Below are 132,977 nucleotides of genomic sequence, written 5' to 3' on the forward strand. Positions count from 1 at the left end.
TACCCCAGCAAATCCTGTTAGCCATCTCAAAATTTTTCCCCTCCCCAGCGATGCAGCTACAATAAATGCTACTCTGGGTCTATGATTCCTGTGCTCTTACATGGTGCTTTGCCTGGGATGAAATTGAAATATTTCTTACTCAGGAAGTCCTTTTCCATAGCCATTTGACCTAATTGTGACCTAATTGTGGCCTTCCAGTATCTGAAGGGGGCCTACAGGAAGGCTGGGGAAGGACTTCTCGGGATCTCAGGTAGTGATAGGACTAGGGGGAATGGAATGAAGCTGGAGGTGGGGAGATTCAGGCTAGATGTGAGGAGGAGGTTCTTCACCATGAGAGTGGTGAGACCCTGGAATGGGTTGTCCAGGGAGGTGGTCGAGGCCCTGTCCCTGGAGGTGTTTAAGCCCAGGCTGGATGAGGCTCTGGGCAGCCTGATCTAGTGTGGGGGGTCCCTGCCCATGGCAGGGGGGTTGGAACTAGCTGATCCTTGTGGTCCCTTCTAACCTTGAATGATACTATGATACTATGATTTCACTCCATTCTTGGAGCAGGGGGAAAAAGAATCCAAGGAAAAAAAAAAAGATAAGTCAAACCGTTCAAAAATTAACCCTTCAGAAGGGGAGGCTGAAAAGCAAACATTGAATGTTACCATTTTGACTGCAGAGATAGCAAGGCTAAAATTAAATAGTGGAGTAGTCTTGCTTGACCTTAGAAGAGAAAGATCATGCATTTCAAGACTTCCAGATATTAGTAAGATTTATGCAATGCTGCACCAGTGACACTCGCAGAATGTGCATTACAATTGGCAATGGGCCTGCAATGCAGCCACTTACTTCCATCATGTATTATAATGTAGAAAGAGTCACACACCTGCAAAGCTTGTGACAAATGACATTTCATTAACTTTGAAGACTGCTGGATCATTTTCCCAGGCTACAAGGGAGCTGGGCCATAATGGCCCTTTCAACAGCCTATCGTGAAAAGAAAGTCACTATAATGTCCCAAATATTTCAGGGAGTAAATACTTCTCAATTTGTTGATGATAAAGTTCTATGTCAATTAGATGTAATGGGATAAAAGCTTATCATTAGAAATCCTAGGCCACACAAATTTAGACTGGTATTTCCTATTGCTTGCTGTGTCACTTCCTCACCACCCTTTCTCTCTTATTTCTTTATTTAATTTTTTTACTGTGACTAGCAGAGTGGTCCAGTACATTTCACACAATCTGTTTTCATGTCAAGCAACTCTTCCAGGTATTTAATTCCATTCCCTTGATGACTTCACAGGATCAACAAATCAAGCCGTGAGGTTTTACAAACAGGAAAATGTCAACAAAAGGACATGGGATGCAACACCTTGGTTGCTTTCTTTCCAAACAGAAGGATTCTTTGCTCCCCAGTCTGCCTTAGCTTAGTTACAACAGCCAAACTCTGTTTAAATCATACATACTACAGATGCATTAGGACATTAGTCTGTGCTGTTGAAAAGGAAGGGCTTACAAAACAGCTCTTTGTACAGCACATGTCAGTGTTTTGCTCACTGTGACTCCTGTTGCCCTGAGTAACAGCACTCCTCATTGCTCTGGTGGAAGGAGAGGTGGGGATCACTCACATGTGTAAAGACAAGCACATTTCTAGCAGCTTTGCTACACCAGGACTCAGATCTTTGACCAACAAGGTTCACTTGTGAAACTTAACACAGCTTAGACTGAGGCTTGCAATTGGATCCTGTGAGCATACAACGGTTCTGTAGGCAACAGATCCATGGTGGGATTCAGTTCCTGAGGGCATTGATTGCACCCCAGTGGCCTCACAAAAAAAAGTCTAGGGAACAAGACAGCATTCAATCCAGCTATATGGTTACTACTCCAAGGCGAGGTTTCCCTGGTGTGAGGAAAGAAACACCTGTAGTAAGCAAACAGAACGGCCTTTTGCCCAGCCAGAGGCAGAGCCTGCCTAGAGCAAGAGCCAAAAGTCTAGCTCTTAATGTGCACACTGAGTGTCTTCATACAAGCTTATCCCAGAGAAGTTACCAGGATCATCACAAGCCTTCATAATTAAACTGTCCCCTCTGAGCATTATTGAGGTGCGCACAAGCTCACAGCTCGCACAGATCGCTGTTAGACAACACTTGCAAATCCTCCCTCAGAATGAGAGCTGGCCTTCTATGCCATCTCTTACACATTCAGATATTAGATCTTTCCTCTTGCTCAGATTCTTGTTCAGCCACAGAGGAATTCAGCTGGGATTAATTCACATGAACTGCAGTCCTGGAGCTGCCGATCTCTGTTGGTGTTTGTTGGTTTCTCAAGAAATCATGCTGGTAATATTTATAAGTGTACTGAAAAAATATCTGCAGCTTGAAAGTAAGCAGCACATACACAGAAAAAAATGAATATACCCTAACCACAACCTCTGGAGATAACTGGGGATGCATCTTTGTTAGGAGCACTTTAATTGTGAAGATGCAAATGAGCTCAACAAAAATGTAAAGCGCATGAAGTGCTCTTCTTTCCCGAAGAAAAAAACTCAAGTGATAATGTGAGATCATGCTGCTGTTCCCCAAGGAAAGCAAGCTCCGTGGGTAAAAACACAGTTTTGCTATTGTAAATGCACCCACACTGGAGGCCCACACAGCCTACTCTGCTCTGTGACCTGCTGGTTACATCTCATAACATTCAGCATAGGAAGAAATACCTGAAAGAAGCCTGTCATGTACAGATGGCCCACAATAATTAGCCTTATCTATTGTGTTGATCTACTTTAAACATGCTATGCTATACTGGATTGACTCAGAAGGTTCTGAATCAAATACCACCACAATGATCCAAACTAGGTATTGATTCATTTATGTCAACATCTTGTTACTTTAAAGCATACTATGGCAGGCTTCATCCATTAATTTTGTCTGTTTAGGAGTTTAAGTTAGTGTGTGTCTGTATTACTATTGTATTTCAACTACATACCCTATAGTAAATAATCTTAATGATCAAATGACAGCCTTCATATCTCTCTGAGCAGAGTTCATCTGATTTATTAAAGTGACACCAGACATTTACTCAAGGAGTAAACAGAGCTGACATTATAGGATGATCTCTGAGGGGAATGCTCCAGGGTAAATACTGAGGAAAAGGAGTGGTTATGCATTCCATTCCTTTGTATTTCTTGCTTAATTCTTTACTTTCTTCTTTTAAACCTTCTTATTAGGATTACAGCATCTTTTGTAATCCTTAAGCAGTACCTTCTGAAAGAGACCCTTGTAATGTAGTGAAGCAAAGCAATTGGTTGCATCTGGAGAAGCCAGACACAGTCTCAACAAAATTGCTCAGCAATGGAGTCCCACCTTGACAGGGGATAAACTTCTTCACCTCATTGCTAGTGACAACTTAACAATAGGATTGTTGCTCTTCATCCCTATCCCCAGAAGACATCAACTTGATTTACCTTTCCTTGTTAGGATCATGGGTTTGTGTTTATAAGAACAAAGGGAAACAAAAGGGGAAAGAGGAACATGATGTTTAAAAAAAAGACCCAGACAAACAAAAAAAACCCCTTCCAGTTTAACCACAAGTGCAGAGTTTTCTCTTGTAGCACACAGACAAAATTACTTGACCCAGCAAACCTATCCACTCTGTGAATGACAGTAAGAAGCTGTGTGGCTCACTTTTGGTAGCAAATTAAAGTAAAACTTAAGACAGCTATTCTGTTACTTGCATAGAACATAACCTTTACCCTCCTCAATATTAGGGCAACACAATATCCTGTTCCAAGATACTGCTGTAGTGAGCAGCTATTCCCACCTGCACCAGTGGAGAAAGCCAACTTCCTCAAAGTAAAAGGAGGAGCTATTCAGATGATCATTTATTCATAAATAGGATGCAAGGCTTCACACTCAAAAATGAACAGAAAAACCCCTCAAGAGTACTAAAGTGACACTCATGGCAGCAAAATGTTTTCCATGCTGACACTTAGGCCAGCTACAGAAAACAACGGAAGAAATTAGTCCCTGGTTGTTTTTACATCACAACCAAGAGACGAAGACAGGAAGACACACCTGAAGAGTGAAAACAAGATGTCAGAGCCAGGAGGGTCACAAAGGACTTTTTCATAGATTTCAGTTTTTCAGAGAAGTATGCTGATGGTCTAGTGACTGCTGCTGAGAGGATGTACCCTCAGATAATGAAACAATATCCAAGTTCTCCTTGGTTATCTTCTCCTCCAGCTATAGTACCTAGAATTCCTGGTATAGCAGGATCTAAACATTACCTTCTTTCCCCATTTTTTGGTAGATATTTTGACAGTTCTTGAACAAAGCTGAAGCAAGGCCAAACAGCTCTCACTCCCTCAAAAAGACAGCCCTTCAAACTTGTATACAACGAAGGGGAGAAGCCAGTAATAGATGCTGACTATACAGACATTAAGAAGCACAGCACGAACGAAAGCTATCATTCATCATAATGGATTGAAGGCAGTAACAAGGACAATGCTAAAGTCTGTTGAAATCTATCACAAATATCAAAGTTTAAAAGATCTCCCCTAAAATCCTAGTGTCAGAAAGTCTGCCACAGCAAAAGGACCACCCTAGTATAAGGGTGACAGAGCACTGGAGCAGGCTGCCCAGAGAGGTTGTGTGATCTGAGGGAGCTGGGATTGTTTAGCCTGGAGAAGAGGAGGCTCAGGGGTGACCTCATTGCCCTCTACAACTACCTGCAGGTTGGTTGTAGCCAGGAAGGGGTTGGTCTCTTCTCCCAGGCAACCAGCACCAGAACAAGAGGACACAGTCTCAGGCTGCGCCAGTGGAGGTTTAGACTCGAGGTGAGGAGGAAGTTCTTCACCGAGCGAGTCATTCGGCATTGGAACGGGTTGCCCAGGGAGGTGGTGGAGTCATCGACCCTGGAGGCGTTCAAGGGGAGATTGGACATGGCACTTGGTGCCATGGTCTAGGCATGGGGTCTGTGTTGATAGGTTGGACTCGATGATCCTCGAGGTCCTTTCCAACCTAAGTGATACTGTGATACTGTCTCCCTCTCTAGAGATTTTCAAGACCTGCCTGGATGCGTTCCTATGTGACCTGCCCGAGGTGATACTGCTTTGGCAGGGGTGTTGGACTCAATCCCTGGAGGCCACTTCCAACTCCTACCTACTCCTCCTCTGATTCTATGACATGAGCCATCCTTTCCCCTCCTCTCAAATGGGGATCATCTAAACACACTTCCTCTCATCCTCCTATCAGACAACCATGTCAGTCCCCTTACACATCTAGGGAGATGTCCTACACTCTAGGCCAGAAGCCTCATGATTCTGGAGGCACTGTTTTTATATGAGAAAGTGCTTTAGCTTCTCAGCTAAAACTTTGAACTTAAGGGCCTTACTGCCAGAAACACCAAGGACAGTTGGTGGCATTCAGGCCACAACCAGCAAGTTAACCTCATGCTGTCCTGAAAAACGTCTGCTTCCTTGGCTCATCCATCGTCAAGGCATAATAAATTTATAATCAAAATTACATCACTTCAACTGTTGCTGCCAATCTTTTCTAAATGGATTTCCTTTAATAGTTTTTTGTTTGTTGGGTTTTTTTTTTTAAGTTTCCATGTGTCTGGAGTAGACAACAATATTAACAACAGCCTCATAGGGACTGTGGGAAAAAAACCCAACAAACTAACGTATTCCATAGTGGCAAAGTGCTCTGCCTAATGGGATCCTACAGGGACGCTGGAGGGATGGAGGGACTTACCCTCACAGAGCAGAACTGAGCCTATCTGCTCTTTCAGGGAAATGGAGTGCAAACAGTTAATCTTTTCTTTTCCCCATTCTATCTTCTCTGCCCCTGGCTAGCATCCAAGCCCAGGAGGGTTGTTTGCTGTCATTTCAGGAGGGTTTGGCAGGGTTTAGGAGGGTTAGGTCTCTGCACCTGTAGATAGCATTGCAAAGTCTCACTGTGTAACATTTGTGTGATGCAAACTGCTATTCCCCTTCAGCTATTTGCCTCAAAGTTTTGTTCTTTACTTCCCCATTTCTCCCCATCACTCAAGATGATGGGGCCAGCCCAGTGTTTACTAAAATTTTAGGCCTTTCTGCTTAGCTTGAAAAGTCTGGTAACTTCTTCCACTAGATGAAAATAGCACTTACTACAATGAAGAAAAATAAAGTTCTGTACTCATGGCAAACTCGCCTCCAGATCCAGAAGATTGAGGGATTTTGAACCTTATGATGTCACAACCTAAACCAGTCATTGGGAATTTGCTTGGGTATTGAGATCAAAGGAATGTTAGTATGGTATTTCCAGCACCTACAAACCAGTTTCTACCAGTTTTGAGCCCGAGTCCTTTCATCACAAAACAAACCCAAGATTAATGGAGATTGTAATCAATTAAAATCAGAGAAAAATTCACTTCAGTGGGAGCAAAACTGGGGTTTCTGTTTAAACAAAAGCAGTACTTAGACATACAAACAAATGGCTTTTAAGTGGCTCATGGGCACATTTTGAGTGGAAATAAGAAAGTTACTGAAACAACAGGAACACACTTCTAGAACAATTTTCTTGGGGCCAACAAACTGAACTAGTTAAGGACAATGACAGGCTACATCATTGTCTAGTAGAGGACTTGATGGCCCTGTCCTATTAGTCACTTTTACTGTTAGATTGATGCCCTCCCTCAGGAGTGTTACTCAGGAGTGTTATAAAAGGCAGCACTGGTATAGACACATTGTTTATGAAGAAAAGGGAAGGGGGGAAAGATTAAAAGTCCCTTTTGCTCAATAGATATGCATAATTTGGTTTTCCTCTTTAAAAAATGATAATGATGTAAAGTTTTTGGCAGCTAGTAGTTATATGCTACTGGATTTCTTCTGGCAAGTGAGTATTTTGCACTCACACTCTGAGATACAAGCAGGGAATTCATTTTTGGACACAGCCTGTGAGATGTTTTACCAATGGGTAGATTCAGGAGACAAATCTTCAGAGGTTCATGCTGCTGAAATTCTGGACAGGAAAAAGGAATGACCAACATACAATGAACTAGATGTGTCAGTGGGCTGTGAGCGAAGATAAAGGACTTTGCATTCCTCCTACATTCAGTGGGGAAAGTGGGGCAGGAAGTGTGAATCACCACAAGTTTTGCTCAAGGAATGTAAAACAGAGCACGAGGTCTATTGCCCCCAGCACAATTTCACAACTGCATAATACTAGTGATTTCATTAGAGCCAGCCCTGATCTATTTCAAAGCAGAATCAAACCCCAGGTCTAAGGTAGTCCTTAAAATAAGCCTTCACTAATACCTTATTATTTTAATGGTGTCATTCCACAGCAATCAGTCAGGCTATCCAAGATTTATGGTGGTATAAATGAAAGTAAGATTCAAGAATTAATATACAAGTTTCTTGGACCTGCAATGTGTTCATTTGGTACTTTGAGCTTAGACACAGAAATCATGAGTGACCAGCTGCTAAGCTGAGAACACTATGAAAATTAGACCTTACCTCAAGAAAATTCCCAGAAGAAGTTTTATAAGAAGGAGACAACAATAACAAAACAAACAAACAAACAAAACACACACACAAAAAGCCAACAACAAAAATAACAACAAAAAGGTAGGTTTTGGTGGCTAGCATCCTGTACTGGTACAAACCAGCATCATTCCATTAATAGATGAACATCCATTTCACTGGCCAAGATGGCCTTCACCCATCTTTTACCTCCTATTAGGAAGGATGCATCTCTAACCTGAATGGTGCACTATGCAGGTGCAACACACCTAGCATGACACATCATGCCAGTTAGGACTGATTGGCAGTAAGCAGGGAAGACAAGTCAACACCTGCTTAGCCCTGCTGGTAAATCTGCATCACTTCATTCCCAGAGAAGTGCAAAGCCTTTGGATTCCACGGAGCATGGCTTGTTGCATCAGCTGGGGTCTTGTCCTCCCATCTGCACTTGAGAAACGCTGCCCTTTTCCACTCAGTATTTGCAATCTAACAGGAGCTTGAGCAGAAGAATAAAGGACCTGATCTGTTTCTTGCTTAACACCACTGTAAATTAGGGAAAATAAATAAATAAACCGCATCCGCATTAGCAGCCTTCCATGAGTATAAAACAGGTGCAAGTAGAAACAGGTCTATAGACTCAGCTGAATTTAGACGTCAATGTGTTCCTCTCCAATCGCGCAGGGATTACATTACGTTATGTATACACATTACACACCTACACCCTCTTCAAAAACCTCTCCAAGAAACCAGACAGAAACTAAGCGGAGCACCTGGGAATGTAACCGGTTGCCATTAAAATGCTGCTAAAATGTAACAGAGTCCGAAGCCACAACAGAGCCTACCGCACGGGCAGGCGGGGAGCGGCAGTTCCACGCGTCTGAGAAAGGCGTCACACGGCTTGGCTTTGAAAGATTTTTGAACGCGTGGGCTCCCTTTCTGTTCGTTTTTGGGGGCTTTTTGCCGTTGTGGTGGTGCCTCAACCCCGCACCCCCTCAACCCCGGTGTTTAAGGCTTTAAAAGCGAATAAATAAATAAGCAAAAGCAAGCCCCCGCCTCTCACCGCTGCCGCTGGCCTGTTTGACGCTCCTTTGCTGCCACCAAGTGGAGAAGAAGCCGAAGGGCTGAAACTTGCCGAAAGCGCCCGATCCTCACGCCGTGTGCGAAAGGCCTCGTCTAAATTCGCTTTCTCGCTTTCTCTCTTTACTCTTTCCTGCTGCTACCTTTTTTCCCTCGGCCTCTGCCTCCTCCGGAGCAGCCTGCAGCGAGAGGGAGGTCACGGCAGCGCCATCTTAACTACTTGTGTCTGCCCGGCGAAGGCACCCTCAGCAGCCTGCCCCAGCAGCTGCAGCACGCACGAGGGCAGCTTGGAAAGAGGAGGGGGGAAATAACAATTAGGCAGCACCTCTAACAGGTGTTGTAAGCAAGGGGCTGATCAAGCACTGTTTCCTCTCACTAGCATACGCCCGCTTCGCCTCCTTGCCGAGCTACTGCTTCTTTAATGAAGTGACACAGGTGTGCTTTATGCATACGAGTGTGAGAAAGCCTAAATCCTGCCCTTTTTTTCCTGCAGAAAGGTCATAGACTCATAGAATTGTTTTGGTTGGGAAAGGCCAGATGATCATCGAGTCCAATCTTCAACCTAAGGCCACCAAGGGCTGAAATGCCCTGCCCAAAAGTTTCTTGAAGATCTCCAGGGATGGTGACTCCACCACCATGAGGAGCTTATTACAATGCTTGGCCATTTGTTTGATAAACAAATTTTTTCTAATAGCCAATCTAAACTTCCCCTGGCATACTTTTCCTCTCGTCACATCAAAGTACACTGGCAGGCAAAGCACTTCACAGACCCGCTCAGGTGAGGTGATGAAGCCCACCTGGCACTGCCACCATTTTACTTCTGAGACTCATCAGTGACTGACTACAAAACAGCACGCAGGGTCTACGGGCAGGGACATAGGGTGGGCAAAAAACACAGTTAAACCCCACCGAGGTCAGGATGAGCCTTGCATGTCTTTAGAAATATGCAGGGGATGTGTGTGTGTTCCTCTCTGAAGGGCTTTGCTGGTGAAGGAAGGGGCAGAGGTGAGGTGGTGGCCCAAGCCTCTGGGGGGGGGGGGGGTTGTGAGGTAGAGGAAAATGGCGTCCCTTAAACCCCTGAGCCTGGAGGTGCAGTGTTGATGGAAGCAGGTAACTGGCCCACCAGGGGACAAGTTTTGCCCAAAGAAAAAAACAAAACAGGGCATTGAGGAGGGAGGAAGCAAATAAATCTTTTGATGAACCACTTAACCTGGCTGCTCAGTTTGCTTAAACCATGCATGCTCCACCCATGTATTTAAATGAGGTAACCCGTGCCAAAGCAGATGCCATCAGTGATGCTATTCCATGAGGACTAGTTATAGGATTACAGTTTTGAAGAGTTAACCACTTCTTGCTGAAATGTATCAAGTTATTGTGCTGTGGATGGATGGGTTAGGGGCAGAGTGCTGCCCACCCTGGAGGGGTGCAGGGGACTCTGTGGGGAGTGCTGACACTTGTGTGCCGATGCTACAAAGGAACCCAACAGTGCGTATTGGTTTCAAGGGACGTATATGCTCTTCACCTTCCCTTTTAATTTAACCTAATTTAACCTACTATAAGATGTTCTCCCTGCTTTAATAGAGCTTGTTTTTGTAGCAATTACTGCCATTTAGGTAATATCACACAGATGTGCCCAAAGAGCACAAACTTGTGAGAAGCCCTGAAGAATTTCTGGCAGTATTTCTTTCATTCAGTCTAATTTCAGAGGCAGAAGGAAAGCCACCCAGCTGAATTATGCTGAAGGCAGACATAAGAAAAGCAGCTGAAAGTCTGAAAAAGAGATGAAATGGTCTTTAAACACAGAGGTAATTAAACATGAGAATTCACTTGCCTTCTCTGTTGTGCTGTAATCAAACTGAAAAATGCTTGCCTCTCAAACTTGCCCAAGTAAGCTAACCTACTAAAATAAGGAAGTATCAGAGACACTAAATAGGGGAAAAATGGCAAATTTCTAAGTTCATGGTGGCTAGCTCTTTTTCCAGATGCTTTAAGATGTGTTCTTCAGTTACATCAAAGAAATACTCAGATTATCTTAACAATGGGACCACAGATGTGTTAACGCACACACTGCCAGCGAAGTTTACCTCACTTCACACCAGCTGAGAATCAGCTTTCGGGTTGGTTTGGGGTTTTCCTCTGCTGTTGGTGGGACTTCGGCTCAGATGCCTGAATAAATTGTTACTAATGTTTGCCAGCTGAGGTAATGGCCACTAAGGCCAGCAGGCTACCCAATACAGGCTTTGTCCTAAATGACTTAGAACCTCAAATTCCTTTTTGACACAGATGAGCTTACCACTATGCATTAACTGAAAGCTTGGCTCGATTATATGGTGGCTTTTTACTACGGGAATGAAAGTGCAATGGGGCCAGGAAACTCCCTTGCTAGTCAGAAATCACCGTAGCTAATGTCAGAATCTGGCCTCTTTGCCTTCTGAAAACCCATTCAGGCAAATCCAAGGGCAAAATCTGAGGCTTAATGTTTCTCACCTAGGTGGCAGAAAACAGAAGGGAGAGGGGAGAAAGGAGAGGGGAGAAGGGAGAGGGGAGAGGGGAGAGGGGAGAGGGGAGAGGGGAGAGGGGAGAGGGGAGAGGGGAGAGGGGAGAGGGGAGAGGGGAGAGGGGAGAGGGGAGAGGGGAGAGGGGAGAGGGGAGAGGGGAGAGGGGAGAGGGGAGAGGGGAGAGGGGAGAGGGGAGAGGGGAGAGGGGAGAGGGGAGAGGGGAGAAGGGAGAGGGGAGAAGGGAGAGAATTTTTTGAGCTTATTTTGTATTTGTTAATTTTTTCAAGCAGGCCAAGTCTCACACTGGGTAGTTTGGCCTGGATTGAGGAAAAGTGGGGGGAAAGAGGCAGGGGAAAGGGCACTACAAGGCACAGGTACATCTAGAAACATTAATCAATGCCCAGAAATTACTCATTTATCTACCAAAAAATCTTCTGTGTGATTCCATATCTACAAAGGATGAGGTCAGATTCTTGGTCTTTCCCAGAAAACAGAACACTGAAACATCCCAAGAACACCTATTAAAAAAGACTACATTAAATGGCGCAGACTTTGTTCTGCCACTTCAAACCTGGAGCAGCTCCACAGCTTAAAAAACCAAACATACATCATCCAAAAGCCAAACAAACAAAAAAAACCCCACACCATAACAACCAAATTTGGTGGGGGGAAAAAAAAAGCAAACACAAAAACCCCCACAAACCCACAACAAAACAGTGTAAGAGTTGTAACCCTTCTTTTCATTAGACTCTGAGTTTCAGATCTCTAATATATTCAGCATACAGCAGTGAAAAGAGGTACACTTACACTGGAGTTACTTAGGAAGCTGAATTAATTCCATTTTAGTTCAAGTAGTATGAAGTTGAATTCCTTAATGTAAATCATTCAGAGATGTATGACAGCAACCTTTGTCCACATTAACTTCCTTAAAATTCTGGAATCCATATAAAGCTACATTAGAACAATGCTGTTAGAAGTTGCAAAGTTGTGCTGGAGCTGCAATTCTGCAAATACAGTATGCTAGAGAGCTCTGTCATCACCTGAGATGAACTGGACTTTAATAGCAGAGAACCTATTTGTGGCTTCAAAACTCTGCTGGGAGCTCAGTAATGCTGATGACCATGCATGGGAAAACTGGGATACAAGCAAATTTAGAGCCAGTATCTATTGTGCCGTTGGCTGAGGTTTCTCTGGAGCCCTGATCTGGATAGGTTTTTCACTGGGTAACCTTTCTTTTTTAATCTCCTGTTGATACATTCCAGTTTGTTACCTCAATGACGGAGTTACAACTTAGAGAGAGTCCAACAGAGGGCCACAAGGATGATTAAGGGACTTGAGCATCTCCCTTATGAAAAGGGGCTGAGAAACCTGGGTCTGTTTAGTCTTGAGAAGACTGAGAGGGGATCTGATCAAGGTCTATAAATATCTGAGGGGTGGGTGTCAAGTGGAGGGGGTCACAGTAATAACACACGGAACAATGGATACAAACTTGAACATAGATTTCACCTCAACATGAGCAGAAGCTTCTTTACAGCGAGGGTGATGGAGCACTGAAACAGGCTGCCCAGAGAGGGTGTGGAGTCTCCTTCTCTGGAGACTTTCAAAACCTGCCTGGATGCATTCCTGTGAGGACTACCCTAGGTGATCCTGCTTTTGGCAGGGGGGTTGGATTTGATCTCTGAAGGTCCCTTTCAACCTCTAACATTCTGTGGTTTAGAGACACAAGGTCAGAAGTTGTAGCTAACATTGCTAACATGGCCTATACTTCAGAAACCACGTTCTTTGACAGCTGTAAGAATAACTGCTCAACCTTTCCAGGGAGGAGGGCAGAGTGGGTTAAAAAAATTCAGCCATGTCAGAGACCAAACATGAAAAATTCCAATACAAGTAGTCAAAAGCTGGCAAAATTATAAACATCTGGGAACAGAACATTACCATAAGAAGCTGAGGCATAGTGTGGAAATATCAGTGGTATGCCCTGTATATAATAAAAGGTAAACAAAGCTTAACAAACATTGTCAGAACATGGAGGAAGTGAACTTTGACCAACAGACAAGACAAGATTTCACTGGAAGTCAGTTACTTAAAGCCACCTAGACTGAGTGCTGGTTTTGTTACATGAAGACATTTAAGTTGAAATAAAGATACTCAGTTTGAAACAGAGCTGCCCAATATGCTAATCAGCACTGACAGGAGAAGAATACATTTTGGTGCTCATTTCTGTGGACTTCAAATAGCATAATCCCTCTTGAAGAAGAGAGAGTTGGAATAGATTAGATCTCTCCTGGGGAATCCAGGAGCAGATTAAGGGAAAAGGCAGTATAAATGTTTTTAGTAAGGGAAGAGTCTAGATAAGGATATACATTGGCTTCAAGGAGATGATATTGAGATGTCTGACAGGACTGGATGAATGATCTGCACCAAGCACCTTCTTCAATTAGTTAGATCAGGAGTTCCTTGTCCTAGAAGTTGTAATACCTTTATGTAGTACCTACACAAAAGCCAAATTCTCAGTTCTTTTATGCTGGATTTTTGCTGCTGTGGCCCTAATGAAATCAAGATTTAAACTGACTCACAGCAATAGAGGATTAAGCTTGTGATGCTACACCCAGGCTTCAACAACAGCATGTCACTCATACACACTTTGTATTCTGTTGCACACCAAAAGAAGAACTTGTTGCCATTCAGGAGGTATATATATATATGCAGGTGGATTTGTGATGTGTACATACACAGACAACAGCTCCTAAGATTAGTTGCCTTGAAGAAATGCTCTCTCTGTGTCAACTTTGCAGCAGAAAACATGTTTTGTCTTGCGAGCTGGGGAGTAGGTTTGTATGGGCAGTAAGTTAAAAAGATTGTTTATGCTGTCCAACTTGACAGTGTGTGTTACCAACTATCTCTCCTTCTTACCTTTTAATAAAGAGGACAGCAACTCTGTGCTTTTAAACAGTAACTGATTTGTTCCCTTGAGGCAAAAAAACTCAAGTGACAACAAATAAACATTCTAGGAAAGAAAGGAGTGAAACATACTAATGGAAATGAACATTCATATCAAGTGAGAGAATAGCAAAGACTACTGCATTTTCAGACAATTTTCACTCACATAACTCAGCAGCTGCTCATTTACTTTAAGTGAATCTGCTGGTAAACAGAAGCTTAGGAATTTGCCACCCAGAATTACTACTTCAAGAGAGTTTACTTTCAAGCACAGCTGAGCTTTGTTTCTTTTCTGCTTGTTCTGGATGATTACTATGCAAGACACATGACCATGAATCTGAGGTGATTCTTAGCTTGAAAACTATTTTGTACTCTTTGGAGTACCTTTGCCTTGATGTAAAGCTGCAACACCAGAATGCTGAATTTTTCTATCACTTAACATAGGCTTTAAATTCGTCCACAAAGTGCGTCCACACCAGACGGAGAAGAAGCCTCTTGGCAATACTGAATTATCATACGGAATTGCTTCCATCCATTTGCTGGGGCTGCCAAGTTGAAATGATGCATGTCAAGGCAACCCCACACTGAAAAGTAAAAGATAGCCTCTTAAATGTTCCATTTATAAAGCTTTTTATTCACAGTCAAATTTAGTACCCCCTCTGAAATATATCACTTTACAAAATTGATACCTTGCCATTACAAGATTTCCACACCATATTCACTCAGCTTAGCAGTAAAAACAAGCTTTTGCTCTTTTCCCTTTGGTGCAGCTGATGAAAACTGAGCAGTTCAAGGTCTGCTTCTTAGATCACCAGCACTAAGTATTCCAGAGATCTGTAATCTTCTCCTACGGGGTGGGGGGGTGGTGGGGGGGTGGTGTTAAAAGTCAGCAAAAAGGCCAACTGTTAGTTCTGTCAATAAAATATTTCAAGTGCATCAGACTGGAAGATAGACATTGAGGAAAAGTTAAAAAGGAAAAACAAACAAACAAACACAGAACTATGCTGGGGTGCTACAAGGGATATGCAAAACAAAAGCATTCATGTGGACCTTCTGAAACTCCCCACATGGAATATCACTCAAAGCAAATGAGCAAAAAGAAAAGTTACACTGAAGAATTACACTGAAGAATTACAATGAAAAATTACAATGAAGAACTTTAATGCAATTTTTTTTCCTCACCCCTGTCACAGATGATTCTAAACTGAGAAATTGCATTATTTACTTTCTCTATTATTTCCCTGAATTCCTGCAGCATAGCACGCTTTAAAAATCAATGGCAAATTAACTTCTAAGAGACACAGAGAGTCTTCATAACTAAGGCCCTGGTTTGGCATCTTTAGCTCTCAGTTACTGGGAAAGGTTATTGACCAGTTTCAATCATTTTGGCCCTCTTCAGTTGGAAAGTTTCTTTGGCTGAAAGTCTGTCAAGCTTACATTTTGGAGGAGCAGCACATTTCCACAAAGGCTCACCAGAATTTCTCCAGTTATACTCTGATTTGCAGGTCACTGTTTAGCTAAACTAAGGTTGGGGTTTTTTTCCTCCCCCAACTTCTGATTTGCATCAAAACCAGCTTGCTGTTGTTTCATAGAATCAATAAGGTTGGAAAAGACCTGAGAGATCATCAAGTCCAACCTGTCACCCAACACCTCCTGACTAAGTAAACCATGGCTTCAAGTGCCACGTCCAATCCCCTCTTGAACACCTCCAGGGGCAGTGTCCCAGCAGCAACATCCCTAAGTATCTATTTCTTATTGTCCACTATATGAAACTTGAGGGCTTTGGAAGTAGCAAGCAAAGCAAAGCATCCACCACAGCAAACAACATGGGTGGAGATCTCTTACAGCCATCGGCATCCTCCGAAGGTGTGGAGAGCAGCTTCTCCACCACTCAGTTCTTGGCTTTTGCATCTCACTGCTGATGTGGCAGTGGCTCACATGAGCTCTTACACAGCTCAGCATCAGGACAGTGCTGAGCAAGCAGATCCTGATGCCCCCCCATTTATCACATTACTTGTGCAAGTTAGGCCAGCCTGCAGCCCCTGGCTGCAGCCCCTGAGGACTCACACTTTTCCTTACACTTCAAGTCTCCAAAGCAGCCATACTTTACCAGCCAGTCATGTCTGACAGAAGAAATGAGATTCTGATCGTTTCAATTCTTGTTATGGACAACTTGGCACGTATCCCAGCTTGTAGTGATGTTAAACAGAGGAAAGGGCTTTCCACACACCCCCCCCCAGGTGTAAGGGTTTTTTACAGTTGCTTGCAATAGACAAGAATCTGCATGAATTAAGTCAAAAGTTCATTGGAATCTTGCCAGAAGGAACCATGTGCCACAAAATGCCACTTGGACCAATATACCTCCCCCCCTGTTTCTAATTATGGATTAAGAGTTTGTTGTTCATGATTCTCAAAAGGCTTCCTGTGATCAGCAGCTGACAGAAGCCTTCATCCAGGAAACCAGGTGTCTTGTGGGCCTGCAGAACCAGGTCTTCATCAACCCCTGGGCAAAGCATGGAATTTACTATGAAAAGCAGGATTTCCCATTACATTTCTAATAACCTCAGCTCCACAAGTAAAAAGTGAATTTCTTAAATCCAAGAAATTCTGAGAGCATTAAGTTAGTTTAACTTTGATCATTCCAGGTAACTATGATTTGAGGTGATTTCCAATGAAACTGCAGCACTAATATGATTTGGCATAACTTTCTGACAGGGAAAAAGAAAAAGGAAAGAACAACAAAATCCATTTGTGAGGACACAGTTCTCCAATCATAAAAAAACTGAAGGAGCAGAAATGAGCACCAGGGATGTGTTGCCTGTCCAATTCTTGGCTTGCATTTATAAGGGTGGGGATTAAAGTTCCAGTAAGATCCCTCGTTTGTATGCAGCTAGAATAAACTCGCTGTCAGAGAGAGAGGTTTTCTAAGAGACTTTACACAGCTGGGAGAAGGCAGAGCTTGTAAGGTCAAAGATGCCCATTTTGTTTTAGTAAAACTGTCTTTACACAGCTGGGACAGTTAATGACATGGAGTGTTCTCCCTGCAGTACCTTTTTGAGGAGTTAGGTGCGTAGGGAGGGAATCTTTCACTAGACATTTAAAGATGCATCTAAGAAAAAAGTAATTCACTGACTGGAAAACCCCCACTGCATCGTGGCCAGACATAGACTACAAAGCCCCAAGCCTCTGATTGGATAACTGAGTTAATTTACTTTTCCTGTCCAGCTGCAGCAGTTCAGTGAAGCCAGCTAGCCCAAGAACCAACATCCTTGAGGAGCAGGTAGAATCATAGTATCGTAGTATCAGTCAGGGTTGGAAGGGACCACAAGGATCATCTAGTTCCAAGCCTGCTGCCATGGGCAGGGACACCCCACACTAGATCAGGCTGGACAGAGCCTCATCCAGCCTGGTCTTAAACACCTCCAGGGACGGGGCCTCGACCACCTCCCTGGACAACCCATTCCAGGGCTTCACCACTCTCATGGTGAAGAACCTCCTCCTCACATCCAGCCTGAATCTCCCCACCTCCAGCTTCATTCCATTCCCCCTAGTCCTATCACTTCCTGAAAAGTCCCTCCCCAGCCCTCCTGTAGCCCCCTTCCGATACTGGAAGGCCACAATTAGGTCACCTCAGAGCCTTCTCTTCTCCAGACTGAACAGCCCCAACTCCTTCAGTCTGTCCTCATAGGAGAGGTGCTCCAGCCCTCTGCTCATCCTCATGGCCCTTCTCTGAACACCCTCCAGCACATCCATATCCCTCTTGTAATAGGGGCTGAATGTTTTCTCCTAACTCAGTGAGTCAAGTCCCTACTTGCCAACGTCCTCCAAATTTTGCCAAGCACAGAGCTTCCCAGATGCTCCCAAATCTAGTTGTTAAACACTAGGAGGGCTTAAAACCTTGAGTTTCTTTTTCATTTCTCTTCTGAAGTATATTTTTTTTTGGTGATCTTGGAAAATGCCACATGTAACCTCAGGTCAAATTTTAGCCATAGCTGCTAACTTCACATGCTCTTGCCAACCTTATCTCTTTCTTGGTGCGAAGATTAGAAAGCAAGAAAAGTTCCAAGAGCAGGTAACACATTAAACACATGCATCAAAACACAATCTTTAACAGAATAAGGACTGTTGTTCACTTTTAACTTCAAAGCCTGAACACAAATTCTTCTCATTTTGACATCATTGATTACAGAATCACAGGATCTACCTGCTTGGAAGAGACCTCAAAGATCATCCAATCTAACTCTTGACCCAGCAGCACACCTACCTCTAGTCAGTCCAACTACATCTATATATAAATAAGTTATACTAATATAAATTAGAGTTTTGAATCATTTTCTCATTACATAAGTTAGAACCATTCTCAGAAACAGCAGTTCAGTTTGTGCTTTTCCTAGCTGGTATGCTTAAGTAATATTAATTAACACATATTTATAGCAAAATGAAGACAAACCAGGGAAGTGTTACACACACCTTCATGCTCTCTCCAAATATTTGAAGTTCATCAATACTTTAATTCTGTGGCACTACTAATAGCTTACTGTTGTAACAGCAACTTTCTCCATTGCCATTGACATTAACAAACAGCCATGGGACTGGGAGTCTCCCAGATCCTTCCTTCCCTTTCAGGCCCTGCAGAACCACTGTACAAAAGATAGCTCACCCAGGTTTCTGCACATAGCCACTGTTCTTGCCAGCCTCCTATTTTAAGGCAGGAAAGCTATTTTTTATTCCCATAGTCGTGGAGCTTTTCCAGGGAGGAACATTCACAAACAATGCTCAGTCGTGTCGTTTCACTTTGAGGCCTCAGTGAAGTTAAATATGTAACCTGCAGCCTAGGTGTTCCAGGAACACTTCAGTGATACAAAAACACTTGGCATTCATGACCATGTACTTCAAGCCTCCTTCTAATAGGGCTCTTAGTGAATAACAAGCCCATGATGATGCCCCCTCTGTAGGACATTTGTCTGGGTTGCTTTCTTTGTGTTGGAAAAGTCACAAATTCAGGCTGGGAATGATACAAGCCTTGAAAAAAGAATAATACAAGTTTACAAAGTCACATCTGTAACATCTACTTAAGATGCCCTATCACAAATGTCAAATAACTGGATATAATTAATTACACCAGATGGATTTCAGCCTCAGTCTTAGCTAATAGCCTTGCATTATTCTTGTTTAAGCATTTACCAATGAAACCTGTGTACTTTCCTGGCCACTGAATTATGATCCTTTTCAGAAATTAGCCTTTTAAGACAAAAGCTATACTTGAAGCTTAAGAGGAAAACCATGTAATGGAAATGTCCTACAATCCCCTTTTAATTAACAGCAATGGGCACACATACAAGCTGAGCTACTCATTTCCTCAAGACAACGCCTCTCAAACCATAAGATGTTATCTCAGAAACCCCCTGGATCGAAGTGCTTGTGCCGCTTCAGACCACTTCTATCCTATTGTCTCCCCCATTAGTTCATAGGGCACATGGCCTTTTCCCAGACTGATGGGTTCAGGATTAACATTTTGCACCTCGTGCTCTGGCTTTGCACACACAGACTTCTACATCCACACAAACTCCAAAACTCTGCTTAGAATAATCTGCAACTGTCATCTCCAGTAGCAAGTTGAAAGGGGTAAAGACAGGACACACAGACTGCTGGATGAACTCTGTCCAAACCTCCTGAGCACACCAAGAACTACTTTACATGAGTACTGCTATCTTTGGTTAAGGACACACATTGGGTCTTTGGCATTTTTTAACCTTAATTGCATAAAAAAAGACTCCCAAGTCCAATAGCTCTTTCATTTGGCACAGCCATGCCATCAACCTGTAGAAATAAAACATTCTCAGTTCAGCTTTGCAGCTGGCAAATGTCTGTGGCCCTCTGACATACACACTGACAAGCAGGAGTCCTGTAGATCAGTAGGCAGCAGTTAGGTACCTAAATGAACACACAATCAGATTCTCTTGAAGGAATTGTTGTTTATTCAGAGAGTTCATCATAAACAAAACTGTGTAAATTCATACCAGTCACTTAAAAAGTTTCTAGAGCTATGCAACAATTGGCTGAGTTTAACAAGCTTGTCAGTGCATTGAACTTGTACTTTCAAGTATGTATTTTTAGATAGCCAGTGACAAAAGAACCTTCATTTTAGCACCTAATTCAGTTTAGTCCATATTCAGCATAGGTATCCTGGACCTGTTCCTTCTTTTCATGTAGTTTTTCACACTGATGATCTTTCCCAACCACTTTTGTAGACTGCCACCCAAACTGCATTTGGGTGGAGTAGTTTGGTTACTGCTAGCTGCTTTTGGACAGATAATTGGGATTTGCTTTGCACTGTATTGAACAATAAATTAATGAGGTTCTTCTGAAGGAAGTAACACACCTCCTCTCCTAAACAACTGAGCTTCACCTTTTGAGGAAAACAAGTAGGATATTTCTAGACAGAGCAGCAGGTTTTATTGCACCCAAGAATGCTTTCCCTGATGAATGATTGAGAAACAGCAAGGGATGACCACACTCAGAATCATAGAATGGGCTGGCTGGAAGGGACCTCTAGAGGTCATCTAGTCCAACCCCCGTGCAGGAAATAGGGACATCTCCAACTAGATCAGCTATCTCAGCCCCATCAAGCCTGACCTTGAATGTCTCCAGAGATGGGGCCTCCATCACCTCCCTGGAGAACCTCTTCCAGCATTCTTCCACCCTCACAGTAAAAAGCTGCTTTCTTCCTGACATCCAGTCTAAATCTGCCCTTCTCTAGTTTCAAACCATTGCCCCTTGTCATACTGCCATATGCCCTTGTAAACAGTCCCTGTCCAGCTTTTTGCAGGCTTCCTTCAGATACTGGAAAGTTGCACTAAGGTTTCCCCAGAGCCTTCTCTTCCCCAGGCTGAACAACCCCAACTCTCTCAGCCTGTCTTTGTAAGGTGCTCCAGCCCTCTGATTATTTTTGTGGCCCTGCTCTGGACCCTCTCTATCAGGTCCCTGTCATTCTTGTATTGAGGGGCCCAGAGCTGGACACAGTACTGCAGGTGAGGCCTCATCAGAGCAGAGCTGTTTTTGATGAAGCCTAGGATGCCATTGGCCTTCTGGCTGCAAGTGGACATTGTTGGCTCATATCCAGCTCCTCATCCACCAGTACCCCCAGGTCCTTTTCCACAGGGCTGCTCTCTATCATATCACTCCTACCACTTCTAGGCACATTTCTCTTTCTCACAGTGTCAGCAGGAAAGGATGAGCACTGCAGACAAAATTCCAAGCGAGTTCCTACCTGTGCTGTTTGCTAAGACTGTCCCCAACCTGTTCCATTATTTGGACACTACAAATTGCCCCTTGGAGATATCTGTTTTTTCCATTGACCAGACATGGTGGCTTAGAGGGGAAACCAAACTGCCTCTTTGTGGCCCTTGATGTTCAGTTTTCTCAGAGGCAACAGAAGTAAGGAGATATGGCATATGTTCAAGTTCAGAAGCTGAAAAGGAAGCAGCTTAACACAGTAAATAACCCTCACAAAAATACAAATATAGCATTTCACACAGTGATGTAATGAGAAAGCAAACATGGCTCTTTCACAAACACCACAGACTGGATAGAACTGGTTCAGACTTCTTAATATTTAGGGGATTAAAGGCATTAGAAAGTGTAAATCATTCAGGTGTTAAAAAAAGGGAAGGGGATTCTTCGGCATTATGAGCAAAGTATCACTTGCATCTATTACCAGTAAGTGTATGTCAGGTCACTGAACACTGAAACATGCCTTCTCTCATATCAGATGGCAGACACACACCTCAGCCTTCTGGGCAAACTAAAACCCTGTCAACATTCTTAAATATACCTTCATCAAAGGCTTGTGATACAGCACCTCTACAAGATGGGTTCAGGATATAAAACACGTTTAAAAATCAGTTCTTGGTGTCTCTAACTTTGACATGAGAGGAAACAAAGCTTTAGTCCATCTTCTTCTTTTTCCCTTTAGCAGGGGTTTTGGAGGTATGTTCCTTTTCAGCACTTGGTTCCCAGAGTGCATTTCTCACAAATCTTGAAGCAGCTCCTTTATTGAGTTTGGATGCCTTTTTCTTGTCTGCTATTTCTTTGACCTTGTTCATGTAGGTTCTTATTCTTTCCTGGGGGGAAAGCAGAAAAAAAAAATAATGTATATTTCACACCATTCTCCCAAGACTGCTGTTACAATAAAATCAATGAGTAGAAGCTCTCCACACTATACATTTCTGTAATAGCTAGAAAAACACCATCATTTCAATATACATACCAGGCTCTTTGCTAATTTGAGCCTTCTGCTTTAGCAGATCTTCCACCACAGGTGCCTATCCTACCAATATCTGCACGACATCCACTGTCTTAGGAACATGCAGTCCTACACAGATGCAGACTCTAATCTACAGCAAGGCAAGAATTGTTCTTGCAAGCAAAGTTAGAAAACAAAACCCTCGATTCAGTTTGGAGCTTGGCCTGCATGAAGATGGCAAAGCAATATTTAGCTATTTCCCATATTTATGGGTGAATTAGACTACCTGACTACTGCCTAAAAAAAAAGATAAAATGCAGCATGTACAATCCAAGCCAAAAGCATCTTACACAAAATCAAAGATGTTAAAAGCACTACACCTGCAATCACACAGAAGTTGTGTGGTTAAGATCCTGAAATGGTCAAGGGAGCTTATCAGTGAACCTATTTAAGGCAGCCTGGTGAATTTCCAGCTGTACCACAATTCTTTTTACCATGTAAATCAATAATTAAAAAAGCCTATTTCCACTGCCATTCCATAAAGCAAGGAGATACTGCCTTACCACCTCAGCCTACCATAGTCATTCAGTGCCTAAGGGGTTCTGGAACAAAGCATGGCTTAGATTCAGCCCCACCTAAATACACTCTCCCAGTCTGACAAACTCATTTATGTGCCAACTCATCCTCATCCACTTCTGCAATCAATAAAGAAAATTACTCTGAGAGGGTAACCAAACCCTTCCAAGGTGGGGGAATCACCCTGTGTTAAGTGCCTGCTTCTCTCCCCTGACTAGAGAGGATACTTACAGTAATTCTGTAAAATACATAGAGGTTTGGTTAACAGATTTTATGTCTACACATTTAGTCTAATAAGGCCTCCAACTCCAGGGGCTTTAGGTGTTACTGGAATGCAAACATTAAAACATACACATATATATGGCACATGATTTATAAATGGGGATTAATAGACCATTTATGGATATCCCTAACTCAATAGATTTTATAACACAGCCCACACATTTCTCACAGCTCTTGGAGTCTGGAACGTAAGTTACAAGACCTACATTACAGAACTGATCTTCAGTTCTGCAGGATTCTAAGCAACTGATTTGCCATTGGCCACTCTTTCTGTATCAAAAAGATAGCTTTAAGGAGGAGAGCTTTACAAGGTCTGAAATCATGATAGACTGTCATGTTTCTTTGGTGACTGAGATGGCTAACGAGAACAGATGGCAAACTTACATCTATCAGCTTGGGGAAAAGGAGCTGACAAGTGCCAAGGTGACAAAGGAAATAACTCCAATAGCTTGAATTTTAAGTTTTACTAACACTTATGAATCCCCATGTATTCCCTGTATGTAGACAAGGAGAGCAACTCTAAAAACAAAACAATTGTGGCAGAAGAATCTTTTCTCATTCCCTTTCCACCTGAATAAGAACAAACTTAATGCTCCTGGAAAGAAGGAATGAAGGAATGTGCATTTATTCACCCTGATACTTGTAAAAGGGAAAGAGAACTGTCTAAGAACCTAGGCTGTGATAATTTGATCATTCTTCAGAGTTAAAATGACTGACAACTGTGAAGTAGAATAGTTTCACAGTTTCATAGTTTCATTCAGGGTTGGAAGGGACCACAAGGATCACCTAGTTCCAACCCCCCTGCCATGGGCAGGGACACCCCACACTAGATCAGGCTGGACAGAGCCTCATCCAGCCTGCTCTTAAACACCCCCAGGGACGGGGCCTCGACCACCTCCCTGGACAACACATTCCAGGGTTTCACCACTCTCATGGTAAAGAACCTCCTCCTCACATCCAGCCTGAATCTTCCCACCTCCAGCTTCATTCCATTCCCCCTAGTCCTATCACTCCCTGACATCCTGAGAAGTCCTTCCCCAGCCTTCCTGTAGGCCCCCTTCAGATACTGGAAGGCCACAATTAGGTCACCTTGGAGCCTTCTCTTCTGCAGACTGAACAGCCCCAACTCCTTCAGTCTGCCCTCATAGGAGAGGTGCTCCAGCCCTCTGATCATCCTTGTGGCCCTTCTCTAGACACATTCCAGCACCTCCACATCTCTCTTGTAATAGGGGCTCCAGAACTGGACACAGTACTCCAGGTGGGGTCTCACCAGGGCTGAGTAGAGGGGGAGAATCACCTCCCTCGACCTGCTAGCCCCACTTCTCCTGATGCAGCCCAGGATCTGATTGGCTTTGCGGGCTGCAAGAGCACATTGAGAGCTCATGTTGAGCTTTTTGTCCACCAGCACCCCCAAGTCTCTCTCCTCAGGGCTACTTTCCAGCATAAAATATCCACAGCGGAAGAAAAACAATTTACTTCTTTTTAGTGTCACTAAATTAACACAATATTCAGACACTACATAACATAGAAGGAACAAGAAACTGACTGAAAGCTCATGAAATATTAACTGATCCATCTTTTAGATATGATGCAGCCTAGACCACTGAAATTAAAAATAGAAGCATTCTTATTATTCAGGCTAGCTTTGCCACATTTTTTCAGTCCTACCTTCTGCTGGTTATGTAAGGATCACATTTAAGCTAAAGTATTTTCCTATTGCCCTGATGTAATATTGTCATGGATACAGGAATTAAAAGGGGTAACTGTAAGTTTGTAAGTTTGGATTTTTCTTTTTAATTTGTTTTTTCTTCTTCAGGCTAAATGATTTGATTTTTTCTTCAGTCAGCTGAACTTTCAGATAGCTGAGCCTTCTGGGCTGTAGTCATGCATCTAAATGGAATATAAAGGCAAACCCAGAAGATTTATTGTAGGTTGTAAATATGTCACTAATGCAAAATTACTGGACAATACACATACTGCTGGTGCCAAAAAAGCTTTTAGCTTTGTTGCTGAACTGGATTCTTTACTGCTGAGAAAATGAATTAATGGAGGACTTGGAAGGGGGAGGGGAGCTCTTTCCCGTCTTCGCAAGTAAATCAATTGCGTTCTACTTCCAGAGTCATACAAAAGTAAGGAAAAGCAGCCTCGGAGTTTAACAGGATTCCAACTATTTGTAAGAAAAAAAAAAAAGCCATACTGGAAGTTATAAATTATTATCAGACATGTAACATTTTTCCATTTAACAGATAGAAGTGAAAAGCTGCTCTGTTCAGAATCCAGTTCTCCGAGGCGGAGAAAAGAAAAGATGACACTATTCATTTTCTTCTTCTCTTCTAATTTCAGGAGACTACAACTTTGCTTTAAACCGTGCTTTTTGGAAATAAAACTAGAACTATCTTAGTTTTAAGAGCTCAGCAGGGCATATGAACAGTTATTTAACACCAAACACCATAAGCATACTAGTATGACAACATAGCCATTTTAAACACAGACACAAACCTTTTTTTACTTCTATGTGAGTTAACCATTCTGGATAAGTAAATTATCGCACTGCATGCAACATAAGAATCTTACCAGTTCTTGTTTCACTGGATGTTCTTTTGGATTGATTCCCTGAGTAACCAAGTATACTAGAACAAAAGAAAAAAACCCAACATGGGTTATTTTTGAAACTGAAGGCTGTCATGACTGAGGACCCTTCCACATAAACCCATCAACGTGAATTGGAGTTAACTGTGTTAAGCGTCTGACAAACTATTATCATCAAATACTTTGGCTAAAATAAACCCAACCCAATAAACCTCACATGTTTAAACTTTTAGTCCTTAAAAGGACACAAAATGTTGTCATGAAAAAAACCCACCCTCATGCATGTAGAGAGTCAGATTTTGTGAATATCCATTTTTTATTTGGAGTTTCAACATCGTTTACCCTACGGAGGGGCAGTAATTTGGGTCCTCAGGGTAATTCCAAGTTTCTAATTATTTAGCATGAAATCTGATTATCTGATCTTTGCACCTGTCTAGAAGGTGCTCAAAAGCAATCTTAAATGCTACTACTTGTTTCCCCAATCACAGACTTACCCCAGAACATGGAATTCAATGTGTACACCGAAACCAAATCCAGCTTTGCTTGCTCAAGAGGGTCTAACTAGAGTGAAAAAAACCACAACACAAACACACATTTGAACATTTGTGCACATATTTTAGTAATATGCACTTTATACAATGGTGAATGCATTCAGAATACACCCTGAACGAGCCCACTTTTGCACCACAAGCTGATTGAGACTACGCCCATTTCTGCGCCATCACAGAACCATTCTCCCCTCTGAAAGTATTAACATCATTTTTCCAGCCTGATGTTAAATGCTGCAGTCACAGATAGCCAAAAGCACAACAATCTCTTGGCCTGTAGTAACTCTTAGACTACCCTTCCCATAGTCAGAAGTAAGTCTCTATTGAATTAAGTTTCTTTGGAAAAAAATAGTTGTTGCTCTCAATGGGTAAAAAAAACTCCAAAGCCAAACTGAAACTCAAATGTAACTGTAGAACACTACAAACAATCAATGAGCATTTACACCACACATAGCAGACTGTGTTCAATGCATGCTGGAATACTTAGGGCTGTAAAGCAAAAGAGGAATAAAGGTAATGAGGTTTTTTTTCCTTGGCTGTCAAAGTCAATTTATTATTTCAGTCCTATAGCATTTCCAGAAAGACTGATAACATCATTGTACAGCTCACTAGTTCTAACATGGATACTGTCAAAAGATCAGTGTTGTCAAGACTGTTTTCTTTGTAATTTATTTGTGTTTGAATCCTCAGAGGATAAAGAAGTTCCCTCAAGCGCTGGATTTTTCTTGCCCTACAGAAAGAAATTATGTGTTAGGCTTTCAGTGTTCCAAGACAGAGAGGCTTGTATGAAGTCTTAGGGCAGTACCCTGCTTTGCCTTTATGTCCTGAAAAAAAAACCAAACACGTTTTACAGACTTATGCTTTATAACATTGCTAGAGGACACAAGTGCCAGGTTCTGCAAGCCTAGACTTCTAGAATCAGATCATTTCTCTCTGCTTCCTTCTGGGTATACCCAGCTGCATTTAGTCTGTCATGAAAAGGTCTCAAAAATGTGAACGACCTCCCTGTGAAGAAAGAGCACCCAGCATACACTTCAAGAAAGGTCAGGAATAAGCTAGAAAGTCCTCTACCTAAATGACTCACTGGTAAGCTTGAAAGAACATGTCTTTAGTTGTTTCATCTGTAAGACCATCTGGATACTGTGGAAATGTAACAGCTTAAAATATTTCAGGTATCAAAGGTAGGAAGTGTCAGATTTGTTACTTCTCTATGCAGTGGCTAGTCTAACCTGCCCTTTTATTTCTGTCTGGGCTCCCAAGGATTCTTGTGTTAATAACAAAAGGGCTGTCAAAAGCCAGATTATTTACCTTCTGGAGCAGCTCACTCCTGGGAACTGACATCATTGTCTTCAGCATCTCATCTACAGAACCAAGAGATTTTTCAAAGGCTGCGAGATAATCATGAATCTCAGTGGGGTATTCTTCCGTGTTAGTGTCATCTTCTGACATTTCCATCTGGAAAAAGGAAACAAAACTAATCATCCTTCTTCATTAAGGCCCTACAGAGTCAAAAGACTGAATTTTATGACACCAACCATTAGTATTCATTCATCAAAAATAGGCAATGCCTACTTCTGAAGAGCTCTAGCAGCTAATGTCAACAGTGACACAGCTAAAGGTCCTGTAGTTTCAGAGGTGTCTCCTAACTGCTGTGCAAAATAGCACAAAGGAGTGTTACAAATGACACAGCTGTAAGTACCTACCTTCCTAACAGTCCCAAACCAGCATTTAGCTTTTATGGTCTGTGATAGAAAGAAATTATTTGCTTGTTTAAAAGAAGTGGTCCATAAATCACAGCATATAAAGAGCTACACCAACAGGCAGCACACAACAAAAAAAAACCCCAACCAACAGTCCAGACATTACTTCAGCTTTAGAGCAATCACACAGCACCATGTAAGTCAAGCTCAGTTACATCTTCCAGTGCTAAATTTAAGAGTGGGTCCAAGAAATCCTTTGTGTGAGCCCTGTATCCAGTTTTTCTGAATTCTCTAGGGGATATTATAGTCTGTGGTATAAGTCTACTAGCAACAAAGCTGACCTGGTTTGGGGATTTCAGACTACCCTGGAAATCCTGTAGACACATCTATGCACAGCAACTCTGAGATAAGCAAAGATGCAAAAAATCCCAAAGCACTCCTTTTTTGATCCAGCATTCATGGCAACATGGCATGGCTACTGCCAAACCATCTGGCTGCTCCTTTACAATCAATATCTTTAATTCCTCTCAAATCATATATCACCATCAATCCTGGGGACTTATTGGTACTTAAAGCTGGGTTATTTTCCACAACCTTCTACTGACTGAACAACAACATTTGGAATGTTACAAGGAAAGAAGAGGAAAAAATAAATCATTTTGTGGCCAAGAAGGCAAATGGCATCCTGGGGTGCATGAGGAAGAGTGTGGCCAGCAAGCCAAGCGAGGTTCTCCTCTCACTCTGCTCTGCACTGGTGAGACCACCTGTGAAATACTATGTCTACTTCTGGGTTCCCCAGATCAAGGACAGGGACTTGCTGGAGAAGGTAGAGAAAAGGGCTACAAAGATAATTAGAACAACTCTCTGTCTCCTCAGAAGGGAGATAAGTCTTCTTAGTCTGGAAAAGAGAGGACCGAGGGATTTTATAAATGCTTATAAATACTTCAAGGGTTGGTGTCAGGAAGATAGGGCCAGGCTTTTTTCAGTGGCACTCAGTAACAGGGCAAGGGATAAGGAGCACCAACTGAACACATAAGAAGTAAGTTCCATCTAAACATGGGGAGAAACTTTTAGTTTAAGGGTGGTGGAGCACTGAACAGGCTGCCCAGAGAGGTGGTGGAGTCTCTATCTCCAGAGACATTCAAAGCCAGCCTGGACGAGTTCCTGTGCAACCTTCTTTAGGTGAATCTCACTTGGCAGGGGGGTTGGACTCAATGATCTCTAAAGGTCCCTTCCCTCCCACTCCCTATCATTCTGTGACTTTCCTGCTCATTTGGTGAGCTGCACCCAGAATAGTGGGAGCATATGGATCACTGCAGTCCTTCCTACTTAGGATCTGATAATCCCACTACCCAGCTGCTGCATACAGAGGGGGGGCACATAAGTTGTAGAAACTGCACTTTATCTACAAACACCAAGTGCAAACAGCAAGGAAACAGCAAACAGCTGTCACTGGAGTTTGTTTTAGATAATGATTTGATCTTTCCCTTTTCCTGGCAAGAATAAGGTATGTGTGAGAGAGGTTTCTTTGTATTTATATTGTCTCCTGGAGGTCAAACAGGAGGAAGATCAGGAGGTGTGGTGGGTTGAAAACAGTCTGGAGCTACTCAAGCTTGTCTGCAACTCCAGTTTTAACTGCACCAGTGTGATTTCAAAGCTATCAGACAATTAACAGACCCAGTTTCACCACTGCTATTTGCACAGCTCAGTATTATAATCCTACTCAGCTTTATGACTTCTCATCCTGAGCTGGTTTTCAGATTGAGTACAGAACCACAACGCTAATGATGACACACTGAAGGTCCCCTCCCCAGCTCAGCATGTAACTCACATGTAAATACTATTCAAGTCAGCTGCAGCACATCTAAGCAGAAGAGCATAGCTGAACCTACATGATATTGCCCCCAGAAGAAAGCTGATCTGGACCTACAATATTGCCCCCATAAAGGCAATTATTTTTGCCATTTAAGACAGCATTGTTTGTGTTTGGTTCTGTCCTGGCCACTTGCATTATAATCACCCTTCTTAGGCTGATTAAAAGAATTCAGAAACAATGTTTGTTGTTAATTTTTATCCATATAATACATCACAGGAAACACTCAAAGCTACAGAAGAAAGTACATTTTCCCAGCTGTTACCAGAGTTAAGCTTGGTTAGAAGGTGTCTGTCCACACATATTTACTATCCTTACACATGCAGGGAGAGAGGAGTAACCCTATCCAACTATCACCTATAGAGCCTACCACCACTGCAACACTTAATGTACTATGGTCTTATTTTGATGGACAGGCATGAACATAGGGATAAATTCCAACTTTTCTCTCTCCTTTTATCAGAGCATCCAGCAATAACAACTGCAGGAACTGAAAAAATACAACATATTAAAAACCAACCCCACCACCAAAACCCCACAGCAGGAATATGTTATCAGCCAAAACTAATTTCATCTATTTTATGGCAAGGACAAGCAGTCACTAGAGTATATGTGATATTCTTTCTACTAGCTCAAGCTAGACCACAAGAATGAGACAGAGAAAGAACAGTGAGATGGAAAGATAACAGAAACAGTCCACAACACGTTTTTCTATGATTGCTCTCTCATGAACCAGGGAAAAAAACCCCAAAGTTCCCCTTGTGTGACTAAGTATTTACTTGACACTGTCAATTAGCCAGGAAAAGGGGGTGGGGAAATGCATCAGCCTTCAATGGATGGAGACTGCCTATGAGCCAATGTACAGTACTCTTCATTGGTAAGTCTGCTCCTTCTGCCCCAGGAGGAAGAATTTGTTGAACTTGGGTTTTCTGTTCATTTCAACAGGAACTAGCAAGTTCCTACTCCTGCTGTGGAGGGGCCTCTCTTTCCATTAGGCTGTTGTTTCAGCATTACTAATCTCTGAGCAGGATATGTTACAGTGTTGGCATATGCCAGCAATGAGGTGGCAGTCAACAGCCTAAAATAGCTTTGATAACATTAAATCAACAAGAGCAAACTCACACGACATTACAAAACGTGTTCACCAGAAACTCCCCAACATGGTTTCTGCCAAGATCAACACACAGACTGCAAAGTCACACCTGCAGAATGACAAGGCCAAGGACAGGAGGAACCAAGACCACATCAGTGATTCTCTAAACACACCCAAGGGCTATACTGCACTCAACAGTTACTAAGCCACAGACAAAATTTACCTCACAGGTTTACAAGTGGTTCTCTATATATTCTGAGTAGTTACAAACTGAATTCAGTTCCTGAAGTCAACATTCACCACACAGGGTTTCAGTGCTGAATTTGCTGACCTTCAACCAAATTTTATTTGACACAGGAAACAAAAAAAAAAAAAAGGACAGTACAAATATTCAGAGGAGAGAGGTTACAAAAATACTTGCTGAGTGAACATGTGAAAAATAGGGAAGCCTAAGAGAAGCAAGGATGGCAGCATTTTGATGATGAAATAGTAACACTAGTCATAGATTCACAGAATGCTTTGGGTTGGAAGGGACCTTAAAGATCATGTAGTTCCAAACCCCCTGCCATGGGCAGGGATACCTTCCACCAGACCAGGTTGCTAAAGGCCTCATCCAACCTGGCCTTAACACCTCCAGGGAGGGTCCAGTGTCTCACCACCTTCACTGTAAAGAATTTCTTTCTAATATCCACTCTAAATCTATACTTTTCCAGCTTAAATCCATCCCCCACTCATCCTATCACTACAAGCCCTTGCAAAAAGTCACTTCCTGGCTTTCTTACAGGCTACTTCAAATATATAGGCTACTTCAAGTACTGGAATGCTGCTCTAAGGTCTCCCCAGAACCTTCTCTTCTCCAGGCTGTACAGAGCCAATTCCCAAAGCCTGTCCCCACAGGGAAAGTGCTACAGCCCTTTGATCATCTTCGTAGCCCTCCTCTGGACCTGCTCCAGCAATTCCATGTCCCTCTTATGCTGGGGCCCCAGAACTGAAAACATTACTCCATGTAGGGTCTCAGAAGAGCAGAGGGGCAGACACACCTCCCACATCCTGCTGGTCACACTTCTTTTGATGCAGCCCAGAACATGGTTGGCTTCTGGTCTGCCAGAGCACATTGCCAGCTCATAGAGATGCAGAACACCATCTGTGGTTGTGTGCATGATAGTAATACTTTATAAGAGTTTTAATTTGGAGAATGCAAACCAAATTTTACAACCCATAAGCATAAAAAAGAAGAGACAAGGCCTGCTCTGATTAAGGGCCCTGAGGTAAACAAACAGTGATGAAAAATGTGGTATGGCTTCATAACACCAAGCTATCAGAAACAACTTTCTCTTCTTAACCCTAAGCCTGGAGGAATAGGGAAAACTTACTTCAGTTGAGGACGTGGAGTTTTCACAGGGATTGGAACAGATGAAATAAAACCTTGTAGGATGGAGAACAGAGATGCACTCTAGCCTAGCACAGGAAGATAAGGCATGGCAGTAACTACAGCCTGACACAAAAGGGACAACAAAAAAATAGAGAACAGAGGAAGCCAACACAAAGAAAATCAAGTTACTTCCTAGCGCAGCAAAATGGAGTTTGTACAGAACAGCATGCATGGGGAACATGGTCACACAAAGAGGCAACTAAATGTGGTGTTACACCATGAGCAAGCCTGCATGAAGAATGGAGACCAGCCAGAGTTATATGGAACAAAGAGAGCTCAGAGAAAGCTAATAAAGTCTGCAACCTCAAACCTTTCATAGTCTGTTATCACATCCCCTTGGCATCACTTCTACAGTTAACAATATCAAGCTTCACACTCATTGTTACTCCTCAGCCAATCACCTATCTCTCTTCTTTCTGTGCCTGCTTCTGCAAGCAGGAGCTGTGGTGACCAGCACCATTCCAGTGCACTCCTTATGTGTTTAAAGAAATGGATTGTTTCTCAGTTAACCATTCTCTTACATAGACACCCTACAATTTCCTACTGCTGCCATTAAAAGCAAACAAACAACTTCACTAAAGGCAGGCAGTCCATCTGAAAAGCAGACCAACTGTGCACAGATGAAGAATTGATTCAAAAAAACCAATCTCAAGCCACTTCAAAGAGAAATGCATGTCAGAAAGGTCTGTGTCAGGTCTGTGTGACTGCTGCACCACATGTCTGAAAGGAAGCCTAAGAATTCCAGCAAGCACTTCCAAGCTTCTCCTGTTCTAAGCTATAGCTTTAGGTTAAGTGCTTTCTGAATCCTTTAGCAAGAGTCATCCTGCCACTCAATTAGCAACATCCATGTAGTCCTCTTTGATAGTGTTCTTCTGTGTTTTTAACCACCAAATGAGCCAGACACCTGCCAATTTTGATTTATTTTACAATCATGTGTTGCCATTTTTGTCTCAGAAATGAGGCCTTTTAATTAGCATAACCTGAAGAGTAATTTGCAAGGCAAAGCCCCTTCTAAGTTGCTAGCAGCAACTAAGCTTGCAGAAAAACTGTGACAAAGCATAAGGAAGGGGACATGTTCACCCTTGCAGCACCATAAGAGAAAGGTAACAAGATTTACTTCATTACAAGCACTTGAGCTTAGTAATTTGAAGCATCACCTGCCTTTCTGTCAGGGGAAAAGAGTGGTGAACTCTAGCTATGACCTGGATGTGCAGGCTGTATCTTCTCATTGGAATGCATGTTCTGCTTGCAACAACTACCAAGTTCTCACAGTTGCAATGCTATTTTCCTGACTTTTAATAGGAATGTACAGTGTTTACTGCCCAAATATAGCCTTCTGGAGTACAGCCCTTCTCAAGGCATGACTCCAGCTGAAAACCCTCTCTTTCATGGGCAGCTACACAAGTCATGAATTTAACTGTGCTTATGCTTACCAACAAAATCTGCACCACACAGACTCCATCCCCTGTGCTCGATAGTTTCAGAGGAGCAACCACAAACCTGGGACAGGGACTTAGAGCTCTCCTGGAAGCCTAGTTCAGCTCCTAAGCCTCACATGCACACCAGGTGAAGTAGATATGCATGCAAACCATGGCCTTCCCTACGATTTAGAAACAAAATCCCTTGTTCTAGCACTTCTTTGTGTAAAAAGAAACACTGTACTGATTCTTCAGACACAGCAAAATGGGATTTGAAAGAAGGCCTGTAAGAAAAATGGCTCTTTAACAGGACCTCTTACGACAGGCCAAGAGGTAATGTTTTTTAAACTAGTATGTTTTTAAGATAAATGGATTTAGACTGCATGTAAGGATGACATTTTTTAGAGAGAGGGTGGTGAGACACTGCCCCAAGATGTCCAGAGGTGGTAGAAGCTCCATTCCTGGAAACATTCCAGGTGAAGTTGGAAGGGGCTCTCAGCAACGGGCTCTAGTTGCAGATGTCCCTATTGACTGCAGCGGGGCTGAGCTAGACGACCTTTAACGGTCCCCTCCAACCCAGACCGCTGGGTGACCCAGTGATGCTTAGCATCCGAACCGGATGCCAGAATGCTTTCGGTCACAAGACTTTCTCGGGGAGCTGGAGGTACCCTTGAAAGCCCACACAAGACTGCTGCTTACAGTACATTGCCAGGCCCTATCACCTCCACTTCTAAACAGACTGGAACCCCAAGGGGTCCTCACAACCCACTTGGGAGCCGCCACCACAGGCCCTGCCTCTGACAACACAGCTCCCCCTTTTCCAACGCCTCTGAAAAGCCCTAAAAAGCACCCGGAGTGCCTGGACGACAACGCTCACCCCCCCCCCCCCCCGCCAGGTTCTCCTCTCTCTATCCTCCCTGGCCAGCCGGCTCTGCGAACCCCCAGAAGAGGGGGAGGGACAGGCTCTTACCTGGGGGCCAGGGACCCACGGGCCACGCCGCCAGCACAGACACGAGGAGGCGGAAACTCGCCGGCGCGCGGAGGTGACGTCAGTTCCGGGGACATGGGGCGCGCGCGCGCGCGCGACGGCCGCGGGGCGGAGCCCCGAGCGGCGGCTGCGGTGCTGCCGGTAGCTGCCGGCGTGCCAGGTAACGGTATGGCGGCCGCTTCCCTCCTTACGGAAGAGGCATCGGGCCCGCTCTTTTAAGGCAGAAAACCTTGCTGCCCGGCAGTCAGCCCTTGGAGGTAGAGAAGGGATACAGCCGCGTCTCTCCGACTGTTCCCAAACGCTCCAGTTGACGGCTGGAAAAAGGGGAGGCGCAAACTGGTTTTTCGAGGTAGCCCCTTAGCGCCGGAGCTGCCTCGTTTACACGGAGATGTCCCAGGGGAAGGGCTGTTTCTGGCTGAGGTTCACAGCATGGCAGGAGTTGGAAGCTGCCTGTGAAGATCACCTAGTCCAAGCTCCCAGCAAGGCAGGCTCACCCAGAGCAAATCGCACAGGAACGCGCCCAGGCGGCTTTGGAATGTCTCCAGAGACGGAGACTCCACAACCTTCTCTGGGCAGCCTGTCCCAGTGTTTCGGCACCCTCAAAGGGAAGATTTTTTTCCTTACATGAACCTCCTGTGTTCCAGTTTATGTCCATTGTCCTGTCACTGGACCTCACCGGACCCCACTGAGAAGAGTCTGGCTCTATCCTGCTGACACATCACCTATTCCTCCAGTAAGGGTTGGTTTCTTACTGCGTTACAGGTTGTAACTGCCACTGTTTGTCCTCAAGATTTCAGCAAATAAATCTGGGTTCAAAATGCAGTGGATTAGTATTTCCCCACTACAAGAGCTTGCTGAGTGGAAGATTGTACAAACACATCTGTGGCTTCCAAAGATAAGACCTACATTTGACACATTTACCTTCTGACAAGTGCCAAAAGAGAAGTCTCTATCTGCATAAAAAACATTGGCTTTACTAGCCAAAGACCTCTCTCTCCTTGTTTCTGGTCACAATCTTATCTGAAGCTTATTATAACTAAAGTCCGCAGCCCATCCCCTCCAGGGCACATGAAGATAGCATCACTGGAAGCCTTCAGTGTAGTAGAAGAGGGCCTGTTCTCAAATATAGGTTAGCAGGAGTGTATGTGGCTGATTAAGTCACGGCTGGTTGCCTGAAGGGAATGTGCTGAGCTGGCTTACTCATCATCAGGTTTTCTAGAGAAAGAGAAAAACATGTCCAGTCTGAAGAAGGATGAGGTCAAGGCTGGGGAAAGTAGAAGAATGTATTCACAGAGGGAACATGAATAGAAGTTTGGGGGCCTTACCCGGCTTCAGGGCACTGCTCTGCCTTCAGCACAATTTAAAACGCTGCAAAAGTGAGGTTAATAGGTTCCTGTTAATATGTTGATTTACATCCAAGTGTTATACTATGTCTGTTCTAATTAAATCAGCATGAAATGCAAATATGAGTCTTTTTCCCTACTCCCAGCTGGAAGCTTATCTGAAGATCTTAAGATGGAGTAGTTACTTGTTTACATCTTGTCATCTCCTTTTCCCCCAGGAGATTTAGAGGTTTAGGTTTTCAATTTCAACCAAAAATGTCTGCAAAAGCAATACAGTATTTTTTTTTCCTACCAGAGTATTTATAAAAGTGGCAAACACAGGGATTCTTTAAGAGCCCTTCTGCTGTATGTGGGATGTATGTACAGATAGAACATCTGGGGCAGGAAATGGTATCCCTGATGTCTGCTAATAACATCATATTTCACTGCTTTTTTCCTCACCATTTTCTTAAATTCAAAACCCAGTCTATTTTATCTTGGGCACTTTTCCTACTACAGACACAGAATTATGCACTGTTGGTAAAAGGAGTAACACAGTTATTTCACTGTTGGGTTTTTTTCATAACCATTTCTTACTTTCAAAACCCACCACCTAAATTATTTTATCTTAGTCTTTTTGACATGCAAGAATGTAGAATTACACACTGGGGGCAAGGGGGGATTTAGAAGACATTTTAAAATAAAATAAAATCATATTTAAGACTCAGAAATGCAACAGCCTGAGTGGCAGCAGAGGAAACAGCAAGACCTGCGCTCCAAAATGAAATGCTACTTTGCATTGCCAGTCCACAAAGTGTCTACAAGGACCTCAGAGCACTTGACATATGTTCAGCTCATTCTTACCTCAGTACTCACGTGTCACAGGTTGGGAAATACAGATAGGGAAGTTGACTGATAGACTAATTGATTTACCAAATGTTAGGTGGAAGTTTCTGCCAGCATCTTATTTCCTAAACCCAGTATTTTGTTTCAATTACAAGATGAAAGGGAAAGGCAACACACGCTGATCAATGTTCAGATTCAGCCATCTCTGTTTGTAGAAGATTGTAACCACGTCTAGCATTAATGCAACACAGGTTGTACTCACAGCCTTTCCTGATCCTACAGTGTGGCTCTCTGTCTCCTTCCAGTGGTTTGCATTTGTTATAGATTGGCTACTGGCTCCAAACTACTACAAAATGTGTATTTGGCATTTCATTAAGTGGAGTTCCTAAAGTGTGAGTGCCTTAAGCCTTGGAATTTCGTGGGGCTGTTCACTCAGACAATTACTAGGTGTCTAAGCATTTGTTTTCTGCTTAAAATGCCTGTTGGTTGGTTTGCAAAAGCAGCAAGTGAGGAGTTAAGGATTTCCATTTATCCCAGACAAAACCTGACTGAGATACAGCTCATATAATTCAATTGTTTTATGCTGGTGCCACTCTGAAAATATATTATGATTTTATAGATTTGGATATCTATATAGAAATCTATCCAAGAAATGCTGTTCTGCCAGCCAGTACTTAATGGAAGCCATTTCATTTGAGACCCCTATGAATGATTATTGATTTTTCTCCATGTTCCCCGAAACAACAGAAAACAACCCTGAATATTTTCTCTGAAGCAGTTGAAGTGACAGGCCTCTTTAACATAATTACTCCTTTATTATGATGTATCTCACTCATTGTACATACTGTATATTGATTCCTGCCGAGTCAATGCTCTTTGTGGAGCACACATGGAGGTCAAGCCTTGCTGTCTTGACCTCAGTCTGGGTCAGGCAAAGCACCACAGCCTGACCTACAGACCAGCTGTGGCAATTCCATCTCCCAGAAACAATGCCATTTGAAAAGCTCACATAGAAGATATGTTTTAAAATAGCCTAGATGATTCTTCTATTAATCTGGTGTGAGTACAAAGAGGGATGCTAGAAGCTGCTTGTAGCCAAAGGGTTTATAAATTGTCAGCAGGATTAAAACAAAACAAAACAACAAACAAACAACAACCCCCCCCACCCAGATGCTAAAATCAGTCCAAAAGCAAAAAGCAGTTGTAATAAGCATCTATAGTCATCCTAAGGGAGAAAATAAAGCAACAGAATTGCTTTCCTGCACATCCAGCTGCTTCTGACACAAAATTGCTCTTTTTGGCCTTTTAAGGTGCATCCTAATACAGAGATACTTCATTAAATAATTCAACCTTTCTAAGCAGACACTTTTATCATGTGTCCACCAAAAGCCCTTTCTAGCAATTACTGGGAAGCCCATACATCCCAACCTACAGGACATTCTCTTTTATTGAGTTTGTTCCTATCTTAAACCTCTAGAGGTTCAGCAACCATGCTGAAAATGCTAAACCAACACTGACTTACATGAGATTTAGTCTACAAGAGTACAGCCATGCTGGGCTGAAGCTAAGCTGAGACATTCTGTTTGCAGTCTGGAGGTTATATTTAAAACACATTAATCTAAACCTGTGCAACATCACATTTTAAACTGGTTCAAGAGTTTGTTCATACCTGCAGACCACAAGAAGTCCTGACCTACTTTGTTTAAAGTCCAGTTGTGGACAAAGTCATTAAAAAGCAAAGTATGAATTGGTAGCTTTTAAAATCCCAGGTGTGGGCAAGCAGACCATTTTGGGAGACCCCACAGAATGGTAGGGGTTGGAAGGGACCTCTGGAGATCATCGAGTCCAACTCCCCTCCCAAGACAGGTTCACCTAAAGAAGGTCATGCACATCCAGGTGGGCTCTGAATGTCTCCAGAGATGGACACACTAGCACTTCTCTGGGCAGCCTGGTCCAGTGCTCCAGCACTCTTAAAAAAGTTCCTCCTTATGTTTAGATGAAGCTTCTGTCCTTTATCTTTTGTCCTATCACTGGGCAGGACTGAAAAAAGCCTGGTCCCATCCTCCTCATATCCACCATTTAAGTATCCCCTCAGCCTTCTTTCTTCTAGACTAAAAAAGACCAAATTCTCTCACTCTTCCCTCACAAGGGAGATGTTCTTGTTCCCTATCATCTTTGTAGCCCTCTTCTGTACCCACTCCAGCAAGTCCCTGTCCTTCTTGAACTGGAGAGCCCAGAACTGGACGCAGTATTTCAGAGGTGGCCTCACCAGGGCAGACCAGTTTGGCAGATGTTAGGATCTGTAGTAAGCTTGAGTCTGAAGAGCCTCAGCCACTTTAGCTGGGGTAGGCATTTAGTGTTTTTGAGGCCCTGCAATATCATCTAATGAATTCACACTCTGATTTATGGGCAGGCTGGCAAGTTCCCAGCAGAAGGTGCAGCAGGAGCAAACCGAAGCATGAACATCCATCTGCTCCCCAGTCCGTGCACTGGCTGCTCAGTGGGAGACGGGCAAGTACCTGATGCTTCCTCTGCAATATCAGAAGACAAATACTAGCAAAAGGACAGCTACAGGCAGCTGCCTGGCTCAGGGGCATGTTTATGGCAACGTGTCTCTGCCTGTATTCTGCAGAGACCTGATGTATACAGGGAGTGGGGAGGCAAGGCAGCAGTGGAGTTTACAGAGATTTATTGCAAGGCGGATGGCGAGTCCAGGAAGAGAGCTGTCTGCCAACTTTGCTCCCCAGCCACTAGGCAGGGTAAGAAGGGGAACAGAGTCTTGAGGCTAACAGAGATGTCCCACCTCTTCAGGAATTAAAAAACCTGTAGCAGGGACACTTAAAATATTGGAAAAGAAGTGTAACCTCCAACATTTTCTATGTTGTGATACAATTTGCTGGGCTTGAGGACTGAGTATGTGGCAACTTACGCCCAGGTGAACTTAGACTCACCTTTCTGTTAAAATGCTCTGGAAATGTCTTGGTTTCTTTTTTTCCCCTGCACTCAAATTAAATTAGAATGGCTTTAAACTTACTAAACACAGACTCTTTCCCCTTTTGAAAACATAACATTCTTAATCAAAATACAGATGGAAAGGTACGTGGAAAGAAGGAAACTGAGCTTGATGTAGCTTTGTTTGAGGGAGGAAAAGTAATATAATTCAATAAGACTAGCTCAAGCCCTCTGATTAAAGCTTTTTTAACATAACAGATAGGGAGGATGAGATCTACACTGAGATAAAGATAGTTAGTACAGATCAAAAGAGCTTGTGTTCATGCCAACCAGATTAAATGACAGGATGTGGTGAAGTGCTGGGCACCGTATCTGGTTCCTTTCCATACAAAGCTTTATTGGCTGAGTGCAGATATCTCTATTAGGTTACATGCATTTATATGTGGGAACTGGAGAAACAAACTGAACACAATCTATCAGCTGTAGACTGTTCTAACACTCTTCTAAGACTGCATTTCTTCTTTTTGTTTTTTAATAGCTCTCACTAAGATTATGGAAGCAAATAGTGTCCAAAATTGAGGTTTGTTTCTAAGTGCATTAGTAATCCACTGTTCTCACTCATTAGTTTCTGTGCCTAAGTTCAGCAGAACCATGTATTCCATACTCCAGCTTCCTTGTAGCAGGAAGCCTAGGACAACATTAGTAGTAAAATGAACTTAGAATCCCAGTTGCCTCTTTTTAAAAGAGTCTTTTATATTTATTTCTCTGCACATGGCCCCTGAAGAGGCAGGATATGGGACTGGGAAGGCTCTCTAGTCTAACTCAGTGTGGCTGCTCTTATCTTCTCCTACACTTTGCAACATCAGGATGTGGGAGGAAGGGAATGTGAATGTCAGGAAGGGGAAAACTACCGGATATGAAGATGCCACAGGCCCGTGCCACTGCACATTTCAGCGAGGCAGCATGAAGGGTCTCTCCCCATCTGCTGAACAGGCTGCAAAGTCCTGCCTGGTTGAACTATGTCAGAAAGAAACATGAAGGAGAGGTTCTGTCATCTGTGCAGGAAGATTGATGACTCAGAAAATGAAAGGTTTAGCATGGGATGCAACTGAACAGATTTCTTTGGCTGCACCTACATTTTACTGTTATTTTTCATTGTTGCTACAGCACTGCCTAGAAACCTCAGCCTCACAATACTCCATGCTGCAAATAATCAAGAGAAGACATCTTAAACAATCAGCAAAAGACAAAAGAGAAGAGAAGAGCAGGAAAAAGCCTCTAGTGCACAGAGGACATCTATAATGTTTGATTATTTCTGGTGGACAGATGCAAAGCAACATCCCAGCATAAGCAGAGCCAGAAACAGCTACAACTGCAGTAGAAGAGGTGCATGGTTCCATTATGATCTGTGAGATGGGGAAAGGGGGCAAGAGGCTGCAGCTTCCTCAGCCCTCTCAGCAAATCCACAACTAAGAACCATGTGGCTTTGTGCCATGGGTAGTCATTCACATCTGTGCCAAGTGAGAAGGCAACATTTCAGTGCTGATGAAAGTGTTTGCACAGAAAAAAATCAGGTCCTCAATGTTGTCTGAAACTGAAATATTGCCAGTAGTGGGGTCTGATGCAAGCAGGCTTCAACTAGATCAGTTCCTTCTCTTGCAGGTAGAGATGTCCCTGCTCACTGCAGGGCAGCTGGACAAGACAACCTTTCAGGATCCCTTCCAACCTGACACATTCTGTGATTCTGTGAAGTGGAAGCAGCTGGGACCTGGGAGACCTAACCCTTCATTCACTTGAAAGAAATATTAGTTTCAACAGCAAAACTTTACCAGTGAGACAGCTGGCAGCTGATGGATACAATGCAATCTGTTAAGCAGGCCAAGCTGCTATTTCTGAATCATTGCCACAGAAAAAAGGTCCATCAGAGCTTGGCTGCTCTGCAGTCCTGCAGGCCTTACTGCCACTCTGCAACCCACACATCCTCTGGCTTCAGAGGATGTCTTAAACGTTTCATAACCTTAAAATCCCAAGTAACCTAGGAGAGTTTGCCTGTGCTTGTTTTATTTATGTTACTGATAGGTTTTTCATAGTGATGAAAAAACAGCTTCATTGCCATGCTTAAGGAGGTCAGGGTGTAATGTTCTGATCAGGAAATACCCTGAGAGGCTGGAAACTTTAGGTGGCCTCTTGCACATGGACAAGAGGAAGAAGACATTGGTTTGGGAAGGAAATCCCCAGCTGTGCATCTGCACAGGCTGGTTTTACTGGCAGGCTCAACAGAGGAGGGAACTCGAGGGTGCCTCCACACAGTGCTGCAGCTCAGTTCTTTCTGCACATCCTCAGACACAAAGCTGGTGACTGTGATGGCAAGGGAGCACAGGCAGGAAGGAAAGATCTCTTCAAAGTAAACTGGAGCAGACACATCTGTCCCAGAGGCTGTAGCTGCACTACTAAGCTAAACAGCAATGGGCTTGTTCTATGGCTAATAGAAAAACTGGCATAGCTTATGACACTGCTAAATTGATCTGGTCTCCAACTCAGGGCTGCCACACATGCACTGTCTATTAGGAACAGCCCCTGCACATCCCACAGTCCTGAATCACATCTGCAAGTCATTGGGCCAATTGCCAGTTGCCCAGATCAACTACTGAAAAGTAGTACTGAAGAGTATTACAGGGAAGAGATACTCTGTGATTCCCTTTGCTGCAGGGTCCTGCAAAACTCTGCCTCCTCACTGTCAATTGCCTTATTGGTAGCTTAGGAGGGAAAAGGTCAGAGCATAGGGCTGCTACTTACTGCCCTTGATACTCTTGCAGCTATGAAGCAACACTGACTCATTTCAGTGTCCTCTGCAGACAACACTGTGTAAGGGCAGGCTATGTGGCCAGAAGCAGATCCTCTCAAAAACACCAGCAGGGAATGAAAACCTTTTATGGCCAAGGCCAGAGCTGGCCACACCACCAAGTCACCAAAGAGTAGTTTGGTTGCACAGAAACCCATCAAGCCAGTGCTCTGGGTAGAACCTGCCAGCCAGAGATTTATACAGCCATGCTTTCCACAAAAGGATTCTGCTCTCGGCTCCTGCCCAAGTTCACAGCTGCCCTTGCCCAAAGGACTGGGACTTGTGTTTGCTGCTACAAAATACCTTGCATGCACAAAGAATACACTGTAAACATACAGATGGTCATCTGGAGAGCCCTTGAGGAGCATGCAGTTGATCTGTTCAGAGTGCCCACTACTGAAAGCACAGCAGGAACAGCATCAGCAGAAAGAAGCTGCAGGCTTAATAATGGAGAACATAAAAAAGTAGTAAATCAGTAGCTTTTCAGGCAGGTTGTCAATACAAAATTTAAAGTTAGACAGCTTTATTACAGTGATGAATATGCAGGCCACAAGTTAGTGGCTTCTTACTTATAAATCAGTCAGTTTAGCCAAACAATCCCTATTTGCTATTGACTGTGTTTGGTGGAAATAATTTAGGGAAGATTTACTGAACTGTATGGCCAAGATGAATCTGCCCTGTCTGAAGCTATCACTGAGGGCAGATCTCTTTTCCCCACCTAATTCTGTCTTCCTTCTGGTCTTCCACCAGTTCCTATGATGGTCCTAAGAGCACCAGTGGCCGTGAAAAGGCCAGGGCATGTGCCTGCCTCACAGGTTTGCCTTTTACTCCCTGCTTCAACTCTGCCCTTCTTTTACAGCTGCTATCTTGGATGGCACAAGCAATTAGAAATTAATAACTAATGCAGTTCACAGACAAGCTGTTCTGACTTCATTGGGTAAATTGTCAAATGGTGGCATACTACTGAATTTCCTCCTCAATCCCTTCTTCTGCCATGGCTCTTTTGTTGCTGATTCTGGTTTCAAATACCTTCTATATCACAGCTCATGTGATCACTGCTGGTGAATGCTCCATGGAGAAAGACCTGGGAGTTCTGGTGGGCAAAAAGTTATCCATGGGACAGTAATGTGCCCTTGGGGACAAGAGGACCTGTGGTATCTTGTGAAGCATTAAGAAGAGTGTGGCCAGCAGGTCAAGGGAAGTTGTCCTCCCCCTCTACTCTGTCCTAGTGAGACCACATCTGGAATATTATGTCCAGTTCTGGGCTCCCCAGTTCAAGAGGGTCAGGGATACATTAGACAGTGTCCAATGGAGGGCCATGAGGATGATTAAGGGACTGGAACATCCGTCTCGTGAGGAAAGGCTGAGACCTGGGTCTGCTTAGTCTGGAAAATAGAAGACTGAGAGAAGATCTTATGAATGTTTACAAATATCTGAAGGGTGGGTGCCAAGAAGGGGCCAGGCTCTTAAGTGGTGTCCTGTGATAGGACAAGTGGTAATAGACAGCCTGGAACACAGGAAGCTACACCTCAACATGAGAAAGTTTCTTTACTGGGAGGGTGACAGAGCACTGGAGCAGGCTGCCCAGAGAGGTTGTGGAGTCTCCTCTGGAGCCTTTCAAAGATCCATCTGGATGCATTCCTGTGTGACCTGCCCTAGCTGGTCCTGCTCTGGCAGGGCAGTTGGATTTGATGATCTCTGGGGGTCCCCTCCACCCCCTATCATTCTATGATTCTAAACTGGCCTAGCTATTAAGAGCTAAGTCTGATGTCCCTAGTCCCTCTCATCTCTTGCGGCACAGCAAGGGATTAATTTCTTACCAAATGTATCCTTCTCTAAGTGCAACAGTAGTAGCTGGAAAAATGGGCAACACCTGTTAAAAGCCAAACCAGCCACCCAAGCTGTGCAAGATGTGCCCATATCCTGGCTGCAGGAATGCCCACAAACAGATTTTTCTCTTCCCTGAGCACAGAGCAATGGTTTGTACAGGAAACCAGCACCAGCTGCCAAGCACACACACTTGTAAAACGTGGTCACTCCTGGTACAGCCATCAAACTCAGCAGCACATTCCATTCCCTGGCCCAGGGGGAGGCAGGGGTTTTCCAGAATGCTCCTCAGTGCTGTGTCAGAGAGGGTTTGGCCCTCTGCACTTCATCTCTGATGCATAACGATTTTATTTAGAACAAGTTTAGCTTGCCAGCCTCCAGGCTTCAGAAGCAAAGTGCCAGTCTTCAGCAAGAAGAGGAAGGGCTATAAATAGGGCAGGCAGGGCTGCCACAGGCAGCTTTTTGTCTGGTTAGGCTTTCTTGTTCAGCCTGGCAGAAGCAGAGATCCTGTCTGCTGAGGAGATACAGCATAGAACATGCACTAGCAACAGCTCCTTGCTCCAGACAGTACCTTTTGTTTTTCAGGTACACAGATTCCACCACTTACCTTTTCTGGACACCAACAGCACAACCCCTCCCATGTGCTTCCCTCCAGCTCTCTGGGCTTTCTGCAAACCATCATGCATTGTCATGAAACCAGCCACTCAGGAGGGAAATGCATTCCTTAGTTTCCAAACAGTAACATCAATCTCCAAAGTAAGTACCTAGGGGTAACACACGTTTTCTCTTCCAGAGACCCCTGGAGCTTTAAGAAGTGTTGTTTATTAGTTCTTGCTCTAATTTGTGTCACCATCATGTGGACTCACAAGGAGCTCTCTCCCTGGACTTGTTCATATAAGGAAAACACACTTTTGCTGCAGACCAAGTACACAAAAACACCACCAAGAGCCCAGTCCTGCACTCAGAGTTCTTTATTCTCCCTCACAGGTACTGAAGCTTTCTCTTCTCTGTGCTTGACTGAGAATTACCCTTGCAAGCAGAAACCACATTTTCACAAGTTTCTGCTGCCTAGCCTCTTTTTTCAGAGAGCATATTTTATTTACAGCACAAAGCTAATGGAGGCCATCTTTCAACAGTGCATTTTGGACTCACAGAATGCACTGGGTTGGAAGTGGCCCTCAAAGGTCATCTTGTCCAAGCCTTCTGCAGTGAGCAGGGACTAGATTGGGTTGCTCTGGACCCTATAAAGTTTGACTTTGAATCTCTCCAGAGATTTGGCTTCAACCACATCTCTGGACAGTCGGTTCTAGTATCTCACCACTCTCACTGTAAAGAACTTCCTCCTTATGTCCAACCTAAATTTGCCCTGCTCCAATGTCAACCCATTGTCCTATTGCTACAACCCCTTCTAAACAGTCCTTTCCCAGCAGTCCTGTAGGTCTCCTTCAGATCTTGAAATGCAGTTGCAACCTTTCCCTGCAGCCTTCTCTTCTCCAGGCTGAACAGCTCCAGCTCTCTTGACTTGTCCTCACAGGACAAGTGACACAGCCCTCTGACCATCTTCTTGGCTCTCTAGACCAAGCACTTGAATCAATTCTTTGACTCCTGCACCCCCAGCTATTCAAAGGCAGCTAGAGCCCATCTGGCAGAGCTGTGGTTCCCCCTATTCCTTCCTGCTGGGATGCACCCAAAGAGGGACAGCATTTAAAATAGTTTCAGAGTATGCTCTCAGCACTTCACTATACACACAAACAGATGGGGTTACTTGTGCCAAAAAGAAATAAATCATGTATTAAATATTACACTTGAAAGCAAACCATCAAGTCTTAAGGAGAGCAGCTGAGTCTCATAAATCATTGCCTTCCACCAAGCATTTAGCCTGCATCACTTGGTAAGGCACTTGCAGACCTACATCTAACACACGGCACAACCTGCCATTTGCTTGCCAAGCCAAAGTAACCTGCATGTACACCAGCAGCAGAGCTTAGCTCAGCACCTTCCTGACAGATGGGACAGACCTTGGTAGCCCTTGCTTGGGGATCTTGATGTTCTGGTCTCAGCTTTAGCAGCTTTGATGCTGGCCCCCACAGCACTGGGAACCCCACCAGGGCACCTCCTTGGTTCTGACCACACTGGGGCACCTTCCCAGTATCAAGCAAGATGCCTCCTTCACAGGGGGATGGATTCCAACTGGTCAAATGTAAGGGCAGCTTTTCTGGAAGACAGCCTGTTCCATTTCCAGATTGTTTTGTTTGTTACTGTTCATTACTGTGCTTTCAGCCCTGCTGCCCTTGCTCAACCTGAGATAAGAGACTAAATGTAAAGGCAGGCCAGAGCCCAGTATCAGTGACCTGCTGGTACTAAGTCCATCCTGCCATGGACTCCCCCAGACAGACTGGGTTTATGGTCTATTGCAGTTTTCCTGCTGGTCCCACTCTGCTACGCAGCCATGAATGATTTCTTCATTCCACAAGGCTTACCAGCCTGTGATCAGCCTTCTGCACTTTTTTTCCTCAGCTGGTGTAATCAGTTAAGATACCCAGAGGTTAGTCAGGACAATTTTATCCCACTTGTGTTTAGCTGGAATATCTCAATAGAAATCTGAAGTCTCTCAGTGCAAACCTTGCCACCTTGTGCTCTCCACAGCTGACTGACAATGCACAGGCAAATCTGCATTCCATTTGCCTTTTAAGCTGTGATTCAGCTATCCCCAAACCATTTTTCAAACACAAGCTGGGGCAACATTTCTAGATTTTGAGAAGCTGGTGAGAATAGAAATATAGCAAGGTCCAGTTTGGATCCATCAGCACATTCAGACCTGCCCTTGCCCATCTACCATGTCACTTGCTGAAGGAGAGAACTCATCAGTCCTGAGCAAACCATACTGACAACTTTGGTAAAGGTTTCAGAGCTGCTCCCCAGCAGGCAGAGGACATGCATAGTGCCAGGTCTGCATGTTTGCCTTCTCTCACTACTTAATCCCAGCCTCAGTGCCTCCCTGCTACTCCAGCCCACCTTCCCCTTCTACTGTCTGTAGTCTCTCGCTTCCATACCACTTCTCCCATCTGCCACTGTCCATACTTTAACTGCCAGAATTTGGCACTTTCCTCTTCCTTCTGCATCTTGCTTGGATGCCAGTTGGTGGCAGGACTGGTATAGACATAAGGCCCTAGCACCACTCTCTCTCTCCATGGAGCAGCTTCTAATTGTCAGGAGCAGTCCCCCAGTTAGGCTTGATGTGACACAGGTGACACCTGAATTAGTCAGATCCCAGTTCCTCATTCCCAAGTCTGAGAAAACAGAGCTGCTCTGCAAATGGCCATACCAGGACTTTTCTGCTGTTACCCTGCACAAAACCAACACTTTCCCATCACAATCCAGCTTCAGATATAGTTAAATACTTTTACTGGAAACCTGTATATGCACACAAGTCAGCTGAAAGCTAATGCCAGCCAAAGAAGCAACCCTGGGGAGATTCAGGCTAGATGTGAGGAGGAGGTTCTTCACCATGAGAGTGGTGAAACCCTGGAATGGGTTGTCCAGGGAGGTGGTCGAGGCCCCGTCCCTGGAGGTGTTTAAAACCAGGCTGGATGAGGCTCTGGCCAGCCTGATGTAGTGTGGGGTGTCCCTGCCCATGGCAGGGGGGTTGGAACTAGATGATCCTTGTGGTCCCTTCCAACCCTGAATGATACTATGATACCATTAAATCACAGACCTTACTGAAATGAAGGAAGCCCCCACCACACATCCACAAAGAGAGGACAGAAGCTGGATGTAGCTGCTGAAAGGAACCGGCAGCGGCACACAGCAGCAAAATGTGCAAAGAAACACACTGGGGGTAAGGGGAATTAAAGAGACATGTTCAGGTGAAACTACAGTAACAAAGCTACTCTCTCACATGGGGCTTTGAAGAAACACTGAAGAAAAAACCCTAATCCAACAAACAACAAAATAAAACAAGTAGTACTTTGGCTGCCTTGTGAAGTTTTTTTCCACGCAGGAGGTAAAATTTAGTGATTTTGGGTTAAAATTTAAGCGCTGCAGGCTGTAAACCTACACAAGAACATTTCTCCTCCACCCCCCTGGATGTCTGAACAGTGGGACTTCGCTCACATTAAGACAACACGCTGTATGATTTTATTTGTAGAATACCAAGTTGCAAACAGATATAAAAACAACAGAACATGAGAACTCGTTATGGAACCAAACTAAGATAATCTACCAGTGCATTTTGCTCTCTAGTTTCAGTATGATCTGCAAGAAAAACCTTAAACCTGAATATTTCAGCATCCACTGGAGTTTGTATGATGTATTAAGGAATTCTAAGTCACTGTAACAAACATTCTCATTAACATAGCCAGTAACACACACAGAGTTTCTGTGAGGGAGTGAGCATAAAGCAGCCCCCATTGCATGAATGTGTATGGACAATACTCCAGGGGGAAAAAACCCAAACTATTTAATGAGGGAGAACAGATTTGCACTGTAATTAAACTGAACACAAATAATTTAAAGTGATTGCTAAAAATCACAGGCTGCTCTAACACAAAGGCACATGGTACTGTAACTCTAAATTCACATTTCTAGAAGGTAAAAGTCTTGTGCCCAGGCAACTCCAAGTCACTGCAGCACAAACAACTCTAACAGCATGTATCTGAACTTTCAATAGAAAGATCTGGTTTCTGTCTCTTTCATCCAGTTTTAATAAGAGGAATTCATTTAGAAAAAGGAGGGCTCTCCCTCCCATATTTACAGCCTGCAGACCATACTGCTCTCTCATCAAACTTTGTTAAGCTTTGTAACTATCAGCACCCTCACAGTTTGGTCAAAGGCACCACAAACACACAGTCCTTTTTTGTCAGGGCTCCAGTCTAGGCTAGAGATGGGCTGCGTTGAGAGAGTCACATTCTGCAGGAGACTGACAGAACCTGCCACCCCCATCTCAGCTCCTTCAGAGTCCTTCCTTGAGCGCTGAGCTGGGTACTCACTGCCAATAAGAAAAGTGGAGGGAAAAAAAAACAAACAACAGAAACACCATGCACTTAGAATTTACCAATACAAACACATCATCATCCTCCCTAAGAGAAGAGTTTCCTCTATTCTATAGGCAAAGCAAATAAAGGTCTGAAAAATAACGACTCACCATACCCAGCTACATCCACACTGCACACTGAGTGGCTATTTCATTAAAGACAGAATGAGGCAGGCACTCTTGAATCCTGACACCCCTCCACTTTCTAACCATTTGGCTTCTGCCATAGGCAAGAAAATTTCACCTAAGCTATCCCTCTGAAACTCAAAGCACCTACCTCACTGCTATTAGGAGGACTGAATTATTTTTACTTGTCATATAAGAAGACATAAACATAAGAATCATTACAAGTCCAGGCTTTCAACAGTCTCCTCAGACACAATTGCTACCATATGAGAATTTTAAGAAGCTTGTTTACTCCCATCTATCACCTTCTTCACCAAGGATATAATTAGGTCTTGATTATGTGAAGAAAAGTGACAAGAGCAAGAGTCACCTGTGCTGTTGTCACATTCTTTCAGGGATTAACTCAAGATTCCAGCTCAAGTACTGACACTGAATTCACTTTCTTCTGCATTTTAACTGAATAGTCTGATGTCAGAAACAGAAGCCCACTCATCATTTGCCAGAAAATTGTTTCTTAAAACATGAAAAGGTTGGTTTCTTACTGCTCTAGTGGTAGGCTGGAGAGTGCTCACTTACTATTTCCAGAGATGAAGGCTCCCAGCTCCTCCACTGGTCATGAAGATGTCCCTGTTCTGCGGCAGGTGCCGAACCTGCCATATGGTGGACTTCTGTGCCTAATAAATAAATAAGCATTAGGTAGAAGTCAGCTATGGATGAGCTTCACAAGAGAATACAGAGAATCTTAAACCAGCCATCACTTTTGTGGCAAGAACCCAGCCTTTGCACAGTGGATATTGGAGCATCCATTCTGAGGCAGCTTCCCTTCCTCTGGCCTTGCGGCCTGCTGCCACAGGAACAGCCAAGCCACTTCCCACACAGCAGAATCCAAGCCAGGCCTCCAGCACACTCTGTTCTTCCACAGGGATAAGGTAGCAGCCCTGCCAAAGCTACCACTCAGTAGAACTTCAGCTTCTTTGGGATTGGTCATGGCAGCAGGGTTAAAGAGAAGTAAAGTGGCTGTCTATGCAGATCACAGAATCATAGAATGCTTTGGCTTAGAAAGGACCTTAAAGAGCTGGTTCAAACAACCCCTGCCAAGGGTAGGGACACCTTCCACTAGACCAGGTTGCTCAAGGCCACATCCATCCTGGTTTTAAACACCTCCAGGGAGTGAGCACCCAAGATCTCCCTGGGCAACCAATTCTAGTGTCTCATCACCCTCACTGTAAAGAATTTCTTCCTAGTATCCAGTCTGAAGCTCCCCTCTTCCAGCTTCAAACCATTCTCTGTCATCCTATCACTACAAGCCCTTGTAAAAAGCCCTGTTCCAGTGTCTCACCAGCCTTACTGTAAATAATTTCTTCCTAATATCCACATCTTTTGGAACTACTCTAAATCTACAGGATTCCCAGGCTCTTAGGTGACAGTTCCCACAAGTCACCACAAGGTGACAGTCACCACAAGGTTAATTTCACTCTCTGAATCACAGAACGGGAACGGTTGGAAGGGACATGTGGGTCCCATCTAGTCCAACTCCACTGCTAAAGCAAGTTCATGTAGATCAGGTTGCACAGAAAAGCATCTGGGTGGGTTTTGAGTATCTCCGGAGAAGGAGACTTCACAGCCTCTCTGGGCAGACTGGTCCACTGCTCCATCACCCTCACAGTAAAGAAGTTTTCCCTCACATTCACTTCCTGTGTTTCAGTTTGTGTCTGTTGCCCCTTGTCCTGTCAATGGGCACCACTGACAAAAGTCTGGCCCCGTCCTCTTTAAATATTGATAAGCATCTGACATCACTTAAAATCACTACTGAAAGGGAATATACTACAAACACTGTGTAAACTCAGCAAACCATGTCTTTTCTAACATCAAATTCTGTCCACTCAAGTAAGTAAGTATGTAAATAAATAACTAACCACTGGTTTATAAAGAAAGCAAGCTAATCACTGCAGTGGTCACAAAAGGTTGTAAGAGTTCTCCGCATTTAACAGCCTCCAGCTTACTAAGCCTCTCCTGTATATTACAGGATCATAGAATTGTCAGAGTTGGAAGGGACCTCAAGGATCATCTAGTTCCAAACACCCTGCCATGGGCAGGGACACTTCACACTACATCAGGTTGCTCACAGCCACATCCAGACTGGCCTTAAAAACTTCCAGGAATGAGGCTTCCACGACCTCCCTGGGCAACCTGTGCCAGTGTCTCACCACCCTCGCAGTGAGTAACTTCTTCCTAATATCCAATCTGAAACTGCCCACTTCTAGTTTTGCTCCATTCCCCCTAGTCCTATCAATACCTGACATCCTGAAAAGTCCTTTACCAGCTTTCCTGTAGGGCCCCTTCAGATACTGGAAGGCCACAATAAGGTCTCCTCACAACCTTCTCCTCTCCAGACTGAGTAGCCCCAACTCTCTCAGCCTGTCTCCACAGGAGAGGTGCTCCAGCTCACTTCCCAATATGCCATCCAAAACACTTGGTTCTGATGGACAATAATGATTTCTGTGTCTCATATGAGGTCTGGTGACTGCAGGATGAAAACCATTTGCAGAGGGCTCACTTGGTTTGGGGATATATTTAAGGTTTGAATCTGCATGCTCATCACAATTTAATATGGTCTCTGCTAAACATGACTCCCAGACCAGGGGCACAGCTGAGTGGGCAGATATACAACTGCAGCAGGCCCAGACCAGGGAAGCCCAGATATCAGGTTATAAAAGGGAGGAAACCTGAGTGCTGGCAGCTGGACACGCAGGAGCCCTTTAACTGCTTGCCCCTGGAGCCACACCAGCCACACTACCACATTGCTTGTGCCCCAGTAACCTAGGCATCTATCACCTAGCAAAGACAAGAGGTGTAGCCCTATACTACTTCGCTGGCATGCATTCAAAGTTTGTCTCTTACTGAGAAATTCTGTCACTCCATACCTTCTCTGAAACAGAAGCAAAACCTTTGGTTGGATGCTGAGTTCTCATATCAAAAACATGAAATTTTCCCTCAAGTGATGTGGCCACCAGCTTGTTCATATTGACATCTTTTCTGTCAAACTCCACACTGCAAACCTGGAAATATTGGGGGGGGGGGGGGGGGGGGGGGAATAGTAATTAAATATAGAGTATACATGTTTTATATAGAAATATCTATTTATATGTTTAGAATAAACCTTTATTTAGAATAAACCAAACCAGGTTGGAAGAGACCTTCAAGATCATCACGTCCAACCCATCAACCAATCCAACCCACCCAAACAGCTAACCCATGGCACCAAGTACACCATCAAGTCTCCTCCTGAACACCTCCAATGACAGCAACTCCACCACCTCCCTGGGCAGCCCATTCCAATGGGCAATCACTCTCTCTGTATAGAACTTCTTCCTAACATCCAACCTGAACCTCCCCTGGCACAGCCTGAGACTGTGTCCTCTTGTTCTGGTACTGGCTGCCTGGGAGAAGAGACCATCATCCGCCTGTCTACAACCTCCCTTCAGGTAGTTGTAGAGAGTGATAAGGTCACCCCTGAGTCTCCTCTTCTCCAGGCTGAGCAACCCCAGCTCCCTCAGTCTTTCCTCATAGAGCTTATATAATGTATAATAATGTATGTATAATATACATATTTATATATATATGAAATTTAGCCACTGCTGAAAAAAAATGGAAAGGTTTGTGATTTGTAAATACATATTACTCATTAGTTATTTTCACAATGACATCTCCACCAACTTGAAACAAGAAAACAATCTGAAAACATGAATTCACTACAAAATATCCTATGCTATCCATACCAAGAATTTGAGGGATACAGTTTGCTGCACGTAGAGAAAATTAATTCCTTGGTACAGCCTCAGCAGAAATATCTTCTGGGTAAATTTCCATCCTGCAAAGGAGCTGGAAGGAGAGAGACTTCTCTGGTTTCCTTACCCCATTCTTAATGCTGGTCTCCCATCGCAGCGACATGGTTTTCAAGTCAAACAATTTGATGTCCCCATTGTCATACCCAGCGCACACAACACGTTCCTCTTGGTTGTAAGCATTGCCTAGGCACAGAGAAAGAGTTCATCAGAATACAGAAACCCCCTTTAGTCTGTACATTCCAGACCTCCTAAGCTGCCAGTTTCAAACTGTATGTATGCCAGAAAAATATTACCACTGGGAAATGAAGAGTCAACAAACCAGCTGGGTTTCAATCCTGAAGGGTATAGAAAAACAGTCTGCTGCTTTAAAAAATGAGAACAGAATTCTTTCCCACCTTTGTCAAATCCTGCCTAAACCATACATACTGAGCACTGCATGCTGTTCCTGTGAACCTACACAAATACATTCCTTCTCCTGAATCTTCACCTGCTACAAACCATGCTCCCCAGGCAGCACCATGGCGCCGCACTGGGAAGTAGTTCAGCAGTTCCTTAACAAGCATCTGAAGCACAAAACGTTAGTGGGAAAAGAAGACTTTTCTGCAGAGCCAGACTGGTAGGGAGGCCTTGGGTGTTACCACAGCAGAAGCCTGCCTCAAAAACTCTCAGCTGACAGGAGCAAGCGACTCATTGGTGTCTGAAAGAAGTCAGCTCAGAGTATGTAGCTCAGGATGAACCTGGATTTGGCTCAAATTGCAGTAACTCAAAAGAAAACTGATGTAAATACAAGGCTACTTTTTTATCCATTTGTCAGAGGAAGACAAAGATATCAACAGCAATGAGCATTACATCTGCACCTTCTTGCCAGGCAATCTCCTTACTCTCCATTTTGTTACTGTAATCCCTGCACTTACTAGCAGTTTGTAAAACTTTGACTCTGGAGGCAAAAATGGAGCTAATTGTGTAGAGCAAAAGCAGCTGGCTCTCTCCAAAAGAAAAAGTGCCAAGAACACATCAAGCATTGCTACTGTCTTTCATCAGCTCTTAGCTGCAAGGATCTTCTCTTCAATTGATGCCTTACAGCTGAGAGTTGGAACTACACAACAACAGTGACTGCTCCTCTGTGCACTGCAACATTTACTCCTGAAGGAGTCTTCAGGACAATGCAGCTGGATGTGCAGGCTTTATACTTCTAGGCATAGAAAGGAAGCTTGCACTGTGAAGTGATGAAGCTTTTCTCTGGAATCACAGAACCATTTAGGTTGGAAAGGCCCTCTCAGATCATCAAGTCCAACCACAAGGGATGACCGAAGGCGATGAGTCCAATATCCTATTATCACTACATTGGTTTCTTTTGAATAAAACACTGAAAACAAATTTGACAACACTGAAAAGTAAAACCTCCTGCTGACTGGTCCACAGAATATAAACCATTCCATAACATCCTGAAATCCTTTGATAACTATCAAAGCAGTCATAGTATCATAGTATCATTCAGGGTTGGAAGGGACCACAAGGATCATCTAGTTCCAACCCCCCTGCCATGGCCAGGGACACCCCACACTAGATCAGGCTGGACAGAGCCTCATCCAGCCTGGGCTTAAACACCTCCAGGGACGGGGCCTCGACCACCTCCCTGGACAACCCATTCCAGGGTTTCACCACTCTCATGGTGAAGAACCTCCTCCTCACATCTAGCCTGAATCTCCCCACCTCCAGCTTCATTCCCTTCCCCCTAGTCCTATCACATCAGAGGAAAGAATGGTTCTCATCTGGTAAATTACCAAACGCTACTGTCCAGCAGTCTCTTTTGCTCTCGCCCTCTGCAGGCTCCATGTTAGCAACAGGAGTATCTTTCTGCCTTGGGTCCCACACCTTCACAGTTCCTGTGAAAAAAGGACATTGGGGTTTGTGTTATGGATACACTGCCATGTTCTGTTCATCTTCCCAGGAAAGGCCTTTGCTTTTCAGCCTGACCATTCAAAATGCAGGAATATTTCTCCTTCCATTCCAGAAAGCCCAACTGCCCTTCGTGGATAAAATGAAACAACCCCAAACAAATGAGAGAAATAAAGCAGAAGTATTTGCTAAGGATTTCTTTTTCCCAGCTGATATTTTGCATTTATTTTGCTTTTAGTTCTTTCCATCCCAAGCCTCAGCAATAAGTTATCTTTTGCTGATCTGCAGCTTCTAGAAGAATTCAGAGGAAATGTGCCCCAAGCAAGATTCAAAAAGCAGAGTATGCAGAACTAGTTGCAGCACATTTGTAACTAGTTCAGAGGGCAGCCTGCACCCTGCCATCAAAGTTTGCAGGCTGCTCTCTCAGAGTAACTGAAAAGAGTTGTAGAGTTCACTAACTCACCATCTCGACTGCCAGTCACAATTTCTGGTGCACCTTCCCCAATTCCTAAGCCACCTACACCATCTATACTGTTTATTATTTCCTTATGACCTTTCACAGAATACACTGGTATTTCAGGAGCTTCTAAATTCCTAGGCAAGAAAGAAAAAGAACAGATAATATGGCATCTTCCTTGACACTCAAGATTCATATGAAAATGACAGGACACTCCAGCACAAATTATGCAAACTCCTATCAGCAGCGGGTACAAAACACAGATATCACCAGGAAAATACACTACTCTTTCTTCAACCCCTTTTTTGGCTATTGCTACTGGTCTGGAAGTTCTTGCTCAGTTCTGGACTTCTCTGTAAAAGCAGTTGTGGGATTCACCACTACAACCCTTAAGAACCAGTTTTTCTGTTGGGCTCAGAATGAATCATGCTACAGATCAAAATAATCCAGTTAGCTTTACTTTCAGTAAGTATATTTATATGTTTATCAGTGAATGACTTCATTCACTGATTCCCCACCTAACTCTCACTACTGCTCTTCAGCTTTGACTGAAAGCTGCATCCAGCTGTGATTTTCATGGTTCTTTACCACTGATTCTCATCCTTTGAGAACCCTTCTGATTTCATTTTCAATTTCAACTAGTGACTAATCCATCTCGTTCCTGCAGCTCCAACAAAACTAAACCAATAGTTCCTTGGTAAGGGAAACATAACAATAATAATTGTAACCATCATCATCACCACCCCCTCTTTTGATCCTCTAACAAATTAATATCCACATCATTTAGGACCCTGAAAGAAATACTCTAATTTCAACATTAAAAGCACATGTTTAAGCATCAAACTGAGGTTGAACACAACTCATGCACCCATTCAAAGCCTCTTTTCACAAGAGGACCTAACAGGGTGGCTGCCCACAGAAGGTGCAAGTGAAACAGCACTGAATTGTTGTGCAGAATTCACACTGGTTTTACAAAACAGGCATGGTCCCAATACAGCAGCCAGCAAAGCTTACAACTGAGTCCCAGGCCCATGCAGCACAGAGAGATCATCTTGTCCAAAAGCCAGATGCATCCAGAAACATCAGCTCAACAGACACCTGGGGCATCAAATGAAAAAGCTTTGAGAGAACACACATGCTTACCATATGTTAAGGTTTCCACCAAAATCTCCTGTAGCTAAGTATCTTTGCTGCAGAGATGTAGCACCAAAAGTTCCACATTTTAGAGGTTTAGGTTTTTCAATCTTTTAAAAAAAGGATACATGTTGTGTCAGCACAGGGGAAAAAGCAACACAACTGCAGGCAGGAGGAGCAGATTCTTCAGAGCCTAAGAGTGGCAGATTTCAGTGAAACGTACATAGGATTTTTAACGTAAAGCACAATCAAAATGCTATCACAGGCAGATTACACTTTGTGTTTACTTCTCTGTGCACAGAAATGGTCTTTAAAAAAAACCCCAAACACCTTGCACTTCAGCTTGTTAATGATACCCAGAGGCTGCTGTGTCTTCTGATTTGCAAATGCAACGCAGAGGGAATCCCAGCTCTTCCCAGAGCCCTGCTGATATGCTGGGACGGGGAGAATGAAGCCATTCTATCATTTAGTCTGTCGTGTGTGCACCCCCAGTGCCTCATCCCTACAGAACTATATTAAGTGAGAAAATTGATCTGCTGGGGGCCCACTGGGCATGGTTACCTCGTAAGTCCTTATAGGTCAGTTTGAGTAAAGAAAAAAACCAACAACCAACCAAAAAACCTCAACCAACCAAGACCACACAAGCGCAAAACCAAGCAAACACAAACAAACAAAACAAAAGTGGAAAGTGACACTCACTCGTGCATGTTTAGTTTGGAGGAGACCCTAAAGGTCATCAAGTCCAACCGTTAACCTCACACAGCCAAGTCCACCGCTAAATCATGTCACTAAGTGCCCCTCTTTTAAACCCGTCCAGAGATGGTGACTCCACCACTTCCCCGGGCAGCCTGTTCCAGTGTTTAACAATCTTTTCAGTAAAGTTTTTCCTAAGGTCCACTTTAAACCGCCCCTGGTGCAACTTGAGGCTGTTTCTACTCATCCTGTCTGATCCCCACCTGGCTCCAACTCCTTTTGCAAACGAGGTCTCCCCTCAGCCTCCCTTTCTCCAGACTAAACAACCCGGGTTCCCTCAGCTGCTCCTCACAAAACTTGTGCTCTAGACCCTTCACCAGCTTCGCTGTCCTTCTCTCGTCCCGCTCCAGGGACCGGAGCCGAGAGCCTCGGGCGTTCCTTGTAATGCAAACCATGGCAACCAGTCAAGCCGAGCAGGCCAGAGCTGGGCGAGTAGAGGGGACGGTGCAGGCTGGCGGAGCTCAGCTAACGCAACAGGCAGAGCAGGCTCCGTGTCAGGGGATTCTTCCACCTCTCTCCCGCCGGCTCTAGACGCGCGCCTGTAGCTCCCTCCCCGAGCAGGCCTAGTCACCTGGCAGGCGGTCGGAACGCTTTGGGCCGAAGCGCAGCCCCCTCACGCCAGGGACTCACCTCCCGCAGCAACGCCAGGCGCCCGCCGCGCAGCTCGTACAGCTGGAGGATGCCGGTGCCGCGGGCGGCGCTGCCCAGACAGAGGAGACGAGCGCTGCGGGGCACCCACTTGCAGTCAAACAGGGTGTAGCTCAGCGCCTGCTGTGCGTGGGCCACCACCTGCGGACGCTCCGACACCGACGACATCCCTGCCCCGACACCGCCCCTCGACAGGCCGCCCGCGCGCACGTCGCGGCGCGTAACGCTGGGCCGCGCTCCGGCAGCGCCGCGGGCAGCGCCGGAACAGGCGGGGCGGAAGCGAGCTCCCAGGGCCCTTTCCGGCGCTCCCGCGGCAGGCGCGTGGGCTCGCGCGAGCAGCTCTGCCGCGTTCCTGCGCCCCGCGCCGCAGACAGCGAGATGGCGGCGGCGGCAGACGAGGCCGAGGGCGCCTTCACCTGCGTCTCCTCCAAGCGCAGCCGGCAAAAGCGGAAGGCGGCCGTCGCCATGGACACGGCGGAGCCGCGGCCCAGCAAGAGGCCGAGCTTCCCCCCTGTGGCCGCCGAGGCGCTCGGGGTACGTGGGGAGCCGGGCGGGGAAACACCGGCCTGGCCGCGGTGCCGGGAGGAACCGAGCGTCCGGGAGCTGCCGGGGTGGGGCGATGAGCAGTCCTTAACGCCCGAGACCATGTCCCGTTCTTGGCTTGCACTGGCTTCATGGCCTGCTTCTTTCGCCACTAGGCTGGGAAAAGCGAGATTCGGAAGGTTCCGGTGCCGGCCAACAGGTACACCCCCCTGAAGGAGAACTGGATGAAGATCTTCACTCCCATCGTGGAGCACTTGCAGCTTCAGATCAGATTCAACTTGAAAACACGGAACGTTGAAATCAGGGTACAGAGAGCTCCTGCTGTCCTGCTTCACACCTGCCGGGCTCAGCCTCACAGAATGCAGGGGTTGGAAAGGACCTCTGGAGATCTGCTCCCAGCTCTCTCCTCAAAAGGCCTTCCTGTGCCTTGTGTGGAGGGACTAGGAAGTGTTCTGAAGCCCAGATAAGTGGTAGGATGAGGTTGTGCCAGGGGAGGTTTAGATTGGGTATTAGGAAAAGAGTGCTCAGGCATCAGAACAGGCTCCCCAGGGAGGTGCTGGAGCCACCATGCGTTCTGTTGAATCTGTCCAGTTCTCAGTGTACCTGCTACAACATCTTTAGGATGCTGGCATTAGAGTAATTTGCCAGCAGAATAAGGTTGCCATCCTTGAGCTGTCTGCCTCCATCATCCTTCACTTTTTTTCCTGCTCTTCTCTGTTGCAGTGTTGTTTATATTGTTTAGGCTGGGGGGGGTGTGGTTCTCATCCAAAATGTTTTCCTGAGTTGGTATCAGTGGGGGATTTTCAGCAACTTCCTTTCCCTCCCTTCCAAACCTAGGCTGTGGCAGCTGATGCTGTATTCTTGTTGAGGGTCAAGGTTATCAAAACCCACGGAGTATCGCTGGGGCCTTTCCATAAAACAGTGTAGGAACATTACCTGAATTGTCTTTGGTTAGACTGCATCTCTTAGGTTGTGTCCAAGTCCTGATCCTGCTTAGGTTTGCAAACAGGACTCCTTGTCTTGCAGACTTGTCCAGAGACCAAGGACCTCAGCGCACTGACAAAAGCAGCTGATTTTGTCAAAGCCTTTGTACTTGGGTTTCAAGTGGAGGTAAGTGTCTCAGCAGCTCCAGTGTAAAATGCTGACATCATGTCTTTGATCTCTCCACAAAATTACAGTAAACAAAGAGAGAAAAGTCCTGAGGTGGCGTTGTGGAAATAAACTTGTTTGAAATTGTGACTGGAGTGGAAGTCCAGTTTCTTAAGTTAATGAAAGAAACAAAAAGCAATTTTTCAAACAACAGAAAATTGGGAAATGGAAGACAGCTGTGAGAGGCAAGCATGAAGCAATCACCTGGCTCTGAAGTGCTCTGCACATGTAGAGACCATCCATTTTGCTTTAGTCCAAGCCAGTGTAGCTCTTTGGAATCTTAAATTTGGAGAAAACAAACCCACTTTTTCCAGTACTGTACTGACACCACTAGTAGGGGTGGAGGGGAATATGAGGTGTCTAAGCAAGGGGTGGGGTTGTTTAGGCTGGAGGAGGCTGCGTGGAGACCTCATTCCTCTTTATACCTCCCTTTGAGGTTGTAGTGAGGTTAGGGTTGGTCTCTTCTCCCTCGTATCAGGTGATAGAACAAGGAAATGGCCTGAAATTGTGCCAGGGAAGGTTGGAGATTAAGAAAAACGTTTTTATGGAAAGAGTGGTCAGGCACTGGAGGAGGCTGCCCAGGCAAGTAGTGGAGTCACCATCCTGGTGTTCAGACATGTGTGGACATGGCACTCCAAGACCACCACATGTGGCCGCGGTGGTCTTAGGTTGAGTGTTGGACTTGATGGTCTTAGAGGCCTTTTCCAACCAGCAGACATCTCTGCCATACGAATGTAGACTGCTAGTATCTAACTCTGCATGTTAGCTAGAGAAATACTGCTGGTGTTCTCTGTATGCATGAAGAGAGCGTTAGCTCTCGGCTCTGCTGCGCTACTGCAGTGCTCATCATGCTGATAACAAATCTCTTCATATTTTAGGATGCTCTTGCCCTCATCAGGCTAGATGACCTTTTTCTAGAATCATTTGAAGTCACAGATGGTAAGTGGTTTCTGCTGCTGTATTCAAGGAGTTGTGTGTACCACCTGCAAGGAGTTTTGTGTTTCTTTTCCCCTGCTCCACAGGAAAGCCATCAAACCGTTATGGCTGTTATTGTCTAGGGACAGGCGGCACAAAAGTGTTGTCCTTTCTCTACCTGCCCCAATGCAACCCTTCCAAATCTTCATCTTTAGAAGTGTCACTTCTTCAGGGCAATTTGCTTTTTCTTCTCAGTGTAAAGACTATTCTAACCTTACAGGTGACATGGAGTGTGTGGGGAATACATCCACTGGAATGGGCTTTATTTCTTCCAAAACCTTGACAGCAAGGGAGGGGAAGTAGAGAATAGGAACATCTTTCATTTCATGTACTGGTGGGACTCAGAGACTCCCATTTGAAGCAGCATTCTAAATCTGATCCACTCCATTTCTCCTGGTGTTAATGGTGTGTACTTTGGCTGTTTCTTTCCACAATCTTCATTGCTCAGTAAGGGACTGCCTTCCACTGCAGTTCTGGGCTATTCAGTCTGGAGAAGAGGAGGCTCTGAGGAGACCTTTTTGTGGCCTTCCAGTATCTGAAGGGGGCCTACAAGAAATCTGGGGAGGGACATTTTAGGGTGTCAAATAGTGACAGGACTGAGGGCAATGGAGCAAAAATAGAAATGGGTAGATTTGGATTGGATATTACAAAGAAATTCTTCCCCATGAAGGGTGATGAGACACTGGAACAGGTTGCCCAGGAAGGTGGTTCGAAGCCTCATCCCTGGAGGTTTTGAAGGCCAGGTTTGATGTGGCTGTGAGCAGCCTGTTGTAGTGTGAGGTGTCCCTGCCCATGGCAGGGGGGTTGGAACTAGATGATCCTTGAGATCCCTTCCAACCCTAACAATTCTATGCTTCTAGAGACAGTCCCAACAGCACAGTTGCTTTTGTATGACTTCAGAACGAGTTGTTGCCAGTTTCTTGAACAAGGGCAGTCTAACACACCACTGCTGTTAAACTGAGCATCTTACTCTCATTTCAGTCAAACCTCTGAAAGGAGATCATCTGTCAAGAGCCATTGGGAGAATAGCAGGGAAAGGTGGGAAAACAAAATTCACTATTGAAAACGTAACCAGGACACGAATCGTTCTTGCTGATGCGTAAGTATTTGGCTTCCCTCCTTCCAGGGAGAGTGCAATCCCAAAACTAAGCCACATCCTCTGCCAGGAGAGAACTTGGAATTTTGGAAACATTTTTAGGGCAGTAGCAAGATAAATCATTTATAAGTGCTACTTTTAACAAACAGTTTATTTGTTTGATCTCGTTTGTCATTGTTCTCCTAGGTGAGCAGCACACCTAGAAGCTGATTAATTTCCAAGGGCAGAATTCCTTCTTAGGAACAACCAAAGCTGAACCCCCTGGCCCTGCAACACTTTCTTCCTAAAGCTGCTATGCTGTTACATTTGCAAACTGTGAAATGTTTTTAGAAGGGTTGAGGTGAACACAGGTTTTATACTGCAGATTTTCTAGGTTGGAAGTGCTTATTTGCAAGTGTAGAAAAGAGACTAATAACTGATCTGAAATTCCATGTTCATCTCTAGCCTCCAAACCTATTAACTATGTGAGACTCTGGCAGAGTCTTTCCATTAACTGCCTTTTTTTTTACCCACCCCTCTTAGGAAAATTCATATTTTGGGATCCTTCCAGAACATCAAAATGGCACGAACAGCAATCTGCAATCTAATTTTAGGTAAGTCCTGTTACACTCTCCAGTGCAGAGAAACAGATCTGCCTTCTGTGGGTCCTACCTTCTTCCCTGGTGCATCCACAGGCTACTTTTAGAATAGGTAGCTTGCTGGGCATTGCCTTGCTGCCTTTAAGAGAAGGCTTTGAGGAAGAAGCAAGGAGTTCCCTCTGGTGCAGAGGGAAGATTTTCTGCCTCTTGCCTTTAGCTGCAGAAGGGCTATTTTGAATGCACTGTCCAGCCTGCACTGAGAGCAGAAGTGTACCTCTGCACTCACAGGAGTGGTCAAGGTGGTTAATCTTGACCATACTTCTCCCCTGGACTTATTTCTCCCCTTTTGACACGAGATGAGAACAAAGCATCAGTTATCTTCTGTGCTGACTAAACTTGTGCTTTATTTTGCAGGAAGTCCTCCATCAAAAGTTTATGGCAATATCCGGGCAGTGGCAAGCAGAGCAGCTGAAAGATTTTGAGAGCAGTAGAGCTGTACCACCAAGGACTGGGAGTGGGGGTTCCTGTGTGCCTACAAAGCCTGGAGCTGCACAAGGCCTCAGTCTCCTGCTCGATTTGGAAGCCCAAAGGAGAACTGGGACTGATTATGCAGTCTCATTTGAACACACACAGCCATTAAAAGTATTTTAAATTGATTGTGTCTGTGTTAGAAGTACAGATACCTGATTTTACTTAAACATCCTCAAACACAACCATGGTGCAGTACTGACTTTCTGAACATCAAAGTACTAAAGAATCTGCTATAAGGACTTCAGAAAGCCTTTGAGCCTAAGGGAATCAACACAGTTAAATGTTCATCACCACACAGCATGGATCACTATTTTCCTGGGAAAGAAAGTCACCTGGAATGCAAAGTTCCATAGCTGGCTGCCCAAGAAGTCTCTGCTGATGATGGGACAAGGTGTCACCTAAATGTGGTGAGCCAAAGAGGTAATAGGCTTGAGTTCAGATACTGTTTATCTGCATCAGTAGAGATCTTTTTATTCTGCTCTGTAAGAGCAGCCTAGTGAAGAATCACCAGGTTAAGTACTTGTCAGTGTATCAGAGCACAAACAACTGGCAGGTGCTGGGTCTCCTTGAAATGATACTTGCAGGGAACAGAGTAAGGGGAGAGATGACAGCCCAGCTGCAGTCAGACTGACATAAACTTGTCCTTTGCTGCTGCCCCTGCCAACCAAACATTAACAAGTCTCTGGCCAAGTAATTCAGTTCAGGTTTGTGAAAGAAAAAAAAATCAGAAGATAACAAAACCTGTAGCAACCTGAGTTTAGCATTGCCCTCTGTCCCAGGTTCCAGAGCACCACTTTTATCACAGGGGATTATCATTGTTCTAGCCAAATTCATTCACACCTTCTGTTGCCAAGAGATTTAAGACTGGGCTGAGCTACTTCCAGGTACAGCTCTCAGCAGTGTAAGCTATACAAAATGAAGGCATTCACACTGGGCAGTTCAAGATAAAATCCTGCACCTACCTCGTTATCACATTTTTTGGTCCTTAGCTTGAAAGATAGGAGAGTAAGGCACAGACAGAATAATCAAATCAAAGCAGGTGCATACTGAGTAATTAAAAGCAGTAGAGAGGGAGAGGGCAGCACACAAGGCCCAAACAACTACAGTACAAAGAGCATCAGCAAACAGCTTCTGTAAGGGAAACCTACTCCAGGGTCTCTAGTCTGAAGGAGACTGAGAGGTGACCTCATTCATGTTTATAGATGTGTAAAGGGTGAGTGCCAAGAGGATGGAGCCAGGCTCTGCTTGGTGATGCCCAATGACAGGACAAGGGGCAACAGGTGGAAGTTGAGGCAGAGAAGTTCCATGGAAACAAGAGGAAAAATATTTTTCACTGTGAAGGTGACCAACACTGCAACAGGCTCTCCAGGGCAGGTTATGTAGTTCCCTTCTCTAGAGATACTCAAAACCTATCTAGATGAGTTCCTGTGTGATCTGGTATAGGTGATCATGATCTGGCAGGGGTCCCTTCCAGCCCCTAACATTCTGTGAAAAAAGTTGCCTTTCCTTCTTTACCTACATTATAAGACTTGAAGGTTTTATTCTGTAAGTCACTTTCCACTCACCACCATCATTCTGATTGTAGTAGGATTTAAAACAAGGCATTTGATCCAACTCAGGTATTTGGCTAAGAGACCCAGATGTGCCTTTAAGTAAAAAAAATGGGTAGATGGTCTTGAAATGCTGAAAGTGTCTGTACTGGTTTTCAATAAATCTTGATAATGGGAGAGGGAACAAAAGCTGTGAACAGCAAAGTTTCTTTTCTGTAGAGCAAGAGGTGGAGCTGCTTTAAACTGAACAGGAAAGGTCCAGGTAAGTAGTGAAGTGTCCCAGCCAAGGTTCAAATATTTTATTTTGTATTTCATATAGTATGAAGGTTCTTATAGTTCCCACAATGTATGATGTAGCATGCAGAGGAAAAAAACTAAACATTCAACATAAATCATTTTTCCCCACACAAACTGAAAAAAAAACAAAAAACCCAAAACAACAAAGAAAACAAAATAATAATAATTAAAAAAAAGAAAAACCAAACCCAAACCCACCTCATCCCTCCCCTTCCAAACCCCCTAAGGAAATAACATCAGCACTAATCTCTAGAATGCCAGCCAAGATATGCACAAGCAAGTAAGAGAAACCAAAAGCATTTGCTAAAATGTTTGTAACAAATACTTATGTACAAAAAAAGAAAGATAAATTCACAAAAGACTAGTTCCCCCTTGAAGCAGAGCACATGGCAGTTGACACTGGAACAGATGCAACCACTGGCTGGGATTATAAACCACGTACTGATCCAGAGGAAGGAAGGTTACATGTAGTGGAGAGTTTTCTTTTGAACATTAACATTTACCAAAGTTTGGCAACATCATCCTTTAAATTATGCAAATTATGTAAACAAGAGGAACATTTCAAATCGATCTACATGCAAAACTTCATGTCATGCAAGGACACCAAGCACCTGGATTTCTCTCTCTCAGAGCCCATGATGTGCAGCACTCAGTTGAAGGAACAGCTATGGCAGACAGGTGCTCGACTGAAGTGGATTCAGACAACCTGTGCTTCCCACTGCTGACTATAAAACAATTTCTTTAAATAGAAAAAACTACTATACAGGAAAGATAGTACTGTCCTAAAAAAATCCAGCAAATGGTTTTGTGGGGTTTTTTTCCTTGGTTTGGGTTTTGTTTGTTGGTTTGTTTTTTTTCTTCCAGCCAATAGTACCATTGCAGAAAAGGGAAGGGATGATATAAAGTTGTAAAACACAGCTCTCTACTTTTATATCACACAAATATATCAAGTTACCATCCGTTACAAATCATGATATGGACAAATCTAGAAAAGAAAAAACAAAAATACATCATCCTCCAGGCAAAGGGCTGGAGAACTGTGAGAGGTATAAATTTAGATAGTGTGAAGTTTTCCTCCTCTATGGCATAGGTTAAGAAGATTTTCCCCCCGTATGAATCCTATATACATATATATATATAAAATATTACCAGTTATTTATGCTACCTGTAAGTATTCTTTAAATGCAGAGGGGAAACTACCATGGTTGAAACAACAGAGTTTAAATGGCAAGAACATTATTTATTTTGGTTTTTTTATCATCTAAGTACTGTATAAAATAAGTAGGTGGGAATCCTGCACAGTTACATTGATCCTAATTTCATTAAGCTAAGCACAAGAGGGAAAAAAAACATAATCAGGAATGCGTCTAAGACCTTGAGCAGCTGTATCTGACATGAATCCAGAACAGCAGATTTGCCTTAACCTCAGGACAGCTGTAACTGTTCCCAGTTCCTAGGTGACAAAAATCTAGCTGCCATCCAAGCATTCTGCAGTTACTATATGCACACGAGGGTTGGTTCTTGGCAGTAGCATTAAACTATATTCTCACATGAACTAGAACTGTACTAAGTCGTTGAGCAAAAGAGACACAGTCCCTGGTAATATATTAACAGGTATAAATAAACTTAGTCTCCTGTGTTACAAAAAAAAAACCCAAACACCTCCAAATGTCATTAAGGTGAATTAATAAGAAGCAATGCTTTGTCAGCCAGTCAATATATAGAAACATCTGAACAGTCACAGGAAGAGAGTTGACCTAACACCCAGTTAAAATTTTACATTCTTCTACTATATATATAAAACTGTGTGAAATAAAAGTAAGGATGTATTATCCATATATTGAACTGTTAATATTCTGCTTGGCACTTTGTACTCTAGTTTTGTTTCTGAATCAAGTATATTAAATTAAAGCCCACCTAGCTACTACATATAGAAAGCTACATATATATCTATATATAAATACACACACACATATATATATATATAGATATTTCCTTGTTATAAAAGATGAAGAAAAATAAATTAAAAGCCAACCCCTTCCCTTTCTCCACCACACTGATATGCTCTTTCCATCTTTGCTGTCCTTCAGACTTTAAAGTGCTACACTGAGTTATTGAGAGAATCAAAGTTCAATAACACTTAGTTGGCTTCATGAGGCTCATGTTGGAAAATGTGGCTTCACAGAGAAAAATACTTCCATTTAAATACACAGAGAGCATTGCTGGACGTCTTGAGCAGATCTTCAGAGATGGAGAAGAAAGCAAAAGTGTTGGGTGGTGCCCTACAGAGTCACACGTCTACGACCATCTTTTTGTGGATATCTAGGCCTCCTACAACCTGGGAGAAAAAGAAAGTGCTCATGAGCAGATGAATTGAAAGTCAGCAAGATCTCAAGAACACATTTGGAAGCTACAGTCAGGTCGATCACAATTATAGGACCTCCCCCAGCCTCTCCAAACTAGTTGACATTTCACAAGTACTCTGAGGTATGTCCACAAATTACCTATTACCCAAGGCAGTTATGTTAGTGCAATTTACACACTCAGGGCTGAAATAAGTGTAAATTGCACCCTTTTAGCTTTCCATCTTCATCTCACATTGTGACCTACTCTGTTCCAGCACACAAAATGAAAGGCTCACTTCAGTTCTGAAACGCCCCGTGAAACTCTATCGTTACAGGAGAAGCAGAGGGCCTCGGGAAAGGCACCAGGAGTTCAGATAATGTTGCAGGCACCCAAAAAAGAAAGATCAGTGTTCAGAGGTGTATGATTCATGCACAGAGAAAGGAGGAGAGGGGTGATATCAGAGAAACTTTTTATAATGCAGAAACAAAATCCAAAGGCCAAATGCCACAAGTGAGAAAGTATGTTTGTAGAGAGATGGCCTACTACTCAACAGTAAAATGCAAGACCAAGAGAGTAAGAGATTGTAGGAATGAAAGCTGTCAGGAGGTTACAAAAAACACTTTAAAAAAAGGCAGAGGAAAACCAAACAGTACAAGAAGTTTGGGCAGAAGCTAAAGGACAAAAGAAAGCAAGGGCAAGGTGATGTTTGATGGATGTCTGGAAGACAGTGCAAGAGACAACAGGTATTTCACTAATCCAGGTGTCTGCACTACAACTCATTCTGAGTTCTTTGTAGTTGACCACACAATGCCATGAATAAACAGCTCATTTTGACAAAAAGAACACACAGACAATAGAAAAGTTTTGCTTTAACACCTTTGGGGGGAAAACAGATATATTATATTTTGTTCCACTCCCCCCCCCACATCTTACATTGGTCAGGAACATGAACAAGTCCTGTTTGAACTGAAGTTATAAAGTCAAGGAGTAAGAAAGGAGCAATGCACCCAGGTGCCTGGTCATTAGTGCACCATTTAAAATCATGTGTGAACACTCAGTGCCATTTTCAGATGTTCACCTTCCAACAGGTCATTTACATTTTTTCTTTAGAGAGAAAGAGCTTACAATTCGCTGTCTACTGATTAAATATACAACATGGGTGAAAATCAGCCCCTTCAAGTCTCAAGTGCTACATTCAATCACTCTGGCTCAGTGAAATCCGGAGCTGCTAAAATTCCCCTTTCGGCTCTCTGTGCTTTTTCCAGAGCAGCACTGGGGGGGTTAACTCTCCCTGAAACTGACACAAATCCCACTGCTTGGCCTTTCTCAAATCCCTGCAGATGGTGGTAATCTCCCCAGGCTCTCTCCACACCCTACAAAGATAAATCTTTCTGCAGGGCGATTTGGAGCAGACACCTAGGTTAGAGACTGGGAGATTAACCTGGAGTTCACCTCTGGGGAACACAACACACCTCACCCTTCCAGGCACCACCTCTGACAGTGACACTATTTGAAAGAGATCTGCTATGTCCTACTCTGGTTTTACAGCTTTCAGGTGGTTTGAAGCATTTTCTTCCCTTAGCAGACTGCACATGTCTGTCCCACCACATTTTCATTTCTTTTGGTGTATTCCATGGAGGAGCTAGAGACATTTAAAACACCTGCAAGTGCTGTTTCTTGAACCAAATGTCAAGTTTGGAAACAAGGAAAACCAGCCTCCTACAACAAGCCAGTCACTTGCAATTCCTCTATAAAGCTGCTGTTTTCTACCAGCACAGAGACTGGAATCCAACCTATGTCTTCATGGCAGGCTATACCATTTTTGCCTGTAATACCAAAATCATCAGGACTGGAATTGTGTGCAGTGCATCATAAAGCGGCTCAGCAATTACTCTGCTTCCTTCAGAGGACAATCATCTTCAGGCATGCTAGAATCAATGGGAAAATTGCATCTCCAAGGCAAGATTCACAACTGGCTCATATGTCACAGGATGTGTTGCTCCTTTGGAAGCCATGAAGCAAAAAAATGCCTCCTATAATAAAGCTGTCTCAAAGAGTGACTGTTGTCAGAGCAGAAGAAATGCTCTGCTTTATACTGTTTACTACTCTTCCTCCTTTTTCCCCCCCCCTCTAAATTCCAGATTCCCAAAGCTTTCTTTAGAGGTTACTTACAGCACAGAATTCTTCAAAGGATATTCTTCCATCGCCATCCTTATCTGCATTAATTATGGTTTTATCTACAATTTGCTGTAACTGCGTGTCTTTGAGATTGTTCCCAACCATCATCTTCAGCACCTGGAAGAGCTCCCCATTTGAGATGTAACCATCTTTGTCCATATCATAAATGCGAAAAGCAACTGCAGAAAGAACACAGGTATCTGTGTGAAGCTTTCAGTGACCAGTGTGATGGCAAGACAGCAGTCATCCACCTGCTCTGCATTAACACAAGTACCGACACCACCCTGAACAACCTGACAAAAACATTGCCATTTAGGTGACATTTCTAACAGCTTTTCCTTTTCACTCTGAAAACCATGAAAGAGGAGAACCAATACAATGGAAGGTGCTACTACCAAACTGAGGAGAAAAAACTCACTTTAGAAATGTCAGTCAAAATGGTTTCAGCACTTGCAGTAATAGAGCTCTATAACCACTCAACTGGAAAACCTGCACCACCACAAGTAAAGCACCCAGCTAACAGCTCACTGGCAAGCAGGAAACATTGCAACCTTCCAGGGAACAGATTAATCAACATCCCAACCTAGTTACCTTGCTGCACAGAGGTTGGCATTAAGATTAAATTTATTTTGAAATACTTCAGTCTTACTTATTGAAAGCCACACCCCAAACCTTTGGGCCATGTTGTGTTCCTGAGCTGCAGGTCTCAAACCAGAATTTAGTGCTGTTCTGCTCTAGCAGCAATTCTTCTTGCAGTCCCACAATGCAACACACACTGCTGTGCAGTTTTGTAAACCAAGTCATCTTAGATTCATTACTTCCTTTTAGCTGGGAAGCAACTGGCAACACCCCCTCACACCTTCCTCACAAAAAGAGCACTGGAAGATTCTTCCCCAAATTTGCACACAGCATGTGCAAAACCCAGACAGTCTTCCTTCATGATTCCTCACTTAGCATCCAATCCAGATTCTTTTCATTTTTCACCATTCACTAACAAAAGGATATGATAAGGAGCAACAAATTTTTGCTGAAGGAGATCAAAATACTTACACCTCAACTTCTGTTCCTTATCTCCTTTGACACTGAACTGGGAGACTCCTTCTATAAATTCTAAAGAATGTAAGAAGAAAAACACTTACCAAAAACCCATGATTTTTTTTTCAATAAACAAAGGATATGAACATTCAGAAGTCTTATAAAATGTAAACAGAATCTAAATTACCCAACACAACCTGAAACTATTGCCTACCTCGTGCACAAAAGTGTCCACATGCTTGGATACTTTAATGTTCTTTAGTGGGAAGTCCTCCAAATCCAATACTGAGCTCATGGAACAGCCATTTTTCATAGCTGTATTTAAGTCATTTTGTTGCTAGACTTTCCCAAGGCTCTGATACAAAACTCCATAGAGCTCTCTCCTAAAGCTACTTCAGAGGGTATTCTAATTGTACAGCTCTTCTCAAGAATGGTTCCTCAACTTAAAAGCAAAAATTACATTAAAAGTGAGAACTGCTCTACACCAAATTTCTTTAAAGACCAAAAAAAATCCATAATAAATAGGGCAAACAGAAAAACTGCACTGTTCAACACTGAAGTCATTATCCCAGGAGCAAACTCTGGTGCTGCCAAGTAAAACAAGCCCCTGGGATGTGATGTGTCTGGATGAGATCCCGTGACTATACTTCTTAAGGAAATTTTGGTGGTAAAAATGAGAGCAGAGCCAAACTGCAGGCTGGTACAGGAAGAACACAGAGGTATGGCAACACAGCGTCAGGTCGAGAGGGCTATTATAGTTCGATCACGGTTTGTGGAATTAAATCAACACTTCCTGTAGGATTTATCAGCAAAACACATCACTGCTCATTTTTTAGCCACTTTTAAGCAAAGTTAAAAATAATAAGTCTTTATAAAATGCCTATTTCTTCACCCTAGTGATTTTCCTTGTGAGAGAATCACAGAAGGGTTTGGGTCAGAAGGGACCTTTATAGATCATGTAATCCAACCTCCTTGCCACGGTCAGGGTCATTTTTCATCAGCCTACTCAAAGTCCCATCTTTGAACACATTCAATGATGAGGCATGAATAACTTCTCTGGACACACTGTTCCAGTGTCTCACCACTCACAATAAAACAATTTCTTCTTCATATCCAATTTAAATCTACTTTCTTTCAAAATAAACCCTTTCCTGTGAGCTTCCCTTCAGACAGAAATCAAACTTGACAAGGTGACAGCAAGAGAATTCACTGCCACTTATTACATGCAGCATCATTTTGCTATACAAAATGGATTCTGACAGTTTCCTGTTCCCACCCAAGAGGAACAGCCTCACCCACAACACACCATCATCTTTCATGACTGCCTACTCTTCACAAGGGAATTTGTGACAACCCCTAGTGCTTTGAAAACTGATACCTAGCAAGTCTCAAAATCTCAACATTGCAGTTCCACTGTAGCTCTCTGTAGTAGGTTGAAGTTTCCTCCAGCATTAACAAGAACAGACCAAATTATATGAAAACCCTCTGGTCAGAAAGACCAGGAAAGCCATTCCACTGCTCTTCCCACCCCCTGTCCCAAGAGAGAGAGAAAGCAGTGGGTTAGACTTAGCCAAGGTCAGCCAAAGCACATTATCTCTCCGGAGCAAAGCAAAACAGCTGAGATCAGAAGAGAAAAGAGGAAGAATTGTTATGGTACAGCTTCTCTTATTCTAGATATTTACCCAATGAATTTGCTTAGAGCAATCCCTTGTTCTCCTTTTTACACCCAACAGTGATTTCTTTATATTTTTCTACTTTTTCTACTCAAAATCTGTAACTAAATTTTGAAGGCACAGCCTAAAACCACCACACACCCCCAACAGAAACGTAAAGGGGGCTGCAAAGGTTAACAGCTTTTACAGAAATGACACTTAATAACTTTCTCCAATTAAACAAACAAAGACAGCAAACAAGCAAGAAAAATCCAGAAAAACTGATAACCTTTTCTAGTCATGACCAATATGTAAATGTTGGAGGAATGTGCTGAATGAGAGAACAAGTGTTACGACAAGAGGCTGAGAAAACTTGGGATTGTTCAGTCTGGAGAAAAGGAGGCTGAGGGGAGACCTCATTGCTCTCTACTACTCCCTGAAACATGGTTGAGTAAGATGGAAGTTGGCCTCTTCTCCCTAGTATCAGATGATAGGATCAGAGGAAATGGCATGGAACTGTGACAGGGGAAGTTTAAGTTGGAGATGAAGAAACATTTCTTTACTGAGAGAGGGGTCAGATATTGGAATAGACTGCCCAGGGAGGTGGAGTCACTACCCCTAGGGGTGTTCAAGAAACATGTAGACATGGCACTTCAGGACATAATTTAATAGGCATGGTGGTGTTAGGCTGATAGTTGGACTCTGTCTTCAGAGATCTTTTCCCACTAAAACAATTCTATGATTCTAGGAAATCACAAATTTCTGTTTTCCACTTTAAGAGTCTACCTAAGATCATCAAAAGAACCCTGTAAATGAATTATCAACAGAGGTACTTGTCTCACTTTCACAAATTAGAATACTGTTTTCAAAAAACTCCAGAAGGCACATCTGGAACATTTGGATAAAGACACCTTCTGCACAAGCACTCTGCTTATGCAATCTACCCCACTTTTTTCAGTCTCCTCAGCCTAGGAATGTCCTTCAGCCAGAACCACAATTAAGAGTCTGAATTAGTGTACCTCAAGAGATACCTCATGAGCAGTCCTACATTGCTATGACCTGGAAAGCTGTTACTAAACAATCTGCTTTTAAGCAGGTTTTTCTTCCAAGAGTGCATTGGCCTAATGCACCAGAGAAACTAGTTTTACTGGTACTCAGTTTCATTAGGAATTAGAGCCTTTTGTCAATTAACAAGTTTTCTTCACCCTTCCTTTCTCAGCTAAAACAAAACTGGAATTCTGAGGGTCCAAGGATTCCAATAAAATGCCACCACTTGTCCCAAAGCATTGTCTTACCTTTGAAGTCCACTTCCCCATTTCCATCTGTGTCAAATATATCTATTACTCGCTGTACTAATGGGTTCTGTTGCAATTCAGGTAAAGACATGAACTCTTCCACACTCAACGAACCAGAGTTGTCCAAATCAAGCTTCTTAAATCTTTTTCCTAGTCGTTTTATCTCATCAGCATCAACTGAAAGGAAAAACAAACAAACAAAACCAAACATAAACCACATCTCTCCTCAGAAAAGCTGCAGTAAACCTTTTGTCAGTTAAAGACAGCGCACATTCCATTGCTTTCCTACCAAAATTCCTCCTGCTTTATTACAATTATTAAATACTCTCTTGGAAGATTATAAAGACAGTATCAAATTCTGAGGACAAGCACAAGCTTTTAGATAAACCTTACCTTTTTTCTTCCCTGCACCAGCCATAATACAGATAGCGTTGTGACTCACTGAATGCCACATGCTGACACCACATCCTTCAGGATCAAGGTGCTTAGCCAGCTCTTAGTCACACGGCTCATACAAATACCAGGTATGAAGAAATTAAAGAGACTGAGTTGTCTTTGAAGGAATTACCATGATGTTTACACTAGACTAACACAGTAAATTAGAAAAGCAATTATATTAGGAACAAGCAAAACTAGTGCTTGTTCAGCACACCAAACATAGGAGATTTCCTGGGACACAAGCAAAGTCAGGCAGGTTAGCACAGGTGACCGATTCTCACTCACCTACAAAACAACACACAGACAGACCTAGTATCTTTATTGTCCCATTCCACATCAAACAAGAAATAGATGTACCTCTAGCCATTGACCCTCATACATCTATTTTTTTTGGTCCCAGAAATTAAAAGAGATTCAGGTTCTGCAGCAGGTTCTTCATCTATCCTCTTCAAACTTGAATCTAATCTCAGTTAAAGCACATACCTAGTACCCTACTTTACACCTCTGAACATGCCATGAGCAGACTAAATCTGTGAATCCCTAAATATCACTGAAGTATCTTGTATTCTGTTACTGTGGAAAAGCTAGAAATTTTTTCCCTGCAACAACCTGAAAATTCCCTGACAGCAGCTTGATTTATGGTAACTGAAGTTAGTTCACAAACTGCTCACCCTGTTTGAGTATGAAGGAGGAACTGAGGCTCTTGGGAAGCCCTAGAAAGCACTCAGCAAACCACAGCAAATGTACTTTACAGAACCAGAAGCTTTTAAACTCCTTGTACCTATTTCTTTCCTAACATGAACAATTTCCTCAGCCTCTCCTAGCTTCAGAGTGCTTTTGCTCACTTAGTAAGACATAGTTTCTTAACTTCCACAAGGCACATACATACAACCTGCTCCACTTTACATCACATTAATACCTTCTTAGGCTTTTCTAGAAGTGCAGCATAAAAACCAAACAGCACTTAGTCCTTCTGGTACACAAAGTCAGCTAACAGACAGAGCTTTGTCTTGGGAAATTACAGCTGATTCCAAGATCTGACTTCCTACCAAAGCAGTAGCAAACTTCCACCAAAACTTCTTGATATCCTTGTCTAAAATCCAGACACACAACCCCCCACACTATTTCAGAATAAAAGGGATAGAGAGCATGGCAGATGCATAAGATGATTTCCTGCCAAGACTTATTTTGCCTGAATTGTGAATTCTGACATTCTGCAGTCAGTCTTGGGAACTGCTTGCAACTACAGAGGCAGAGGGCAAAAGAGTCTATATACCCAGAAAGATCTACCCTTTGCTGTGCAAGCAAGGGACAGAACTGTGTCTGCAATTAGGGTTATAAAAATCAAGATTAAACAGCACTTGCAGAGGCTTGAAGTAGTTTCCTCAGTTTCCACTATGCAATTTAGCATTTCAGTTAATCAGGCTCTCAACTGCACCAAAGCCACGTTCCTTTTCCAGCCAGTTTACACAGAAGCCTAGAACAGCATGACATTGTGCCACCGTGTCAAGAGCACATTACTTTTGGCATAGCTACACAGAAACCCCTCTGGCTGACACCAAAGGAGCCCTATCACCATATGCTAAGCTATATGTAGAATATCATCATGAGACTAAAAGAAGGCAATCTTCAAAGAGAATGGCAAAGCAAAGCTTCACTGGCAATTAGCCCAAATAGTTGCTTGTGCATTCCACCAGCACAGAACACTTCTTCACAGCAATGTACTGAAGCTCTTAGCCAGCTCTTGGGTCTGTCCCCAGAAACTCCTTGCTTTCCATTTTCTTCCAAATCTTAAAGCTGTAAATAGAGAGTCAGTCTTTGAAATGGTATCTAACCTCAACCCCTCCCACTACACTTTAATGCTAAGCCAGCACACAGCAAGCTGTTAACACAGGAACATGGTAGTTAGCAAGCCAGTCCAATGCTGGAAAAGAAAGAAAACTACAGAAGAGCAGATTGAGATTGTATGTTAGGAACAAGTGCTTTATCATGAAGGTAGTGGAACACTGGAACAGGTTGCCTAAGAAGGTGGTTGGGGCCCCATCCCTGGAGATATTCAAAGTGAGGCTCAACAGGCCTCTGGGCAGCCTGATCTAGTTGAGGATGCTCCTGCTCTCTGCAGAGGGGGTTGGACTAGATGTCCTTTGGAGGTCCTAAGAAAAATTTCTGCCAGGAAGGGGGTTTGGGTCAAGCTAATCTATGTCTAGCAAGAGCTACTAACATGAAATCAAAAAGAGCATTTTGTTGGGCCATTCAGAAATGGCTCTGTAGCAGATGAAGCTGACAACTGATGCTAGACTGAACGCCTTTGCATTTGCAGTTAGGCAGATACTTAAATTCGCAAGCCAGCCATGCTTAAGAGAAGACAAAGCACCACTGTTTTTTCTTTCTTTTAAAAACTGTAGTCAAGGAAGTCAAGACCATTAATGATAAAGACAAGAATCACATTATGGGAAGAGGAAGAGGTTGGAGAGGCATGCAAGAACACTTCTCAACGCTGTGTTTTGCTGAACCACAGCAAAGCAACAATTGCCTGAAGTATGAAATTAAAGAGTCTTCGTTCTTAAACGATATTAACTACTCCCTACATACATAACCCTCCAATTTCATAGGTCTGTTCCAGTACACCTACAATACAGAGTCCAGGTGCAGATGCTGAGCAGTAGTTTCTACTATAAATGGGTATTACAAATTTCTCGTTCCTAACACTGAAATGTTCAAGCCAAGGGTTTGCCTGCATTAGAGAGTTTAGAAAGGTTCTCCTCTTGCAGGGGGAAGGAAAAAAGGCCAACACAACACACCAAAACAAAACAAAACCCACCACCCAAAAAAACCCAACCAGATCAAATAAAAAACACACCACCCCAAACAAGTCAAAGAGTACTGAAGAAATCAGTATTTCTGCCCAAAGCTGACCAAATATCAATCTTGTCCAGTGTTTTGCTTCTGGCAATGGATACACCACGGACAAGAGCATTTGGAGGAGAAAATAACAAAACCCCAAAAGTAATTGCAGGAAGAGAAAGATTTCCTTCAACAGATCATGAGAAGAAAAGCCTCTGTTTGTAAGAAAAATATACAGATCAAAACAGCATCTGCAGATCAGTGTTTTGTAACTGACCATTTTACATTGGAACAATCTATTTCTTTCCTTAAATGCACTGCAAGCACCTCACCTGCCTGCAAACCCTCCCCCCAAGGAAAAAAAAATAATCTAAACTGGATGTGCCCCTTTTACAAGGCTGCTTTTTCTTCAGTATTTTAGCAACAGACTGACTTTCACAAAATTTCACATAACTACCTCTGCAGAACAGAGTACTGAAGTAATTTATCAGAGCCTTTCCTTCATCTCTGAAGGCTCCTTACAGGCAACCCAGTGCCCTAAAGCTATACTGGTAAAGCAAAGCACAAGATAGTTCAAATGGAGTGAAGGTTTCTGAGCTGGAAGGACTGATGGTGGCAGTAGTAGACAGAATTTTCCAAGATTCAAGCTCAGGAGCCTGGGATAAAGAAGAACACACTGGGAAATGCAAAGGAGGTCCAAGTCCACAAGAGTGTAAACAGGGTGATAACATAACTGAGCAAAACAAGGAGGCTCAAGCTTTATTTACATCCTTTGAGGCAGAGTTTGCCTGTGACTCATCTGAGTGGCCAGAGCTTCCCTGAGCTGCAGCCACAGCGAGCATTTCTCTAACCTCAAACTCAAGTTGGCCCTTTTTGTGCTTTGCTCACCAAGCTGACAGGAGGCTCTACTGCTTCCCATGCTTTTCAGCACAATCAGAAACGACCCCATCAACTTGGCACTAAGGCTTGAGCTTACAAACTTACTAGTTGGCTAGAAGTAAGACCTAGAAGATGTTTGGCTTTAAAAGGCTCTGCTGGCAGCCCTGCAGGAACATCAAATTACCCACTGGTTTAAACACATAGTTATTGCTGTTTATTTCACAATCCACTTGGAATTTCATTTGCATGCTAACTAACTAACACAAGGTAGGGTTTTTCTAAAGCAGCTCCAGTATTAGGATTTTTGCTTAAAGAGCTATCAGTAATTTCAAATTATTCCTTTTTTCTTCCAGGTATTCAAATTCCAGAGCCAACAGTACCTGCTATCTTTCTTGGATTCATTTGCGTACATCTAAACATATGATCAATCAGCTTAAAAGACAAGAAGGCCATGCTTGCAAGGAACCACATGTAAATGCTCCATGCAGCTCCAGTTTTTGGTAGAACACTCTTTCAGCTGCATACTCTCTAATATGCTACCAGTGAATACCCCATTCCTTTCCCCAACACAAGAGCAGAGAATCATCCATCAGGTTTTAAAACACTTGTTTGTTTCAGGATTTTACTCACATCAGTGCTGTTCAGGATTGTAAAAAGCATTCAAATGGCAACTCAGAAAGCTTCATTAAAAGACAATTTCTGGAGTACAATGTACTCTATATTGAGAAAAGTCATTTCACAAAAATGGCTTTAATGATACAGGGGGTTTTTAAGACTAGTTTACAGTGAAGAATGCCTTCAAAACGCAGATTTCTGAATTCAGGGATATTTTAACAGGACAACCACTTCTGTACTGAGAAGCAGTCTACATCCATTGCTGCACAATACTTAAGCAGGCACCCACGAAGTGTACCAAGCCTAGAAAAGCTGTGTACAGAAAATCTGTGCATCTCTCATCAAAGAGGTGCTGGGCACTTCTGAAAACCCACAAATTCACAGAGCCCATTGGAAGGCACCTCCCCACTGATCAGTTAAATGTTTCGACCCAGACTTAAAAGGTTGGCTTTTCAGATACTCCTAAAACACTGGCTCAAAGTTGTAACTATCAAAAACCAGACCAGAGTGTGGTCACAGAGAGCCTAATTTCCACATACTTTTCAAACATGAGACCACTAGAAACAAAAACATGGCTAATGCTTTAGAAAAGAAAAGATGTCTGTAAATGAAACATGTTGTGAAATCTATTTTAAGTGACTCCAAGTCAAAAAAGAAACAAAAACTTTCCCCAGAAAAACAGATTGCAGACACCTCAAAATAAAACAGACCTTCAGCAAAAGCTCTCACCTCACTCCACAGTCTTGTCTGATTCACCAATATAATGTTTCAGAGTAGCAACCAAGACAGCCATTTCAGTCTTGGAGATCACATTTCAAAAAGATGACGCCCTTGAGAACACTTTCAACCACTTGCCTTGTATATGCTTACAGGCAGCTGGCCTAGTCCTTTTCATGACTTCAGATGTGTCAATTACAATTTCCTAAGTTAGAAAAGAGATGCTAGTCCCCTTATCCTAAAAACCCCACCACAGTACAAAATATTGTTTATAAAATACCATAAATTATTTTCTACTATAAAATGTTGTTTATTATAAAATATTGTTTACTATAAACTCGTTTTCTTCCCAGCCTTTTACTGTAAAATTTTCTTGCTGATAATTTGACGTGGTGTGGCTGACACCAAGTTTTCAGCGTGTAAAACAGCACCAAATTTTCAGCAATTTCCTCAAAGAGCAGCTGGGAAACAAAGTAACACTTAAAGGAATCCACAACACTCAGCCACCCACTGAAAAGAACTAAATGTTCTAAAATGAAGGGTAAAAAGAATATTCCTGACTACTTAACAGCATGAATCCTCGATTTGCTTCCTCTAACTGTCAACTTTAAAATAAAGTTATTCTTAGGAGACAATAAAATAGCAGCTGCAGTGCCAGGCAGATGTTACCACCCAGCAGCACCATGCAGACAGCATAAATGCACTAATGCTAACAAGAGTCCCCTAGAAGTCTAACCATTCAAAATCCTGATGAGATGATCTTCAAAACCACTGTCTGGTCTTGACCTGAAAAGCTTTTGTCCTGTCAGTGATAACCACTTCAAGCAGTGTGAACATTTAATATGTGAAGAAGGTGGTGAGTATCTACTTGGGGGGCTTAATTCACAGACATGCACAGTACACACCTGCATCCCAGCCAGCCTGCTCTTTTAGGATACTCAGGCACACTGAATCTTTAAGCACACTGCCATCATTGCAGCGATCAGGCACAACCCCGAAAGGGATAACTACATCTTCCCCCCAGCATATGAAGTTATGCTGCCCTGATAAACAGCTTCTCTACTGAGAAGGTCCATCAAAGCAGAAAAAGCTTTGATCATGTAAAACCTCAGATGTACACAATGATATCCTCAACATACAGTTTAACCACAGAATAGAGTGGAAATGTTCTCTTTCTCTGCAGTAAAAGGGGGCAAACAAGCTCAGCAATCAACCATTAGGTTGGCAGTTGCTCGTCCTTGGATTAGAAGTTCAGGATGACAACAAACTGCTTACAGAATCACAGGGACCTCAAGGATCATCTAGTTCCAAACCTCCCTGACATGGAGGAACCACTCACACTAGATCAGGTTGCCCAGAGCCACATCCAGCCTGGCCTTAAAAATATCCAGGGATGAGGCTTCCACCACCTTCCTGGGCAACCTGTTCCAGCGTCTCACCACCCTCACGGTGAAGAATTTCTTCCTAACATTTTATCTAAATCTCCCCTCCTGAATCTTGGAGCCATTCCCCCTGGTCCTGTCACTCCCTGACACCCTAAAAAGTCCCTCACCAGCTTTCTTGTATGCCCCCTTCAGATATTGGAAGGCCACAATAAGGTCTCCTCAGAGCCTTTTCTTCTCGAAACCGAATCACCCCAACTCTCTCAGCCTGTCCTCATAGGGGAGGTGCTCCAGCCCTCTGATCATCCTTGTGGCCCTTCTCTGGACACCTACCAGCACATCCAGACCTTTCTTGTAATAGCAGCTCCAGAACTGGATGCAGTGCTCCAGGTGGGGTCTCACCAGAACTGTCCACACTTCTTTTGATGCAGCCTAGGATCTGGTTGGCTTCCTGGAGTTCAAGTGCACACTGGTGGCTCATGTTGAGCTTCTCATCCCCCAGCAACCCCACATCCTTTTCTTCAGGGCTGCTCTCAAGCCAGTCACTGCCCAGCCTGTATCGGTGCCTGGGATTGCCCTGACCCAGATGCAGGGCCCTGCACTTGGTCTTGTTGAACCTTATGAGGCTGGCATGGGCCCACCTCTCCAGCCTTTCAACTCTGGCAGAGACCTATCTAATTTAAATAAAAATACTCAGAAGCCAATTTGTCTCTAAGGAAAAACTGGCCAATGGAGCAGTAACTGATATACAGGATTCCACTGAAGTCTTCAAATATGAAGCCCCCACCCTTATACAGATGTATTCAACAAAACACACACAGAGCTGTGTAAAATGCTTGAGACTCTTATCCAAATTGATGACTCAAATTTCAATTTATGTGGACATGTGTATTAGGCATAGAGGACTTGCTATTACTAGCTAAAGCCTCATTTCTCTGGAAAATCTATTTAAAAGACACTTCCTCCACAATTACTTGGTTTACATTACTGTTTGACTTAGGAAAGCAGGAGTTCAGTTATGACTAGCATTGTGAAAACAATCTAGAAGATAGTTCCTGTCTTAAAGAATTTATTATCCTGCTTAAAAGCAAGCTCTGTTCACTGAAGATGAGAAATCTTATCAAGCAGTCTATACATACACACACAAGTTTACACAGGATTTAGTAGAGAAGAAAAAGCTGTCCAAAACAAGTTGTGCTTAGCCTAACACCACAGGGACACTTCACAAGACAACCCTTTCTTTCGTTAACTTTAGGCATGAAACACTTTTACAGTGCAGATCAACTCCATAACGTGCAGCAATGAATTCTATGCTCACATGGCCAAAAGCAACTAACATCAAGTGGTTTCTCACCTAAATGCCTGGCTGCAAGAATACACAGAGAGAAAACTGCTCTTTTAGCCTCAACCTCTCCACCCTCTGAGTGTGCAAAGCTATCTTAGGTGACATACTTTGCACCTAACATAGCACACACTGCTCCACAAGCTGTTCCACAGCTCTGAGGAACTGGCACTGAGAATAATGGAAAAGTCCCACCAGTTGAACTACCAGTACTAAAGCTTCACTGGATTAAATCTATCCCCAGTTTGCTTCATACTCTAACAGAAAAACTAAACCCATCTTTAGAGGTGATTTTCTTTTAACCATGGCCTAGGTTTTGATTTTACAGTCTAACAGCAAAAGCTGTATTTTTTCCCCAAAGGTGATCCTCCACCTTGGAATCTGACCATCTGAGTTCATATACAAACTGCATTAACCTTTTAAGCAGTGAATTCAGTGAACTGATACATAAAAGTTGTACAGAGCAATCTCCAAACAGGATTAACCTAACAACAGAAGGTAGCAATTGAAACACTTACAGTGCGAGCACATTTCCAAAGGGTAGCTTGCCTCGTTTCCCTGAAACACGAAAAAGAAAGAACAAAATTGCAATTATTCTCCAGTTAGCTTAGAAGAACTGTTTTCAGTTTCAGCACTGTAAAGAGCTTGGGTAACACAAGTGACAAGGTTGTTTTCAAAACATATTTTAAACCAAACGACCGCAGACAGTGTTTTATTGAGACAGGTGTGTGTTACCAAAACACAGGAAGAAACAGAAATCCATGGGGGTAGGGGGGGGTCTCCTCTCATGAGAATTCCCATGGAAACACCAGTAGTCCACACAAGGATAAGAATTCAGTTCCATATTCTAAACTCCAAAGTCAAAACTCACCACTTACACATTGTACCAACGCTACTTTCCAAGGTCAAATGGTGTTTCATTTTGAGACTTCACATAACCTGCGTTACCATTTTACACTCAGAAACAGATGTGTCCTTAGGAAGCACCATGACCAACTTGACTCCATTAGCATAAGGGGGAAAAAAAAGGACCAAAAAAAAAAAAAAAATCACAGCATGTGTTCTCCCCAGAGCCACCTGCCCACTCCCTCCCTCAAAGGACTCACCCAGGAAGAACAATGCAAAGATAGTGGTTTACACAAGAGGTTCAGATGTAACAGCTTTACACTTAATATTGTTGTAATGTCCCATGTTAATATGTTGCTGTTAAACTAAGATGTTAAATCCTTGCTGCACAACAACACAGTCAGAGTAGGAAAAATTAAAACTTTGAGGGTGCAGTCACTTGGAATTTTGACATACTGAAACCTGGAACTACTGCAACACATGAACGCCAAAAGACACTGAAATTCCAAGCTGGTCATCTTCTCCTGCAAACATCTCACTTAGAGAAGATCACAATACACACATGCTAAGTATTTTCACAGTATCACAGTATCACTTAGGTTGGAAAGGACCTCGAGGATCATCGAGTCCAACCTATCAACACAGAATCAGTAAGCAAAGGAGTGACCAGAGAGCTGAAGAGTCACAATCAAACATCATCAAACTGTTTTCAAGAGAGCGTTTTGCACAAGCAAACAAAACATTTGAGTCTAAGACACATATTCAGCAGTCATTCTCTTACTGTGTGAAGCATAGCTGAGCACTTGCACTGAAAAGACTCCTCAAAATTATACAAATTTGAACCAAAATAGAGGTTACTTGATAAGAAAGGGGAGAAAAAAAAAACCACCAAAATATAACAAGACAAACACCCAAAAAATCCCCCTCCCCCCCCCCCAAATAATAACTCCATTTAGCCTGGAAGCATGTGACTAATGTTCTAGTGAGGCCCCATCTGGAATATAGTATCCAGTTCTGGACTCTCCAGTTCAAGAGGGACAAGGATCTACTTGAGAGAGTCCAATGGAGGGGTACAAGGATGATTAAGGGACTGGAGCACCACCTATGAGGAAAGACTTGGGGCTGTTTAGTCTGGAGAGGAGAAGACCGAAAGGGTATCTAATAAATGTATATAAATATATCAGGGCTGGGTGTCAAGAAGGAAGGGACAGCCTCTGCTCATTTGTGCTCTGTGATAGGACAAGGGGCAATGAATGTAAACTGCAGCACAGGAAGTTCCACCTCAAATGAGGAAGAACTTCTATACTCTAAGGGTCACAGAGCACTAAAACAGGCTGCCCAGTGAGATTGTGGAGTTTCCTTCTCTGGACACTTTCAAGACCCGTTCAGACTCGTTCCTGTGCGACCTGCACTAGATTATATGGTCCTGCTGTGGCAAGGGGGGTAGATTCAAATATCTCCCGAAGTCCCTTCCAACCCCTAACATTCTGTGATCCTATCACTGCATTTCCTAATAAGGACAGAAAGGGGCAGAACAAGCATCTCACAAACCTAAATATGTCTGAGAGGAGATGTGTTGTTGAGGGGAGAAGGGGGTACTTTTGCCTTTTAACCTCTGGCACATACTCTCTTTTTTTATCCCCCCCCACAACCCACACACTCTTTTGCTTCTTAGAAAAGTTAATACACTTGCTTTGTAAGAGCAGCAGCAAATGACACAGCCCTAACTTCTTCCCCAATGTCTACTTATGGCAAGACAGAGTAGAAGAGAAACACAGGTAAGGATCATCAGGTCCTCAACACTTCGGAAACACGACTGAGAGATTCTGCTCAGTGGAAACTTATTCCACCGTGGTAGGGAATCCAGGAGAGCAGTGTCACATGGATAATCTTGAATAGAACCCAAACAAAATCTCAGAAAAACCAGCCAAGTCTAAAACAGGCCATAAAAGCCTAGCACATGTATATGAATATAAAAGGGTAGGGGACTTAAAATGAGGGAAAGCAGAATTTTGAAACAAGAAGAAACAGGAACCAGGGGATCCAGCTAGGCTGCTCAAGACACGAAGTCATGAAGAGGCAAGAAAAACACCAGACTGGAAGGCTGCAAATTAAAGGAGAAAGTTGAATTAAAACCAGTGCACTTATGCACACACAAACATACAATCATAACTACATTTGAAGGTTTGGGTGCTTACATCCTTGTTCAGGTGTTCAGAGTAAGTTAATTTCTAGTACAGGCTACTGAAACCAATCTGGCTAAAGCAGCATAAAATGCTTCTTTAAAGTGAGCAGCAAAAATTCTTCAGGATGGAATAACTTTTCTTTGTTCATGAACTGAGTAAGTGCAATGTCTATAAAGACCCTTATTATGCATCTGGATGCACATGCCATGCCATAATCAAGTTACTTAAGTGGCAAAATATTTGAAGAGCAAAGAAAAGTGAATAAACTTCAGCTTAGTTTTCCCTTTGAGACAGTTACTGCTAAAAAGAAGAGTTAAAAAATACTTACCTATCCAGGACAGGAACTTGGGCATCTACAAAAAAATCAGAAAAATCTAGTAAGTGACAATGGAAAAATTACATGATTAGTCACTCTTTGCTACATTGTAGTTAAAAAAGGTATATTAAAAAGGCAGTTACCTGGTAATGATGTGCTGAGTGTTCATCTTTCTAGGAGAATCCAAAAGTCTGCTAAGGTTTTTATGTATTCTAATCCTTTTCGGTATTTTTTGGGTACAAATAAATGTCTGAGCCAAGACTCCTGTTTGCACAGCTGCAGCCTGGACAAACACAAAGGTGTTCCTCTGCACCAAAGAAATGATTCTCAGAGATGAAGAGCAATGATTTGTTCCTGAGGGCAGGCATTTTTCACCACAGTCTGAGCAACAGTAGAAAAAGGTCACTCACTTGTCCCCAAATCCAACCACTATGTGTATATACAATACAAGCCCTGAAACCCAACTGCTGAGTGAATAGGTTGAATGTTTTCCTGCTGTTTAAGAACAGGTAGGTAGTAAGATGGAAGGCAAGAGCTTATGTCCACATAAATGTGTTATGAGAAAAAGCAGGGAAGGAATCACAACTTTGTGAAGTATCAAATGAGCCCTTTAAGAAAAGGAGGAAAAAAAAGTCAGGTGAACATTTTCATACATACAGTTTTAATTTGGAGAATCACCAAAGTTTAACACCAAGACTAACCAGCATTTTAAAGAATGCTGGAAAAGATTTCTTTGTGAGTGGATGCATTAACACAAAATTTGACAGTTACCACAAAAGATTATCATAATCACTAACCTTATTCCACAAAATAACACTGCATGGACACATATTTCTTTATTTTAATGACACTAATTTATAATGACAAAAGTCACTGTGAAATCTCCAAACAGCACAGCACTTCAGCTTGGATGCAGGCAAGTTGATTTGTACAAATAAATAGGTAGAGTAACAAGGTTCTGATACAACTCAACTGCCAACTGCAAAGAAATCATTATACTATTAGTATGTCCTGTCAGATATATATTTAGCATACCTGACATGAAGTGAGAGTATCCTCTCACACACACCATATCAGCACAGCTAGAGCCAGGTGACACGAGGTTTGTTGAAGAAATGCAGCTTGCACAGCATCAACACTCCACAAGAGATTGACTTGGCAGTTATGCCTAGTATAAAACATGCCTTCCTCAGCTGCATCTGGGTACTGCTGCCATCCTGCTGAGTTCAACTCTCTTCTCTTCAGTTACACAATTAGAACAAGTGGCTTGGAATACTACAGCTACAAGTTCATTCCTGGTTAAACAGCAGCAAAACCATAACTTACAGACAGAAGTAATTACAGGTCAAGGAACAGCCTAGATTCCACTAACAGAAGGCTGACCAAATTCTGAGTACTGCAGAAATATTTGCTAGAGAAGTCAAAACATATCAGTAAAGTATTGCAGAAGCTTATATGACATGTAGTTTGTTCCTTTAAGAATAAAAATGTTCCTTGCCATTTTATTCTCTACTAACTATTCTCTCCTTTTCTCCTTTCAGCACCTGTGCCTTTTTACTGATTAAGGATAACCTATTAGTGGATTTAGTCTTTACTTCTGCTGTATATTATCCATAAAAATGTTTCCCAATTTCTCCTTCTTTGGCAGTGACAATACTAATCGCTCTGCCTTCTTAAGATCAGTGTTGTACACACTCCTCCGAGGCAGGACAGTTGAGGGCAATTCTCTTGACAAGTTTCCTCTTGGTGAAGGACATGAAGAGCTGTGGATAGAAAATAGAGAAAAATTAAAAAAAGGAAATGTGCAATTAGCTAAATTAGCAACAGACTGCAGATTCTTAGCTGAAGATTTTTATACAAAACAGTTTTGTACACAGTAAGACAGACAGCAAAACAGCAGAAAGTATTTAAATGCCACAGTGTCAGCTTAGGAGTCATCTCAGATTTAGTCCTCAAAAGGTAGTGTGTGAGAGACTACAAATACAAATTAACTCCTAAAACAGTTTAAAAGTTAGATTCTTTCAAAGCTTTTGATTTGTTCCCATAGCAAATGAATTCAGTAAGTGTAAAGAGTGGTCTCCTAAGATCTGTTTAGTCTGTGTACAGGAGTAGCTGTCCAAGATGTACTGATTTCTGCAGGAACACACCAAGAAGAGTAATAAACTCATCCTCCTTGTAAGTGGCCTTAAACATGCAAACTACATGAACATTGCCCTTGGTTGCTACACCTGTGCACCAAAGCTTCCCACAGAAACTGAGCATTACTGAGGTTTCTGCATTAATGCACACTTTGTGGGATGCAGCCAACACACTATACCTTGTGCTTCCTGCATTTGCTCTTGCAGGCTTCCACACTACTAATTATCTTTGTTATCACATGACAAAAGTACAGCATGCAGGTGAAACAGTTAACCAAGCCATGTCAGCTGGGGGTCAGAACCACAGATTATTAAGATAATCAATTCTCCAGTTATGCATAAAGCTATTTTCCATCACCCTCTACTCCAACTAGAAAAGTCTGGGAGCAGCAAGAAGAAAGAAGGCAGAAGCTGGCAGTCAATGTTTAAGAAGAGCCTATTCAAAAGACCCTCCTTCCCTTTCACAAACACACAAACTGCTTCTCTCTCTTTTCTCATTCTTGTCCATAAGATCAAAATGAATGATTAATGAAATTACCTGTTGAGAGAATTCTTCCTCCTCCTCGTTCTCCTTCAAGCTCATTTTCCAAGTATTGCCACTTGCACAAAGCTTTAACAATGCAGAACTGCCAGCTTGGTGAAGAGAAGTTTGGGTTTCGTTCGCTCTTTAACAGCCATTGTTTAACAAGTTACGAGAACTTTGGCTGTCATAGGTTGGCACCATATTCTTCCTCAATAAGCACCAGGCAAGTTGTCACATGGAAGAGGATGGCATTATCTAGGTTCTAAAAATTATTGCATTAACAGAAGATGCCACATAGACACACAGTGGTTTAGATAAAAGGAATTTCAGGCAAAGCCCAGGAGGCTTTAAGCCACTGAGATTTGAATTCCTGAATTAAATGTTGGTCACACAAATACACCAGAGCTCACCCGTTGCACTTTGTACATTTCATGTTACTTAGAGGAGCAATTGAAGCCTAAAGGCTGTTCACCAGAGCACAGATGAAAGATGTGCCCAAAGTTCCGATAGATACCACAAGAAATATGACTCAAAAAAAACCCACACCCAAAACCCAAACAGGAATAAAGTCTGAGAAGCAAGAAAAACACCTTCATCTACTTCCTTTAGAAATGGTATGAATGCACTTCAGATTTGGCAAAAAAAAAGTCGATTAGGAAAAAACCAAAACAAACATACAAAAAGCCCCAACACCATTAAACCAACTACTCAACACAGAACAGTCCTGTCTTAGCCCTGAGAAGAGTCTGTGAGTCAAGAAAATACAGAAAAACATGTTACTGATTATCTTGCAGTACATTTATTTACAGGAGTATGTAATTTGTAGACAACAAAAGGAAACTTGTAAAGCAGATGTCACAGATAGGCAGACCAGGGAATTTGGCATTTGTCTTTGACTCAGCATAATTAAGTCACCTTTTAGGCTTTTCATTGCAGCCACTAAATCTACTTCAGATTAGAATATCACAAGACAGTTACCCCCAAACCAAGACTGCGCTTAAATTAAGAGCTGATAACAGTGCAGACTAACCACCACAATTCAGAAATTAACATTTAAAACAACTTGGTGGTTTTTACACTGTTCCATGCGAAGCTGCTAAGTACTCTGCACAGAATTATTCCAGCCGCAGGGAATGCAGCTCCCCCAAATACTGGTTCCTTGGCATTAGCAGCTCTCTACCACAATCTAATAAAATATCTAATCAAAGGCTAAAAATAAATCTACCACTAAGGTTCTTATGGTCATACTAATGTTGAGTCAGATGTTGTGACAGAGAAGAACTAAGTGAAGCCAAGAAATCAGAGGGCATTAATTTAGAAAGCAGGTAACTTAATAGCAGTCAACAGTTTCACTGCCAACCCCAAATTCTCAGCCTAGTTTCCAAGACCATGACCTGCAGAAGGAATTAAAATAAATGCATAAAAATGCCTGATATCCACCTCACGTTCAGTAAGATCCAAAATCAATTATCTTCTAGCAGCATGATGTACTACACTGCCCAATCTTACATTACTGTTCCAGGCCAATGACAAATCCATTCACTTCTGAACAGCAACCTAATTCCATGCCCCTCTAATACTAAGGCTAAGGTTGCACAGCCGCAGTTGAAGATGCAAGACTTCCCAGCTGAATCCAAGCAAGACAACAGTCTAATAAAGCTTCACAACCACAGCTCTGCTTACGCCCCTCTTATTTTTGTAACCAAAGTTGTGAAAGTGTCCTGCCCTGTATTTCACAGCCATGGTCTTTGTCCAGAAGTCCAGTAGAATACCCGCAAGCACTTCTGGCATCTAGACTGTCAAATCTGGGCACCCTGTTACTCTGCAGTGCAAATACTCCGTTTCCCACATGTGCAATGGTAGGAGTTAAGTTACAAACAAGCAAGAAATTCTTACAGCCTACCCAGAAAAGCAAGGGATTACAGAAAAAGAAAAAAGGCAAAAAAAAAAAGGCAGCAACAAAGTAAAGGCAAAGAAGAAAAATAAATCAAAATCACAGTAGTGGGACTCCAGCATTCAATTGGTCCCTAAGACTTGCGATCTCCTACTATTTCAGTACCACTTCCAATTAAAATTAGTAATTTTTGGTTATTAATAGAACTCAACAGCTAGAATTACCATCATAGATTGCATTTACAAAATAGCATGGGTCAAGAAAGAAAGACACAGAAGATAGTCTTTACCAAGTAAGTCTTGCAATGGTATGTTAACAAAAGAATAAACAGCATTTTAATGGAAGTGCCTTTAGTCAATCAGAAACAAGGAACATATAACAATGGATTATAGTTATTTTCTCCTGGACCACTGAACACAAGATACATCCACAGAAGCAAACTACGAAATTTATGACTGGCCTTTAAACTTGGTATTCAGTACCTCCTACAAGCTCTGAAGAGCTCCCTAGGTATACAGAAGGATAAGAAATGGATTCAACATCCACCAAGGTTTTTAGGATGCACCCTGAATAATAAAAAGAAAACCAAACAAACCACACTTGAACACGCTTGTAAGTTATTACAAGTGGTTTGGGGACACATTTGCTTCTCCAAGTACAACTGTTTGTCATTTGGAAACCCATAAGGAATGATGATAAAAAGCTGCAGGATGACTGTTTAGTCTAGTACAAGAGTTTATTTTATTAAGTAATTTCTCTAATGATTTTTAACTTCTCTTACTCAGCTACAACCCAATATTTGAAGCTTCCCATAGTGAAGACACCAAACATTTGCAACAGAGAAAATGAAACCTGCTCTCATCTATTTCTTATGCCTTAGTGCAAAAATGTACAAGTTTTTCAACTCTGAATTTAACAAGGGATTGTTAATGTGTTCTCCTCTATTTTTTATTCACATACATAAATATTATCCAAATCTTGATTCTGTAAGAGTTGAAAAAAATGGGAAGCATGGTCCAAATGCAGTAACTGAAATGTCAAATCCTTTAGGTCTAAATAACCTTTTATCATTGAATAAATAAATAAATATAGAAGAGCTAGAGAAAATGTACAAGTTCAAATTGGGATTAGAGGAAAAAAGAACACTTTACAGTTACAACAGGTTAACACATTGCTGTCCAATCGGTTAATGGTTTCATATACAGTGGTAGATACATTTTTCATTTCCTGGCAGTGGGAGCTTTTAAGAGGATACAGCTATCTAGCATATTACATCCACAACTCCTCAGCATCTCTCTTATAATTCCACCTAGCTGTTTGAGACTAACTGCATAAACCTGCCAACATACCCTTGCATTCCACCATCTTTAGTTACAGTCCCCATTCTGCAACTACAGCATAAACACGCTGATGAGTGCAATTCCCACGCCTGGAAGCTATGGTAACTTTCTGCCTAACACTTTCAGTTACACTTCTTGAAAGGTTTACTAGACTTCTAATAAACCACTGAACTTGTATCAGCATTCGGTTTCCATGTATCATCTTAAAAGTAAAACTACAAAGGTAGGAGGGACAGGTCTTAGAGCTGTTAATATCCTAACTCACTCTCTCATCTAAATGCTAATTAGTAGCAAACACCACGGAATGCTACAAGCATTTTGTAATTTCAAAAGGGCACTTCAGGAAAAAAAGCCACACAGCAGGTTTTAACTTACCTCTGGACAGAAAAGATTGCAAGTTTTAAATGTCCTATCCTCGAAGTAGCCTAAATGCCTTAATCCTGTCTCTTTAGAACAAACTGTGACCTTCAGTCCTGAAGGAACTCAAAAAAAGATTAATACCTAATTCTTCAACATGGCATTTAAATTGCAGACATCAGAGATAATGAACCAAGGCAAAGGGGATTGACGGCTTTGGGATTACAGTAGAGATCAAATCAGGTTAAAGCTGTTAACAGCGCTCTGGCATTGTTGTTCTTTGCAAGTATGCAGAATAAGTGTTATAATTCCCTTGGCCACCTTTACAAAAAGCCTTATTCCAAAAACTTTTGGTTTGGGCACATTTATTCCATTTGTTCACAACAAAAGAAGTGATGATTCTTTAGAAGACTCTTCCCTCTTGGAGGTACATCACATTCTAGCACATCCCTCCTAAGGGTGCAGGAGACAAGAAAGACTGTACAAGTCTTAGGAAAAGCCTACAGTTTACTCCTTAGTCACCATCTAATCCAGTCATGGCTCTGGTCAAGCTCTGTCAGTCATTTTAAGGGAAGCCACTTGTCCTCTGGCTGGCAGTTGGCCAGTCACTTCTGCTATGCTTTATTTAAATCCTTCACTGTCCACGGGTCTCCTCCAAAACGAGATGGCTTAAGGCCATCACAGTGAAGCAGCTATTCCAAGATACCACAGGGAAGCCCTCAACCAATGAAGCAAGAAGTGAACCTGAAATTAGAGAGAGCTGCTGTTGCCAAAGCAGGACAGGAAAACTAAAGGACTCGAGAGTGCTATTATAAGAGGATTCAGCTTTAATCTTTAATACATCATTTGGCTTTATGAATATTAAAGGAAACAGAAAATAAAAAGTGCATCTATTTAGCAGAATAAAGCCATTCATTTTAAGTCCTAACATTGTGAATTTGCAGTGTTTAGGACTGCGAAGCAATCCATAAAGTCTGACCAGATACAGCAGGGATTATACAACTCATTCATATACATGAATGCCCTAGGGTTCCCTATCTGAACTCAAGGCACAACTGAAGAGCTTTCCACAAAATCTAAATGTCCAATCACAAGTGGTGTCCCTCAGGGCTCAGTACTGGGGCCAGTGCTCTTTAATATCTTCATCAATGACCTTGACAAGGAGATTGAGAGCACACTCAGTAAGTTTGCAAATGACACCAAGTTCGGTGAGTGTGTTCATCCACAGGAGGGTAAAAAGGCTCTTCAGAGATACCTGGGAAGGCTGAACTGATGGGATGAGGCCAATCAAATTAGATTCAACATGACCAAGTGCTTTGTCCTGCACTTGGATCAGAACAACCCCATGAATACTCCAGGCTTGCAACAGAGCAGCTGAAAAGCTGCTCACCAGAAAGGGAACTGGAGATGCTATTGACTGGCAGCCAGCTGACCACGAGCCAGCAGTGTGTTCAGGTGGCCAAAAAGACCAACAGCACCCTGGCTTGGATCAGGAATAGTATGGCCAGCAGGACGAGAGAAATGACTGTCCCCCTGTACTCAGCACTGAGGAGGCTGCATCTTGAGCAACGGGTTCAGTTTAGCGCACCATGTTGTAAGAGAGGTGCCAGAGAACATCCAAAGAAGGGCAAGAGAGCTGGGAAAGGCTCTGGAGACCAGGTCTTGTCAAGAGCAGATGTCAAGACCTGGGGTTGTTTAGTCTGGAGAAAAGGAGGCTGAGGGGAGACCTTATTGCTCCCTGCAACTACATAAAAGGAAGTTGTAGAGACAGAGGTGTTGGTCTCTTCTCGCAAATCACAACTGACAGGACAAGAGGAAATGGCATTAAGTTATACAAGGGAAGGTTAAGATTAAACATTAGGGAAAATTTCTGTACCAAAAGGGTTCTAAAAGACTGGAAGAGGCTGCCCAGAGAAGTGGTTCAATTCCCACACATGGATGTATTTAAAAGCTGACAAGATGTGGCACTCAAAGATATGGTGTAACAGTAGCCCTGGTAGCGTTAAGTAACAGTTGCAACTGATGATCTTGGAGGTCTTTTCCAGTCGTAGCAATTCTGTGATACCATGATTTTGTAGGTATGCTGAAACACTTGGTTTAATCACATATGTATATATACAGACATACAACACTACTAGTCTGCAGAAAAACACCAAAGTGTCTCCAAGGGAAAAAAAAACCAAAACCATACAACTGTCAACCAAGACAGAAAGAGACAAAAGGACCCTGCAGAAACAGCAAAGAGAACAGTTTGCAAAACTGCTTAAAGAAGAAAGAGTTATTAAAGATGAAAGTTTTCCCATAAAGTCCTTTTCCTGAACCTGGAGGAGGAAAGGAGTCATTGACACAGAGCACACACTGACAATATACCATCCATTAGACACATGTCTATCCCAACAAATCATCATGCAGACACAGTAGAAACCTACAGGCTATCCAGATTGCTTTAAACTTAACATGTGAATATCAAAGGTTTCTGTTCTATTTTATGGCCCCCGACGCAGTTTGCCACGTCAGGTAGATAGACAATTACCCAACACTAGAGACAAATGTAGTGCAGATTTTAAAACAAGGTGAGGCAGAGAAAATTGCATCACATTTAGAAAATGAACAAACAGATCTGGTTATTTGCAGAAGAGAAGGCTCATATATGAATAACCATAAGCTCTCACTGCAAACACTTGCATAAGCACTGCAATCTGTAGATTAAACTTGAGAGCAAAGCACTCACAAGGACAAAAGTTAACTTCGAGCTAAGGTCCATTTCCCTGTGTGGCATTCAACAATTTCATTTTTGGCAGTTCCAAGCTGCTACTCTTCAGAGGAGACAATCCAGTCTACTTATGCAATCACTACAGAGCTGGCATTTCTAAAGCTTGCATCAGTCTCGAAAATTCTCAGAAGCCTGTAATTTTAAAGTGCATGAATGAATAATGAACTCTCCAAAGCCAAGGAAAAGAGCTTCCTTTACTAGGAGAACAAGAGTGCTGCCACCACTAAGTCAAATTAAGTTCTGATGCAATAAGAGTTCACCTTAGAAAGCCTTTGGATAAGTAGGTTGGTGTCTCTCATTGCTTCTGAAGAGTCACACAAAAAATCTGCAAGACACTAATTTGTTTGTTCCAATTACGTTAACCTGTGGGTCTCACCTACAAAACCTCTTACTACACAAGTCACTTCATTGGAGTTTATTCAATTCCCTTAGCTAAAGAGACCACAGCATCTTTCTTTCTCAACTTTAAAGATAAGTGCAACGAAGTTGCCCAATCAATGCACCCCATGACCATGCTATTACATTGACAAAGATGATGCTAGCAAAAGTGAAAACAAAACCATGCTGTCCAACCAGAGAAATCTGTAATCCAACTACAAAACAAGGTATAGAAAAGACTGAAAGGCAACAGACATATCAATCATGAAAACAAACAAAAAACACCAAAACAAAACAAACAAACCCACAAACAAAAACACCACAGAAATATTTACGCCTAACAAAAGTGGAGTTGAAGCATCCCAGAAAGTGTTTCAAAGAAGTCCATTCTGTTTCTGAGTATATAGTGCAAGAGCTTATCACAAATAGGGTAGAGGAAAGCAGAAACTGTGACTGAAGATTGTAACAAGTGATTAAGGTGTCACAGCATTATCAGAGTTAAGGGTCAACATTTTAATAACAAAGAAATGACAAACTTACACCCAAAGGGATTCCAAAGGGGAACAAAAGACTTAAACCTATCACATGGGTCTCACTTTTCAGGACACTGATGGATGTAAAGCCAAGTACATTGTCTCTGATTTAGTTATTTCATTAATAAGAGTGGTATTTTTTCCTCTTCACTGGTAAATATGAGCATAAAAAAATCCAAACAGTAAATTGCATCACACTTGTGTGAAAGAACAACTTGAGATTTATTAAAGCAACACAGAACAAAAGAAATAAAGCTTCAATCAAAACATTAAGCCAAAGTATGCAAGTATGACTGAAAACCTGGAGGTCTGTCAAAAGAAGAAAGTCAAAACTACCTAAGAATCAGAATACCCATTTTACAAGCAAAATATTTAATAGACAATTAAAGCTTTTTCAGCTTCTCTTTCTCTGCAACAATTTGGAGAGAAAATAGTTTTTGTCTCAAGAACCTTCCCAGAAAAGCCACAATGTTTAACACTTCCCTTTCAACAAAATGCAATAAAACAGCAGTCCAGGAACACTGAGAATTTATCACTGCCTGACCCTATATAGAAACAGAACAGACCTAAAGCCATACTGAAATCTATTTTGCTATGTATAGAAATACTCTCATGAGGCTGCTTTCAATTACACCAAGTTAATTTCCAGCACCTCTTTCGAAACCCGAAAGAACTATGGAGCTTCAGGAAACAGCTCTCTAGAGCAACCCCAGTAAAACTGTGTCAAGTTGCTTAGCAGTTCAATGCCTCTCTCCAAAAATCAGCAGAAAGTCAAAAATCAGCTCTTTCTCCAATGCTTCCAGTCAAGCACTCTTGCCACTGGGTTGATGAGGGGTGTGAAAGGTAAGCTTTCTTTTCTCTCCATAGTATTATGTTGTGGAACTTAACTGTCACTTAAAGGCATAGCACTTGTTACCATGACTGCAAATATAAACTTTCCTTGCAGTTACTTAGAAAAAAAAGTTAAGTATTGTCAACAGCTGTAGAATCAAAAACTCTCTCTCTTAAAAATCTGATTTGTGACAATCCAAACACAACAACAACAAAAAGTGAGTGAAACTAAGGAGTGGCCCGGACTTCTGAAGTTTCTGAACTTCCTGATTTCACTTGTACCAAGATCAGATAGAAAACTGTAAGCCTTTGCAGGAAGGAAGGAAACTGATAATCACTAGATCAGTTTCATGCTACTACTCTTCAGCAATGAGCATTAGAAAGGAGTATTAATACTTCTTTTTGCTAAGGGTTTTCCTAAAGCGGAAGAGGAGCTGTAGTAGTCAGACAATCTCAAGTAGAAACCTCCTAACTAATGTCAAGAAACAACCACAGGTCTGCTTGTGGCTAATCAGATACAGCTCACACACGTAGCAAGCTGAGGCAAATTCAAAGATGAGGACCAAGGTGGAAATTAAATGGAGCATGCTATGCTCTAACAACTGACAAACACTCAAAAGTATTTGTTTGTAACGTATCTGGTAAGGCTTCCTCACCACAAACTTCACCAACATGTGTGAGTGAAGAATGGAAGATCACTGTGAGTGAGAAAGTAAGTTTAGAAAGCTTCATTTTTTCAGGAAGCTTAGAGGATTTTCACTGTACTGCTGCAAGTGGCATTTGCAGAAGGAAAAGCAAACAGCAAAGGTACATTCCAGAAATGAAGATAAGAGATTATACTGTATCATATAACATCGTGTTCAGTGTAACAGATTATACTGGAGTTGAGGAAAACTGCCTCTTCACAGCAACAGGTTGCAAATACTCAGAAACAAGGTGACTAGAGCATCTTTGGCTACCAATGTATCTCAAGTTTTCAGACGTTAACAGCACCTCTCCTATGAGGACAGACTGAAGGAGTTGGGGATGTTCAGTCTGCAGAAGAGAAGGCTCCGAGGTGACCTCATTGTGGCCTTCCAGTATCTGAAGGGGGCCTACAGGAAGGCTAGGGAAGGACTTCTCAGGATCTCAGGTAGTGATAGAACTAGGGGGAATGGAATGAAGCTGGAGGTGGGGAGATTCAGGCTGGATGTGAGGAGGAGGTTCTTCACCATGAGAATGGTGAAACCCTGGAATGAGTTGTCCAGGGAGGTGGTCGAGGCCCCGTCCCTGGAGGTGTTTAAGACCAGGCTGGATGAGGCTCTGGCCAGCCTGATCAAGTGTGGGGTGTCCCTGCCCATGGCAGGGGGGTTGGAACTAGATGATCCTTGTGGTCCCTTCCAACCCTGACTGATACTATGATACTATGATTTAGTAATGGGCCAGCTGCAGAAGTGAAGGCTTTGGAAACAGTTGCATGGATTTATTTATTCTTTTAATGTATCTGAGAAGACCTGGAGGAAAAAGAAAGCTTGTGCAGCTCTATTGCATACAACAGTCTGACAGTTTGAAGGAGTCAATCATCCTTGAGTAGGAAAGTTTAAGTGCAAATTTAGAGAATAATACCAAATCACACAAACTATCCTACAAGGACTCAAAAACAGATCCAGGAAAGTTACAGAGGTCAGTGCTCCGTACTTGATCAAATGGTCTAACCGCACAGAAACAAGCTGCATAAATAAGTGCTGTCCCCAGACTTTCTTCCCATTTAGGAAACTCACAGTTTAATACCACTTAGTGCAAAAAGAAAATCTGACTTTGGAAGAAGTGAGATAAGCATCTTATGGCTGCCCAACAAGAGGAGAGAAAATGGAAACAGTACAGTAAAAAAAGACTACAAAGAAAGTAGACAATAAAATTGCACTCAGGATTTATCACAAGAGAGACTGAAGAATGTTGCAAAGGACATGCATCTGAAAACAGAAAAGGCAGTTCAAATATGGGATTTGATGTCACAAACTGACAACAGTAGAAGACAATCCAGAAGGCAAAGATGCAGAACTGAGATGTGCAAATCAAAGGGACAAGCAGACTATATTGAAGGGGAATTGCTGCATAGATACAGAATCTGTGAAACTAAGATTGCAGCACTCTTTAACTATCTCTAATAGTTAACATCTATCGTAATACTTAGTTGGTTTTGGTTCTTGGCTGGTTGGCTGGGAGGGTAGGGTTGTGAGGTTTTTCTCTGTCTGAAAGGATAACAACTTTATCAGAACTTACAGCTGTCAACTACTAAATTGAGACATTTTAACAAGCTCTGGGTTAGTTTATGCCAGTCAAAGACTCATTAAGAATCCCATAAAGAATAAAGATGAGTCATATGGTTTGAAAACAGGCCCTACCAGCACTGTGATCCAATACAGAGGGATCAAAACCATTGTAATTAAAATATCAGGAGTTTTACAGAACATTAAACAGGTCTTCCAGGCATTACCAGTTTCCATGCTGATCAGAATTTCCACCAGATTAAGAATTTACTTTCTGAAAAAGATGCACTGTAAATTTCTGTAGTCTTCCAAGCACCATTATCACAGGCTTCCTGATCAAAGGAAAGCAAAATGAAACAGAACACAAGACAGAAAAACACCATGCTGCTTTCAATTAAGTGTTTCCCTGTTATGGAATATTCCAAAATCTTGAAACACTTTCCTTTATATGAATTGTAACATGGAGAAAATACTGACGTGGGCTTTCTTTGGTTGGTGGGTTGTTTTTTTTACTCCTAACACTGAGGTGATGTCTATTCAGGAGTTGGTTATAAGAAATAATATTCAGATGCAATTTAAAAGATTGAATATTTAGGTTGAGTTCTCCAGGGCAGGAACAGACTTGTTTCTTTTATTTATGTACAGGAAGGCAATTATTTAACATTCAGTATCATCTACAAGCTAGTAAAAAGGTACTTAAAAAAATTAAACTAGACTTCCAACTGAGTTTCAGTAGCTCATAAACAATCCTATATTGAATGTGTGAAGAATTACTCAAAAACTAATTTCCTTACAGATTTTAGCACTATTTTGAGTAAAGATTCATAGTTTAGGGGACTAGAACATCTCTCTTACATGTAAAGACTGAGGGAATTGAGTCTTTTTATTCTGAGAAAGAGAAGACTGAGGGGGGATCTCATAAATGCTTATAAATACTTAATGGGTAAGTGTGAATGTCTGGATGATGGGACCAATCTATTTTTCAGTAGTGCCCAGCAACAAGTCAAGAGCTAAAGGGCACAACCTTGAACACAGGCAGTTCCATCTAAACATGAGGAGGAACTTCTTTTATGTCAAGAGTGGTGGAGCACTGAAATAGTCTGTCCAGAGAGGTGGCAGAAACGCCTCTGGAGTCATTCAAAGCCTGTCTGGACATGTTCCTGTGCAACCTGCTCTAGAGGAACTGGCTCAAGCAGAAGGGTTGGACTAGGTGCTCTCCACAGTCCACTTCAACCCCTATCATTCTGCAGTCCATCACCCCGGACTGGCACAACTGTGTATCTGCACACAGAACAACAGGCTATCATCTTTCTGCTGCTTTTCACCTTCTCTCTTTATAGGGTATGCTTGCAAAAGTGCACTGCTTGCAAACCTTAAAGGCAGTATATAATAGACATGGATTTGTACACCAGTCTGTAATATGAACTGCCAACCAAAGAACACTCCTCTAATTTTGAAGTGTTTTCACTCCTCTTTGTGAGATGCTGAGTAACATAGCTTGACTTCACAAAACATTTAGGGTGCTGCCTGGATGCTAACACCTCTTCTGGGAAAGCTACCAAGGTAAAACTACTGCTAAAGCCCTCATTGTTCATTCTCTCTCAAATAAAATACTCCCAATTTTCCTGGATTCTTTAGCTGCTTTCCTGCAGTACTGTGACATCATAACTAAATCTCAAACAGTCAACTTTAGTTCCCTCAACTTTAGACCCTTTTACCTGGGGGAATTTTTCTTACCAAGGAAGGGAATTTGGCCACCTTCTAGCTCAGAACTGAACTCTAACATCTAAGACTACACAAAATTCAGACTAACTGTTCATACATTATAAATAACAGTTGCCCTCTCTGAAATAAAAAACAACCTAACAGCAGTGGACCCAATTGTAATGTTTTAACCTTATTACTAAAATTATCAAACTTAGTGTTTTAAATAGTATTTCAGGAAAACTAACACCATTTTAATAAGAACCCCTGAAAAAGTTTAAGTGGAAGCCAGGTATTTTACTAGTTATCCCCGCAGAGAACAGCAACTATAGTGCTAAGATGGTCAAACATGAAAATCAAGTCTATTCTTTGGCATTTTTTTGTTCCTGCTGTTTAGAAGTTCTCCTTTTAATGATCTTTTTTTGTTAGCAGATCTGCATGCAATCAAGCTTTTACCCCAAAAAAAACTGTGAAGTGTCATCAACAAAACTGAGCTATGGCTACCCAGATACCAGGGTGCTAAGCCCATCAAGTGATGGCTCAATACTGAATTAAACTTCCACAAGGAAAGACCATTACATACACAACACTGAAAAAGTAGTTTAGACATCATGCCTATGAGGTAGATAGGAAATGCTCCTTCAAAAAAATAAAGTCAAAAAGTCATTTCAATCAGTTTGTTTTTAAAACCCCTCCTTTGAAAGCCCTCTCTGCCAGCCATAGTACCATTGAGCAGATGAAATTCAAGTGACTTCTTTCAATTTCAGTGATGCTAGTCAGTACCTACACAGTCAGCAGTGGCAACAGTTGTTTTGTCTTTTGTCCTAGTTCAAAAAACCAAAACATGCAGTGGAGCTATTCACAGGGTGACAATGGAGAAAGGGTAGAAAGAGAGGAGTACCATAGATGAGGTTTTCCTTCCCAAAGGTTCCAGCTGCTTAAAATAAAGGGTAAAAAGACTCCATATTTGCCCCAAATACACTGGAGAAAGAAAAGAAGTCCCACAGCATTTAAGGATGATCCCAAGATTATGTTCTTGGGAGAATCACAGTTGAATCCACTTTTCCAGGAGCTGGGTTTTTTCCCCAGAAACATAGTAACCCTGGGCTATATTTCTGAGCTTCCTATCCCTTCCTCTCCTGCCCCTCCCAAATTCTGGCTGAACTTCTTTAACAAATGTCTTACTATGCTCTTTAATTCCTACCTTACCTAACTTAGACAATGAAATAGGAGTGTTAGTGAACCTCAAGCTGACTGCCTAATTCTGGTTCTTTGCCCTAACAGTCTGCTTAAAAATGCCCATCACCACAGACTTCACAAATACCTGAGTATGAACTGGCACAACAATTTGCAAGCCTAGATTTATATTGGCAGTTCATGAGCAATGCCATCCTTTAATCAATCTAAAGTATTTAAAGGGGTTCTAAGACTTCCTTAATGCAGTTAACGAAGTTATTTATATTGCTTCCTTCATTGTGGAACCGAGTATCAATAGCAGGGTCAACTGACTGTCAAGTTACAAGCAAGTCAGATATAGCTGGCTTTGTACTAAATACAAAGTTCTCCCAAGTAGTTGAGTAACAATCTGATTGTGGCTATGCAAGGTACAACCTAAAAGCAATACATAAAACATTTTACCTTTTGGGTTGTTTCTTGTTTTGTCTGGCATTTTTTCCATGGAAAAGGCCCAATACTAATAAAGCATAGTCACAACATGAACATTTTCAAGCTACACATTTAGAAAGCTGAATAAAATGTCAGGATTCCGTTTTCCTATTTAAAAGAACTGTCACTCCAAAAATTAATCCACCTGAAAGATGTGGGCTTTATTCTCAGACACACCTGAAACTTTCAAAAGCCCAAACATCCTCTTTCACAGACTTTAGCCATTCAAATTCCAGAGAACAGACCTGAACAGGATGCTATGCAATAGTTACATTCAGCAAAATATTCAATATTGGTAAGGAAATACAGCATTTCATATGGTGATCAAAACAATCTAGCCATATCATGCATCAAGCAGAATATACTGCTTCTAGTCCTGTGCTTAAATCATTCAAGTTATTTAAGCTCCCTTATCAATGATCAAGGGAAACAGCAGTGAAAATATTCCCCAAATACTTGAACTGCTATACTAAAAGATCTCTCTATTCAATATTAAAAGATATTGGTCCCTATCTCTCTTCTATCCTGGTGAAACCACACCCAGAATACCGTGTCCAGTTTTGGGTTCCCCAATTAAAGAGAGACAATGATCTGCTGGACAGAGTCCAACAGAGAGCTGCAAAGATGAGTGCAGTACTTGAACATCTCTCCTATGAATAAAGACAGAAAACTGGGGCTGTTTACTCTGGAGAAGAGAAGGCTGAGAGGGGATCTTATCAACGCCTACAAATATCTGATGGGCAGATGTCAAGATGAAGATGCAAGTCTCTTTTTGGTGCTGCCCAGTGATAGGACAAGGAACAGGTACAAGCTGTAATACAGGAGATTCCACCTCAACACGAGGGGACACTTCTTTATGGTGAGGGTGATGGAGCCCTGGAGCAGGCTGCCCAGAGAGATTGTGGAGTCTCCTCCTTTGGAGACATTCAAAACCCACCCAGATGCATCCCTGTGCAGCCTGCACAATTGACCCTGGTTTGGCAGCAGAGTTGGACTCTATGATCTCTGGAGGTCCCTTCAAATCCCTAACATTCTGTGATTCAAGCCCACACCATTGCATTCAGCACATTAAGGTGTGATTTGTAGCAAACCTATGTTAAACCACTGGGGTCACAATTACCTTAGGCCAATGCCACCTAAGAAACTGAATAGCTTTTATGGGATATAAAAGGATAATCTCCAGGACTACCTCTGAAAGAAGCCCCTCTGAGGGGTTAATACGATGCTACAAAGGCATCAAACAGAGGTAGCATACAACCAAGCTTTCAACCACTGCACACGATCCCAGGGCTTGAGCCAAATGGACAGTGCACAGCGTGTCTCTAGTGGCTCTAACTCTAATGCCAATAATTTACCAGAAAGACCACCAAAGTTTTGGAGAATTAGACTCCTTATTTATTTTCAGAGCTACAAACATTTCTGACATCACATACTAATATTAACTTCTAAACAATAAAAAGAACCTGGGATAAGTTATTGCCCCACCATGACCTCAACCTTTTTCGTATGTAGAACAAGGTCAGTCTTTAGCAGCCTCAGCGAGATAAGCTCTTATGGTGTTTGGAAAAGAAAGAACATGTTTAAGTAATTTATATAACAAAGTGAGCCAACAAAATTCTTACATTTTCCAGGTTTTTCAACCTTTTTTCCTGCTTTAATTAACAGAGGCATGCAAGTAAAACTAGATACTTATTTTCTTACAACACTCCAGTCAGAAAGTTCTATCCAGGCAATCTTTAAGCATAAGCACTTTTCATCTCTTTCGATGTGTATCCATGCCTCTCATCATCCCTTACCCATCACTTCAATCTTTACTCTCCCACCCCTGCAACACTCGTTCCTCTCAGAAGCAGGGGAGTTTGATCGTGACAAGGACATCACACAGTAGCACCTTCCCCATTTCTGCCAATGGTTCTGGCAAAGAACTATCATGTAGGAAGCACAGAAATTGCCAGCCCCCTTTGCCCCACGGTCTTTCTATAGAGAATGCACAGGTATAAACAAGCTTAGGAAAACAGAAAACATGCAAGCCAGAAGAAGGAAAGGATGGAAGACAGGGAAATGTATCACTGAATGAATTGGCTGCTAATCGACAAAGTGTTATTTTTCTCTGGATTAGAAGTTCACAAGTGATACTGCCTGGGGCACACAGGGAGAACAGGATTGGGAGGAAAAAGGAGGGGGCAAGAAGTCAAGAGCAAATTGGTTTCAAGAATTCACATATTTGCTCAAATTACAACAAGTTGCTCATAGGAACAGAGTTTTTGGTCACCATTACATGTAACTAAACTGAAGTCTTCAGTTTCATACTCAACTACCATAAGGACTTACAACATTTTAGGATACAATTTTCTTCAACAAAACTCAGCTAAATATGGAGGGAAAGCAAACTAATTCTTTTACTAGCAGGAGGGGGAAAAAAGGAAAGAAAAACAAAACCCAGGGCAATATGACAGATTTACACATGTGTACAGTAGGAGCATACCTGCAATTAAAAAAGGCGTTTCCTTCTGCAACAATGCCAGGTAATTATTGATTCAACACACAGGTACAAGAAAGGCCTTAATTTTAAGATCTTCGTTGTTACACTAATTTCTTCTTAGAAACATGCATTATGTCACCTAAAACTGATATGTAATTTTCCTGTAGTAGCCTGACTACACCTTAACAATTCTGTATGTCTTTCTGACATATGAAAATGAGGGAAACAAGGAGGTAGAAGCAGACCATGGAATAGTTTGGCACTAAAATGTGCATTTCTGCCTCATTTGTTACCCCAGAAATACCAGAATTACTAAAGTCTCCTTTTCTGGATTGACAGAATGTAATCCCATCTCCTTTAAGACATGAATTAACCCCCCAATTTAGATGTTATTAATCTCACTCTCTTAAGTCAGATGCCCTAGGACATGAATATTCTGAAGTTCCTGAGACATACCCACCATTAACCATTTTTCCTTAAACTATTCAATCTTCTTTCCTCCCCATTGTTAAATTAACAGTTTAACCATATAAAGACAGAATTCTACCACAGAAACAATGAAAAAATATACTTTAAGAGTCTCCTCTTCGATGAACAGGACCTGTTCTCCTTTGTTGATTACAAAGTAAGCTTGCATATTCAAATTGGTTTCTAAACTATACTTCTTTTTATGTCCCAATAAAAATCGTTTATTAAACTGATTTAAATAAGCCTAAGGCCTGCACACAAACTTCAGAGTTTGAATGCTATACCAGTTATTCCACCTGTGGCAGAAGACCACCAGTAGGCTGTAAGACATGAAACAGACCATGTAAGTGCCTCTCAGTTCCTGACACCTATTCAATCATTTGGAATGACAGCAGTAAAATGATGATTTGATAATGGAGGAACTATGTTTTCCTTCAGCTAAGAATCAACTAATTTCATACTCTCCTTGCTAAATAGTAAACCATGACTGAGTATGGTCTTCTGGGTGGTTTTTTGTTTGTTTTATTGCAGAAAATGCTGGGGTGTTCTTGACTTCAGTAATTTAGAAACACTGTTTGATAAGCTTCAGCTGAGGAAAAGACACCAGAAGCACCATCACACAAGCAAAGAGAGTCAAAAGAAATTAACAGAGTCTAGCGGAGAAGACGGGTTGCACTAATTATGGTTTGGGTGACTCCTATGGAATTCTTTGCCTCCTGTCCCACAGCAGAGCTTGATATGAACCAGAATAGAGGATCTCCCAAGAAAATCAAAATTCTCTATCTAAAACTAAGACTGTTCAATAGAATCTCCCTGTGCTATTTACCTTTTCCTAGAAAACACTACTCATCGGAAAAACTTGCTAAGTCAACTCTGACAGAAATAGCACATCAACATTACTTCTCGCATTATGTAATGGCCTCATCATCTTATACTCTGCCTGATAGACTATTTTAGAACTGGCTATACCAAAACATCCAGAACTATATATTACTTGACTCGCTAGACGGTCAGGTTTTATCTTGAATTACCTACTGTCAGCACAACAATACATTCACCTCTTTCTTCACTCTGATCCTGTAGAGGCACAAAAGAAATGTTACTCCAAACTGTGAAAAAGAAGTATCTTTTCCTTTAATAGAAGAAATATTCTAGTGAAGGTTGAAACAAGGTCTATTCCTTCATTAAAAGTGAATTCTTGCAGTGAAAACATCCAGGGGGTAGTGACAGTAAAATGAACAGCAACTTAAACATTAAGCAGAACTATTTTATTTATCAGCTGTTAATATTAGCTTGGTTTTCAGACTACAAGGCACCTAAGATCAGGTGTTATCAGAACCAGCACGCTGATACAGCTACAGCAGAAACTCTCCTGGCATTGTTACTGCTCATGTGAGCAAATGAACCCCTTTACTGGTAGAGATAACATCCAGCATACCTTATTTCCCCAGAATCTGCATTTACACATTAGACCATATAAAAATTAAAAATGTCACAAAGTAATAACACAATTATGCCACCAAAAGATGCTAGCACAGCTTTAGTCACAACAGAGTGGAGGGAAAAAAAAAAAGTAAGAAAATTGAAGGTAATGGTACATGACATTTTGGTTCATTACAGGTCACTACCATGCACAGGCCACCATAGTTAAATAACATTTCCTTTCCTTTTATGCATGCTAGCAAATGTCATCAGGCAAGTCTCTGGGTACAGAATTTTCACAGAAGACCCAACTAATGGCAACGTGAGCACAACTGCTCCATGGAAGTTGATCACTGTTCATTTATATATTCACAGCAGTTAGTGTTATGACCTTGGCATGCTTTCCCATCATAACGTTTTTCCTTTGAAGTCTCCATTTCATCAATACTTTTTTTTCTTCTTGAGTTTTCTTTGCTCATACTCTTAATGTACTCCAAGAGCATGTGAAGGCAATCAGTAAACCAAATGCTTAGTCCCAAACTGAAGCCAAATTTTTATGCATGTCAAAAATCATTTGTCCAAGTGTTCATCTATGAAGTATTACAAGTATACACAGAAAGACAGCCCGAGCATCTTTTCTGCTACTACTCTATTTTCTGAAAGACAGACTGCAGTCCCCTGCTGAAAAATTAAACACAACCCATTATTCAGCTCTCAGGCCCTGTGAGATTTAGTGTGAAATATGATCAAACCAGCTGGCTTTGCTTTTAACGGGTTAAGAACGAAAAAGTTTAACCCACTTAAAATTCTCCAGTTGTAAAAACTAAAATACTGCCAGGGTCTTCCTGCAACCAGAGTACTGGCTGATTTAGGCAAAAAGAAATGTTTATTAAAAAAGGGCGTTGATTTCTTGGCAGCAGTGAAAAGCAGGAGACACCCCTAGTGTCGACGTAAAATACTACAGTACTCCATACTGTATCTCTGGGTTAATTTCACGGCAGCAGAAGGGAAATGGAAATCGTCATGATTGAAAAAACAGCACGGCTCCAAAAAACGCACCTGGGCATACCGCATACCTTCTTCCTAGAGTCTCCCAAACCACATGCCTATCATATTTGAAGTGTCAGCTTTCTACACTCGGCCCAATTAAAGTATACATTATCTACCCTGTCTCCCTGCCATGGGCTACGTGCATTAGAGCTTTCCGGTCTGCACATGAAGAGAAAAACGCTGCTGCTGCACCAAGGGCGGGGAGGGGAACCCTATTGAGACTGCTGAACAACACCCACAAGACATCGCTACCAAAATGCCGGGCTTGCTCAAGGCGCTGCTGATGCATCTGGAAAACAGATGAAGCGCAGGCCGGGGAACGCGAACCCCCGGACTGAGACGGGGCGGGGGGTAGGGGGCGGGAGAGCGAGTCTGCAAGCGGGAGTGAGAAGGGGTGCCGAAGAGTGAGGCGGGAGGGGGAAAAGGGAAGGGCCGAGCCCGATGAGCGCTGCCGGGCCGCGGGGGGTTGGAGGAGGCGAAGCGAGGGAGTAGGCGGGGAGGCAGTGGGGCGCACGGGGGCGAGGCGGCCGCCGTGGGCGGCCAAAGGGAAGCGGGGAGACGTGCCTGCCCCAGGGGAGAGGCGCGGGATGGCCACAGCGGCGGCCCGGAGGGAAGAAGGGAGGGAGAGAGGGGAGAAGCCCAGCGAGGTGCTCGCCCGCAGGAGGACGTGGACAGCTCGGGGGCGGGAGGCGGAGAAGACGGGTCAGAGGCAGGGCAGCGGCAGCAGCAACGAGGCGGAGCGGCGGTTGGGCCAGGCCGCGGGGGTGGGGGGCGAGGCAATGGCCCCAACGGCCCGGCCCGGTCTGGAATTTTCCGGAGGGGCGGGAGCGGGGGGCTCTGCGGGGAGGAGAAAGCGAGGGAGGGTCCTCACCATGGCGGCGAGTGGGCGTCAGGCGTCTCCGCCGCAGCTGAATCTACCGAGCCCTGTCTTCGCTACGTGCGTGTTCAGCGTCGCCGCCGCCGGGCCCGCCGCTGCCACTGGCTTCGTTTCCCCTCACTGCGGCAGTGGCTGGCGCTGACCCGCAACAGCGCGTAGGGAGCAAGGGGAGGGGGCGCGAGCAGCGCTGAGGCTCGGCAGCGGGGGCGGAGCCTCCCACATCCGGGCACCGCCGCGCAGAGAACCGCCCCCCGTGAGGGCGGGGCTTAGCCCTTACGTCAGGTAGCGAGGCGGGAGGAGTGCAAAATGGCGGTGGTGTGAGGGCGTGCGGGGTTTGTGAGAGAGAGCTGGGGGTGAACATTGTGAGCTAAAAGGTATCTGTGCTGTTAGGTGGGCTTTTTTGTTTTGTTTTCAAACGGCCTTGGATGCTCAGTGTTGCTAGAAGATAGGCTTCTGCCCAGAAGGTTCCCTTAGGTGCTCTGAGGGCTGTCACAGCTGTTGGCTGTCCTTATTCTGCCATGCAGAGGCTGTTCCCTCTCAGCCACCTTTTTAAGCTGTGCTGGTGGGGCCCTTGCTCTTTTAGCTCCTTTCCCTGTTCCATGTGAATCCCTATTCCTGGTTCAAAGTCCCAGAGGTGTGCTGAGTGGCATCATTTAATACTAGACTTGGTCATTAGATAATGGTTAGTCTCAGTGATGTTAAAGCCCTTTTCCAAGTGAAGTGATTTTGTGATTGTGTATGATACTCTGCTTTCTGAAAAATTAAAGTTAAAAAAAAAAAGTCCAGGCAGGGAGAAAGCTCATTACAGGTAGACCTTTGGAAGTGAGCCTCTGAGTGGTGCATGCTCTCCTTAGGTTCTGGCTGTCTTTTTAGCTTCCTATTGCATGAGGCTGCCCAGGCTGCAGGGTAGCCTGTACCTAACAGATTTTAAGGTGCTGTGTGTCAGTAGTGTTAACAGTGAAACACACAAAACTAAAAGGGTTGTGCCGTTATGAAATAATTCTTAAAAGAGTTTACAAGTATGTTTTTTCCTTTCATGGTGATAGCTAATGCTTTGTAGCCTGGATAGTTAACAGAATACAGTTGAATGCAAACTAAGATGAAAGATGTCTTAGTAATGCCTTTGAGGCAAGACTTAGGGCAAGGCAGCTGCTTGCATAAGTAAAGCTGACCCCCAGGGAGTGATCTCTCTATATTGTAAAGTAGGCCAGATGACATCTTTAAAAAAACTCTGTGAAGGGTAAAGTAAAATCCTGAGTAAAGATGGGTTGATTTCATGTTCCCTTTGCTGTTCTTGCCCTTCTCTCTGTGCTCATTCCACTAAACGTGTTTATATTGGAGCACCATGATACAGCACATAACACTGTGACAAATTAAGTGATGATGTGAAAATAATCATTGCCTATGAAGTATTGTTGCGTTGATGCTGCCAAAGGGAAGATTCAGTGCCATGATGATGTTTTCAAGCATTTGCTATTTGGCTCACAATAGCTAGATGCTGTGCCAGAGAAATGCAAATCAGGCTTGCCAAGTTAAAGGTGAATGGCAGCCTCATTTGTGGGGGAAGGGAAGACTGGGTTATTACTTCAAAGTCAGGTTAATTTTTAAGGCCCATAGCTGAGCATGAGCTGTTCAGTTTAAAATGGTAATTTCCCTTTAGCTTCTTCTGGGAGCAGAACTGCCTTATCACTGCTACCCAGCTTGTGGGAGTTTCAGGTGTTCTAAGGCTAGCAACAGTTACCTCAGGAGTTCTGGAGAAACTTGTAATCTTAAATGCTGATACACTGATGCGAAGAGGAGTGGGGAAAATCTCCTCTACAGAAGCTTGCTCAGGAAACTGGATAAAAGATGACTGCGAAGCTCAGAACAGATTAGAACTTCTCATCTAAAAGACTGAAGCAAAGCCTAGCACTAAATGTGCACTTCTGGGAAATCGTTAATGACTGACAAAGATTCTGTATGGAAACTGATATTGAGCATGCCTTCATATCTGTAAAAAGGAGTGAGCTTGACCAGGAAGAACAAAGGGTGGAACAGAGAGATTACACAGAAAAGTTCAGCAAAAGTAAGTAAATTGAGAACATGGTGATGAGTGCAACTAAGCAGCGGTGAGCAGAAGGTTATCTGCACCAGAGGAAAGCAAAATAAACACCAGTGCATAACTGCAAGCTTTGAGCAAATGGCATATCAAAAATGGGGCCTGTGCATAGTGAGAGGTTATATGTAGTAAAATTAGCTGCTCCAGTGAGGAAGTCTCCTGCCTGCCTGTATGAACACATACAGGTCTGTCACTGTAGCCTTATGTAGCAGATACAAATCTGGAGCAAAATCAGCTAAATGAAAGGGAATATGACTAGAATTTCTATTGCATAATGTAAGGCAACCAAAATAAACAGAAATGAGAAATGCAACACCTTAATGATTTTCAAATAGAGACAGCCAAGAACTTATGAAAATACACTTTTTGTGTTGCAGTGCAGTTATGTCACTGCAAGTAGTATTGGGCCTCTACATGCAGTACAAAAAGGAGCTAATTTGGTTTGAATTCCTTTTCCTGTTGGGTGAATGTGTCAAATTTGCTTTGCTTTTATATCTGACTTCCTAAAGAAGTTAAAAATGCAAGATGTGTGTTGTCAGTGTGTAGATAAGTGTCTGTAGAAAGCCATGAGTTGTTGAACACTTTGCATTATCTGTATTTCTGAAGAATGTCTTTGCAGATTCTAATGTTTTTTAAGAGTGAGTTTCAACCATGCTGTGTTTCCCCAGTTTCTGCCTGTAAGTGAAGCTCCTCTGCAACATAATTACAGCCATTCCTACTAGGATAGATATGTGTTTTCATGGAATTGGAAGCTGGTTTTGCTACAGATTGCTAAACAGGTATGTAAACTGTACCTCCTTGGGTTCTTCAGTGTTACTAACGGCAATGAGGTGGCTTGCATAATGCTTGACCTGATGTCTGGAAAAAATACTGTTCTGCTTATGTGTCTGGACTTTGCTGCAGTTCTTTTTGTAGCATGTTTCTTTTAAAGTGCTAATTGTGATGCCTTATCTGTCTCTGAGTGGTTCTTAATACGGCACATATCTTTGATCCCCTGAGCATATCCTTCTTTGTCTTGCCTTGTGCTAGCCTTCATATAGACATCCCTTGCTCACAAGCGTGGCTGGATGCAGTTTGTCTGGAGCATTTCCCTCTCTGTAAACCCAGAGTGAAGGCTGCCACCTAATTAAATAATCTTCTGCCTTGACCCTTAACAGACTGTAAGCAGCTTTTCCCAGCAAAGCAGGTAGACTCTTGGGACAGTGCAGCAAAGCTTGGAAATACATGATTTTGAAGTACATGTGTGTTACAGGCTCCAGTCATCTTCTGTAAAAATAAACTCTTCTTTAGTGCTCCAGAAGGAAAATGGGAAAGCTGTGGTTTATGAACTGGCTTTGAGGGAAAGCTTTCAGCTACAGTGGGTGGGAAAAGCTGTATTTATCAGCAAAGGCGGAAGCCTTTTTAGATAAAAATGAAAACTCTCATCATGTTTGAATTACCCTGTTAGTGCAGATCCTGAACTCTAATGTCTGTAAAACTGAGGCACCATATTTATCCCATCTCCTTTCATTTGTAATAACAGATGGAATAATAAGCAAATCTATATATACAATACTGACTGGAACTGACAAATGATTGGAAGGATAAAGTGCCTCTCATTGTATCTCTCTTACACCTACATCTGTCTTTTCAGCTGAAAGCTATCAAAGGGAGTCTGCCCTTATTTTCTTGCATATTTGTGAAGGCATGTATGAATTGCCAAAACTTGGTAGGAGAGGGAGATGATATTTTTCAGATACAGTAAGGCACATCTGAAAAAGCTGATCAAATGAAAAGATTAGAGATGCAGGGGAGCACTGCTCTCTCTACTTGGAAAATGAAGTACAGTAGACTCCTAAGGCCATAAGAAAGGCATTGTGAAGCTGTAGGTTAGTAGGATGATTTTTGGTTACCAGTTGGCTCCTTTTGCATCACTGCAGGTTGCTGGGTTTCAAATTGCTGGAGCAAGTGCAGATGTGTAAGTTGTCTCTAACATATGTGCATTTACCAACACAGTGCTTGTAAATGCTTCTGATCTGGGGATCTTGCTGCCCAATGTGGTGTGAATTAAATGTCCTGAGAGCAGGATTATTTTCTTTTGAGTAGCCTTTTCAGCTCTTGATGGTAATTAACAGCTCCCAAGGACTTGAAACCACAGACTGAAAATTACAGCATAAAACCTATTATTTTTCTTCACTGGCTTATAAAAAGTGGTCTTCTGATTTCCTAGACTGACTTACTGCCAATTCTAGCTAGGATAAACTGGAGATAAAAATGCTTTCTGTGTCTTTCTGACCCATTGCCTGTAATTGTATCACTGTATGGGCTAGCTTTCTGCAGAGCCAATACATGGAAACACATTGCAAGAAAGATGGAGACTGAAAGGTTACATTTTTCTTGGAACTCTGCAGTTTGCATAATCATTTCATGTAGTGATCTTATTTGCCTAGCAGCTGATAAGATTTTTTTGAAGGCACCCAGCTGTAGCTAGGGTTGGTATAATTGGTTGCTTTTTTCTGAAGACATTTGTTCTGGGGAACTCTTAAGAGCTGTGGGCTGACTGCTCAAAGACCTTGCAGCAACTGGAGGCAAGTGTTGCAAGCAGGAGTACAGTGTTTGATTTTATCTTTTTTTTTTTCACTGATGTACTTGCCTAGCACTGTTGTAAAGGCTTCTTGCTCTTGTTTAACTCTCCTGGAGATAAAGATGTTATTGGTCTGAATTCTGAAGTTCTTATCTTCCTACAGTAACTGATTAGGTAGTGGAGATTGGCCTGTGCAGGATATTAATCAGCTAATAATATATGTAATGTCAGTCTTGTGGAAACAATTACTCCAATTATTTTAAGGTGGTACTTATTTTATCACTTGTCAGGTGTTGGCTGACTGCTTCAGGCCAGTACAAATTCTAAAGGTATTTCAGAAAGTACTTGGGCAGCAAACAAGACAATAGTGAAACAACAGAGTCTGAATTGAAACAGTGCCAAAAGGTCTTAATTGTTTTCTTTCTTTTTCTTGTGGCAAAGAGAAAATGGAAGAATTGCTTGATTGTTGATCCCCTTTTGTTGGGGACAAATTTTGAACACTAGTAAGTAAACTGACTCTTTAAAAACTAATCAAAATAGATGTTGTTGTCATTTAGAGTATCTTTTAGCATAGCAGTATGTGTTGTGGGGAGTTTAATGATGCTAACGTGAGGTTCTGTGCCTAGTCGTTCTTTTTGTTGTGACAGAAGAGAAAAATAATTGCATTAACAAATGCTGCCTATGATGTAATATGGTCAAATCCAGCCATGATAGCTGTGCATTTTTCCTTAGCTTTGATTGCAACGATCTCAGTGCTCATGTAATCGGTTTTCTGTCTCTGTGGAGAATTAAGGAGCCTGTAAGGGTTTTCGAGGAAAAAAAGGTGCAGGAAGTGCAAGGTCTTGCACCCGGTTTGGGGCAATCACAAGCACAAATATAGGCTGGGCAAGGAGTGGCTTGAGAGCAGCCTTGGGGAGAAGGACTTGGGAACTCCTCAGGGTGTCAGCTGATGGAAAAACTCACCATGAGCTGGCAAAGTGTCCTTGTAGCCCAGAAGGCAACCCTGTCCTGGGCTGCATCAAGAGAAGTGTGACCAGCAGGATGAGGGAAATGATTCTCCCTCTCTACTCTCTCAGGAGACCTCACCTGGAGTACTGCATCCAATTCTGGTGCCCCCAGAATTGTTGGAGCAGGTCTGGGTGAGGGCCACAAAGATGATCAGAAGCCTGGAGCACCTTCCTTATGGGGACAAGCTGAGAGAGTTGGGACTGTTCAGCCTGGGGAAGGCTGTGGGGTGACCTTATAGTAGCCTTCCAGTACTTGAAGGGGGGGGTACATGAAAGCAGGGGAGGGACTTTTTAAAAGGGCTTCTAGTAATAGGACAAGGGGCAGTGGCTCTAAGATGGAAGAGGGTAGATTTAGAGTGGATATTAGAAAGAGATTCTTTACAGGGAGGGTGATGAGGCACTGGAACAAGTTGCCCAGGAAGGTTGTGGATGCCCCCTCCCTGGAGGCATTCAAGGCCAGGGTAGACATGGCCTTGAATAACCTGGGCTAGTGGGTGGTGTCCCTCCTCGTGGCAGGAAGGTCGGAATTAGATGATCTTTTAAGGTCCTTTCTAAGCCAATCTGTGTCTATGATTCTATGACCATGTATTCATGTACATGTTCAAGATTCCCTCAGTTGAGGTGATGACACCATGCTGAGGTAAGCATCATGCATGTGTGATTCTCTGCTCAGTGCCTCTGGTCCATGAAGAGACTTTTTTGGGAGTGCATGGTGAGGGCTATGTGGTTTGTAGTTTCAATTTGAGAAGTAGGAGGAAGTATAAGTCCATGTGCCAGCTAGGTTAGGATGTGGTGGTTGGTTTTTGTTGTTGTTTTTTTTGGTTTGGGGGTTTTTTAATACTTTTTTTTTGCCACAGCAATTCAGAAGTGCATGTCTGAACTCCCAAAGAACAAACTTGATGCTAAGACAGAATCCTGCCACTGTTTTGATAGCCATGATAGGTTTTACTGCTTTAGACATGGTGAAACTGGTTTGGGTGATGCCTTTTATTCCAGGTGCAAAGCACCAAGTCTATTGACTGTCATTGTTTGGATCATTATTGGATATTGCCTTTTTCTTACCATGACAGTCTTCAGATATTCTGGATCTGCTTTGGTGGTGGGTGAAGATTCAGTCCTGCTCAGCTGCTTCCAGTAGGAGTAAAATTACTCTCATGCTTCTGGATATGGTTTCTGTGGTTTGTTCCTATAAAGTAGGTTCAGGTCTTGAAACCCTAGTGTTTGGACATCCTAGGTTGTATTATTTCACCCTGATGCTGGAAGAGGTAGATTCTGCCACTGTGGATGAGACAGTCCTGCCATTGTGACACACCTTCCTAGTGTAGGGGCACTCAGCGTCTTGTTCCTGTTATAGCTCACACCAATTTGGGACTAGAATAAACAACAGTGTAGTGGTGGTTTTGTCAATGTAATTTGCAGTTTTCTTTGAGCACAAGTCAGTCAGGAGTATTTTGCTACCTTCCTGTTGCTAACCAGCAGAGCTAAAAGTGTAAGATGTGTCTGGGAAATGTTTACGTTCTGCCCCCTTTGCAAATAGAAACCATTCTGAGAAACACCCCTCATGGCCTGGCAAGGAGCATGCTCCTCACTGATTTAGGTATACAGAGCAAGGAATAAATGCAGGCCATCAGTACTATCTTACCTTGCTGGATATGAACTCCCTAGCTCTATAGCACTACTTTGAGCAGGACCTCAGTAGAAAGCAGCCAAAAGCTTTCCTTCTCTATGGCTCCTGCATCCTGTAGTCATACCTTGGGATAAAAGGGACTAATTTCCCTCAGTACCAGGGTATACATATGCAGTCTTCCAATGATCAAATGCAGTTAATACTTAGAGGGTGGGTGTCAGGAGGATGGGACCAGACTTTTTGTCAGTGGTGTCCAGTGACAGGCCAAGGGGTAACAGGCACAAACTTGAACATACAGCATTCCACCTAAACATGAGGAGGGACTTCTTTAAGGGTGCTGGAGCACTGGAGCAGGTTGCCCATCTCTGGAAACATTCAAAACCTACCTGGCTGTGTTCCTGTGTGACCTTCTTTAGGTGAACCTGCCTTGGGAAGGGGGTTAGACTTGCTCTTCAAAGGTCTATTCCAGCCCCTACCATTCTGTGGATTTAGCTCAGTCCAGAGAGGAGGATTGCTGTTAGAGAGGAGGAGCATGTAGGTAATCCTCTTGAGAGCAAGTCCCTTTTTCACCCTTGCTGGCCAGGACAGTCTTGATCAACAGCACACCAGGTGTACCCACATCTGATACAGTGGGAGAATTTTTCCAGGGTGTATGGAGGCTTCCTCTTTTTCTGGCACACATAAGCAGAGATCTGCCTATCATGCAGAACAACCTGCAGCCCTACTTGTGTGGGCTGCTAGTTTTTTGTTGGTGGGTTTTGGGCTTTTATAAGCACTACTGTTCTGAGTGAAAAAAACAGAGAATATTTTAGATTAATTCTCCCAGGAAATAATTTGCAGCAAAACCTGGTTGCCAAGACTTAGAAGACTTGGATATAGCCTAAAGCTGTTTGTGGCAAACCTTGGGAGGTCAGAGCCTTTGAAAGAGTTGCATGGAGAAAGCAGCATTTTAAAAAATAAACCCCAAAACTTCCTCAGATCTGAGCTTTGTTGCTTTCAGACCCCTCCCAGTTCCTGCAAAGTCTGAGTGACCCTGCAAATGGACTTTTGAAAGAGGAAATGCTGTTACCTGATCAAGGCCTCTGAACATGCAAAAAAAGAGCAGAGAATGTCTAAAGATAGTAAAGCTTGTGGTACTGAAAGGAAAAATCCATCACTGAATCAGTAAGAGGTGCAATCTTCTAAAGCACTTGGGGTCTATAGGTAAAGCACTAGATTCTTGACAGTTCTTTGACCTAAAATACAATTTAACCAGAGAGACTCATCCTGGAATTCATGTTAATGTGGAGTGAAATGTAAGAATTTTTAAAAAGAAGGAAAAAAAAGGGGGGGAGGGAGAAAGAAAACCACCCCAAAATGTACGGCACTGTAACTCCAGGTTTGGAAATCTGTCTCATTTGTAGAGTCTTCAGTTATGCAGCTGGTTTGTATAAGGCAGAACACCATTAAAGGAGAACTCCCCTGTAGTAACTCCTTTAGTTTATTGGCATTTCAGTGCACATTTTACTGCTCAAGTGGTGAATTTGTTAGTGAACATGGACTTTTATCTTCTTTTGAATATGTGGGTGTTTGTTCCAATTGAATGCCTACATTTTTGGATCCTTGTAGAGTCACTGATTAAGTTGGCAGTGAATTTTCTGACATGGAAAAGAAAGACATTAGGTGAAAAGAAAGGAAAGAGTGAGTGAGTGATGTGGAGATTGAAGAACTGTGAAGGTGAGGAAATAATTTTTTATAATGAGAGTGACACTGACCCAGGTCCATTTTGAGATAACTGGGTTTGGGGCAATTCTACAGGTAGCTTCCAATTGAGAGATGAAAATATTTTCCCAGGTATTGTCTGATGCCACTGAGCTATGCAGTTGAGCTGGAAGTGTGCTGAATCCCTGAGCAGACCAATAAAAGGCTGTTCCTGTGGGCACCTCTTGTTGTCCTCTTCCTTACAGCTAGCATGTAGGCTCTCCAGCATCCTTCATGTTCCCACATGGTGTGTGGTCCTGTCCAGGAACCACATCTTGGACAAATGTGTCCTAATCTGTAATAATGTACTCTGACAGTCTATAAGAATGGTTTGGATCAGAAGCAACCTTAAAGATCATCTACTTCCAACCCTTTCCCCCCACCGTGGGCAGGGACACCTTCCACTGGACCAGGTTGCTCAAGGCCATGTCCAGCCTGATTTTGAACATCTCCAGGGAGGGTTTATCCACAACCTCCTTGGGCAACCTGTTCCAGTGTCTCATCACCTTCACTGTAAAGAATTTCTTTCTGGTATCCAGTCTAAATCTCCCCTCTTCCAGCTCCAATCCATTCTCCTCATCCTATCACTGCAAGCCCTTGTAGGCCCCCTTCAGGAACTGAAAGGCTGCTATAAGGTCTCCTTGAAACCTTCGCAGTGAATTCAGTGTGAGTGAAGATAACTATACTCTGCTGTTTCACATTTAAATGCAAACAGGATCTCTAAGCCTGTGTGCCATGAAAGTTTGAAAACCACTCAAATATTAAAGGTGTTAAGAATGTTGACTTTGAGATTGCTTAGCACAACTGATAGCTCTAGTGTCAGTGTTTGGAGATGTCTGGTTCCTTGTTATGGATTATTTTGTTGGCTTCAACCATAGTGTAGGTAAAGAAAAGTATAGACTGTTAGTTTTGCTTTTCTCACTGCAGGCTTCCTCTATATGGTCTACTTACATGAACCTGCTTAAAAAAACCCTTTGGTTCTCAAAATATTGTCCATCTCAGCTTGAGCGATTTTGTGTAGCTAAGGTTCTTCTAAAGTTAATTGCCATGACAGTTGGGTTGGGGAGTGGATACACAGAATCATATAATTATTTCAGTTGGCAAAGACCTCCAGGATCATTGAGTTCAATCACCAACCTAAAACCACCATGGCCATTAAACCATGTCCCAAAGTGTCATGTCCACATGTTTCTTGAACACCTCCAGGCATATTGACTGTGCTGTGTCCCTGGGAAATAACTACACATGCAGTTACCTTGGCAGACTGGGCAGCTGGAAGACAAATTTCCATGAAAAGTAAAGAGCTGCAACAGGTCTGCGGGAGCAGAAGCCTTTTAATTTGCCTGCTGTCACAAAGCACCACCTCCAACCACACGTGTAGTTATTGACACCCATCAGGTGGGTGAAGCTGGAGTTCATTATCAGACTTGAGAGCAGGACCAGGCTGAGAGTTGGATGGAGCGTAGTGCATGTGAACAGGGAAAAGCTGGCAACAGATGGCATCATAGTGGAAAGAATGAGGCAGCTCACCAGCTGGCACTGTTTCTGGCACATTTTGTCAGTTTGTGTTTCTTCAAGGAAGAACTGAGTGTTTGGTTAAGTTTTGTCATTAGTTTTATAGTCATTGGTCCTAGGAAATCATCTTGTCTGCTCTGGATGTAGCATCCCTTAAACTAAAAGGAGTTTTAGATGCTGGGAAATGTGACTGGTGATCACAAGGTAGGAGTGGATTTTCTGGTTTGAAAAAATGGAAGTCCAAGTGATACATCAGCACTGTGACCAAGGGTGCCCCAAACCCCTTGCTGTGGCAGATGGTTCTGCTGTAATTACTGATTCATCGTGTTGGGGGAAAAAAAGGGATGTAAACTACCGATGATGAGTTTGAGCTAAGCATTTCAACTTGTTTATATCAACTTACTGCTTTCACAATAAGTTCAGAGTTAGGAAATACTGAGGTGATCTAGTTTAATAACTGCATAGAAGGAAAGGATTCCTAGGTTAATTTTGTATTCAAGTAAGTTTTTCTTAAGCTTTGTTTAACACAAAAAAAAAAAAGATTGAATTTTATTAATCACTTCTGTGTTTCCTAAGTAAAACTCTTAAGATGTATAAACCTAGGCATTAGCTTCATCTCTAGGGAGTTTAGCTGTTCAGTTTTCAAAAGAGATGGGCTTCTCATTGACTGATTTTTTTTTTCCTGTGCTTTTGTTCTTGCCATAGGTTTAAATTATCATTAAGTTACAAATGAATAATAATGATTCCTAAGCTTTAAAACTGTATTTCTTTTTAATATCTGTTTAAGGAAAAAAAAATAGGAAAGAATAGCTGCCTGTGAGAAGGACAACTGCTTTCTAAAAGGGAGAATATATCTAATTATATATAAACATTTATTCCATGCTCATCACCATAGTAACCAAGGCCTCAAGTCTGTCTGCTTTGCTGAGCAGGGTTGCAAATGCTGGAGTGAGCCAAGGCCTGAATATCTGTATGAAAGTGCAGTTGCATGTTTGGTGGAGGCACAGCTAGTCCCTGCTATACCTTTGTGACCTCTCTACCTTGTGCCACGATGTATATTCCTGTGGCTGTATATCATGGTGGAATCGAGGGCTTGACTGTGCTGTAGTTGAAGTAATTGAAAAACAGATATTGCCTTGGGAGTTAAGCTGGTTTTAGTGAGGACGGGATCTAACCAGTATTAATTTTGAGATGTTTTTGTGGTTTTTCTTAGTATATTCTTGAGCCAAGTATATCCACTGGCTATGCCAAGAAAGGAAAATGTTAAATGATGGAAATTTGATGTCTCTTCTCATATGCTGACCTTTGAAATGCGGCCACAGCATTTTATCAGAATCTTCACTTCAGCAGCTCTGTTACCATCAACTTACAGCATCTCTGTAGTTTCAGATTTATCTACTTTTATCTGTAGCTGGATAACTGCTGTCAGTGAAGCCTCATCTTTTTAATTTCAGCTTTCTTTTTAGCAGCAGCGAAGGCAACAGCTAGCTATTTCTGTAGCCTATTTGTAAATAAATCTCAGAGGTAGTCCTTTTTTGGCTGCTCCCTCTGCCTTATAAACCATTGGAATAGAATGTGTTTTATAACCACTAAACTTTACAGACTCAGCTTCTAAAACATTTATCTTAAAATCTCAACGAAGGCTTTTGCTTTTAATCTGCTACATTAACCAGGCCTTCATTTTGAGCCTTTAAAATTACGATGCCATTTTACTTTCCAGCGCACTTTAGGTCATCACTTCCCCATCCAAGGTCCCACGGAGACTTGCACGCTTGTTTAACAATGCTCATTTCAAGTGGTACCACTGATTTATTACTCTTCTTGTGATCTGAAGGCAGCGAGGTACTGTGGCATCTGCATTAGTTCTGCAGTGTTTCCAAAAAGATAAATAATGCGCAGGTGTGACACAGCACTACGGTTAATCACGCTAGCAAACTGCAGCATGAGATGCAGTTTTGTATAGCCATTTATAGTCTTGAGAGTTTAAGAGCTGTAACTCTGCTTTTGGCTGGGTTAACTTCTGTGGCCCTTGTAGAGCACGTTTGCAATCAAGCTGTTGCCAAACTTCCACTCAGTGTTAAGGTCATGTTTACTACTGTGCAGCTGCATAGTGAGGAGCTGCAGTACAAGCAAAATAAACTTCAAGACTCTTCATGAAGCAGCTTAGTGTCGCTCTATAGGAGGCTGATAGCAAGTGGATGTTGGGACAGAAGCTCAAACTGACTGTAGACCAAAGCAGAATGTTGCTGGCAGCAGTTAAATTTTACTGTTTCATTATAGCCGATGTGTCCTTGACTGCAGCTCTAATAAAAACATCTTGTCCATGTTCTGAGTACTGTTTAAAAAAGAATATAGCTGTAAGAAAACTGCAGTCTGCAGCTCTCCATATGTGGTGTTAGTACTGTGTGAGGTTTCTTCTATTAGCCAGCTTGAGTGATCTGCTAGCCTCCTAAAAGAGATGTGCACATTAAAATGCTGGCACTGCAGAAGAAAAGAATGCTGGAATGTTGGAGTTCCTATTACTCTTCCAGGGAATAGGTACATTCTAGGAGGCTGAAAGTGGTCCTCCTAGATGAGGGTTGAGAAATGCTAGCACTGAGCCACCACAGAGCTTCCACTATGGCTGTAGCTGTTGTGGATTAGACATCCACACCCACACACCCCATTGAATTTTAAAATCTTGTGGATAGATGCTTTTTTTTTTTTGCTGGTGTGAATGTCAGTGTGCCCAGGCAGCCAAGAGGGCCAATGGCATCCTGGCCTGCATCAGGAACAGTGTGGCCAACAGGAGCAGGGAGGTCATTCTGCCCCTGTACACTGCACTGGTTAGGCCACACCTTGAGTACTGTGTCCAGTTCTGGGCCCCTCAGTTTAGGAAGGAGGTTGACTTGCTGGAACGAGTCCAGAGAAGGGCAACGAAGTTGGTGAGGGGTTTGGAACACAAGCCCTATGAGGAGAGGCTGAGGGAGCTGGGATTGCTTAGCCTGGAGAGAAGGAGACTCAGGGGTGACCTTATTGCTCTCTACAACTACCTGAAGGGAGGTTGTAGACTGGCAGATGTTGGTTTCTTCTCCCAGGCAGCCAGTACCAGAACAAGAGGACACAGTCTCAGGCTGCACCAGGGGAGGTTTAGACTGGATGTTAGGAAGAAGTTCTATACAGAGAGAGTGATTGCCCATTGGAATGGGCTGCCCGAGGAGGTGGTGGAGTCACCATCATTGGAGGTGTTCAGGAGGAGACTTGATGGGGTGCTTGGTGCTATGGGTTAGTTGTTTAGGTGAGCTGGATAGGTTGATGGGTTGGACACGATGATCTTGAAGGTCTCTTCCAACCTGGTTTATTCTATTCTAAATACAGGTTCAAAAGTTCACTGTATTGAAACAGGAGATACAATAGAATTATGGTATGACTCAGTATGATTTGTGTACTCAAATCCCAGTGAACCTGAGGAGGTCTGAAACCTTTTATCAAGCTGAAATCAGCCCTTTTTTTCTACTGTCAGTCACTTCTGCATATCTATTTTTGGTTTGGTAATATTTCCCATTATAGATGTGATTAAAAGCAATTTTGGAATAATTCATAGAATCATAGAATTGTTTCAGTTGGAAGACAGCTCTAAGATTGAGCCCAAGACTACCATGGACATTAAACCGTGTCCCAAAGTGCCATGTCCACACATTTCTTCAACATCCCCAGGGATGGATCCACCACCTCCCTGGGCAACCTGTTCCAGTGCCTGACCACTCTTGCAGTGAAGGAATTTTTCCTAACATCCAAACTAAACCTCCCCTGGCACAACTTCAGGCCATTGCTTCTCATCCTGTCACCTGATACTAGGGAGAAGAGACCAACGCCAATTCACTCTAGCCTCCTTTCAGGGAGTTGTGGAGAGCACTGAGGTCTCCCCTTAGCCTTCTCTTCTCCAGACTGAACAACCCCAGTTCCCTCAACCACTGCTCATATAACTTGTTCTGTAGACCTTTCACCAGCTTTGTTAACCCTTCTCTGGTCACAAAATTCCCCTATTTGCATGTATCAGAGAGGAACTAAGCTGCTAAAAATGGATGAGTTTTCATTTTCTCTGCTCAATATCATCAATATGTTTCAGATCTCCATGAAGATGACCACATGCTTCCCAGATAATTTTATTTAAATGTCAGATATTGTTGTAGAGAACAGTAATTTTCAGTTACTTCTGTTTCAGTGCAGGCACTTTTCCAGGCTCCTGCTCTTATTTCATTGTCATATGCAAAGTATGGAAAGCAAGAACACTTCTGCCTCCACTGGTGTTTCACAGATGCAGATCACTGGGAAACAACACTGCATCATGTAGAATGTAGTAAATACTGGTTTTTACCAGGCAGGTAGACACCTTAAATAAAGCCATTCTTGGACTGTACAACTTCTAAAAGCATTCAATGCCTCCTGTGAAGCTTCACACATGTTGTAATGATGTCCAAGCACCCTGTGAGTGGTTCATGTATTCCATGAAAGTGAGCTTCCAAATCAATGTATTGACTTTGCTTGTAAACTGGAGGCATTGGTGTTGCCAAAGTTCAAGTTTCACACTCAAATAGCAGTCTAATTGAAGCAGAAGAGTCTTGATAACTAACTGTTCTGGTTTTCTGTGCTTGCTTTGCCATGCAGGAGTGAAATCATGCCCTCTGGAGACTGCAGTCTCCATTCACATTCTCTTCTCTTTGGTTAAAATGGTGATGTGCCTCCTATGGAAGGGTATCCCAAAAAGGAGCTCCTATTGGGAGAAAAAGCTTGGTACTTATTAATGTTCAAAGTTAAGTAGATACGCATCTTAATAAGGAACATACTGAAACTAGGTGGGAGTGAGGTGGGGGTTGGTCTCTTCTCCCTAGTATCAGGTGATAGGATGAGAGAACATAGCCTGAAATTGTGCCAGGGGAGGTTTAGGTTGGATATTAGGAAAAAATTATTTACTGAAAGAGTGGTCAGGCATTGGAATAGGCTGCTCAGGGAGGTGGTGGAGTCACTGTCCTGATGTTCAAGAAATGTGTGGACATGGCACTTCAGAACATGCTTTAATGGCCACGATGGTCTTAAGTTGACAGTTGACAATAATCTTGGAGGTCTCCAGCTGAAGCAATTCTATGATCCTATGAACTGGTTTTGCTAATGAAGAGTAAGAGAAAGGGTCGAGGTCAAGAGAGCCTTAGCGAGGCAAATGATTGCTTTAACTCTTCATCTTGTTAGAAAGCAATAGTTAGAAGGAAAAAAAAATCTTTGATTTTTATCAGTCTTGTGTCTGTAAGCCACAGTAATTTCACAAGCAGCATACAGAGGGAAGTAGTCTAACATATTGCCTAAGTATATAAAATCTTAATTATTAAATAACACTGATGGAGCTCTTTAGACCAAAACAAGGTTTTGTAGGAAATTTTGTTACAAGAATTTCCAGCTCCTAGATTGAAGGAAGCACCCTAAGCTTCCAGCTAACTTTTTGTGTGCAAATATTTCATTTCTGTTAAATATGCTTGAAAATGTTTGGGTAAAATTTAAGTTAGCATGTGGGTTGGTTGTTTTTTTTCCCTAAACTTTATTAAAGAAATAGAAGAGAAGTCATGGAATGAAGGCCTCTGAAAGCTGCAAGTCCTACTGGGAAACCTGGTGTCAAGTTTACTTTAAATTCTTACTTAAAATAAGTCAAGTGAGTGGTGAAAATGCGATGTTGCTCAGTAAAGACTTGTACTTGATCTAAGGAGATTTAACCTTCTGAAGTGATCCAGGCTACTTTCCAAAATATATCACTGAAAATGCCCTTTTATCTGCTTTCTGCCCTTTATCAGCATTCACACTGAACTTTCAGGAGACTCTCTGGGCATTTCATTTCATGAAACACCAGTAACAGATGTAATTATGATGAGGAAACAAAACTAAAAAGGGGCCAACCAAGGCAGCTTTACACAGCTGTCCCTTTTCCCTGTGGGACTTATTAAGTGTTATACAAACAAGACTCTCTGGTGGCCATTGCTTGCATTGGGACTTGCTGTCTGGTCTGTTTTGTTTCATTATTAATATTTTCATAGCAATTTACCATGTAGCATGATCATTTTGCAAGTTAATTACCTGTGACCAGTGAAAGTTTTGTTCTGAAAAATTGCCCTGAGCATAGAGTGTGGTCTGATATGGTCTGCAGATTGTTTGGATGTAGGGTTTTTTTCCCCCCCCTAAAATCTTAGGTAGGGCTCTGACTGAAGATAATTTAACACTACTATGTTATCACACCAGAGCTCTTTTTTTGGACTTAACATTTAACCTTTGGTTTAGCCTGAAGAAAAGGCTGAGAGGAGACCTCCTTGCTCTCTACAGCTACCTGAAAGGAGGTTGTATTGAGACTGGTGTTGGCCTCTTTTCCCAAGTAACTAACAACAGGATAAGAGGTAATGGCCTCAGGCTGCACCATGGGAGGTTTAGATTGGATACGAGGGAGAATTTCTTTACTGAAGGAGTGGTCAGGCATTGGAACAGGCTGTCCAGGGAGGTGGTGGAGTCACCATCTCTTGAAATGTGCAAGAAATGTATGGACATGGCACTTTGGGACATGGTTTAATGGCCATAGTGGTCTTAGGCTGATGGTTGGACTTGATGATCTTAGAGGTCTTTTCCAACCTTAATGATTTTATTATTCTGTGATTAGCTGACAATGGCCTGCAGCTGAATCTTTCTTTACTAGAGTTGCTTTTGTGTAAGCCAAAACACAGCCCACATGCTTATACTATAGTTGGCTTTGAAGTAAGAGCAAGTATTGAAGACAAGGAAGACTTGTAATATTTAAGTTACAGATTTAATAGAAGACTTCTGAAGCAGCATGTGGTATTTTTTATGGGACTACTAATAAATCAAGACTGTAGGATATTAGGAGCAGAAGATGTGTTTTGGTTGATGGTTGGACTCAATGATCTTAGACATCTTTTCCAAGTGAAACAAATCCATGATTCTGTCTACCCCATTTTTTTCCCCAGAGCTTTGCTCTGTGACTAGGTCTGTGTGTATAGATCTGTATATATAGCAGTTAGTTATTAGTGACAGAAAGCTTGTATAAAGCTGGAAACTAGATGAGTAGAGTATCTCCAGTGCCCTGAGTGCACAAACCCATCATGAATTCTTGAACAGAGAAACTGGTACCCAGCCTTATTACCTATCATGTGCAAAATATGTTTACCCTGATAATTTGAAATGACTACTACAGGCCTCAAGAGCTCACTGTCCTCTTTGTGTGTGTTTGTTATTCCCACTGTTGATAATGGGAATTAGCTGTACACATCAGGAGGAGATTATACCCACTGGACTACAACTTAGACAGCGGGGAATAAGAAATTCTCTAGCTATTAGCTGTTGAGAACAGCACAGCTTAAGCATTGCTCCCATTTGGCTTGTCACCTCTGCGTTTTGTGATTATCTTTTTTGCTAAGCAAACAGTAGTGGAAGCAGCAACTGTGAAACATGATGATAGCACGGTGCTACCCTGAAAGAAACTGCAGCTCAGAGCTGCAGCTCGAGTGGGGCACAGAATTTGGAATGATGGGAAGTGAGCCATATTTCTGGGAGAGGGCACCCATCCAGGTTAGCCATAGTATAAAAGCCAACTGTCACTTACTGGATCAATAAATGATTGTCCAGAGAAAGGATTGCTTTCATTTATGTCCTTTCAAATATATTTTCAAATTTGTGTTCAGTTCTTTCTTTCAGCTGTTGGGCCTGATTTCTTTTCATGGTGTTTTGTTGTTTAAATTACTCTGATTTATTGTTTCTGTTCTAGTACTGTCTGATAGCTTCAGTCATGTAAGTGGACCATAGCATCACAGAATGGTAGGGCTCGGAAGGGAACTCTGGAGGTCATCAAGTCTGACCCCACTGCCAGAACAGGATTACCTAGAGCAGGTTGTACAGACAGCATCTATGCTGGCTTTGAATGACTCCAGAGAAGGAGACTCCACCACCTCTCTGGGCAGCCTGTTCCAGTGCTCCAGCACCCTTAAGGAAGTGCCTCCTTATGTTTAGATGTAACTTCTTCTATATAGAAGTTTGTGCCTGTTACCCCTTGTCCTGTTGCTGCGTGCCACTAAAAAAAGACTGCCCCCACTCTACTGGCACCCACCCTTTAATTATTTGTAAGCACTCATGAGATTCTCCCCTCAGTCTTTTCTCAGATAAAAAGCCCTAAGTCCCTTAGCCTTATTTCATAAGAAAGATGTTCTAGTCCCTCCATCATCTTTGTAGCCTTTTGCCATATCCTCTCAAGCAGTTACCAGTCCTTTTTGAACTGGGGAGCCCAGAACAGGGCACAGTACTCCAAATGAGGCCTCACCAGTGTGTGTCAGATATGTCTGGGCATAACTAGGGTTGGACTTGACATTAGCAGGTTTCTGCTGTGTGTGACATTGCATAAGAACTGGCAGTGGGTTGAGAGGAGTAACAGTGTGGCAAAACACAAGGGTCCAAAAGTGCTTTGGCTTATAAATGCTCCATCTTGGGTTTCTGGGTTGTTTTTGTTTTGTGGTTTGGGTTTTTTTTTCCTCCATTTTCTGAATCTTCTTTGCTAATCCTGTGGAAGCTGTCAGGCATGGGGATCTTGGAGCTCCTACACGTTTCCAAAATGAGAGCTGCAGAAGAGATTCAATCATCTCTGCAGGAGACAATCTCCCTCCTGTGGAACAGCAGAACCTCTGTGGTGACTAGGAGCAAGGTTAGGGCACGATACTGGGCTTTTAAATTGGCAGGAGAAAGGGGCGCAAGCCCTGGAAGGGTTTTCAGATGCTGGAATTCAGCATCTGTTATTTTTTCCTAAAGCAAGTTCTAAATTTTTTTGGTATGACTTCTTTCTAAAACTGTACAGCAGTTTTAGCCATTTGCTGTGGGTAAGCAAAACTGGATGGTTTCAATAACATAGTGTGGCTGCAGTGGAATATTTACTCTTAAAGGGGTCTAAAGCAGCTGATAGTTATACAAATTTTGCTTTCTGTAGCTCTTTTGTGAAAAACATCAGTATTTTGGGCACTTCTGTGAGTTCCAGTTCATAGAACTTAACAAAGCTATTTATGTATTTCTTTTCTTTTAACAAAAAAGAATTATTCTCCCATTTTGTAAGTGCAGCAATCTGATCTGCATAACTCAAAGATCTGTATCACAATGATTTTGGATCTCACCACAATTCATAGAATCACAGATCTGGTTTTGGTTGGGAAAGACCTCCAAGGCCATCAAGACCAACTGTCAACCCAAGATCACCATGGCCATTAAACCATGATCCAAAGTGCCATGTCCACATGTTTCTTCAACAGCTCCAGCAATGGTGACTCCACCACCTCCCTGGGCAGCTTATTCCAATGTCTGACCCCTCTTTCAGAAAAGAAATATTTCCTAATCTCCAACCTAAACCTTCCCTGGCACAGTTTCAGGCCATTTCCTCATCATCATCACCTGATACTAGGGAGAAGAGACCAACCCCCACCTCCCTCCAACCTCCTTTCAGGGAGTTGTAGAGAGCAAGGAGGTTTTCCCTCAGCCTCCTCTTCTCCAATCCCAGTGGGGGTCCTTAGTTGAAGGCTCTGCTGAGCTCAAGGCTCTGTCTGTCTTGGAAAATACAAATGCACAGAAAGCATAAGGATGAGTTTGTGATGGAGGAGCTGGAACTAGAACGCACCTTGATAGGAAATTTCTGCTAGAAATAGGATTTTTGCCTTCAAGCTGACTAGGATTCATGCTTATGATCTGAAGGTGGAAGGCTCTAGCTCATTAGCACATTAGCAAAAACCTGAGGCATTTGCTTTCATAAATGCTAATGTTATTCCCCTGAGAGTGGAGCACTTTGGAGGGGGTGAGGAGAGATGGATCTTTTAGCATTGCAGTGGAGATTTAAATGCACCATCTCGGATTCATTGCCATGTAGAGCAGTGAGAGAGCACAGTGTGCTGACCCACTTGCAGACAAATGCTGTGTTGAGATTGAGTATTGAGATCCTGTTAACTGGAAAAATGCTAACTTATGATCTTCAGAGCTTGCTGGGTTTTGGCTTGTAGCACACAGCAGCACAGAATCATAGAGTTGTTCCAGCTGGAAGGGACCTCTAAGATCATCAAGTCCAGCTGTTGACCTAAGACCATCACGGTTATTAAAACATGTCCCAAAGTGCCAGGACCACCTCCCTGGGCAGCCTGTTCCAATGCCTGACCACTTTTCCAGTGAAGATATTTTTCCCAGTATCCAACCTAAACCTCCCCTGGCACAATTTCAGGCCATTTTCTCTTGTTCTGTGACCTGATACTAGGGAGAAGAGACAGACACCAACCTCACTCCAACCTCCTTTCAGGGAGTTGCAGAGAGCAATGCTGTCTCCCTTAAGCCTTGTCTTCTCCAGACTGAGCAACCCCAGTTCCCTCAGCTCTTTCTCACAAAATCTGTTCTCCAGACCTTTTACCAGCTTTGTTGTCCTTCTCTGGACATGCTTCAGAAGCTCAATTTCCTTCTTGCAGTGAGGGGCCCAAACCAGAACCCAGTATTTGAGGTGTGGCCTCACCAGTGCCGGGTACAGAGGCACAATCACTTCCCTACTCCTGCTGGCCATACTATTCCACAGGCCAGGATGCTGTTTGCTTTCTTGGCCACCTGAGTACACTGCTGCCTTATCTTCAGCCAGCTGTCATCCAGCACCCCCAGGTCCTACCGTGCCAGGCAACTTTCCATCCACTCTGCCCCAAGCCTGTAGTGTTGCGTGGGGTTGGTATGACCCACATGCAGCACCCAGCAGCATGTAACTCTGGTTACAAAAGCATGTGATTTGGGACAGTCATTGTGATACATATGGGTGAAGTGAGATCTGTTTCTTTCTTTAGAAATGTACCATATCTTTGCTCATTTTGATGCAATTTGGGGTTATCTTTGAAGTGGGGAACTGTTCCTCTGTTAAAGAAATGGTGTCCTCTTACAGTGGTAAGAACTGTAAAGGTGCTGTAGCTTGGATGAATAGTTCTTATGAATGTGCATGTCAGGAAATGCAAGCTCTTGTTGCTCTTGTGGGGAAGCAGAAACTTCTCATGAGGCTGCATGCAACAAGGGCTAAAGTCAGGGTTATGAGGGATGCTGGCAGAAATGCCCTATTAGTGAGGTTCAGTACTGTGTGGGGTCCCTGCACCTCTGTCTATCACTGGTCTCCTTCTGGACTACAGACACCCACTGGCTGCTCCTCTTTAGATGCCAGTGTGAATTAAAATAAACTTGGCAATAGTGAAGGGGAGTCTCTTTTACACAGAAGTGCTTGCATTAGATTCTGCAAGGTTGTTGTGTGCTTGCCTGGGAGAAGTGGCCTACACAGTTACAAATGGAATGGGATGGGGAGTCCTTTTCGTGTGGCATACAGCTTACGGATAGCTCCTGGGTTTTATAAAGCTCTTCCATGGTAGAGTTTTCTTAGTAGCACCATCTAGCGTCTGCTTGGAGGACTTTTGATCATTGGCTTTTTCCCTCCCCCCCCCCCCCCCCCTTTGGCAATTCTAGTCTGGTTTCTTAAGAAAGTGAAGCTTATGTTGACCACGTTTTTGCCATGCTCTTGTTCCTCCTCTGCAGCCCTCCACCCACAATGTTAAATGTGGAGTCACTGTCCCTGGAGGTGTTCAAGAAACATGTAGACATGGCACTCTGGGACGTGGTTTAATGGCCCTGGTGGTGTTAGGTTGATGATTGGATTTGGTGATCTTAGAGGTCTCTTTCAGCTGAAAATTCTGTGATTCTGCTCTAGGTGAATCTGTTGGCCTAGTGACTTTGAGTGTCAGAGTGCCATCATAGTCAGAAGATAGGTTTTGTTTTGGTATTATTGCATACTACTGCCACTCCTCTGAAAGCAAGGCCCTCTGGGGTTCACATCAAACTCATAATGATTCAGTTCAAGCTTCTGAGAACACTTAGTCCCTATAGCATATACTTAGTCCCTGTAGCAGTCTAGCTTAGTGTAGGTATCACAGTCACTCCCAGAATGGCAGAATGGCACCTAACCTTGCAGTTACAGTGCTGAGAATGGGCAGAAGATTGTCTTACCTCTAACACAGCCATTTGGAGCTTATCTTCATCATCATCAACTCCTATTATTCCTGCTCTCAAGATTGTTCAAAGGCTGCAGAAGTCACCAAATGGGATACAAGGCTGTTCCTTGATATTTGGGACTGCATCTGGGGAAGAGCAGCTCCATGTATCAGTACAGGTTGAGGGCTGAACTGTTGGAGGGGAAGAAGATGTGAGTATGCTGTTGGACAACCATGAGCCAGCAATGTGCCTTTGTGGCCAAAAGGCCAATGGCATCCTGGGGTGCATCAAGAAGAGTGTGGCAAGCAGGTCAAGGGAGATTATCCTCCCCCCTGTATTCTGCCCTGGTGAGGCCAGACCTGGAATACTGTGTCCAGTTCAAGAAGGACAGGGCCTTGCTGGAGAGGGTACAAATGAAACCTCCAAAGGTGATTAGAGGGCTGGAACATCTCCCTTACAAGGAAAGACTGAGAAAATTTGGTCTTTTTATTCTGGAAAAGAGAAGACTGAGGGGGGGATCTCATGAATGCTTATAAGTACTTAAAGGGTGGGTGTCAGGAGGATGGGGCCAGTCTGTCTTCAGTGGCACCTAGTGACAGGGCAAGGGATAAGGGGCACAAGCTTGAACATAAGTTCCAGCTAAACAGAAGGAGGAACTTCTTTAATTTAAGGGTGCTGGGGCACAGGAACAGGCTGCCTGGAGAGGTGGTGGGGTCTCTGTCTCTGAAGACACTCAAAGCCTGCCTGGATGGGTTCTGGTGTGACCCTTGTTAGGTGAACCTGCCTTGGTAAGAGTGTTGAACTTGAATATCTCCAGATTCTGTGGGATCCCCTGTGATTCTGTAGGACAAAGGAAGGAGGAGTGTCTGTTTGCCTGGGGAGGTAAATGAAACCATTACTGATGGCAGACAAAGCACCATTGAGACTCAAGTTTATCTACATTAGGGAAAAGAGATTATCAAAGCCTTGGACTTCTCCAGTGCAGGTGTGCTGTTACGAATTATTTTATTTCTTTTAATATAAGATTTTTGGCATCAACGTGGATGGAAAAGCTGCCATTGCTTTTAACCCCTGTCTCCAGTGAAGATCTCTTTGTATCTGTGTACATGTATCTGAGCTGTGTGACTCACTGCAGGGCAAAAGATTACAAACTCAAATGACTGCAGAGTGTGAAGTCACAAAATCTTGTGATTCTTGACTTGTGTATGTCTTATTATACAGAGAAGTTCAGTGAGGGTTAGAGCACTGTGTAAACAAGCTGTATTTGTCTGAGCTCTCCAACACTGCAATTGCAGACACTGCAAGACCTCCACCACTGACCATCAGCAGTGCTTACTATAATCTTACCTTAATTTTTTTGGTAGCTGGACATTATCTTCTTATTTACACTTGTGATGCAGTTGAAATCCCTATGAATTTCATTTGCAGGAAGAGGCTGAGGAAGTTATGTGAAATGAGCAACAGCACTGGTGAAGGGTCCAAAGAGCAAGAGTGATGAGGAGTGGCTTGAAGAAGTGAGAAGAGGAGGCTGAGGGGGAGACCTCATTGTTCTCTATAACTCCCTGAAAGCAGATTGAAGTGGGGGTTGGTATCTTCTCCTTAGGATCAGGTGATAGAATGAGAGGAAATGTCCCAAAATTGTGCCGGGGAGGTTTCATAGGTTGGATATTAGGAAAGATTTCTTTACTGAAAGAGTGGTCAGGCAATGGAACAGGCTGCCCAGGGAGGTGGTGGAGACACCGTCCCTGGAGGTGTTGAAGAAATGTGTGGACGTGGCCTTTTGGGATGTGGTTTAATGGGCATGGTGGTCTTAGGTTGGTGGTTGGACTTGATGATCTTAGAGGTCTTTTCCAACCAAAACAAGTCTGTGATTCTGTGCATGAGGTCTGTCATGGCATTATCTTTAGTGCACAGAACTATGCTGTGTTGACTAATAAGAGAAATAATAAACAAATTTGAGGTAAGAACAGAAAATGATGCAGGGAGGACTGGTTTGGCTCTTGCTATGTTGATGCAGCTTTTTCTTTCCAAGGCTGAAAGCCAAGGCTCACAGGGATTTGAAGCCTTAAATGCTGGTCTCATGGAGAGTGGAAAAGGAAGCAGTCCAAGAAATGCTGGTGAAAGCTGCCAAGTATGCAGTAGGGAAGGCCCATGGGCAGGAGTGCCTCGCTCTCCTAGCCAAAGATCTGGATTAGCTGCACTAAGGGGACTTTCCAACCATTACTTGTGAGCTTTGTAGAGCTAAGGGAAAACTTGAATGTTGTAAGACTCCTCACACTGCCACTTGGTGCTTCAGAGCTGACACAGTCATGAAGGCAGTTCTCAATGCTTTGAATTCTGAAAGTCACAGCACTTGTTTCAGATCTCAGAAAGAGGCGAGCATTTACAGCCTGCCACATCCTTACATAATCAAAGCTTCATGTGGAGACTCCAGAAGAACAGAACTATGCAATACAGCTCGTGCATCAAAATTTT

At 42.8% G+C, this 132,977-nt stretch overlaps 4 protein-coding genes across 4 annotated transcripts; 1 reads left to right on the top strand and 3 right to left on the bottom strand.

Moving 5' to 3' along the window:
- Nucleotides 1-19,955: 19,955 nt before the first annotated feature.
- Nucleotides 19,956-34,789, bottom strand: C1D (C1D nuclear receptor corepressor). The gene is made up of 5 exons (XM_068153079.1): nt 34,727-34,789; nt 27,549-27,695; nt 26,187-26,253; nt 25,678-25,733; nt 19,956-22,123 (listed from the first exon to the last, which is right to left on the bottom strand). The coding sequence occupies exons 2-5, from the start codon at nt 27,693-27,695 to the stop codon at nt 21,947-21,949; spliced, it is 447 nt and encodes a 148-aa protein (XP_068009180.1). The 5' UTR covers nt 34,727-34,789; the 3' UTR covers nt 19,956-21,946.
- Nucleotides 34,790-48,647: 13,858 nt separating this feature from the next.
- Nucleotides 48,648-58,650, bottom strand: DNAAF10 (dynein axonemal assembly factor 10). Its single transcript, XM_068153078.1, has 8 exons — nt 58,413-58,650; nt 57,039-57,139; nt 55,902-56,032; nt 55,324-55,425; nt 53,607-53,722; nt 52,616-52,750; nt 50,268-50,365; nt 48,648-49,520 (listed from the first exon to the last, which is right to left on the bottom strand). The coding sequence occupies exons 1-8, from the start codon at nt 58,596-58,598 to the stop codon at nt 49,313-49,315; spliced, it is 1,077 nt and encodes a 358-aa protein (XP_068009179.1). The 5' UTR covers nt 58,599-58,650; the 3' UTR covers nt 48,648-49,312.
- Nucleotides 58,651-58,709: 59 nt separating this feature from the next.
- Nucleotides 58,710-63,427, top strand: PNO1 (partner of NOB1 homolog). The gene is made up of 7 exons (XM_068153080.1): nt 58,710-58,964; nt 59,129-59,278; nt 60,000-60,083; nt 61,001-61,061; nt 62,079-62,196; nt 62,716-62,786; nt 63,186-63,427. Exons 1-7 carry the CDS (start codon nt 58,809-58,811, stop codon nt 63,251-63,253), a joined length of 708 nt encoding a protein of 235 aa, XP_068009181.1. The 5' UTR covers nt 58,710-58,808; the 3' UTR covers nt 63,254-63,427.
- A 1,709-nt stretch (nt 63,428-65,136) lies between these two features.
- On the bottom strand, nt 65,137-108,130 carry PPP3R1 (protein phosphatase 3 regulatory subunit B, alpha). Its single transcript, XM_068153082.1, has 6 exons — nt 107,899-108,130; nt 82,391-82,430; nt 73,656-73,832; nt 70,724-70,783; nt 69,668-69,852; nt 65,137-67,487 (listed from the first exon to the last, which is right to left on the bottom strand). The coding sequence occupies exons 1-6, from the start codon at nt 107,899-107,901 to the stop codon at nt 67,440-67,442; spliced, it is 513 nt and encodes a 170-aa protein (XP_068009183.1). The 5' UTR covers nt 107,902-108,130; the 3' UTR covers nt 65,137-67,439.
- Nucleotides 108,131-132,977: the final 24,847 nt, after the last annotated feature.

This window comes from Melanerpes formicivorus, unplaced genomic scaffold, assembly GCF_026170545.1.
Source record: "Melanerpes formicivorus ecotype bairdi unplaced genomic scaffold, bMelFor1.0.p_v2 SCAF_25, whole genome shotgun sequence".
NCBI lineage: Eukaryota > Metazoa > Chordata > Aves > Piciformes > Picidae > Melanerpes > Melanerpes formicivorus.

Coding starts and splice junctions, on each gene's coding strand:
- DNAAF10 (XM_068153078.1), bottom strand. CDS start 58,598: ATGTCGTCGGTGTCGGAGCGTCCGCAGGTGGTGGCCCACGCACAGCAG. Junction 55,426..55,901: donor TGTGACTGGCAGTCGAGATG/GTGAGTTAGTGA, acceptor CTTTTTTCACAG/GAACTGTGAAGGTGTGGGAC. Junction 52,751..53,606: donor AGACCAGCATTAAGAATGGG/GTAAGGAAACCA, acceptor CAATATTTCCAG/GTTTGCAGTGTGGAGTTTGA.
- C1D (XM_068153079.1), bottom strand. CDS start 27,695: ATGGAAATGTCAGAAGATGACACTAACACGGAAGAATACCCCACTGAG. Junction 25,734..26,186: donor ATTGAATTCCATGTTCTGGG/GTAAGTCTGTGA, acceptor CTTTTGTTCTAG/TATACTTGGTTACTCAGGGA. Junction 22,124..25,677: donor ATCCAGTGAAACAAGAACTG/GTAAGATTCTTA, acceptor CTTTCCCCCCAG/GAAAGAATAAGAACCTACAT.
- PNO1 (XM_068153080.1), top strand. CDS start 58,809: ATGGCGGCGGCGGCAGACGAGGCCGAGGGCGCCTTCACCTGCGTCTCC. Junction 58,965..59,128: donor TGGCCGCCGAGGCGCTCGGG/GTACGTGGGGAG, acceptor TTTCGCCACTAG/GCTGGGAAAAGCGAGATTCG. Junction 59,279..59,999: donor CACGGAACGTTGAAATCAGG/GTACAGAGAGCT, acceptor CTTGTCTTGCAG/ACTTGTCCAGAGACCAAGGA.
- PPP3R1 (XM_068153082.1), bottom strand. Junction 69,853..70,723: donor TAAGGAACAGAAGTTGAGGT/GTAAGTATTTTG, acceptor TTCTTTCTGCAG/TTGCTTTTCGCATTTATGAT. Junction 67,488..69,667: donor CCTTTGAAGAATTCTGTGCT/GTAAGTAACCTC, acceptor TTTTTCTCCCAG/GTTGTAGGAGGCCTAGATAT.